Source organism: Enhydra lutris, unplaced genomic scaffold, assembly GCF_002288905.1.
Source record: "Enhydra lutris kenyoni isolate GAN:26980312 unplaced genomic scaffold, ASM228890v2 scaffoldscaffold1, whole genome shotgun sequence".
In the NCBI taxonomy this organism is placed as follows: Eukaryota; Metazoa; Chordata; class Mammalia; order Carnivora; family Mustelidae; genus Enhydra; species Enhydra lutris.
The window spans coordinates 45,054,785-45,198,173 of record NW_019154085.1 but is presented as its reverse complement, the minus strand read 5'-3'; the positions used below and the strand labels follow the sequence as shown (position 1 = coordinate 45,198,173).

The 143,389-nt window shown below is 49.9% G+C and overlaps 2 protein-coding genes across 7 annotated transcripts; both read right to left on the bottom strand.

Moving 5' to 3' along the window:
* Positions 1 to 35,494: 35,494 nt before the first annotated feature.
* LOC111142262 (ankyrin repeat and SOCS box containing 1) lies at positions 35,495 to 51,228 on the bottom strand. Of its 3 annotated transcripts, none has more exons than XM_022495321.1 (5): positions 51,016 to 51,228; positions 47,285 to 47,426; positions 44,947 to 45,249; positions 37,338 to 37,723; positions 35,495 to 36,106 (listed from the first exon to the last, which is right to left on the bottom strand). In XM_022495321.1, exons 1-5 carry the CDS (start codon positions 51,062 to 51,064, stop codon positions 35,979 to 35,981), a joined length of 1,008 nt encoding a protein of 335 aa, XP_022351029.1. In that variant the 5' UTR covers positions 51,065 to 51,228; the 3' UTR covers positions 35,495 to 35,978. The 3 variants fall into 3 exon arrangements, with proteins under 3 accessions (XP_022351029.1, XP_022351020.1, XP_022351034.1); XM_022495312.1 differs by lacking the exon at positions 51,016 to 51,228 and adding an exon at positions 49,864 to 50,066; XM_022495326.1 differs by lacking the exon at positions 44,947 to 45,249.
* A 15,846-nt stretch (positions 51,229 to 67,074) lies between these two features.
* On the bottom strand, positions 67,075 to 126,661 carry LOC111153746 (TRAF3 interacting protein 1). Of its 4 annotated transcripts, XM_022512996.1 has the most exons (17): positions 126,533 to 126,661; positions 123,165 to 123,233; positions 122,630 to 122,791; positions 120,668 to 120,811; positions 120,136 to 120,570; positions 118,657 to 118,728; positions 117,703 to 117,778; positions 113,859 to 113,954; positions 109,002 to 109,103; positions 106,726 to 106,746; positions 105,704 to 105,788; positions 104,957 to 105,040; positions 102,243 to 102,366; positions 102,002 to 102,038; positions 99,339 to 99,415; positions 72,033 to 72,256; positions 67,075 to 70,100 (listed from the first exon to the last, which is right to left on the bottom strand). In XM_022512996.1, the coding sequence occupies exons 1-17, from the start codon at positions 126,653 to 126,655 to the stop codon at positions 69,935 to 69,937; spliced, it is 2,097 nt and encodes a 698-aa protein (XP_022368704.1). In that variant the 5' UTR covers positions 126,656 to 126,661; the 3' UTR covers positions 67,075 to 69,934. The 4 variants fall into 4 exon arrangements, with proteins under 4 accessions (XP_022368704.1, XP_022368787.1, XP_022368947.1 ...); XM_022513079.1 differs by lacking the exon at positions 113,859 to 113,954; XM_022513156.1 differs by lacking the exon at positions 113,859 to 113,954 and having other exon boundaries at positions 68,310 to 70,100; positions 104,957 to 105,037.
* Between the last annotated feature and the right edge of the window lie 16,728 nt (positions 126,662 to 143,389).

Here is a 143,389-nt window from a genome sequence, read left to right as displayed (position 1 = left end):
GCCAGGCAAGCACCAAGCTCCCTGCCCATCCCCATTTTACCTCCTAGACCTGTGCCCCCCCGGACAGTGGCCACTGGACACAGGAGGCCACTGAGGTGTGCAGTTCGTGTCAAATACACACTGGTATCAAAGACTCTGTACGAAACAAGGACACACACTGTCTCACTGATGATTTTTATATGGTTTACAGGTTGAAATAATGTTTTAAAGAGAGTAAATTTTAAAATAAAATTAAAATAAAATTAAAAATAAAATGACTGTCACCTGTTTCTTCTTCCTATTTTAACATGGCATAGACACGGTGTTCAATTTTGTAGCTACATGTTAAAAAGGAATAACAAGCCTCTTCCTATCTCAGGGTCGGGGAACTGACTAGATCAAGAAGACTTGTCTCATTTGACAGTCCTCCCTGGTAAGCTCAGGCCACCCCAGGAATGAGATTCTTAAGTGGAGGAGGCTGTTTCAAGTCACCAGCCAGGAGGTTCCGGCACCTTCCATCTAGACAGCGGCCACCTCCCACACAGAACAGACAGTTCTGACCCTGTGAATTCTGCCCCCTCCCTTTGGAGCAGCAGAAGACAATTCTTAAAACGTATCTGAAGTGAATCTAAGCAATCCAAAGACATTCTGTGCCCAAGAAAAGGGTTCTCCTCGACTTTCAGTCTGAGTCCCAGTGAAAAGAACAAGGTCTGAGCTGATGCCCAAAGCAAGTGCCCTTTTGAGGTGTTGCCACAGGACCCAGCCTTTCAGTTAGGACGATCAGGAACTGAAGTTCTGGAAAGGTGACTGACATTCCCCAAGTGACACAGCTGAGGTTCAGGGTGCCTCACCTTTTTCCCCTAGTTTATTAGGTTTTTTAAGCTATGTGGGGGCAAAGAAAGATGGAAGAAAATGGGATATAATCCTAACCTGCTTTTGTTCCTCTTGGAGAAGGAGACAGAGAACGGGAAGGAAGAAGACATCCTTTGGTGCAAAATAAAACCTAGATCTTCAGTGTATACAGATGTGGGGGCCTGGGGGTGCACATCCAGCCACACAATTCGCCGATTTTGAAAGAAGTGGTACGACAAGAAATGGGGAGGCAAAGGATGTGTGCAGTGCAGGAATGAGACCAGTGTTCACTGGAACAGCCCAGTCCCAGCAGGTGCTCGCCTGGGCCATTTACATAACACATCTAGTCTCTGCTTCCCTTTGGCCACCAAGCTATGAACAGCCCCATGTGTGCACAATAAGGGAGCAAGTATGTGTTTTCCCAGCAAGATATCACCAGAGCGTGTGATGAGACACACAATCTGAGAGTCAGCACTCCGAGCACATTTGACGGAGGAAGGGAGGGAGGAAAGGAGGGAGGACAGGCATCCAAGGACCCAAACTATATTGTTGACTGCTAGGACCAAATGGCACCAACTGCCCTTGTGACCGTGGTGACAAGAGGAAGACAGAAATCCTTCTCTTCACTGGAATCCATAAGGCGCAGCTCAGGTCTGAGACACTGGAGGTGATATTGCTGGAGCACAGAGAAGGCAGGGGACTCGGGGAGCACAACAGGGGCTTGCTGCCTCCCCCTTCCATCTTCAGACCCATGGACTCTCCCTCAGGGGCTGGCCAGAAAAGGAAGAACCAGAGAAAGGACTACAGTCGTTTTCAGCCTCCTTTCAAATCTGGAAACCCCATCCGTGCTCTCCTTTCTGAAGGAGGAAACAGTTGGGGCTAGCGGAGACCGCCCGCACGCTCCCCCTCTGTTGCTTTCTTGATCTGCTGGAACACTTAAGCAGACCTTTTGGGAAGGACTTCTGGTACAAAAAGTAATCACTGGTGCAGCTAAAAGCTGGAGAGGAAAAAAGAACCAAAAAAGGGAAGCAAAGTCCAAGGTCTCAGTTATTAATTTTATGAACTACATGGGGTTGCCCTCTCTCTTTACAGCAAACTTCCTTTGTCATGGATGAATGTAAACATACAAAATTTCATTGGCAATTCTGGTCAAAATATTTAAATAGAAAAATTTATGAGCAAAAGAGTGATTTTATTATTCAGTTCTGTTGCAACCAGCCCCCTGAGTTTTTGCTCAGATTTATTTCAGCTTAAAGGCAGTCTTCTGTTCATTCTCTAATGCCTTCAACCCAATTAACATGTAACAGTTGATCAAACACTCTTGCATTTTATTTTTTCTGATTGTAAAAGAAACTCATGTTCTTTCTACTTCTGGGAAGATGAAGTAGACCTGCTTTTTCCCTCTTTCCCCCACTAAGAATAGCTGAAAACTCTGGACATTGTATGCAAAACAAACACAAAACCCCCTGAAAGGTGGTAGACCAGGTAGGGTCCCAGGGACCCTAGGAAGACACATTGGGGAGGAGGTTTCCTGGCTTTGCTCTTGTCTAGTATATTACAGACTCAGAGATCAAGGAAGCTGCAACCCAGAAAGGTAAATGGGCAAAGACCCAAAAAGCCCTAACAAAAGCCTGCTCCCTCTAGCCAGAAGATCAGGAAAGAAGTCACCTGGCTGGGCAGAAAGTTATTAGACAATCACTTTTACTTCAGCCAAACATGATGGAGAAAGCCATGGCCCCTCCTCACGCATAAGAGCAAGGGCAAGTGGAGCCCAGACCTCTACTTCCACCCTCCCCTGCCAGCAGAGTATTGCAGGCTTCAGGCCAAAACCACTCATCACACCAAGAACCAGGCAGATCTCAAACTGAGTGAAAAAAGACAACCAAGAGATGTTGACAGCAAAGTGGCAGAGGCGTTAGAATTATCTGGCAGAGATTCTAAAGCAGCCATAACAAAAACGCTTCCACAAGCAATTACAAACATGATTGCAACAAATGAAAAAATTGAAAGCCTCAGCAAAGAAATCAAATATATTCTAAATGGAAATCTAAGAACTAAAAAGTTTGATAGAAGGCTCAGTGGATAAGCTCAGCAGCAGAATGGACGGGACAGAGGAAAGACATGGTAAACTAGGAGACAAAGCAGCAGGCATTGCCCAAACTGAGCACAAAGAGAAAATGTTCTGGGAAGAGACACTACAGAGTCTCCGGAACCTGTTGTACTACAACAAAAGATCAAATATCCATGTCATCAGAGTCCTGGAAGGATAGGAGAAAGAAGGAGGGGCTGAAAAACATTCAGAAATATAGTGGCTGGTAACTTCACCGATTTGACAAGACACAAAACCTACAGATTCAAGAAGCCGAGCAGGCTCCAAACAGGACAAACCCAAAGAAATCTGTGGACACATCATAACTAAGGTCTAAAAGTAAGACAAGGAAAAGATCCTAAAGCAGCTGGAGAAAAACAACATCGTACTCCCAAGAGAAAAGAACAATGCAAATGGCTATGGATTTCTCATGAGAAACCAGAGTCCAAAAGGACGCAGCACGATTGTTCACATGCTGAAGAGAGAACCGTCTGCCCAGAATCACTGCCCTGGGTAGGAATGAGGGGGGAAAACGAGATATCCTCAGATGAAGGAAGACTACTAAGAGAATCTGTCACCAGCAGACGTGTCCTAAAGAATGCCTCGTGGAGGTTTTCAGAGCAGAAAGCAAACAGTAGAAGAAGGAACTTGGGACATCAGTAAGGAAGAAAAACACACATAAGAAAAAGACACAGAGAATGACCATAGGCTTTCCTTCTCCTCCTGAGATTTTGAGATTATGTTTGATGTTTATAATTATAACACTGTGTGAGGTGGTTCTAAATAGATTTAGAGTAAATATTTAAAAGGATGATATCATCGATGGGGTACAGTAAAGTGACATAAAGAGAGGTAAGATTTCTATACTTAACTTCATTCAGCAGAAAGGGACCCCATTAACCCCATCTGAAACATTGCCTCTAGGGTGCCAGTGCCCCCCACCAGACTGAACTAAGGGTGAACATCTGCACCTAAGGGGTTCCTAGGCCCCTGTCCACCAGGGGAGGCTGCTGGGCTGACTCCCCTTTCCTGGCAGAGGGCTATCCTTTCCACCACCTCTTGCAAACAGAAGGGAAGCCATATGCCTCTTGCTGAAAGTCACCTGAAAAGATTGGCCGTGACTTGAAACTGCTCTCTGCTCTGAAGACCTAGGCCTGTTAGGGAATGACTAGGGAATCATGCAAAGGAGGTTTGGGCTCCCATCATCAACACTACCTGTATGAGTCTTATATTAACCTATCACTACTAGCAACCGCCATCTGGACTTATCGGAGCTGTCCTAGCACTGTACATTCACAGACCCCTAAGCTGAGGCCACCGTAGAGGAACAGGGCATAGCCAGATGGAGTCTATCCTATGCAGGTGCTGCCAGCGTGGACAGGTAATCCAAAGGAAGAACAAGAATGGGAGAATGAACAAGAATGGAAGAATGTCCCACCGTCAAGAGGAGGAAGGATGATATGTGGGGCACAGGTGTCTTAAAGGGATTCCAAAGTAATCATGGGAGAGGAGGTCCCAGAGCATGGGTAGCTAGAGGGTATGGGGCTCCCCCTTGTGGGGAAGAGAGAAGGTACAGGTCCCCCAACCACCAGCTGACTTGTGTGCAAAACAAGAGCACCGGCTTGCCCTCAGAGAGGCAATTTCCAAACCCCCACTCTTCCCCGTGGGACCAGCTTCAAAAACTTTGGGATTCAGGTAGCAAATAGGGACCAGGGGAACAAAACACACCTGCACTTGTAGAGGTAAGGGGCGAGAGGGCTAAATCTTGAAGCATCCAGACGAGACCGATGACAGGCTCTGAAGACACGGTTTCAGAGACAGAGAGCCGGAAGGCAAGTGCAAAGCGGAAAGACTCAGACTGTCCCAGGGTCAGCGGCTCGTTCATGCCAACAGTGTGCTTAGGGGTGAGCACCTGTCTTTGTTCTGCGGGCTGGGGTCACACGGACACTGCATGCCTCCGTGAGTGACCCCAATAAAAGCCTCAGCAAGTTTCCTCTGTTGGCAGCGCTCTATGCGTGCTATCACGCATCCTTGCTGAGACTACGTGTGTCTATGTGACCACCGGCAAAGCCACAGGAAGCCTGTGCCTGCTTTCTCCTGGACTGGCCCCCGGGTGCCTGCTCCCCCAGCATCATGAAGACAAGTTCCATGGGGCCTGAAGAAGGTGCAGAACTCCGGGATCCAAAGGCTCTCTGAGCATCTTGAGTTGGGTGGGGAGGGGTGCCAGGAGGGTCAGGATGGAAGGGCCTCGAGCTTTTTGTGCCCTTCCTAGCGTGGGAATACCCTCTGGCCAACTTCTCCAGCAGCACCTGCCTGCCCTTTAGAGAGAAATGGAGAAGCACGAGGATGTCCTCCCCAAGACCTGGCTGCCTGTGCCCGGGGCAGCCAGCCGCAGGTGGGGCTCTGTCCACAGCGACAGTGGCAGATATTCCGGGCCCCGCCTCTCGGCGTCGAGGGGCTGCCCTATGCCTGGCAGGCTGTGGAGCAGCCTCTCTGCTCCCTATGTTCTGGTGGCCAGTCCGTCGGCTGTGGTACCTAGAAATGCATCCAGCCACGGCCACTTGTCCCAAGGGGGCAGGACCACTGCTCTGGAAGCCACCTCAGTCACGTTCAGGATTTGGTGCACAGCTACTTTCTTCCAAACCACTTCTGTTTTCTTTATAAAACACACACACATACAAGCATGTGCACACGCACACACACGCATCCCACAGAAAGCCACCAGCCAGGAGGTATAAATGAATAGATACCTCGGAACAGGGGCCACACAAGTCGGGAGGCCGGGAAGCCATGTGACAGCCACAAGGCCATGGCCTTCCACCTTTCCGGCCACGTGTTGTGAGGACAGGGCTCAAGATGGATTTCAGGCTGGTCTCAGCAGATCGTCCCTGCTTTCCGGGAGCGACCCGGGCTGCAGGGAGCCCGCCAGCCTCTGCCCAGAGACAGCAGCTTGGAGAGCCTGACCACATGATGTCGCTGTCATCTGGGTCCCATGAGACAGCAGGCTCTTCAGATCTCCAGTGATGGCAGGAGGGGGTTGAGAATATGGAGAACTTCACTCAAGGCAAGGCATCGGGCAGTGGGGACACAGTGGAGGGTCCTAAAAACCCCTCTGAGCCGCCCAACCAGAGTCCTCACCAAAGCTCGTGGTCAACGTCTTTGAAGAAAGGTTTCATTCCTTCGTGATTCACACCCCTCCTGGCTCCACAGAGAGCAGAGGCACAGAAACAAAAACGAGTCATCGGAATCAGAGGGAACATTCCAGGGCCCCAGCACCGACACAACCCCACGGCCGGATCAGCCCCCGTAAGGGGGTCACGCCATTCAGAGGGGCGGCAACCCTGGGACAGAGGAATTCCTCATTTCGAAGTCCTTCTGTGAAATGCTGCTGGCAGCTGGTGCGTTTTTCCTTTGAGAGGAACCAGAACAGTTCTAAACGTCGCCCCTGGGGGACAGGCCCTGCCAAGGTGGGGGGAGGGTCAGCGCAAGTGGAAATTAGGATTCTCCTGCAAGCGGTTAGGAACGGTGCTAGGGTGAGGGCCGACAGCAGTGAGGCTGCGGCAGGAGCCACGTGGGCTGAGGTCACTCACCTTCCACTCGGGGACTTTCTGGGGGAGGGAGGGAGCACATGGGAAGGAGGGGAAGTTTGTCAAGACTGATTATTACCAGAACACAATGAAGCACTCAAACTGTGATCAAAGGGCGGCCTCTCCTGCTTTAGAATAATTCTCAACACTCTGTAAGACCGTGGATTCCACCTCGGGCCTCGGGCCACATAGGCCAAAGGTGAGGCTAATTAAAACAACTTATGGAACGTGAGGATGGAGGCAAGAGGCGGAGTTGCAGCTGGAGGAGGAAGGCACCTAAGCCAGCCCCGCACCCCAAGCAGCACCTGGGGAGCCAGGGCCCTGTGAAACCTGATTCAGACCAGGGCCAGGATGCTCTCATTAAACTTGAACCTTAAACCATGTCCTTTCATCCCACTGGGCCTTTGCACAGGCCGCCATTTGTCCACCCACCCCCATCCTTAATCTACTAGATTGTTCTGGAAAAATCCCCTCCTTGCAAGATTCCCCAGACCCTAGGACATCACCACGTAAGCCAGAATCCCTCCTCTGGGGCCCACATGACAGCCAGCAAGCCACTTTTCCCGTTTTTTTCCCTTGGGTCACTGGGCTGAAGGTCCCAGGAGGGCAGGGCCAGGTCGTCCTATTGGCTGGGTACCAAGGGCAGTGGCTGCCCCCTGACTGGGCCTCCAGAAATGCTTGTGGAATTGAGTCTGTGTCCTGGGGATGCTGACACAAAGAACCACAGACTCAGGGGCTGAACACAGTAGAGATGTACTCTCTCACAGCTCAGAAGGCCCAAAGTCCAAGATGGAGGCACGGGCGGAGTTGGTTCCTTCTGGAGCCTGTGAGGGAGACTCTCTGGCAGGCCTCCCTCTGGCCCACGAGGGCTCCAGCAACCCTTGGCACTCCTTGAGGCTGCATGAGGCCAACTTCTGCCTCCCTCTTCATGTGGCCTCATTCTCTCCGGGTCTCCTCCAAGTCTCCATGTCCAAACCTCCCTCTCCTTCCTCTCTTAAGGATACCGGTCATTGGATTTAGGGTCACTCTTCTTCCAGTATGATCTCATCTTGACTTGTTTATATCTGCAAAGACCTCACGTCCAATGAAGGCCAACATCCACGGGTAGTAGGGGTTAGGACAGGACACAATTCACTGCACGGAGGCAATGCCTGAGGGAAGGTCAGTCCCAGCCCCAGAAGCAGTATCCTTAAGCATCCCATCTCCCTCCACTTTCCTAGGCCTTCGGTGGTGAGCACTTCCTGCCCTTGGAAAGGTGAGTGTAGGACACCAGGTGGCCAGCAGTGCTGCCCAGTAAGGGAACAGTCCAGTCCCCATACCTGAAATCCCAAACTGGAAGTGAGTCCTCAGTCACTAATCATAACCATATCCCAAACACACACACCACACCACAGTTGTGGGAACACAGGCGTGGGGGTAAATGTGTGAGTGTGGTGTGTATGTGCGTGTATGAGACATGAGGGCCATATGTGATACAGGTGTGGGTGTGTGTGGACAGCTGAAGGTCTGCCTCATTCTGCTTACCTTGAGAGATTTCATGGACTTGATGTGCTTCATTAGATAAAAAAAATGTTTCCAAGAAACCAGGAAAGTTTTCCCAGTGGGGCAGGGAGGTGGAGAAATGATATTTTTCCGGGCTGCAGTCAGTAGTAAATGGTAGTTGTATTAGTCAGCTCAGGATGCTATAACAAAGGACCATGGGGGCAGGGGGCTTCAACAAGAGAAACTTACTTCCTCACAGTCCTAGCTACCAGAAGTCCAAGATCAAGGGTCATTATGGTTAGCTGCTGGTGAGGTCTCTTCCTGGCTTGTAGACAGCCACCTTCTTGCTGTGGGCTCACACGGCCTGTCCCCTGTGCATTCATAGAGAGCGGGAGATCTCTCCTGCCTCCACCTCTTATCATAAGGATATCAGTGAGATTAGATCAGCGTGCCATCCTTATGACCTCTTTTAGCCTCAGTGATCTCCTTAGAAGCACTAGCTCCAAATATTGGGGGTTTAGGGTTTCAACATACAAATTCTGAGGAACACAATTCAGTCCATAATAAGACATTATTTGAGGAGATATGAGTGCCAACACTTCTCTTTGGAAGAGCGTAAAGCACCGAGGAGAAAGGACACCTGAACAATGCTGAAAGAATGTGGGTCAAGGTACATCCTCACCTAGGAAGCTGAGGCATGAGGCAGGAAGTGTGACTGGCTTGGGAGGGGCTCCAGGAATACCTAGTGAGGCCACAGAAGTGGGACCCCTGGATACACACCTGCTAGAAACACAGGGAGTTTCCTGGCTCCCTAAAGGGGACCCGATGCTCCTGTGAGGGATGTGAAGAGTGAGTGTCTGAGAGGAAAGCAGCACCCCAGTCTCCCTCACAAGATTCCTGGTGACTTTGGTACCATGTGCTGAGGGGACTGCAGGAGGGGTTCCCAGGAGACCACACACAGATTCACAGAAGCCCAGAGCCAATGGGGACTCCAGGCAAGGCATGGTGATTAGGGGACCTAATTATGATGTTCCCATAGTCAGCAAACGCACTCTCATGCAGCACATATGAGAGATGGTCAGAAGGGCATGGGTTCTAGCAGGAAGTCATACCAGATATGAGCTGTTCACCCATCTTCTTGGGCTTTCCTCAAACATTCCCTGGGGGCCAGATCCGTAGCAGCCTCCAGATCCTCCAGACTGTTCTTCAAGCCACCCTGGAATATGCCAAGTTCAGAGGACTCCCAGGAAGCCACCTGAAGTTGGGGGGCGGCTTACTTTCCCTCATGGATGTACAAAGACAATAACAGGGGGTCCTTCCCCTCTGCTTCCTTTCCCTAGAAGATGCTCTGTGTGGCTCAGACCAGGCTCTGTGTCTCAGGGGCACCACACCCTCGCCGAGCCCCCACCTCCTCACCTGTGGGTTGGTACTTCTCTCAGGAAAGATGGGCAAACGGTACTCAGCTCATGAAATCATTGTGCCAACCACCAATACTGGCCAAGAAAAACCCATGATTCACCCCACAGTGCTGCCCTTTGCATTTGAAGAGGGGATCCCGAAGCAGCCAACCAGCAGAGGGCACCCCTTCAGGCCTCAATTCTCTGTTCAACTGGTGCGGGTGTCTCCAGCTATGCTTCTCAGCACCTCTGCTCAAAGGAGGTGGTGATGGCCCCATTCACTGCACATGGAGCTGGCTAATTTGCTGCTGGGACTTTCCAGTCACTTAGAGTGAAAATAATTGCATCCACATGGCATTTGTTTATAGAGAATTTCACTCATGTTTCACTGAGTACCTTCCTTTTAACTCGGTGACTGAACCACCACCCACCAGGTTCCCCTTCTTCGATTACTGCTGTTTCCTGTTCCCTGAGCAGTTTGGGTTCTATTAAATGGTGTCAGGTACAGTGCAAGAGGGCCTCAAGTGTTGAGTAAGGGTTAGAGATGGCCTACCACACAGTAACTATACAAACTCCCGCAACCACTTTAGCCCTCTGAGTCTCAGTGTCCCCCATCTGTAAAGTTGCAACAATAACTCTGCTAACTACTTCATGGGACAATGATGAAAATCAAATTTAAAAATCATATAACAAAATTCAAACTGCTCCTGATATAAGTAGTCCGGAATTATTCCATCAATCTGCTCTAGTGTGACAGAATGGCTTATACCAGACCAAACTCCCTGCCAGAAAGAACAAGAAAAGCTGGATAAAACACAAAGATCCCAGGGAGAAGAAAACTGACTGATGTGAGTCTGACACTGAGTGCTGCTCCCACCCTCTGGGTATTTGGAAATTCCTAAGCAGCTTGGATGTGAGAGGATTAGAAGCCAAGCAGAAAGTGGCTCTGAGTAAGAGAAGCAGAGTTCCTATCCGCAGAAGCAGATTCTCAACAATTTCACAGGTCTATGAGGGGGAAAAAAAAAAGAAAGAAAGAAAAACAACTATAGTCCAAGGTACCAATTCAGTCAAAATGGGAGGACCTTAAGAGACATGCATAGAAGAGAACACATAGAAGGGAGCCCAACACTCTTCACCACTTGTCTCCTTGGAGTGATTGCTTTTGTACAAACAGCAGCCCATGGGCTGACAGGCCCTGGAGAAAACAAAAGTCAAGAGTCTGAAAAGCCAAGCAGAACTTCAGGCACTGTCACTATTGAGTAATTGGAGTTCAGGGTACATCAAGAAGCATACCCATGAGCAAAGATGATCCAGGAATTGAATTGGCCTGACAAAGACCAAAAACCACCTCAAATCAGTTCACTACCTGATTAAATTCAATCAATCTGCCCCTAATTTAACTGCCTATCATAAGCAAAAGTAAGCATTCTCTAAAGGAAGACAATATCATTCAGAACTGCATCAGTTTACGATACAATGCCCAACATTCAATCAAAAATTACCAGACACATTGGACTTAGGATCAAGAGAAAAAGTCACAAGAGAATAATAGTGTAGAAACAATTCAAATATCCATTAATAGTAGAATAAACAAATAAGATGTAGTATAGTCATATAATGGATTTCTACATGATAATAAAAAACTACTGCTAAACAAGACAACATGGGTGAATTCAGACATAATAGTGAGTAAACAACTCAGGGATAAAGGAATACATACTAAGGAATCAATTTATGGGCAATTTAAAAATAGACAAAACTAATCCATAGTGATAGAGGTAAAAAAAATGGTAGTCTTTAAGTAAAAAATCATATGTAAGGAACATGAGTGCTTGGGTACTAGGAAGATAAAATTTCCTAAGAGAGGTGATTATTCAGATATGAATATTGGTAAATGATGATATAGAGATAGAGGCTGAGACAGATAGAGATGTGTGTGTGCATGTGTGTGTAACAATTCATCAGGCTAACCACAGGATTTGTGCACTTTATCATGTACAAATTATACCTCATTGAAGATTTTATTTATTTATTTATTTATTTATTTATTTGAGAGAGAGAGAAAGCATAAGCAGATGGAGTGGCAGGCAGAGGGAAAGGGAGAGGCAGGTTCCCCACTGAGCAGAGAGCTCAACATGGGGCTTGATCCCAGGACCCTGGGATCATGACCTGAGTCAAAGGCAGCTGCCTAACTGACTGAGCCACCCAGCTGCCCCTAAATTATAACTCACTGAAAAAAGAAAAGAGAGAAATAGTGTTTCAAAAAAAAAAATAGAACTCAACACATGACTTTATAAGCAGATTATACATTGCTGAAGAGAGAATTAAAGAACTAGAAGATAAGTCAGTAGAAAATTAAATACAGAAAAGAAAAATACAGGTGAAAATAAAGGAAATCATTTTTAGGGAAATCTGGGACAAGGAACACTTAATATGTGAACAAAGAAAAAATTACAAGGTGGTAGGTAGATTTGAGCCCAAATATATCAGCAATTATAATAAATGTAATTTTGTTAAATATACCAATTAAAAGACAAACTATAAGATTAGATAAAAATACAAAGTTCAACTTGATGAAGTTTGAAACTTATAAGAGACATATCTTAAATATAAGGATTCAGAGATTGTGAAAGTAAAAGGAGTGTTCAAAAAGAACACTAATGAAAGGAAAGGCAGTGAAGTTTACTAATATCGAATTAAACTCAAAAGCAAGAAGCATAAATAAAGAGAGATCTTTCATAATAAAAGGGTCAGGAAGTATTGACAATTCCAAATATATATGCACCTAATAATACAGGCTTTAAATATATAAAGCAAATTGGGATGCCTCGGTGGTTCGGTCAGTTATACATCCAACTCTTGGTTTTGGCTCAATGTGATCTCAGGGTCGTGAGATCCAGCTCTGAGTCAGGCTCTGTGCTCAGCAGAGAGTCTACTCCTCTCTCTCACTCTCTTTCTCTCTCTCTCCTCCCTCACTCGGCTCCTCCCCCTGTTCATACTCTCATTCTCTAAAAATAAATTAATTAAAATATATGTAACACATATATAAAGCAAATAATTACACAAATAGATTACACAAATAAATGAATCCACAACCAAAATTAAATACTTTAATAAATATCTATTCAAAGTGGACAAAATAAGCAGACAAAAATATCAGTAAATACACAGAAGACTTGAGGAACATATTGAAATCTCAATAATTTTAAATAAACACATTGTATTCTCTATTTTCCCCCTATAGCAGAATTAACCTACAATTGTGGGAAAAAATTAAAACACTTTTAAAAAATAATGAAATTAGAGATATTTTGAAATGAATGAAAATGAAAGTAGAAATATCAAAATTTAAGAGATCAAAGTCAAAGGCATGCTCAAAGGAAAATTTTTTAAGTTTATATAAGTTTATATAAAAATCAATCAAAAAAGTCAACATTTCAAGAAATTTAAAAATAACAATAAATTAAACCCAAAGAAGAAAGCAACAAAGCTTAAAGTCTTATCTAGAAGCAACTTGTGAATGTGGCTGTCTAATAAAGTGAACCCCAGTGAGATTCACACATGAGCCACACTATAGAAAGAATTCCACCAGTGAAGACATAGACTAAAGGGGATAGAGACAGAACTAAATTAAAGGAGCTGATTTGATCCCCAAATTCCACTAACAAGAATAAGACTGTGAAAACGACTCCACTGCAGATATGCACCATCTTTCTTACAAAAAGGATGACTCAGAGGGTGGAGCCAAGAGGCCAAAGGACAGAGCCAAGCACTCTGGAGAATCATTTCTGGGTCTAGAGACCTAATCAAGGAACCTCCAACACTGGCCCAGTTGGATGAGAGAACTGCTATGGACCAGCAACTTGTTTGCACCTTCTATTTCCCCCTCTTTAAAGAGGGATATCTATAGTGACTTTTTCACATGCTGGTCACACCACCATGCGTTAGGTGTCGGGAACAGATAACTCAGCTCTAGTTTCGTGGATCTGAAGATGGAGAGGAACGATACCCAAGGAACTGTCCTTCCAGAACTTGGAATCTACAGAGCATTGTGGTGAGCATGGCATGCTTGGAGGAATCTGACCCATGCAGAGAAAGAAAAGGATCTGGTGGGTACAGCTGTGAGGAAATGAGAGGTTGAGAAGAGTTGGCAGGCATGGGGTTTATGACCCTAAGTGAAGGGTCAGGGAAGTGTACTCTCACGCTCAATGGTGGAACTGGAAAGCCACGTGGGGTCAGTGTAGACACAGGAAAAGGTGAAAATGGGGCCAGATCTCAACCCTGAATCTAAAATTGTACATCCAACTAGACCTGTTCCACATTTTTCACAAGGAGGTCTCCAAGATACCTCAAATTGAACATTACCAAGACCAAATCTGGTCTAGTAGCTTCCACATGAGTGAATGACAAGACTCCGTCCAGTTGCATGAGGTAGAAATCAAGGCCCAGATCTTGATCCCTTCCCCCTCCTTACCACTCACCATCTGATCAGTCACCAAGACCAGAAGATCTGACTCCCTAAGCAATTCTAGTATCAGCCCACTTTTCTCCATTCCCCTCTCCTGAGCCACCAACCACCACCACAATCCAAGTTGCAGAATCCACACTGGCCTCAGGAAATGGGCAAATTGTTGGCCCCACCCCTAGACATCAAGACTGGCTCTTGTGGCCAATACACTCTTTTCAAAATACAGGTGCTTTTGTAACTTTCCTAATTAAACCATTAGGTGGCTTTCCAAGGCTCCTGGAATGAGGACCAGAGTGCTTACCTGGCCCAGGAGACACTCCACAGTCTCCACCTGCTGCCCCCACCAACTCCCTTGCTCCTCTCTCCCTCCAGCCTCGCTGGCCTGCCTCCTCTCAGTCCCTGGGGTTACTGGGCACCCTACCACTGTGGGCCTCTGCACAAGATCACCCCTCCCTCCACCCTCAAACCTGGCCCTTCTCCTAGGAAACTCCTAGATTTTGGCTGGGGGTTTCTCCCTAGAAGCCCTCCCCGCCCCCCCTTAATACATGCCCCACTAAACAGTACTCCTTTCCTCGGCATCCCCTGCTTGGGCTCATTTAACCTTTGAAATAAGCCTAAGTAGTAGAGGACATTCTCGGTCTCCCCTTATACATGAAGAGACATGGGCCCAGAAGAGTGAAGAGAAATGCCAAGGTCACAGAGCTGGGGACACTGAAGGAATGGGAGGCTCAGGATATATCTGATGAACAGAACGGGGAGAAAAACTATCAGTAAAGTACTTCTCACTTAGAAAATGATGATACTAAGAACAGGTAGAGAAGTAAAATGCTGTGATTAGGGCTTCCTTACTTGTAAACTCCTTCCCTCCCACATATTCTCTTTCTCTCTTCTCCCTCACTTGTTTCCTCCTTCCCTGCATTCAGTAGCTAACCTGTCTCTCTTTTAATAATTCCCAAGGAAGCTGCCTGAACAGTCTTTCCCACAGATTTGAAAATTCCCTGCAATAAAAACGTCAAGGGTGAAATAAGACAATGCATTTTTTCGGCCCTACATCAGGCCAAATTACACAATAAAGGACCAACGGACTGAACAAAAGAACTCAGGATGAGGGCCACATTTAACTTGCTGGAACCCCAGCTGAGGTCTGTATTAAATAATGGAGTGGGAGGGACAGCTGAAGTCGTCATTCTCCAATGCTTTTGTACATGGGGGGCAATCTGCTCAGCCTCTCCCTGCCCTCTCCAGGCTCCTGCCCAGCCAGGGCAGATACAAACCCTGAAGAGACTCTGATCAGTTCCCACAATGGTGACTGCTGACATAAATGTCCTTCTTGCTAGAAATAAAAATTTGCATTATGCCTGCTTAGGTTCCCTCCACTGGAAGCCCTGGGGGCCCAATGTCCCTAGGGCTCTGAAAGCCGTCCCTTCCCTATCTCTGCACTGGGTCCAATGCACCTGCTTGGCTGAATGCATGACTGTGACCATACACGACCCGAATGGACCAGTTCGGCCAGGCTGACAGCATGGCCGCACTTGGAGCTGGGAGGCGCCAGGCCCACCCTGCACCAATGGAGATGGTGCGTCCAGATGTCTCACAGTCTGGGCAGAGAAGGGACAAGGCCTTTCTCAGCACTGTCTCTTTCATCAGGCAGCCCATTCATGCTTCCCAGCTTTTATTTTTTTAACCTTTTTAAACTTTCTTATCTAGGTGAAAGGACTCAAAGACTCCTGCCCCCAGAGTAGCTGAAAATCTTGCTCTGTCCAAATACCAATTTGCATCTTGTTGTTCTATGAGTGACCAGCACTTTCTATCTTGGACTTATCAGAAGTCAGTGCAGGGTCCCCCGAGAAGCTCGAAACACCGGGCACCAGCTTGGGTCTCTGGAAATGCCTCCGGAACACTGTCTCCTCTGACCTGTCCAGGACAAGGTCAGGGCCCAGCCCAAAGAATGAGGTGCAAGCCCTCCCCAGAGTCCCCATCCCCAAAATGACCCACAACAGGCCAGCATCTGAGCTGGATGACTTGTAAAGTTGATTTTGATTTAAAGGGCTTGGGGAGGGAAATGTTTATTGTTTCTAGAGTCAAACAGACGTGGATGGTGACATTCTGATATGCTGACCCCCAAGGTGGCACTCGGTCCCACTGTTCTCATTACACTGGATCTGAACTTACACACACTCCCCATGCTTAATCAGCAGGTCAATCCAATATCCCCACCCCTCTGAGGCCTCCTTAATTTTGACTTTGCCATCACAGACAAGAAGGGGAAATGCCAAAGATGCTTAGTTACTCACCAGAGACTGTCAGTCCCTCCCCTTGATTTGTTAATAAGGAAAATAGGACCCAAAGTATAGATATCCTTCCCAAGTCTAGAGACCCAGCTGGCATCAGACCCAGAGTCCTCCAACCCTCCAAGTGGTTCTCAGTCCACAGGAAGACTCATGCTAGGGCATGTTTTTCTCTTTCAACAGGAAGACCCTACAGGACTCAACACTATCACCAGTCCCCAGGGGCTTTCTGTTTGTCCATCCTGGCTCTGGAAACCTACGGCTTTTTTGTTTTCACCCTATTTTCCATATAGATTAAGATAATGCTTGAAATCTAAGGTCCTTCTAAGTATCAGTGACAAGGTAGCACTGGGTTCAAGGCTTCCCCTGAGATGGCTGATATGTTACAATATAAACTTAGTCCCAAGGAAATCAGCATGCACACACACACACACACACACACACACCCCATGCTGGTGTCAGAGGAGGCCTGGTGGAGAGTCAGGACTTCCCAACACTGCCCAGTGGTAATGAGGTGGCCACCCTGCCGCCCTACACCCCCTATAGGTTCTGGAAAGTCATCTTCTCCATACCCCAGGGTGTCAACAGAGGCCAAGAAGGGAACCTGGACTACCACCCCACATGACAGTAACAAGGCCACACCCCCTTCTCTCAGTGACAAGGCATCAGAGGTCACCTGCTAAAACAGATTTAAACAAAATCCCAAATACCCAAAATGTTCAGGATACAACCAAATATGACTCATCATACCAAGAAACAGAAAAATCTCAACTTGAATGAGAAAAGACAGTCAAAAGATCTCAACACCAAGATGACACATATGCTGGAATGATCTGACAAGGATTTTGAAGCAGCCACCACAAGTATGTTTCAATAAGGAATTATGAACATGCTTGAAATAAATGAAAAAGTAGAAGCCTCAGCAAAGAAACAGAAGATGTGAAGAACCTAAAGGAGAATTTATAACTGAAAAATGCCATAACCAAAGCTTTTTAAAAATTCATTGGATGGCTCCACAGCAGGACAGAAAAGGCAGAGGGGAGAACTGGTGAACTGGAAGAGAGAGCAGTAGAAATCTCCAATCTGAACATCAGAGAAAAAATAGACTAGCCCCAAAAATTAACGGTCTCGGGGACCTGTGGGATGATAAGGAAAGATCAACACTCATGTCATCCAAGTAATGGGAACAAGGAGGGGGACACACAAACACTCCTACAGATTCAAGAAACTAAGCAAACTCCGAAAAGGATAAACTCAACAAAACCTGCACCAGAACATGTCATGAGACTCCTCAAAGCTAAGGACAAAGAAAACACCTTGAAAGCAGCAAGAAAGAAACATCTCTTTTTTTTAATCTGTTTATTTATTTAAGTAATCTCCACACCCAACATGGAGCTCATGACCCTGGGATCAAGAGTCATATGCCCTACCAAGCCAGCCAGGCGCCCCCAGAAACATCTCCCCTATATAAGAAAAACAATTTGAATGACATGATTTTTCATCCAAAACCATGGAGACCAGACGGAAGCAGCACAATATCCAGCAAGTGCTGAAAGGAAAGAATCATCGATGAAAACATCTTCCAAACTTAAGGGGGACCCTGAGTAGCCTCACATGGAGGGGAACTCAGAGAGTCTGTCAGCAGCCAACCTGGAGTAAAGGATGGCTAAAGGAAGCTCTTGAAATGGAAAGGAGGGGTATCTGGGTGGTTCAGTGGGTTAAAGCCTCTGCCTTCGGCTCAGGTCATGATCCCAAGGTCCAGGGATCGAGCCCCCCATTGGGCTTTCTGCTCAGCAGGAAGCCTGCTTCCCCCTTTCTCTCTGCTTGCCTGCCTACTTGTGATTTCTGTCTGTCAAATAAATAAATAAAATCCTTTAAAAAAAAAGAAATAGAAAACGAGAAACAAAGGATCTTGGGACATCAGGACGGAAAACAACAACAGAAAAAGTAAAAATACGGGTAAATACAATAAATTGGGCTTTATGAAACTATTTTGCAAAACACACATGTTTTTCAGATCTTAAAACAGTATTATGAGATGCACAGATGGTGGGCACCTAGGAAATCACAGATACCTTCTGGATGGTTTTTTTTAAAGATTTTATTTATTTATTTGACAGAGATCACAAGTAGGCAGAGAGGCAGGCAGAGAGAGGGGGAAGGAGGCTCCCCGCTGAGCAGAGAGCCCAATGCGGGGCTCGATCCCAGGACCCTGAGATCATGACCTGAGCTGAAAGCAGAGGCTCAACCCACTGAGCCACCCAGGCACCCCAGATGTTTTTTTTTTTTAAGCTAATTTGGAAGAGTTTCATTCAGATTTCACAAATAAAAAACAATGTCTGGTTACTTTGTTTGCTCTTCAAAATATTCACCATCCTCATTTATAAGGGAGATTCCCCACTGACAGAATTACATATTCATAAAATCTTTCATTTTAGTGCCAAGTTTATTCCAAATAGAATTGCTCAATTTAGCAAATAAAAATACAGGCTGTCCAGTTAAATGTAAATATTATATGGGACACAGTAATACTAAAAATTACCTGAAATTAAAAATGTAACTGGGCTTCCTGTATTCAGTCTGGCAACCCTATAGGATTTCAATCATCGAGGTCCATAGAATGGATGCTCTCCTGAGTAGAAGCCCTTCTAGAACCTCATCCTCTCCCAGCAAGAAGCAAGGGACCTGTCATCTCAGTACCACCAGTCTTGGGACAATAAATAAGGTCCTTGTTCAGAAATGTCCCATTTCCACACATCAGGAAGTTCTGGGTTCTTCAAAGTTTTAATTCATCAGGGTAAGGATTATCCGGTCTTAGGGACCTTAGAGAAGAAATGAAAGTCTTTAAGCTACTGTCAGGCAAACACTGGTGGGGTGTCTCTAAGGCGGACCTCCTGAGCACACCCCCCCCATCCAGCTCACCGTGCTCGGCTCATGCTTCTTCTGAAACAATATGGAGAGCCTGGCAGAGGTGAGGCAGATTTCAAAACCATCAGTGCGCATTTCCCAAACCCCTTCCCCTAGGCTCCTGGACATGAAGCCAGACACCCCCGACACAGACCTGGGGAGAGAAGGAGGCTGGGGGGAGCTGCTGGTGCACCGTTACCCTGGGCTGGGCAGCCTGCACATCAGGCCGTCAGCAAGGCATTCTCTGGAGGCTATTTCAGTCCAGAAAATGAATTCATTTTTGTCAAAACATGTCTTTCGTTCTTTCATTCATTCACTCAACAGCTTCATGGAGCATCTGCGATAACCCAGGCCCAGGATATACAGCAAATGAAACAGGAAGCTCCTTCCAATCAAAGGGCATGGGTTTCCCTAGGAGACAGCAGCTCCCACTCTGTTTCCCCAGAGAACAGGCTCAGGTTAGACCTGGAAGGCATGCAAAGTTCTAGCAGAGGCTGTGGTGCGGATCCAGCTGGGAGGTTTGCACCACGTGGGAGGAGGGGTGATAGTGGCCAGCCACACCTCCTCACCTCCCTGAGCCTCAGCATCCCTGCCCAAAGTCAGGCTGCATGGGACCCCGCTGGCCGCCCAAGGCCTTCTCTGAAACCAGGAGGGTCAGAGCCAGCATCCATGCTCACTGCCACAGCCAAGTACAGACCCCCAGGGTGTCCTCATGCATCAAGCACAAATGGATCTGTCGATCTGTTTCTCGGCTCCTTATGCTGCTAGTCTACTGGTCTTACTGGTTGGTCCATCTGTCACTGTACATGCCGGCACTCGCCATCTATATCACAGCCTCAGGCTAACTCCTCAGGTCAGGAGGAGCAAGACTCCCAGCATCTTTTTCTCCAGCGCCGGCCGGCTAGCTTCATCCCTTTACGTTACTGCATAATTGTTAGAACTGACTTTCCAGTTCAAAAAGGAAGCCAGTAAACATTTTAACTGGAATTGCATTAAGTCCCAACATGGAGAAATTTGACAGTTTTGTATAGTGTCTTTGAACAGTGATGTCCTTCAAAGCTATCCTGCACGCCTTCTGCTGCACACAGCCCTGGCTACTTGCCTTCCATCACTATAAACCGCACCTTCTTTAATTTCTAATTTGCTGGTCTTGATGCACAGGATGAGACTGAATTTTTTTCGTTGGGGCAGGGTGGAAGGGGAGAGGAGGGGGTAGAGAGAGAATCTTAAGCAGGCTCCATGCTGAGCACAGAGCCCGACCCGGGGCTCAATATCCCAACCCTGACATCATAAGCTGAGCCGAAATCAGAGTCCGACGCTTCACTGACAGAGCCCCCCCTCCAAGGCATCCCAGACTGATTTTATAGCTGATTATGCACTCAACAACCTTATAAACTTTCTTACTAATTCTAATAATATATATACTGTAAGGGCCTGCCCCTCCCAGAGGAACTTACTTGTAAACCCCGGATGTAGGGGTGGGGCAGGCCGATGAAGACATCCAATCAGTGGGGTGCGCATATATCCACTAGGGTGAATTGAAATTCAATTGGCCACCTGTGTGTGGGCGGGGCTCAACCACCCCCATAAAGGTTGGTCTGCGAGGTGCCCAAGACGGCCTGCTGTCCAGAAGCCGCTTCGTGTGCACGGCGCTGCACCTGGAGGTGGCATGAGCCGGCTGCCCGTTGCCCGCAATGCCCATGCAGGGCGGCGCGCTGAGCCCTGAGGAGGAGCTGCAGGGCCGCGGTGCTGCAGAGACCATCGTGCAGCAGAAGGAGAAGCTGGGCGCGCAGTGCGAGGCCATCCGCGAGCTCACGGGCAAGCTGGAGCTCTGCAAGGGGCTGGCGGGTGGCAAGGCACAGGGCCCGGCAGCCACAGGCAAGGACACTATGGGCGATCCCCCGCGGGACCCCGGCCAGGTCGTGGAGCAGCTCAGCCACTCGCTGCAGACGCCAGCGGCCCGGCCGCCTGGAGCGGCGGCCCTCGGCAGCGGTGCCGCTGGGAGCAGCCTCGCCACCACCGAGACGCCAGTGGCCCCGACGCCAGCGGCCCCGCTGCCCAGAACCGCGGCCTTCGCCGCGAGGGGCCTCGCCAGAGCGACGTCATTCCGGGAAGTGACCTCATCGGCGAGTGGCCTCGACGGCGAGCAGTCTTGTCCGGAGCAGCCTCATCCGGAGTGGCCTAGTCTGGGGTGAGGCCTCGTCCATAAGCGGCCTTGTCTGGAGCAGTGGCCTCCTCTGGGGAGCAGCCTTGTCAAGAGTGGCGTCATGGGAAGCAGAGTCTGTGTCATCGGGGTTGTTGTCCTCCTTGTCATCGTCACTGTCGTCATCGTCTCTTCGTCGTCAGGAGCAGCCTCGTCCTCATCTGCGGAGCAGCCTTGTCCAGAGCAGCCACGTTGGGAGCAGACTTGCCGGGATTGTCATCGTCACCTTTTCGTAAGAGACAGCCCTGACTGGTCAATTTGATTCTTGATGCTTGGCACGAAATAAAGCTTTGCTTGACCTTCTCTTTGTATTAGTCTCGTTCCTTTGATCACGTACCCTAACATATACTTGTATATATTATTATATATATATAAAATACCGAAGTATATATTTTATATATACTTGGGACGGTGAAAAGAAAACTTGTTATCTGATAATATATATATAGAAAATCCTGAAGTATATATTTTATATATATATATATTTTTTTTTTTTATTTACTTTGGGATTTTCTATATTTATATTATCAGATAACAAGTTTTCTTTTCACCGTCCCAATTCTTAGACCATCTATTTATTTTTTGTTAATTGCCTAAGTGCCCCCAACTCAAAAGCAAGGCTTGGAATTTTTTGCCATTGTTATAATGCTTGCCATAGGAATTGGGTTTTTTTTACAAGTAACCTGTGTCAGAGCAGAGATACCTGCTTCCATTCCCAGTTGTTGAGGTTTTTCTTTTATTAATCAGGTTTTCTGCATCCACTAGTATGATCGTATAATTTTTATCCCTTAATCTGTAAACATTGTGAAATATATAATTTACTGTGTAACATAAACATTATTAAGGAAGGCCAAACACACACACACACAGACCTCACAGTGTGTGAGAGCTCAGAGAACTGGAAGTTGATCGCCAGTGTGATAGCCCAAGATGGAGGTTCTGGACGGGAAGAAGCTCCTCTGCGCCCTCCAGCTCTCCCCTTCGGACCCCACTACCCCGCAGAACCTGTCCTCACCCACACCCAGGGAGCAAGCCCAAAAGGGAACAGACCTGGAGTAGCCTCAACCTGGGCAGGCGTTCCCCTGGGGAAGAGTCTGGGCCCTGCGCTTCCCCGGAGCAGCCCCAACCATGAAAGAGGGTCGCCTGGATGCCGGGGTCCAGCCGGCGCCCGCTGACATGAACCCGAGGCGGGCTTCACGCACGGTATTTGATAGATCGCTAAAGCAAGTGTTCTGGGTTTTCTTTAGGATTTCGCACCTATCCTACGTGAGATAGGCCATTACTTTTTGTCCTGCCGTACTGGGTGGGTTGTGTCGTCCAAGGTGTGTTGTGTCGTCCAAGGTACTCAGACCTCCTAGGATGAATCGACTCTACCGGTTGCAAAAGCGCAGTCCTGCAGCAGGAGCGCGCCTTCCGTATCCTAGCCCGCTGCTGCAGTACCAGGCTGTGCGGGTAGAGGGAGCAGGGGCCGCTGGAGGAGGACGTTTCCCTTCCTGCCACCGCGCGGCTATCCTTGCTCCCTGTCCTAAGGCCCTTGGTGGAACGCTGCGCACCCAGGGGTGCTGTGCCAGGGCACCCGAGGCGGGTTCCTCGTGGACAGTTCAGTGGCACCCCCGCGAGCAGTTTCCTGTAGGTTCTGCAGGTGCCCCCCCCACCCCGCTTCTGGAGAGTTCAAGAACACTCCCCTGGAGGGCTTGTGAGTGGCTCACCAGCAAGTCCAGCCATGCCCCCAGCGGGCTTCTTAGCAAGCCAATGGCACCTCCCTTCCCCATGGCCAGTTTCCGGGTGAATTGTGTAGACATCCCACAGTGTGTTGGGGGGTGGGGGATGGTACCTGGGGAGGGGGAGTTCTGCCTTCTGCTAGCTGGTAGTTCTTGCCCACCAGTCTTGCCCCAGTAGACATGGACCATCTCCAGTCCAGATCGACTCCACAAATTCCTCTGCCATCTGCTGAGCTGAAATGACACCGTCTCCAACAAGGTCTCAATCCCCACACCCTGCGTCAGGGATTCATTCCTCTCTTCCAGATTTGTTCCTTCTGTGGTACCCTCCTTCACTGATCCTTAGAATCCTCTTTCATCCCCACATAGTTGAGAAATCACTGGTAAGAGTTAATATTCTTTATACGAAACCTGCTTTGCTCCGAATGTGATATGGTTACTCTCGGCTGGCCTGGACCCAGAGGTACCTAGTACCAGGAGTAATCACAAGGGACAGGCTTGCACAGATGGGATTTGGGAAGTGATTGTACTCCTAATCTTAGGCAGTGTTGCGTTCATTACCAGTGGGAAACTGGACCCTAGTAATCTGTGGCGTGCACTGGCGTAAGACTTAATCAAGCTATCACCTTTGGTTGATGGTGATTCTGACCAAAGCAAGGGCCTTGGAGCCCCAGTAGTGGCTGACTTGTCTTTCCGGGGTGGTTATGATGACGACAGAAACTCTGACATGGGCTGGAGTCTCTCCAGTGCACGAGAGTGGCTCACAGAAAGAAAACAACTAGGTAGGGCGAGAACCAGAGAACGATGATAACCACTCTAAAGGAAACTTTCTACTCCTAGCCACGGGGCTATTTCTAAAAATCACACGGAAAAATTAATTGCATTTGTTGAGAATAACAGCTGGATTCACAACCTCACCTTTCTCAAGGGAAAGCCAGGGCACTGACTGGGAAAGGATAAGGAAACACAGAGTGGGGACATCCGGTCAGACCCAGATGTAACTGACCATCCTAAACCCTGAGTCACTCTGAGGCTTTCTTACCAGTAGTAAGTCTGCCCTGCGGTGTCTTAGAAGATCAGTCCTGTGACAGCCTTGCCAGGGGCAGGTAGGTGCCTTGAGACGGGACACTCAATACCACCACACCCTCTATGGTCACCAGACACATAGCTAGGGTCAGACTACGGAGTGCTTCAGAGGGACGGCTACACGCTGTGCCCCTGGAAGAGCAGCCTGCCCATCTAGGAAATAAGTGAGATTTTGCTAATATCTGTCAGTAGAAACATGGAGAACATACGTGGATCCTGAGGGTGTTAGACCAAAGCAGATGGACTATAACACCAAGTCAGACCAAATTCACTGATGATGGTAAAGTAACCGAAGATCCAGATTAAAGCTGCTCACTTGGGCAGCTGGGGGTGACTTTAGCAGCATATTTGATCACTTGATTGAAACCTAAACTCAAAAAATGGCCTATAATTAACAAGGTGATAGGAATGTCAGATGGATTTATGTTGTGAACCACACATTTATCTCTTAAGTACATGCTTCAAGAAGGCCCAGGAGAGATTCCTTTCACTAAGGCACTAAGGAACACCTTAGGAAGAGGAGTATCCACACCGTTGAAAACCTCTGTGATTCCTCTCCCTGGCAGGTGGGTGTAGTGGGGGGGTGGGGGGACACTGCCATAGAGATGGGCAGATGGCCTTATTTCCCTGGGGATGCCGGGATTCTAGAGGCCAGAGGCCAGGTGGCAGGACGTGACCACCAGAGGCAAGGGGCTGCCTCTGTCGGGAAGAACAGCAGGTATATACCGGGAATCATAATACCACACGGTCCACGGGCACCTCTAACAGTGGTTCACTGAATATAGCAACCTAGAAATACAAGAGTGCTGGTGATACAACACGGGGGACAATCTTTAGATCTAGGAGCCAAAAACCTGCCTTGAGTCACAACTGGGGATGACTGCCTCTCAGCCAGTCCCTAGATCTAACCCAGTTTACAGGCCCAGACCCCTGGACTGGAGGGGAGGCTGGGTCCCTGGCAAAAGAACCCTGCAAGGCTAGAACCTTTCTTCGTTGCCACGTGGCATGCCAGGCTTGTCAGGAGAGGGCGCTAGAGGGGCACTGGGAAGCGGGTGCTGCTCTTCAGAGTTCCATTGGACTTCTTCCTTCTTACCCCTCCACAGGTGACTGCTACAGGAGACAGCAGTGGAGCTCCCGTCCAGCAAGTTTCAGCAGCACCCAGCAGGCAACTTCACCGCATTCCCACGGGAGTCCAGCCTGCTCCAGCTAGCTTCCCACCAAGTTCAACCTTGCCCCTGCAAACAGCTGCCCAGCAAATTCTCTCCACACTCCAGCAGGTGGACAACCCAGGGGACTTCTGCCCTAGAGTAGGGTACAACCACTACAGAACATGCATCGGTTTCCCCCGGTACCCAAAAGATGAGCAGTCCCACGAAAACTTTGGTAAACCAAAATGGCATAAAGCAAAGAAGCAATCACTGTTCAGTCATATGGAAATTTTTTGAGGGTTCCCAGACCCCAAAATCACCTTTCTTAGGCTTTTCGAATTACCTTAGGACACATCTTGCTAACAGATACACAAAATATATCAAGACAAAACACAGATGATCACACAGTTCAAAGCCCTGACTGTTTGACGCTGAGACACCGAGTATCGTTCCTGGGGAAGGAGTTTGCAGGACCGCTGTCTGCTGAGGGTACGCCCCCCTCTACAACGGCTCACTGCAAAATGAACACGGAACACTATTTTCACTTTTCACCTTTTTCATAAAAGTGAAAATCCTCTTCAGAGTTCTTTCAGTTAGCAACAGTGGGGACTAATACAGGTCTTTAGTAAAAGCAAAGTGGTGTGATGCAAACTTTCAGAAAGCAGACAACACCTGTATTTACTGACTGAGCACAGCCACAGGAAAGACGCAGGTCTGAAGATGCTGAGAACTTCTGTGCACTCTCATCTCGCAAAGCTTGTTACTACAACATTTGTGAATGCTTACTTACAAGGGGCACATCCCCCCGAACTTTGCCACAGTCGCCCCCACTCCGCCCTATTAGTTTCTGCACTAATTATGGCTCCTACGCAGCCCCCTGTAGGTCTTACAGTCAATGGTACCTGCCTATTAGGTTCTGGACTTCAGAGGACATGGCTCCTGCATGGGTCCTGGGAAGAACGCTTCCCCTCAGCAGTGCTGGGAAATGTGGGACAGACCCTGGATACAACAGACCAGGTCATACAGCCTGGAGATGCACTGGCAGGAAGTAGGGGGAAGGAACCATCTTGAAGCCCTTCAGTTATTCCCTAAAGGTCTTGGGTGGCAGAACAAATCAAGCCAAAAGTGGACTGAGAGTTCTTTACCGTCATCATTGCTCCCCACCACCACCCATTCCCTCAATGCTGCTGACCCCAATTCTGCTCTCAGCCCACACACATAATAAACAGAAACCGCCAGATAAAAGGTGGCTTGAACAATAAGGCTTTTATTCCCACACCCAGCAGAATAATGGGAGGGAGGCAGTTCCTTTGGAAGTCTGGCTTGGAAGCTGGACAAATCCAACAGAAGTCATATGAGGTCAATAGTATCTATGAAAAAAGGTAGACCATCTCTGTCAGCCACAGAAAGACCCCAACTGAGTCCTCGTGACCAAAGCTGAGTCACACCCATGCCATAACCGGCAACAATAGAATGAAGTCCACCAGTGCGTCCCTCCCGGCAGGCAAGAGTCCACAAGACGGCCTTCACCACAGGCACTGACAAGAGGGAACTGTGGCCAGGGTCCTGGGTGGATGGGACAGGGCAGCATGGCCCCCAGCAGCCTCCCACACACCACGAGGAATATCCCCAGGGTGGGTGTTGGACTTGTGGCCCACGGCAGCCTCTCAGAGGCTGTTCTCAGAGATTCTCTCCACGCTCCTCCCCTTACAGTGAAGGAGGGAACACATCCCCTGCACGACTTAAGGCTTTCTGCAGTGTGATGTTGAGTGCGATGCGGCCCTTGGCTGAAGGTTTTCCCACACGGGCTGTGCTCGCAAGGCGCTTCTCAGTGGCGAGTTTGCTGGTGCCGATGGAAGCCTCTCTGGCGCAAGGCACTGGGCCCATCTCTCCTTCATGTCTTCTGAGTGTGAACTTGCTAGGGGTGAAAGAGGCGGGATCGGCAGCTGAATACGGCCCCACACTAGTCCTATTTAAAAGGCTCTCCCGCCGCAGAAATCTGAAGTTGGGGCAGGGTTTCCCACACCCTACTCCTAACGTCTTTCCAGCTGCGAACGCTCCGCGCTAAATCCGAGCGATGCTTCATTCCGAGCGCTTAATAGATTTTCTCAGGTGGGAACGTTCTGCTGAGGAATGAGCTTGGAGGTGCGGCGAAGGCCCCAGCACCACCGCCTCCCCTAGCCCTTCCTGCGGGGAGCTTCTGACGCCCGCGGCACGCATCCGCCCTGACCGCGTCCTGCCCCCCGGCCGCGCTCTCGAGGCTGCTCTCCGGCGAGAACTGTGTAGCTCCGTGAGGCCGGAGCTTCGGCACTCGCTGCGCTCAGGCCGGCCTCCAGCGTGGTGGCTGCGGGAAGCTCCCCGGCTCGCTGTGCTGCCCAGTGGGAAAGGCGTCCCCGGCGGCTGTGGACGGCGGGGCTCCCGCCACGGAGCGGCCCAGCGCTGGAGGAAGGCACACGGAGGCCTCTCGGGCGTGCGGGCTCCGCGGCTCCGGCCGGAACTCTCCCAGGTACTCTGCGCGCCGCACCGACCCGCCGGGACCGCCTCAGCCAGGGGGCTAGTACAAAACACCCTGCCGCGGGAGCGTCCGCGGCGTAGCAACTCGCGGCCACACCCTCAGGAGTCCTCCCGCCAGCAACTCGAGAGACTACGCCGCCGCCGAGAGTTCGGCGCCACAAGCCCCGCCCCCGGCCGGACCACGCGCAAGGGAACTCCCCCTCCCGGGTTCCCATTGGCCCAGCACCGTGTGACATCATCAAAATGGGCGCCGGGATTTGAAGGGAGGGGCGGGGCTTCGCCCCATCTTAAAGGAGACGCGCCAAGCTTTACCAGGTGGGTGCTGCTCCCCACTTCCCGCGGAGCCGTGGGTGTGGTTACTGTCCGAGCGCCTCCTTAGGGAAACTGTTTCTCTGGAAACTGGATGTTCGCCTTTCCTTCCACAAACTTGTTGATGGTACCCTTAGCACTGGGTATCAACTGTGTAGCGCTGCCCTTCCCACAGTGGTCTGCTGCCTGGGCTGCACTGGTCTCTCCGCGGGTGTATGCACCTAGGAAGCGGCAGCTGCGTCTTTGGGGCTGCCTCATTGCTTTGTTCTCTAAGGAGTTCCAGCTCCTTCTGCTCCCTTCCTGACCTCGGGCCCTCCGCTCCGCCTCTGACCTCTCCCTTAGGAACTGGAGGACTAGACAGCTCTCACCCACCCGCTTCCCCACGCTCCGTCCTCTCAGCAGAGCTTTAAGGCTGCAGGGTCCGTGGGGTTCAACCTCAGGGTCGATCCTACTAGAACCAGGTCAACACTAACCACCGCTGCGCCTGCTACCGTTACTAGGATAACTTTCTTGCCCGTGGTTTCCTTCTTGGACTTGGGTCTGGTGGTTTCCCGGAAACGTGTCAGTAACTGAATCTCAGTTCCTCTCCAGGTACGTCCAGAGGCTGGGGCGGTCTAAGAACAAAGACCTCTTGGGGTTTTCCTCACATCTGCTCCAGACTGGTGCTGTCTATGCCCATTGCACAGCCGCCATCCGGGAACCTTTCACTGTGCGAGCTTCCCCTCGCCTCCTGGGGTCGGGTCCCCCACCTCCTGGGTAACATGATTTCCCCTTCCTCGGTTAAATCTCCACTTCCCCTCATTTTGGAGGAGTACATCCTCTCGTGGTTTCCTAAGTGTAGGTGGAACACACATTTTTAAAGACACTGCAAGTCTTTAGCTTGGCTTTTAATCTAGCTGCAAATATTCTTGCCAGAGTTAACAAAAGTGAAGGCCCACCCTCATCTATGGCCCAGTGTGGCATCTGAGGACTCCAGGGCTACTCTGGTCCCCAGTATTTTGTACACGTCCTGTTCATTCTCGCTACAAGTTGTAGGATCTTTTCTCTCCAGTGATAGGTGAGAGTAAGTCGTCTCCTGTTGTATCTTCTGTTGTTATCAGCACTACACTGGCTCTTGTGATCTGGAAACCAACCCTGGCCTTTGTTCTCAGAATTCTCTTGATTTGTAGGCATCTACTGTACAACGTGTGAGCATGTGGCCACATTCAGTACTGGCATCTAGGTGTTCCTTTGTCAAAAACCAAACTGCATACTGAATAAAACAAAACCGAGATAAGTCTCTTGCAAGGCTTTAAGCCTGAAAACCAGGTAACTCAAGGCTACAAAAGCAATGAGCTCCGAGTTGCTCACAGACTAAGCGGCTTTAATGGGACAAATATGAAAATTACTTTGCTTTTTCAGCTGATTGGTTGCCTAGCGGTGTTCTTATTTGGATAAGGGTAGCTGAGTCAGGGAACAAGAAGTCCAGAGGTAGAGTGACAGACCCAGCATTTGGGAACTAGCTGGTGTCCTCTGCTGACTGAGAAAGGCCTTCAACACCAGCACCGATGGTCTACCTTTCATCCCACATAAGGGGCTCCGTTTTCTTCTGGTTCTGCACCTTAGGCTAGTGATATTCCCCAGGAAGCCTCTTTCTGCTCTATTCCTGCGGCAGGATACGAGCCTGATTCCCACCTGAAGAGGACAAGAAGAGACATAGGGAAGACTGACTGTTATGAGCCTCCTTCATCTTTCACTGGTTGGGACAGCTACAGAGGCCCAGCTGGGTCAGGACTACGTCTTAACTGGCTCTCAGCCCATCCTCCCACTTTCACCCACACCCACTTCAAAGGTACCTGAGCTGCCCATTCCAGAGCCTTCAGGAGCTTTGCAGTGAAATCAGATTCTCAGATACTCACTTCTTTTGACAAGGTGGCTTTCTCAGATGCATCTAGGTCAGTTATCATTCATTCATCTGTTTTCTTGAGAGGTTTGTTCCTAAATTTTGTTGCTATTCCGTCATCTCAGTATATTTGTACATTTTTTGAAAAGTAAAATCCCGCTCTCATTTCAATGGGATTTCAGAAAGGAGTTATGGCAAATGGCCACACCTACTGCACAGAAGGCTGGGAAATGAAGAATATTCTGGACTTTAAATGTCCAGCTAAAACTGGGGGCTGTTATCACAGATGAACACTGGACAGTGAAGGAAAGCCACCCATCTCTACCACACAAATCTGAGACAGAAAGTGAGGTCACCTTTCCAGCAAAGCAGGAGATGTGTGTGCGTCCGGGGCAGGGTGGGGGTGGGAGGATCAGGGTGTGAACAGTGAAGAAGATATCTGAAACAGCAGATAGAGAGAACATGCTAGTGTCGCTGAAATAGGAGTAAATGTCTTTATTTAGTTCCTTCCCTCCTGGGTTCATCCCAAAGCTTCACACCTCCCCCTCCTGCTGTCAGAACACATCACATGTAACAGAGGCCCAGAAACAATGGTTCTGCCCACACTTTTCCACCTCCTCCCCCCTGCAGAGCACTGTAGGGACAATTCACCTTGTTTGAAAGCCATGGATTTCACACACTTTACAGGCACATCCTCTTCAAACTGGAAACCCCACCAAGTAAAACAGGCTTGGCTGGAAGTTTCTATCTGTGCCACATTCTGGGTGCCTCTCTAGAATGCTAAGATCCCTCCAAGCAGTTCAAAAAAGTTCCTCTCTCCATATCTTTCCAGACAGCCAGTCACTTGGCTGAAACGTGTATTCAAAGATTTCACAAGTCCAATTTCTACCCATTGAGATAAGCAGTCCAAAAAATTAAGGCATGGGGGGGGCATTGAACGAAAGGGTAATAAAGCACTTATTAAAGTTACAATAACATCTCAAAGAGACCCGTCATACTTCTGGAAATGCTTAACCAGGCACAAGTGTGAGAACAGTCATGACCCCGGCTGCTGAGGGCAAACACACCTTCATTCCCGGAGCAGGAAGGACAAACAGGAGCCACCAGGAACATTCCCGTCAGCCTGTCGGCAGGGGCACAGGCCCACTGCAGGTCACACTCTTGTGCCCACCACCAAACAAGGCCCGGGAGCTGTGCAAATGCCGCAGGGCAGAGCAGCAAGCCAGGACCCCCGACATTCACAAACGCCACACTCACACTGCACTGATGTACATTCGTACATTACCTGCTAGAGATCCAAAATCAAAGCAACTGAAAAAAAAAAGGATGCCCATGCATTCCAGACACTGTGCAATCCTATGTTAAGGCCACAGAAGTCAGCCCTTCTCCCTGCCTCAGCTCTGCATCTGACTGTCTGCCTAGAATGTATAGTATGTGTTCTTTACACCACCACACTCCAAAATCTGCATGTCCTTCCCGTGGAATTCTCTCGGGACACAGTCCCACTAACCACTCATGAGTGACAACGGTTATTTTATTCCACACTGAGGGGTCAGGTTCTGAGGGGCTGGGCGGGGTGGGGAGTTAACAGTAAGCCAGGGATAAAGAGGTCACATGGCCAAATGAGGCACTTCCAAGTTGGGGCGGAATCCAGAGTACTCAAGACTATTCACCAAGTGCCTGGCGGGCGGCTGAAGGGGCGGAAGCCTCAGTTCCAGAAGACCCACTGCAAGTGCCATCCCCGACCTGCCAGGGAGCCATGGGCACTCAGAGGCCCGCCGCCCCCCAAAGCCTGAGGTGAGGGCAGCCCTCACTGAGAAGGCCACACAACACTTCTGGGGTGTGCTTCTCCTGGATTCTGGAACAGCTAGAGGCCCGTCGCCCCAGGGAACTGTGGGGAGGCTCTGTTGTCGCCAGAAGGTAAGCTCGCACCTGCCGACACCACACACAGTGCACTCTGCAGCTAGACTGGGGTTCCCTGATGCTGCGACTCCAGTGACAGGCGACCTTAAGAACTTCTGGGGCTTGACAGAGAACAGCCAACATTTTATCTTCCAACCAAGAGCATTTTAAAAAATAAAAATACTGCCCTCTATTAGCACCTTCGTTACATAAAAGTAATTTTATCACCCAAATTAGGAAGGACATTATCTCAGAATAAAATATAAATCTTCAGGTTGAATAAACTTGACTTTGTCAGTTACTTAATACGTGTCCTTATCCTTATGGACCTGCAAGAAGCCCTCGGTGCCAGGGGCCGATGCTGTCGGCCCCCATGACTGTCACTGCCCCGTGAGGTCCCCAAGGTCACAGGCTCTTCCAGCACCATCACCACCTCCAATGCACCCCCACTGGGAGGAAGGACCAGAGTCACACCAGCAGTTTACAGCCACAGGGACTGCTGGGAACAGAGCGCCTTTGCACAGGTCCTGCGGGCACGCGCAGCCAGAGGGCTGCGGAAAAGCATAGGAAAGCCTTTGTCTCTAAGACTGAGTTTCCTCAGCTCTGACCTCACTCGCCGCACGTTCTTCCCCTTCTACTTCTGCATGAACGCTTGATTTAAAAAACTGATTCAGAGAAAAAGAAAAAAAGAAGAAAGGATGGCCCTTAAGCCTGAAAACAGAAACAGAGTCAACAACAAAAAACTGCTAATTATCCTCTTTTTAAACTCACCTAACAAGTACATGCCGGCAGCAACTTACCAAATATCAAAACAGAACGTCAAAAACCCAGCATCACTGCCTTAAACCCTTTTCGGGAACAAGGCAGGACATAAATAAATATATAAATAACATAAGTAATTCAAAAAGGCCTGGATGGGTCTGGGAAACAGACTCAATACCGGCACCCAGGATGCCAAAGCGGAATTCTCAGAGGCCATCGACACTGCCCCTGACCGCAGTCCCTGCCATATGTCCACAGCAGGCCAGGCCCACCACAGGACGCCAGCAGTTCAATGCCCAGGAGGTCTCCCCTGAGTGGGAACAGTCCGGACACTCCTGGCCCAGGCTGGGGGGGGACACTCCAGCTCACTCCCAGGGGTCCGTCGTGCCCTCCCCAGGGAGAGCTCTGGGGCCCGGTGGGCAGAGTCCTCCTCAAGTACCACCACGTTTCCCTGCTACAGGGGACGTTCGGGCCCCATGCCTCAGAAACACAATTTCCTAAAGTGTTCTGACAGAGTTACTCTTTCCTCTTTAGTATCCAATCCTGGCCAAGGAAAGGAAAGGGGGCTTTAGTAAAGTGTCACTCGAACAAGTAGGAATGGCCTTAAGCAGCTATCTACACTGTTTTCAGATTCATGTTTGGCAGCTATGAAGTTTCACACTACAGGCTGAACCTCACGGTTCTCAGGACTCCGAAAGTATCGGCCAAGTCTGGCTGAACCAACGACCAGACCTGGACTCTGCACGGGAAGGGTGGAGGCCCCGGGCCCACGCAGACTGGCCCAGAGCACAGCACATTCAAGGGGCCAAGCAGGAGCGCCCCTACTCCCTGGCACCCTCTCCTGCCTCATACTACCTCCTGGCCAGGTCGTGGGGAGACCCAACTACGAGAATCAACTCAGTCCGTTCCTTTCAAAAGACGCCAGGAAAATGGCTCAATCCCCAGAACAAAGCCCGGCAACCGCTTCGCCCGGCAGCAGACCCCGTACCACCCTGCGCCGGGCCCTTGCCTCCCGCAGCCCAGAGGCCGTGCCCACAAGTGTGCGACTTCTGCACTGGCACCATTCCCGGGCGTGGCTTTCCAGAAGGTCCAGGGACAGAGGCACCCTCCCACCCGGGGCAGGAGTGGGGAGGCCCCACCCTAACACACCTCTGCAGAAAGCACCCAGTGGGGCAGACTCAGGGTGTGCCATGCATCTGTAACATGGCCCATCTGGAGAGAACCTGAGCCAAAGGGGCCGAAGCAGGGAGGCCCAGAGTTAGAAGAGCTGAACGGGAAGGTCAACTTACCACCCACTCTAAAACTCCTCTCTCAGCCCTACCGAAAAGGTGACCAGCCACTGCTTTCCCACTTCCAGGGACAGGAAGCCCCTGCCACTGGCCCAGTCCACCCGTGGGCAGCTCCAACTTCCCTATATCCAGTGAGCCCTACCTCCCTGCAACTCCTGTCACAGCCTAAGCGTGGTCTCGGCCCCACCCAGACTGCCACAAAGAACACCCGAGTCCCTTCTCAGCTGAAGCGCTGGCAGCACTTGCCTCTGACCCTGAGGACCCTCATCAGCACCCAAAACCCGCAGCTCACGGCCTCGCTCTGACTGGCCCCCACTCCGCGCAAGTCCCAGCAGCCAGGGGCCCAGGCCTTCAGCAGCAGCGCACACACCCAACCTCAGGCTCAGCCAGCCATTCCGCACTTCCGGTACGGCCACAGCTTGTGACAGGGTCACTGTAGCCCCACAGCACCTCCGGTGACTGTGTCCTCCCTCTGAATCATCCAGGGCCTCTTCTCCCCTCAGACCTCATGCACGCGCCTGCAGGTCACAGCCTGGCCTTCCGGCCAAGCCATCCAAGATACCAAGGTAGGGTTTAGAATCCTATCCTCAAGCCGCATTAGACAATGACAGACACTGCTTGTCTCCTTGGCTAAAACCTACAAGGCTGTTAGTAATTAAGTAAACCTGTATGTATCCTTAATTCAATCATTACAAATTAGATAGCTCTTATGACAGAAAACCTAGGCACAGATTTGAAATCTGCCCATTCCTAAACACTTCTGAAGGTTAGAATCACCACGATTCCATCCAGTGGTCACCAGGAGTGGTTTCCCAGGAAACAGCATCACCTGGGGAGCTCTGAAGAGGCAGCCAATGGCTCACCTCTGCAGACACAGCCACGTACTGAGCCGCACAGCCTGGGCGTGGGTAAGCCCTGCCCACGGCCACAGACTCGGGGATGAGAACTCAGCTCGTCTCACCCACAGCACCCCAGCAGGCCGGGAGAAGAATTCTGACCTGGCTGCTGCCCCCGTGCTCAGGTTCTAGGAGCAACTACCAAGACATGAGGTCCAGTAAGGCAAAGAGCAATCAACCGCACGCTAGATGTTTTGTCCACTGGACACCAAGCAACAGAAAGCCTGGAGCCATCCCGAGGACACGCGAGTCCCCCGTCCGGGAGCGTGCAAGGACCAGAAGGCAGCGCCGCAGGTGTCTCCTTCGGTTAGAACTGGCAGTGAATGCTGTGGGAGCGTCCTTGGTCCTAATGCAGGCAGTCATCTGACTGGCTAGTTCCTCGGTGCGGGCCTCCTAAAATCAATTCGTGTCTGGAAGCTCTTCCAAGGGAAAGGGCAGAGAGTTCACGAGACCTGCTGGCGTGATGCGAGGCACAGGTAGGTAAGAGAACAGGTGCAGCGCTGCGGGAGGTCCTCCACTTAGACTCCGGCCAGATGCAGGCACTGACTGAGCTACCACAGCTGGTCCATGCAGCCAAGAAACCATCCTGGGAGGAAGGCAGTTAAGAGACGACACTGCCACGAGAGAACATGGGAGTGGTAGGGAAGAGTGAGTGTGGACAAATGCCACAGGTCACCCCCAGGAGCAGGGAAAACAGACTAGCAAGTTCGTGAACTGCATTTCTGTACTCTACCTTTTTTTTTCTTTTTTTTTTTTTTTTTTACCAAAACTCTCTTTTCATTTAGATATTAGAAGGCTTTAATCAAACAATGAACTTGAGAAGTAAAAATATAAACAGAAGCACAGTTCTGGAAAGTGCTAGGTGTCCTCCCCGCTGGAGCTATGAGCAGGCCAACTCAGCCCGTACGTACACACACCACAAGGCCCACTTCGTGAACATGCTACCATGAGAATCCAAAACAGAGATACTGAGGAAGGACAAAATGAAGTTTTGTATGGACTTTTCAGCTGACAATGACCCCAGGACTGTCCAATGCCCCGAGCACCTGAGATGGAATTACAATCCATGAGAAAAAGGCCACTTCTGCTTCACCAACAGCCAAATGGGATTCCGTCAGCAGCACAGACAGGATGTGGTTCACAAGGGCAAGAATCGGTGTCAACTTTCACTGCAGATCACCTTCCTCCTCACTGTAAGCAACCGCCACGCTTGAATTCTACTCATAAAGCAGAAACTTTTTTATGGGGTCTGGCAGAGGCAGCGAGGGAATCAGATGGAGTCGGTATTTGCCAAGAGCTCTTCTCACGGCCACACGGCACAGACTCAGCAAGGTCCTGGGGACACCTGGAATGCCATGGGAAGAAAAGGAGACAGAGGGAGGGAGGTTAACCAAAGGCTCGCTAGATGGACAGACAGAACCACACTGAATGCCCACGGCCAATTTCCCAATTTCACAGTGGAGAGAGCGGTGCCTGGGGAGGAAGGTCTTGTCGTCTGCTCCTCCCGTCTGCAGAAGAAGTTCGATCTTCACCTGCGGCACCTGCTCACCAGGACAGCACCACCTTGACCAGGTTTAATTTCCTAGACAGAAACAAGAGCTGACCACTGAAGGCCCTGGCAGGTGTGAATGACGGACCTTCACCTCCTGTCAGCCTCTGCTCTTGTCAGTTCCAGAAACTCCAGGGGGATCCAGAAGAGACACGCCGAGCAGTCTATGAGGAGAGCAGGCTGACAATTCTGCTCTGGGTCAGAACAGCCCGGCCGGGCCTCTGCCTTGTGAAGCAGGCATGACACAGGCAGCTTCTCTCAGCAGGACTCCGAGTGACCATTAACCAGCCCCTTTGGGGGAGGCTCAACGGGAACATGTCATAATGACTGGCTTAGGAAACTCCAACAACAAAAACACAATAAACTCAGGTTCTGTGAGAGGCAAGGGTTAGGGAAAGGTTTTCAACTCAGATGCCCTCGAGACCCAGACGAGGAGGAGGCCGGATGCAGGCAGGTCACAGACAGCCCACAGCAGCCAGCAGGAGGCACACAAGGTCCACCTCTGAGCCCCAGAGAGGGCCTCGGACAAGAAGACCCAGCCCAGATCAACTGCAAACAACCTGACCATTGACTGATTAATTCATTAGCAAAATCTTCTTTCATAAATAAGCAAGCTATGGAGTTTATTCTAACAAAAACCAAAGGTATCACACAATAAACGTAACGGTAATTTGAGTGGAACTGAAGAAAGGGAATGAGGACACCTAGAGGAGGAAGGGCCTGCCACCTGTTGTCAGGCAACCATTTAAAAACCATGCGTAAGTGAAGGGCTTTGGGGTCAAAAAGCAGAGCAGAGAGGTAAAGAGACTATAATTCCAGGAACTTCCAAGGTGAACTTTTATATATTTCTTTGTATCGATTCTTGGTGTCTAGGAATTTGAAAAGACCACTCTGGAAGTATTCTGGAAACAGCCTAGCCCTAACTGCACATTCTAAGTGCTTCGTTGGAAGAGGTTTTTTTTTAATCACTACAGCTCAATTCATTCAACTGACCCACACAAGTCAGAAGGGAACTCAGGCCACTTACTTCTGGCCTCTTTAAAGACCTGCAACGCCTCGGGGTCCACCTTCCTTCTGCCTCTTGACTCTGGGCCCAAGGATTCCCACTTCACCAGGTTCAGGTTGGCTCCAAACTCAACAAGCAGGCTCACGAAGGCTGCCTCACAGCCATGACGCAGGACAGCATCCATGACACACCTGGGGGAGCCCCGGTAGAAGCCCTGCGTGTTGACGGGACCATTGCAGTTGAAGTCGGGGTTCGCCCCCGCCTGGAGAAGCAGCTTGAAGCACTGGAGGTTGTGGTAGGCCGCGCTGATATACAAGGGGCAGACCACCAGGGAGGTGAGGCGCCGGGAGAAAGGGGGCCGGATGTCAGGAGTCAGGTGGTGGTTGACGTCGACGTCAGCCCCATACCTACAGGGGAGACACAGGGACAGTGAGACCTCGCGGTGGAACTACCGAAGCCACCAGACCCCCACAGCACTGGTGACAGGCCTGACCTCTGTGAGCACCGGGACGCCACTGAGGAGGCACCACCAATCACAGCGGCCTCCTGACTTGCAGAGCTGAGACCATTCCGAACAACTCGGAACCCACTCACAAACACTCATCAGGGAACTCTTCAGAGCCTCTCAAGAGCAGACAATCTTATGACTAGTCAAACTACTTCAAGACAAAGAATAAAAAAGGAAAATTTCCAAATTCATCTTATGAAATTAGAACAATCCCAAAACCTGACAAAAGCCACACCATTAAAAAAAACAAAAACAAAAACACCTACCAACTAATTTCACTTGTGAGTATCAACTTACCCACCTTCGATAACATGTTGGCAAAGCAAATCCAAAGTATAAACCACGACTTCATGCAGGTTATTCCAAGAATGCAAGGGTGGTTCCAATATTAGAAATTCTAAGAACCCTGTCCATCATATTCACAGAACTAAGGGGAAAATCATGATTACCCTTATAGATGGAAAAAAACGCAGCATGGGACAAAACCCAACACTAATGCAGGTTTATAAGTACTCAATAAAATAAGAAGTGATAGACATTTCCTTCACAAGATAAAACCCAGATGTTGGTGTCTCACCTAATAGGGCAAGGGGTGGCTCTCCTATGGAGGCTGGGGCGAGCCATCTACACCCACTCTCCAGCCCATTCTTATTCAGGCATTTTAAAGATTTATTTATTTACTTGAGAGAGAGAGAGAGAGAGTGCACAGCTTGATCTCAAGACCCTGAGGATCATGACCTGAGCCGAAATCAAGAGTCAGACAACCAACCAACCGAGCCACTCAGGCACCCCTAATTCAGGCATTTTAAATAAGGGTATTAGTGCAATCCGACAAGAGAAAGCAATTAGCTGATGAAGATCATAAAGAAAGAAAAAAAGCTTTCCCTATTTTCAGAGGATATGACTATGTCTGGAAAGCCCTGAGTAATTAATGAAAATACAATACGCAATGAATTTATTAAATACTTTAGTAAAGTTACAAAACCAACAGCCTTCATCCATACAAAAATAAGTTCAAATACAAAATGGAAAACACCTCACTTATGAAAGCAAAATAAATTTCAGAATGAGAGATCTAAGCATAAACTTAACAGTACATATCCAAAATTTGCATAAGGGAAGTTAAAAAATACGCCTAAAGTCCAACAAGTGGAACTCAGAAATGGGGAGCCCCATCGCTACCTTGGAGAGGAGGGCTCAACACTAGTAAGAGCTCAATTTTCCTGAAGTCTATTGTATAAGTGAAAATCCCATTCTTGGAGCTAAATAACTTGATTATAAATATAAGCAAAAGTAACATCTCTGCAATTCCAGAAGCTGATGATAAAGTTCATTTGGAAGATCAAAGAAGAAAAGATGTAAAAGCAAAGCTTTTTAACATGTAAGTTAAACAAAGAAAAACCTGTGCATGGCAAACAGCAGCATAAGCAAAGTAAAGCAGTAAGTGGAAAAGTTGGAGGGCTGTTACAAGGGATTAATAGCCTTATCACAGAGAGAGCCAACAAAAGGGAATGATGGGGGTGGGGGCAGGCCGGGGTGGCACAGTCAGTTAAGCATCTGACTCCTGGTTTCAGCTCCGGTTGTGATCTCAGGGTTGTGATCCAAGGGTCGTGATCCTGCGATCGAGCCCCAAGCTGGGCTCTATGCTGTGCACCCAGTCTGCCTGAGACTCTCCTCTCCCTCTTCACCTCCCCTCTGCTTGCTCACGCGCTCTCTCTCTCTCTCTCTCATATAAATAAGTAAATCTAAAAAAAAAAAAAAAAAGCTTAACTGCTCTACAGGAAAATGAGCTAGAGATGTTGACAGCGGCAAGCATCTCTCAGTCATCTGAAAAGATACTCAGCCTCATCGTAACACAAACGCATATTAAAACCACCTTTACACCTGAAACTAATGTAACATTTTACTTTTTTAATTAAAATTAAAAAAGAAACTACCCTGAGATACTACTTCTTACCTATCACACTGGGGAAAATCAAAATTTTATTAACCAAGCTTTAAAGAAACAAGAAGTCTCATTCAGTTCTGGGGGTGATGCAAAATGGAACAATCCCACTAGCACTGGAACAATCGCACTAGCACCCACTAAATTTGGCAAGAACTGGGAAAACTACATATCCATTTACCCTCTGACCCACCAATCACACCCTTGGAATCTCTTCCCAAGTTGCATCTGCAAAATTCCAGAAAGATGCACGCACACAGCAATTCATTAAAATGTTATATGTAACAGCTGAAGGCAAGAAACAACCCACAGGTCCCTCAAGAGGAGATTGGGTGAACAAACCGTGGCCCACCCACCTAAAGCAGCACTGAACCGCCATGAAAAGGTGTGAGGAGTGTCACCACTGCTCCAGAATGATCTCAGAACACACTCAGGCAGGACAAAGTGTGTACTATGCTACTGTTTATCGGAGAGAAAGTGGTTACAATACATTTGTGTATCTGATACACACCTAGACATATGCACGTTATGCTTATTTTTTCAACAATGGAGGGATCAACTATGAAAGCTTAAAAATGGTCATCTACAGGGAAGCTGAAGGAGACTGACACAGAAGCTAGACCTCTTTTAATACATGTTGTTTTACAGACTTGACTTTGGAACCACATAAATAAGTCATAAAACAAATTAAATAAAAGGCAATCCCCCAAAACTAAAAGCAAAAAGAAAACCACTTTAGCCCAACTGTGTTCCAGATGGTGCCATGCAGTCCTGACTGCTGGGGGCCTCCTCTTTCTGGGTGTACTAAACCGCCAGACCCAGTGGCAGAGTCCCCTGGAAGGCCCCGAGACAGGAAGCACAGCTCGCCGGCCTCATGCTCACAGCTGTCCCCGCAATGATCCCTGCCCAGATGTGAGGAAATCATCTCTTAGGGGACAGGTGCGGGAGCTGCCTGACCTGCCAGCCGCATTCTTCAGCAGAGCCAATCTCTAAATGACTCTAAAAAGGAAGGGGCTTCGGGTCCCTACAAGGGACCTGCCCTTGTCCCTGCCCTCAAGGGAGTCTAAATGTATGACTTACTACCGAGAGTTTGGAGATCCTCCAGCCCAAGTGCAAACTACCAATCTCGGTCCCTTTCATCGAAGCAGAGGCCATGGACTCAAGCACGGAGGGCGGCCTGGCTCAGGGTATCAGAGTCCTTGCAAAGCCGAGAGTGTGCTTGTTAAAAATGCTGCCTGGCGTGGGGCGTGAGAGCCCACACCAGGTGAGGAGTCGTGTGTGAGAGGCGGCAGCAACATCAGACTGGCTACAGATCAGGATTGGCAAAATAAATAAATGTGTTAAGGAGAAGGGGAATCAGGTCTCTGCTGGAAAAGCAAATAATAAAGTCAGAAACGGAGAAGTAGGATGTACCAGACTAGATTAGAAGTATCAGGGTGAACTCAACTGTCAATGTACGTAGATACAGAAATATAGACAAAAACGTGCATGTAACCTTAGCTCTGTCCAATTGGAGGCCCTGAAAACAGCAACAGCCCATAACCAAAAAACACTATCGGTATCCACATCTTGGCCTCTAAGCACCACTCTCCACTAAAAGAAACCAGGATGCTTTGAAGAAATGACTCATTCCAGGGCTAAGACAGGCACAGTACTAGATGAGCCTAGACTACGTTGTTAAAAGAGAAAGTAAGAAACTGGTCAAAGGCTGCAGGGGACATGTCCTAAGGACAGAGCTAGGCTCCAATTTAAAGCCAAATCGGAGACAATCTGAGCATCAAAATAAGTAATACTACTATGCGATTGTAACTCCCTGGATAATAAAACTGTAAGTCTAACACAAATAAATTAAAAATCTGATGAGAAATACGATATATATGTGTTGCATGGTCCCTTGCCACAAAACACGAATTAAATAATTACAGAGGGGAAAAAGAGTAGCTTTACAGTGGAGAAACCCAACAGACACCACCTTAATCAAAAGATCACACTGACATCAGCAGTGACGGGCCCAAGGACAACCCTGTGCAACCGGAGAGGACGTAAAGAGCACAGCCTTGCTCCTGGGAGAGCCCGGCCAGGCACGCGTTATGGGCTCCCCTGAGTCACCACTAGACAGACGGCACCAGCTTCCCTGAGCTTCCATCATGCCAGACAGCCCTCCGATGCCACCCAGGTTTCATCGGCACATGTTTCATGGAATTAGGAAATGCCAGCATGGAGAAGCAGAGAAGAGGGGCAGGCAGGCAGGCAGATGCCTAGGGCACAGGAAACAGCCCCATTTTCCAGGCCATGCTTTAAATGGCCAGCCAGCAGTCCTATTCTCTGGCCTGTCTCTTCAACACATTTGGAGTGCACGAAGGAACCTCTCCTTGAAACCCACACACCTGCTTGCAGGCGGCGCAGGCCTGAGGAGGAGAAGGGAGGGGCACACAGACCAATGTGTTCCCAGGACAGTCCTTTCCCCACTGAAGCCGCCGTCAGACACCACAAACGTAACCTCACCCAGCCTCCTAGACACTCCAGCAGGGACAGGAGAAATGCTCCACACCACACACCAAACCAAGCAGAACTGCCATTTCACTTCACACACTCAACCAATAAAGAAAGAGAGAACTAAATTTTAAGCAGTGATTTTTTTTTTCCTTCTCTTGTTAGGGATAGGTCTTCCAAAAAGTTTGTAATTTTGGGCAATATGACAATCTGGTATTAGCTGGGCGATGGGAAAGACAGCCCTTCATCCACTCATAAAAATACGCTGGATAGGATCCAGTTAATTTTAATGCTGACTATTTTCCAAAATTCCCCTCCTGTTTTTAATATCTTTGGCAAGGAACCACTGGGACAACTCAGTGAATCAATATAAATTTTGCACATACAGAAACATCACTCCTTTACCTTTTTTAAAAAAACACCAGCAACATTTATCAAGGGAATTTACAAGTAACGAAATGGAATTCACTTGCAGAGAAACAGCAAATCACGGCATGACAGCAGAGAACCCTGCGTGTAAGAACAATGACCTAGGAAGGCAGCTGCTGACATCAGATTTAAGATTGTAGTATTTGCTCAGTAACTCAACCATATCTCTCTCATTTTCCAACAGTCACTAAGTCAGTTACCTGGTAATTTAAAAAAGAGAAACCTTTCTGACATGTGTTCTCGCTACCTCATTATAATAGTAACGTCCTAGCTCCATGAGGGAATGCAATGTCTTAGTAACGGTAACACTTTCTCAAATAGGGCATCTGTACATGCACTTCTCAAAGTCAAGCCTGCAGTTAATCCAAAGCAGTTGTGCATCATGAACTGACTGAAAGGCCTTAACGGGATTTCTGGAACCAAGATGAAATTTCACTGATTGATCCTATTCAAAAATATTTCCAAATTAATGACTTATATTCTCTAAGATGCAAAGATATGGGACTAAGGTGGCTTAGATGATCAGGCTAAAAATTTTTAAAGAGAAGGGAAATATCATAATACCCTCATCTGTCTTGCCAAAAGCCAATCCCACAGTCATTTAAAAAATAAAAATAAACAAACTTTTTAATCAAAGTATATCCTCAGTACCTAATTCAAAAACCACGCACAGCCCTAGGCAAGGGGACGCCAGGTCTCTTGCTCCTCAGAACCATGCCCACTGCTGCCTGTAACAACAGGACCCTCACCCAATCCTTTCCACACTGAAAATTGTCTACCTAAACTGTACTCTGTCCAACCACAAGAAATGCCTCCAGAGCAAAGCATGGGAAAAAAGCATCTTAGGTAGAAAGAAGTCATTGGAGACACGGAAAATGAAAATATAATCTGGTTCAAATTCTTTAAAAATGTACATGGTACAACTAAAATAAGACCATAAACCATCTAAAATAACAGAAAGGGAAAGCAAACAAATACAGATCATGGAACAAAGATACAAAATAAAGAACAGCTAAGAAACCAAGAGAGAGACATAGACCTAACATCAGCTGTGGCAATTAGGTTAACTGTACTTAAAAAACAAAGAATCCTATATGGTCAAATAAGAAAGGTGAGCACCCAAAGAACTACTTAAGCCCACGAAGATTAAAAACTGAATGTGACAGAATATGGAAACGAGCCTTCAATGAGACCTACAGTTCCCTTTTGGTTTGATAGTGAGCATAACCGACAGGAAACAACTTTTAGCATCAAAACATAGGAAACAAAAAACACTAGAAATAAAAGGGGAAAATGACAAATCACAACAGCAATTAGAGACTAACAGACTTCTCTGAACTTGGGGCAGAGCTGATGGCTAAAAATGGAAAAAAAGAGAGGGACCATGAGTAAGGCGACTGAGGCTACCACACTGCCTCCTGCAAATAAATACCCATGGTCACATGCTTTGTTACAAGCATCCACATCGTGTGACAGTAAAATAAAAAATAAATAAATAAATAAATAAATAAAAACTCAAAAGAAGCCCCAAAATGCAAATTATTTGTTCCACATTACCTGAGCACGACAAGATAAAAGTAGTTCATAAAAATGTGCATTAAATTTTTCTCCTCCATAACCACAAGAACAAAGAGGAAATCAACTTCAATAATACCTAACTTAAATATGGGGGAAAAGCTTAGCAGGTAAGAACAAAGCTACAGGTGAAAGAAATAATAACCTTGAAAGCGGACACTCTGAGAAGAGTAATGAATAATCCATCCATCATTCAACTGAAAAAGGAGAAAAATAAAGTAAAATTAAGGAAAATGGGAAAAAAATAAACTAGAAATTAGTAAACAGAAAAAGAAGAGAACTGACAAGAGCAAAGAAGTAGCTCTTTAAAAGGACTAACAGACGGGGCGCCTGGGTGGCTCAGTGGGTTAAAGCCTCTGCCTTTGGCTCAGGTCATGATCTCACAGTCCTGGAATCGAGCCCCGCATTGGGCTCTCTGCTCAGCAGGGAACCTGCTTCCCTCTCACTCTCTGCCTGCCTCTTTGCCTACTTGTGATCTCTGTCTAATTAATTAATTAATTAATTAATTTTTAAAAAGACTAATAGACAATTCTTCCAACACATCTAACTTTCCAGAGAGAGGGGGGTAAATACAGACAACAAAGAAAGAGACGGCCGCCATGGGAGGTAGTGGCCACGGGGCCACGTCCCCCACAAGGGCGCGAGCCAGGCAACGGTGGCCGGGTATCCACAGCACTGACCTGATGAGGGCCTGCAGAAGGTCGGCCCGGCCCACCCGCGAGGCATGGTACACGGGGGTGCTGCGGTGGTGCCGGCTGCCGTTGGGGTCAGCGCCAGCTTCCAGGAGGATCTGAGCGCTCTCCAGGTGTCCGTTCACCACAGCCACGTACAGGGCGGTCTGTCCTTTCACGTCCACGAGATCCACCTCGGCCCCTTTCCGGATCAGGAAGTCCACACAGTTGCCGTGGCCTGCGGTGGCCGCGATTCTCAGCGGCGTGCAGGGGAGCCAGCCACAGCACCAGACAGACTTCTCGTTGATGCGGCTGAGAAAGAGCACAGGGAAGCCAGGCTGTGGGGGCAGCTGGGAACCCCACACACCGCTCTGCTTCCTTGCAGACTGGTCCATGCCGGGAACAGAGAGCAGGAGGGCAACCTCTTCAGACAGACACCACGGTACTTCAAGAGTGCCTCCGCATGTGCTGTTTTATGAAACGCTGGCTCCACGTGTGGGGCAGAGCAGAACTGCAGAGCCCATTCCACAGCGGAGGGCCCTGAGGCACAGGCAGACTGATGGGCCCAGAGCTAAGACCTCAGACCTCTCAACTCCAGCTCCACAAAGGATGGAAGGGTCTGCCCAGGGAGGCAGCAGAGGATGAACAGCAGACAGTCTCTGGCAATGTGCCAGGGTCCCAAGGCCCCTTCTCACCAACCACTCACTATGGTGGCCTAAGGTTGGCCTTGGCACCCTCACTGGGACCGGGTGACCCCTGTGGTCCCCCTACCTGTAGCATAGCACAAATGCCAGCCTGTGGGAACTGCTAAGGTCACGCAGCGCTCCACTCCCAGCCAATATCAGCTGAAGAAAATGGGCTATGCTCAGCCCTCATCAAAAGTGACCGTCAGACTGGGACTCCTTGTCAAGGAATGCCACGGCCATGCAGCCCACTGACCCACCATGTCACCAACTGAGACAGTTCACTTCAAGCTCCCAGGGCAGCTGTGAACAAGCCTGGCCATCCAGCTCACAACAGAGTGACACAAAAGGATGCAGTGGGTCAGGGGCTCCTCCTCCAGCTGAGCCCTGGCTCCCACTAGCCCAGAAGACCAAAGTACTCATGGTCACAATATAGAGCAACAAAAATCCATCAGCAAGAAATGGATTTACTAAAGCCAAATATAAGAAGAAAGGTAAAAAAAGTACTTGGAAAAGCAATATGAAAATACCTAGTTGAACTCTATTTTATTCTATTGTTTTTATTGTACTGTTGCATCTGCAAACTTAAGGCTTCCTTTGGGCTTGAGTCATCTGCATTAACTATTCATGAGGAATCCATCTGCCGTCTTTGTATGATGATTCCTTTCTGGATATTTAGAGCTTTTTTTTAAAAAAAAATACTTATATCTATTCTAATGAAATAATGCTAGGGCATCAGAAGTAAAAAAAAAGAAAGAAAGAAAGAAAGAAAGAAAAACCTATTCTTCAATTGTTAGGAATACCTCCCTTGAGAGCTATTACAAAAAGCAGCATTAATTTCAATATTGACACGCAGACATTTCTTCCATCAATTCACTACCATCTTAACCCCGAAGGGAAAAGAAACACAAAGCAGGAAGGAGTTTTGGGTGGCAGGTCAGCTGATAATCTAGCTAGGGCTCCAATCTCCAACCCACAAAGCAATCTGAGAACACCCAAAGGGAAGGCAGACTCTGTGCTCTGCCAGGGGTCCCTGGCGGGAAAAAAGGAGTATCAACACCCGCTGCTGTGAAGGAAGAGCCCGAGCCAGTGTGGAGGAGCAGGGAGGAGCAGGTGGACTCTGGCAGGCAGCAGGCCGGGCACTACAGGAAGAAGAAGGTGAGCATACTGCATATCCCTGGGTGACGAGACAGCTGGTCTGAGGCTGAGCACCAGGCCCGGGGAGGGCAGACACCTGGGGACCAGAGACACCAGAGGAGGGTACATCCAGGAAATCTGCACCCACAGCGGGGTAAGCACATGAAAACAACAAAGTTAGGGGAACTCACGTATACAGCTTAGGGTAAAGAGCCACAAGAGACTTGGAAGGAGGCAGGACCACTCTTGAAGAGAGTAACAGTGCTGCCATCAGGACTAATAGCAAGAAAGCTGACATCAGAGGGGGCCAGAAGTTTCCAGAAAATACCAAGGTCAATGACCGAGCTGGACTCGAATTCAGGTCTCCCTATCCTCACCACTGGCTATCTCCTACTAGTCTGACCATTCTCCCTCCGTCTCCTCCTCCACCCGTCTTCACCTGCTCACCAGGGAGACACAGCGCCCTCACGGATCACACCCCTCAGCTTCCAGCAGCAGCAGGCCTGCCCCAGGACAGCGATGCTCACCTCCGGTAGCTCTCCTCCTGCAGCAGGCTCCTGAGGGTCTGGAGGTCCCCCACGTAGGCTGCATCATGGAGTCTCGTGTCCTCACAGTGCTCCAGCGGATGGTCACAAAACTGCTCCCTCAGCCACTCCTTCAAATTAGGACCTGCACTGAAGAGAGGGGCTCCTGTCAGCTAAGGGAAACCATGCTGACACCAAACGAGGCAGGGGCGGGGGGAGGGGTGCCTTCTGCCTCCAGCCCTTTGTCTTCAGGCTAAAGGTCTAACTAACTAAGCTCAAACGTTCCAGAATAAACCATTCCCATCCTCCAGAAATGCCCAGAGCTGAGAAAAATACGGAATGTCTCCCTTAGTGAAACAAGCACATTCCTGACACCAAACCTGACAAGGGCGATAATTTTTAAAACGTTGGTGGGGGGGGCACCTGGGTGGCTCAGTCATTAAGCGTCTGCCTTCGGCTCAGGTCATGATCCCAGGATTCTGGGATCGAGCCCCGCATCAGGCTCCCGGCTTGGTGGGAAGCCTGCTTCTCCCTCTCTCACTCCCCCTGCTTGTGTTCCCTCTCTCGCTGTGTCTCTCTGTCAAATAAATAAATACAATATTAAAAAAAAAAAAAAAAACATGTTGGTGGGACAGGAGGCAAGGAGTCAATCCTACTGAAGAATACGGAAGATCCTACATAAAATAGCAAGGTGCAACTTAAAATACATACCAAAAACCCACCACAATATTACTCTGTTTATCCCAAGGATGTAACAGTGTCTTGATATTGGGGGGAAACAAATAATCATCGCCTGTATTACAAGAAGACACTTGCATCTGGCAAAATTCAACAGGCACACAAATGCTACTGCTTGTAACATGAATGACTATAGTGAGCCGACCTGGGCCATGACCCCACAGGAGTCGCCATGCACAACTCATGAGACCGTAACCTAAGATGGGTATACTGTACTGAATGTAAGTTACACCTCAGTAAGAAGGAAAATGTTAAAATATATGCATATGAACAGAAAGCCAGCTTCACATAATGAAGACTATACAACTGGAAAACAGTAAAGTTAACTAGAGTCAACCGTACCATGTGCTTGGACAGGGTGAGTCAATGCTGGAAAAATTTTAAATGATAAGAAATAAATTAAGTGGTTTAACAAATCTCTTTGGGTTTTTATGTGAGATGTGACAGAAATATGACAAAAGTCTATCTGGAAGGGCACCTGGGTGGCTCAGTCAGTTAAGCATCTGATTCTTGATCTCAGTTCAGGTCTTGATGTCAGGGTCCTGAGCCCAAGCCCCACTATGGGCTCCATGCTGAGTGTGGAGCTTACTTAAAAAAAAAGTTTATGTGGAAACATGACTGAAAAAAAATCACGTTTTTTAGTACATATGAGAAAAAAACCCAACCCATTAACAGAATGTATTATCTCTTATCAGAATAAAAAATAAAACAGAATCAGTTGCCCAAAAAAGACCTTAGTATAAAGATAAATGGGTATAAGGGGTGCTTGGGTGGCTCAGTGGGTTAAGCCTCTGCCTTCAGCTCAGGTCATGATCCCAGGATCCTGGGATCGAGCCCCTCATCAGGCTCTCTGCTCAGCAGGGAGCCTGCTTCCCCCTCTCTCTCTGGCTACCTCTCTGCCTACTTGTGATCTCTCTCTCTCTTTTTCTGTCAAATAAATAAATAAAATCTTAAAAAAAAAAGATAAATGGGTATCAAAATCTGAGGAATAGAAAGAGTAGTTGCTATAGACTGAATGTTTGTCTCCCCCAAAATGTACTGGAATCTTAAACTCCCCAAAGTGATGGTATTAAGAGGTAGTGACTGTGGTAAGTGATTGCACAGATCATGAGAGAAGAGCCTTCGTGAATGGGATTAGCGTCCATATAAGAGAGACCCCAGAGAGCTCCACACACCCTCCACAGGGTAGGACAAAGTAAGAACACTGCCCCCTCGAACCAGGAAGCAGGCCCCTGGCAGACAAAGAACATGCTGGGCCTTGGTCTTGGGACTTCCCAGCCTCCAGAGCTATGAAAAATAAGTGGTCAACAAATCTGTAAAATCAGACCCCTGTTTACAAATTATCAAGTTCTTCCCCTCACACTGGAGCCCAGAAATCAAAAGTTCTGTGGACATCGTCACAGACAGGGGCCTAAGGAAAGAGCATGACCGTGGACTCCCAGCCTGTGACCAGGCACCGGTGGAAAGCACACCCCTCCACTGGGACTCCTCCCGATGCAGGCAGCCTCAAGGAACCCTCAGGGCAGCCTCCACCCTGATCTTCCTTCAGTTGTTCTCCTCCACAGCAGTTATCCTGCAGTTTCACCCGCCTGAGTGAAAAGGCTCAAAGCAGGGGCGAATATGATTGAGGAAGTGTAGCGCCAGATGGACAGGTAAGTGGGAGCTACAGACGTTAAGTTTTTCTCTGGGCCTCCCTCTGCCGGCCTCTTTTCAACCCACTCCCTGGCCCAGCTAGGCAGTTTCCTCTACACCCAGCTCCAGATCCAAGGACACTTCAAGTTAGCGTTTCTCTGATCAGCATCTCGCTGTCAACGCAATTACTCCACACAGGACTCAGACCTTACCTGGAAATCTGTGCCCCTCCACTCCCAGGCCTGCAACACTGTAAATAACGAAACAGTACTGCCCAGACAGGAGAGGTGCTGCATACTGGCCAGAGCAGCCTGTGTTCCACACGACTCCCCTCTGTACTGGGAAGCCGCCATCCATCCTCCTCTCGTTCCATCTCTCCCTCACGTTCAAATGACATCCCAGACACTAAAGTCCTGATTCAAAGTATCAACCAAATTCTAGGAGAGAAGGGGCTTTGTCTGAACTGCCCTTGTTCACTGGGGTGTCCCCACCCCAGGCAAGGTCTGGTCCATAGCAGTTCCTCAAGGAAGGTCTGCTGAAAGCACGGATGGAGGGACGAAAAGCGCAAGTCCCCAAGTGTCAACTCCTTGGAGGGGTAGCTGTGCAAACACCCAGAGGAACGTGTGAGGTCCAGAGCACAGAAAAGCATTGGGTACACAGGGCCAATTCAGCAACGAGCACAGAGGAAATCCCACCACAGGTTAAGAAGGAACCTCCCCTGAACACAGCAAAGAACACACTTGGCCTGCAACTTCACATCTGCTTAGTAGTTGGGTCTCGGGGTGAAAACCCTGCGTCTGATGGCTCTTCTGAGTGGTGAGCGTGCGCATTTCCAGCTGCCAGCTCTGCAGGTGGGCCACGGGCCCCTGGACATGCTGTGTCACGGACAGCTCGCTGAGGGTGCTGTTATCGCGGTCCCTTGCCTGTGCGTGTGCGGTAGCAGCCCAGTCAAGCCGTGGGTGGCGGCGCGGAGAAAAGACACCTGCTGTCCCGAGGGACCGGCCTCTGGGGGCTTCCCAGACCCCTGTGCTCAGAACTGGATGACAACCCGCATCCTGTTCTTAGGGTCCTATCACATCCCCACCGGCTCACAGACCGGCAGTTAGAAAGCAAGTTCCCAGTGCGACGATGTCCCCGCGAGGCCGAGGAGCGGGCACACGCAGCAGCCGGGCCGCCCCGTCCGGCGTGCTGCGCTGACCCGACCCCGGCGGCAGGGCGCGGCTCCGTGGGCCTGGCCCTCCGGGGTCGGGAAGGCACAGCCCCGGCCCACACGCAGCCACCAGAGCCCCTCGGCCAGGGCGCTGGCCCCTGTCCTCTGACGCCCCGCCCCCCCCCCCGCGGCCCGGCGGTTACACGCACGTTACCTGCGGGCCCCGGCCCGGCCCGCCCGTGGGGGCCGCCGCCCTCCGCCATGGGTGCCCCGGCCTCGCCCCGTCCGCGGCCCTGGCCCTGGCACTGGCCCGAGCGCGCCCCGCCGACCGGAAGCAGAGCGGCGGAGGCCACTTCCGGCGCCGAGGGCAGGTGGGCCGCGTCAGGGGCGCGGCTTCCGACGGGCGCGCCCCTCCCTCAAGGGCTTACGGGGCTCTGCGAAGGGAGCCAGCGCCTCCGCCTCCGGGCTCCAGTCGGAACGTGAGACCCAGAGAGGGGGGGCGCGCGCTGCCGGGAGGCGCGCCGTCTCGGGGGCGCGCGCCGGCAGCGCGGTGGTTTCTCTGCGGGAGTGGAGGAGTCTGGGAAAACACGCTCACCTGGGGGGCGGAGCCTAACTCATCCCCCGGGAGCTCTGGGTGGTGGAACCCGTCCCCGCCCCCGCGAGGGAGGCGTGGCCTTGTGCCTAGCGGTTGTGGGCAGGGCTGCGGGCGAGTCGCGCGGTGGTTTGGGACCGAACTCGGTCCCGCGCCGGGCGTAGTTCGCTGTTCAGGTGATCCCTGCGCTCCTCTTTGGGTTGGAGCAGCCCCGCGAAGCGCGTGGATGCGAAGGTGCCGGACGTCCAGCCCTAGTCACCGCAGCAGGTTGTGCGGGCTGGGCGCCGCTGCGGTGAGCATATATCTACGTACTGAGAGAGGAGTGCGTTCCCGGAATCTCTTCCATGAGGGGGGCCTCGTCTGTGAAATAGTGCCCAGTGCCTCACACTAAGCATTTATTGAATAAATTGGGGAACAAAGGAATGCATCTTCCTGCACTCTCGCGCTTAAACGTTGTCAAACGATGTGTATAGAGTTTGCATTCTTGAGCGCGATTCCCTTGGCTGCAGAGCTAGCCGGCCCTGCGAGGGTGTTTGATGCGGGAAGAGGGCTTCCTGCAATGCATTCGCACTCGATAAGGGCAGAGAGCACCCCTGTCAGAGGCTTGGGGGTGACGCCCTCTGTGCCACAGGGCAGAGAGCCAGGGGCGTGCCCAGCCCACCGGCCCTCCACCACAGCTGCCACGGGGAACACCCGGGAGCTTCCCAAACACCCCAGCATGAAAACAAGCCAAGTGTCCGTCAGCGGTGCAATCGGTAAACAGAGTGTGGTCTGGTAAACAGAGTGTGGTCTGGCCATCGTGGAATGATACTCAGCCTTCAAAAGGAACGGGCATCGGGTGGCTCAGTTCCTTAAGTGTCTGACTTCAGCTAGGGTCGTGACCTCAGGGTCCTGGGATGGAGCCCCTCATTGGCCTCCCTGCTCAGTGGGGAGTCTGCTTGTGCCTCTCACTCTGCCCTCCGCCTGCTTATGCTCTCACGCTCGCTCGCTCTCTAATAAATAAAATCTTTAAAAAAAAAAAAAAAGAGGAAGAATATTCTGACACCTTCTACAACATGGATGAACCTTGAGGACATCATGCTAAGTGAAATAAGCCCATCACAACAGGACAGATACTGTATGATGTGACTTATATGCGGCACCTAGAGGAGTCAAATTCATAGAGACAGAAAATAGTGTGGGTGCCTGGGCTGGGGAAGGGAAGAACGGGGAGCTGATTAAAGGACGCAGAGTTTCAGTCTGAGAAGAGATAAAGTTCAGGAGATTGACCAATGTACAACAGTGTGAAGGTACTTAACACTTAATTGTACATTTTTAAAAGGTTAAAATTATAAATAATAAAATAAAAAGGTTAAAGGAGTAAAGTTTATTATGTGTATCTTACAACAATTGAAAAATAAGTAAATGAAGGAAAGAAGCAAGCTAGCAAGCTTGGCCCCGCCCCACCCCCATTGCGGAGGTCCTGACAAAGCTGGTCTGGGGTGTGGCCTGGGAGCCCTGTCCCATGGGCTTCTGCTGTGCTGGCATCAGTGCCTTTGCACTGAGGGGTACATGGCCCTAGCAGAGGATCACTCTGTGCCAAAGCCTGGCCCTGAGGTTGCCCTCAGAATGCTGTTTCTTCGTAAGAAAGATCAGAGGCCCCACTTGTATGCACAGCCTCCCACCCTCCTCCACAATGCCTGCCAACGGGGACCAATGCTGTCTATACTGGAAGTGGCACTAACCCTCCTCCACGAGCCTGAGGTTAAGAGGCTGGTGCTGTGCCCGAAACACACAGACACCCCCAGTCTCTCCTTTTAGCACCCATGTTAAAGATCCCACAGCAGGGATCTGCTATGCCCTCACCACAGGGAGGGGGAGAGTCCCTAGCGTGGAAATCTCAGCCCTTATGCCTGAGTCGTGGGGACAGGTAGTGACTCACAGCAGAAGCGGCAGACTCTTAGGGAACGACTCACCTGCTCCCAGGAGACCAACCTTACGGCTTTGCCCCAGACTCAGCGGGTTCCCGAACATAGGACTCCCAGTTTTTAAAACCAGAGTGGGTTGAGAACCCTCCCCCCACCCCTGAGATTGCTCCCAACCAGCCTGCCTCCCACTGCTTCCCTCCCTCCCCACCAAGTTAATATTTCCTGCTGAGCCACTCGCTGAGATCAGCCTCTGTCCCCCGGGGCTGACAATTCCTAAGCGATCCTCAGAAGTCCCACATGTTCCTTAGCTGGACACTTGGGGCCCTTCGTACACACGCTCCAACGTCCTACCTCCTGCAGCTCCCAAGACACATCCAGAACCTGGGGTCTGCCCACAGCAGGTCCTCCTGTCCCCACATAAGCAGCCCAGGGGGCCACGTCCCTCGGCTCCCCAGATGCCTCCCCCTCCCACCCACTGGGCAGCTGACGCCTGGGCTCTCTGCCAGCCTCCGCCCACACATGGCCACGTCTATCTCTCCCCACCTGGGCTTACAGCCCCACACGGCTGACGCTATCTCTGCCAGCAGACCCGTGCGTTCCTCGAAAGCTGCCTCTGGTCAGATGGGTACTTTGACTCTCTCTCAGGACTTGTTATTGAACAGATGGATAAAGCCATTTATCAGCCAGAACTGACAGGGTGCCTTGTCCAGGTGCTGTGCCTGGACCCTCAGGCAGGCGTGAGCCCACCCGAACCCTGTCCACAGAACCCATGGCCCAAGGCAGCAGGGGGCATGGTGGCTCCCCAGGAGGACAAGTCCACCCCCTAACCCCTAAAACCTGTGAGCGTGATCTTGTTGGGAAAAGGGTCTTTTTTTTTTAAGATTGTATTTATTTATTTGACAGAGATCACAAGTAGGCCGAGAGAGAGAGAGAGGAGGAAGCAGGCTCCCCGCTGAGCAGAGAGCCTGATGTGGGGCTCAATCCCAGGACCCTAGGATCATGACCTGAACCAAAGGCAGAGGCTTTAACCCACTGAGCCACCCAGGCGCCCAAGAGGTCTTTTTTTTTTTTTTTAAGATTTTATGTATTTGACAGAGAGAGACACAGCAAGAGAGGGAACACAAGCATTGGGAGAGGGAGAGGGAGAAGCAGTCTCCCTGTTCAGGAGGGGAGCTTGATCCCGGGACCCCGGGACCATGACCCGAGCTGAAGGCAGACACCCAATGACTGAGCCACCCAGGTGCCCCTGGGAAAGGGGTCTGGCAAATGTAATTATAATGTAATGATTTCAGGCACCCTGGACTCAGGCCCTAAATCCAAAGACAGGTGTGCTGATAAGAGAAAGGCATGATTTGAGACTGAGACACCCAAGGAGAAGCCACGTGAGGCAGAGACTGGAGGATGAGGCCCCAGCTAGGGGAGCCAGGGGCCATCAGGACCAGGAAGAGACTGGAAGGACGTGCAGAACCCAGCAGGGCACACACCTCGATCAGTCCCAGACCTCTGCCCCCTAAAGTGTGCGAGAATACATTTCTGTGTTTAAGCCAAGTGCACGGTAACTTTGGGGGCAGCCACAAGAAACGCATTCACCCAGGCATGGAACCAGAATCACAGACCACCAGCTGAGCCAGGGCTGTGAACGGGGGTGGGGGGCATGGAGTCAGAGAAGGGTGTGAAGTTCACCACAAAGAGATAGTAAGCGTCGGAGCCCAGGGGACAGACAGTTGCATGGTCGGCAAAGGCCACTCCCCGGACCATGGAGGAGAGACTGACAGAACCCGTCCCCATGTCGCAGGGAAGTCGTCAGGGCACAATGATGGTATCAGGTTTGGAAAGGGGCACGCTGTCTGCTGTGTGCGGGGAGAAGAGAAGGAAAGGATGCTGACTCCGAGGAGACCCAGGGTGACCCCCTGCCCCCCACACCAGCCAAGGGGGGGCCCAGAGGACAAGAAACGCCCACCTCCCAGCGGCATCAGGCACGTGAAGGTTACATTTGTTCCTGTGAGGCCAGACCCACAGAAGCTGGTTTCAGTCAAAAAGAGTCTTCAGGGGCACCTGGGGGGGCTCAGTTGGTGAAGTGTCTGCCTTGGGCTCGGTTCATGATCTCAGGGTCCTGGGATGGAGCCCCGCATTGGGCTCCCTGCTCAGGGGGGAGTCTGCTTCTCCCTCTCCCTCTGCCTCTGAGGCTCCCCCTGCTTGTTCTCTCTCTTGCTCCCTCTCTCTGAAAATAAATTTTTAAAAAATCTTTAAATAAAAAGTCTTCAGTTTGGTTCAGGGACAGAAAGACAGGCTGCCCTGGACCCAGAAGCTTCTCTTGACTCTTGCGCGGTCTCTTTCACCCTGCTCAGGTACATGCGTCTCTCTGTCTCTGCCTCCGCCTGCCTCTGAGGCACCGTGTCTTTCTCTCTGTGTCTCCCACTCCCTGTCTCTCCTCATCGATGACTGGTGAACAAGAACTCAGCAGCTTCCAAGGACAGTGATCACGTGTCTTCTCCCAGGGAATATGGACGGGGCCCAGCAGGAAAGGCTTGTCTGTGCCTCAGGACAGCTGAGTTCGGGGACTGGTCCACAGGCTGGGGCGGTCAGTCAGGGCACCACATGCGGCCTCCCTGCAAGCTGGGGTTCCTCACAACGTGGCAGCTGGCTTCCCAGCGAGTGTCTGAGAGAGGGAGAGGGCCAGGTGGGATCCACTGCGCTCCAGTGGTTAGAGAAGTCCCCCAGTTCTGCGGCTCAAGGGGTGCACGGAGCTTGCCCACCTCTCAGTCAGGATCATCAGTGTCACCTCCAGGATTGCAGTGGGCGATGGACACACATTGCTGCAGCTAACTTCGGACGATTCAGTCTCTGCCTTTCCACTGACCCCTCCCTGTCACTCTGTCCGTCCATCTCTGCCTCTCACCATCTCCCTGAGCCTCGGTCTGGCCCTGTCCTGATGGCTCACTCTCTCTGTGGCACCCAGACCGTCCTGCTCTCCCTCTCGCAGCTCACCAGTCTCTCCTCTGCCCACGCCCCTTGGCCTTCTCTGAGCGTCAGCCCCTCTGAGCGTGAGACTCTTGGTCTCACAGAGTCAGAAAGTCCAGCCTGACCCCACGTGGCCATCAGCTCGGGCAGCCACCTCCACTACAGGGCTCTCAGTTCACGTTCTTGTGACAGACTCCTGGCCGGCCAGTTGGCCAGGGTCAGGTTTCTCTGGCCCAGGGGCTCCTGCTCCAGGCCTGTATTGACTGGCAAAGCCTGACCACTTGGATAGTTAAGAGCCTCGGCCGCGGTCCACGGAGGAGGAGGTTTCCCTCCCTCACACAGTGGGTGCGTGATTTGTCAGGACTTGCCACTGCAAAGGAGAGTCTCAACTCAAAGCTGCAGACAAAAAGCATCATCACCTGCGAAGCAGATGCTGCTGGTGTCCTCAGGCTTTAGAACCACCACACAAGGAGGCAAGAGAGGAAGAAGTACCTGGGCATTCCATCCCTCACCTGAGGCAGGATTCACAAATTCATTTAGGGTTCCCCAGGGACATGGAACCAACAAGATGTGTGTGTGTGTGTGTGTGTGTGTGTGTGCGCCTGTGTCTGTGTGTGTATTTCTATGTGTATGTACGTGATATATCAAGACATACACATAACACACACACATTTATATACTATACACATATACACATATGCAAAGAGATTTATTTTGAGGAATTGGCTCAGATGACAGCAAAGGCTGGCAAGTCTGAAATCCAGGCTGGCAGGCTGGAAACTCAGACAGGAGCTGATGTTGTAGTCTTGAGTCCAAAATTCACAGGGCAGTCTGGCAGCCTAGAGACTCAGACAGAGTTTGTATGCCGCAGTCTTGAGGGAGAACTGCTTTTTCTCAGAGAAACCGATTTTTGCCAGTGAGGCCTTCAACTGATGAGATGAGGCCCACCCCAATTATTAAGGGTAATCTTCATGTAAAGTCCACTGATTGTAGATGCTAATCCCATTTACAAAATATCTTCCCTGCAACTCTGGGCTGGCAACGCACCACATAACTTGGGGACCACAGCCTAGCTGAGTCGACATAAAATGGAACCATCACACCCATGAAGACATCTGTAGAACAGGGATGTCCAGGACGGGCTGGTGTTTGGGCATAGCTGGCTGCTGGAACTCTAAGTTTTGCCCTTGGTCTCATCCACCTTCAGGCTTGCTTTCCTCCATGTGCAGCCTCCATGGTGACACTTTCCTGCACGTGGCAACATCACACACCATCGGACACCTAGCTCAGCAGCTGCGGGAGAGACCACCTCTTGGCTCACATGCCGTATCCATGCCCGGGAGAGCTGTGAGTGCCCTGCTGTGGGCATCGACCCACCATGGGGGCTCCCACCAGAGCCTGGTGGTTCCCCCCCTCAAAGAAATGGACCAAGGGGAACAGGAAGAGGGCCAGAGAAGCCAATACGCCCACAGAGCTCCTCTCTGCCATGTTGCTCACAAGTGCATTGCTTTGGTAACTTTTTCTCAGAAATCAATTTTTCTGCTGTTTGAAGATAAGATGAATTTATTTTATTTTCTCAAAGGTCACAGCCAAAAAACACAGTCTCCTCAACCTTCAGCAGTCTTGATCCAGGGGACCCAGGGCCACCCCTGGACATCTCCCCGCAGCAGTGGCCACGCTGGGGTCATGGCCCAGGGCGTGTGCTGGCTGCTTCTGTATCCATAAAGTAACAGAAGAATGCCCTGGGTTACAATTAATAAGGATCATTGTTCCTGGACGTGAACAAAGCCGGCCTTCATTTCTTTATTTGGTGGCCCATTTGGTGAAGCAATTAAGAAGCGCCCAGGCCAACATACACACAGAGTGGTTTTCATTACATCCTGAGCATTTATTTTTCCAGAGAGAAATAGTTCTTGGGGAAATGTCCATAAAAGCAACCTTAGCGGCTGTGTGATCGTGTGTGTGGGTTTCCTGTAGGAAGTCTGTTGAGTTTAAGGCCCAGCTTTAGTACCACGTCTTAGGGAGGGAGGGGGACGGTGAAGGCCGCCCACAGCCTGGGGGATGGGGATGTCGGATGTCGTGGCCTGGGCACAGGGCAGGGGGCAGAGGCGGGCGCCCCTGAAGGCAGGCAGTCTGGCTGAGGGCGGGACGGCCTCCATGGACTCCAGCAGAACCTCAGGGGCCCTTGGGACCTATGCTCACCCAACTGTGCTCACTGCTTCATGTGTTCCTTAGAGACAATTCTAAGGGATCAATTTTACAAGGAACAATCGGACCCCAGATGGAAGGTCTGAGATGCAGGACAGAATGATGAGCAGATATCAGTGAATATGTGAATAAATTTGGGCAAAACGTGGCTGCCTAAGCAACAACAAAGCAAATCGTGAGCTGAAAAAAGCAAGGTAAGATTAAAAGACCAGCTACTACAGCCTATCAGCTGAGGTTGTGCTTGTATTGTTGGAAGAAAGCTAAAGATACGGGTTAATCATAGGCTTTGTAAGCTGTAAGGAGTTCAAAGCAGCTAAGGTAACCATTAAAATAACAACTGTATGTTGGGCACCTGAGTGGCTCAGTTAGGTGAGCATCTGCCTTCAGCTCGGGTCATGATCTTGGGGTGCTGGGGTCGAGTCCTGCATCAGGCTCCCCGCTGAGCGGGGAGTCTTCTTCTCCCTCTCCGTCTGCCCTCCCCCCATGCATGCACATGCTCTCTCACTCTCTCAAATAAATAAAATCTTTTTTAAAAATAACAACCATAGGGGCGCCTGGGTGGCTCAGTGGGTTAAAGCCTCTGCCTTCGGCTCAGGTCATGGTCCCAGGGTCCTGAGATCGAGCCCCGTGTCGGGCTCTCTACTCCGCAGGGAGCCTGCTTCCTCCCCTCTCTCTCTGCCTGCCTCTCTGCCTACTTGTGATCTCTGTCAAATAAATAAATAAAATCTTTAAAAAAAAATAACAACCATAATTTGAAAGTTATGCTTTCAAACTAGATATATCTAGGAAAATGGAATACAAAAAATAGGATAAAAACCTTTCTTTTTCCAAAACAAGGCAAAAAAAAAAAAAAGTGAGGCTAAGAAAACACGAAAAGTGGGGAAAATAGAGCCCATGTAATAAGACCGTATGGTACATCCAAATGGAACACACTCTGCAGGTGAAAACAGAATGCCCGACAGAATGCTTACAAGAGACACAATTAAAATATGAAAATTCAGAGAGATTTAAAGGCAAAGGATGAAAACACATCCCAAGGAGATCTCCATTAACTGTCACTGTGGGTGCAAGACTTTAAAATACATCTTTCAGGAAGTGAAAAATCAAGCAGGAAAAGCATCTCCAAGAATCTGACTTCGGATAAGACAACCAATGGGCTTGATGGAACAGGCATATTACCTACAACACGGTGCCCGGGATTCCTTCCCAAAGTATACAGAACACAACAATAAGCAGTGTGGGCGAGGACATGGGGAGATTGGGCCCTGTGCCCTGCTGGCGGGACCACAAAAAGGTGCGGCTGCTGTGGAAAACAGAACAGAGTTTCTGCAAACAGACTCCCCATATGATTCAGCAACTCCAATGCCGTGCGCGTCTCCAAAAGAAGAGACACAAGCAGATTTTGCACACCCACATACACAGCAGCTGTATTTCAAGAGCCAAAGGTGAGAGCAGCCTGGGTGTTCATGGACGGATGAAGAGTTAAATGAAATGCAGTCCATCGGCATGAAGAAATATTTGTGAGCCTTAGGAAGTGAGATCCTGACCCACGGGGAGACATGAAGCTGAAGACACCATGTCCCCGAAACAGGCCAGCCACGGAAGGATAAGAATTGCATGTCTGCAGTTACACGAGGAACCTAGAGCCGTCACACTCACAGAGACAGAGAGCGGAAGGGCGGGCGCCGGGGGCTGAGGGTGGGCTGCGGAGTCAGGGTTTCATGGGGACATGAAAACATTCTGGAGACAGACCGTGATGAGGATTGTACAGCACAAACATAGTTAATGCCCCTGCACTAGACACATAAAAATGATGAAAATGTGCATTTTATATGTATTTAGCCACAATAAAAAAAGGGGATAATGACACGTCAGGTGTTGTTTGTTACACCCTAGAAAGTGAAAAATTGTTGAAAAAAACTACTTGGAGCTTTTATGAACTGGAGTACACGTGAGGCTCAGAGGGTGGGGACCAGGCAGGGAAACTTCTCTCATCGTGACGCAGCCAAACCAGAAGTCAAGTCAAGAGTAGGAGGACCCGGGTGGTGGTGGGGTAATCTGTCAAAGGGCCAAAGGATAAATTACGATGGGCTGAGAAAATATTTGCAATGGAATCACAATAAGGTCTCCATTCAATGAAATAGTGTGCAGCCATTCAAACTGTGGCGAAGAGAAGACCTGGGAAAAAGGGGGAAACGGAACAAGTTGTTTACTCACAGTAAGACGTCAAAGTGACATTGCAATAGAACCTGTATGATCCCAAGAGCGTGCATGTGTGCTTTTGTGTATGCGTTGTATATGCATAAAAAATAGATGAGATTCAGGGCGCCTGGGTGGCTCAGTCGGTTAAGCCGCTGCCTTCGGCTCAGGTCATGATTCCAGGGTCCTGGGATCGAGTCCTGCATCAGGCTCCTTGTTCAGTAGGGAGCCTGCTTATCTCTGCCTCTGCCCCTCTGCCTGCTCGTGCGCTCACTCTCTCTCTCTCTCTGATAAATAAAATATTAAAAAAAATAGACAAAATTGCAAAACACACGTTTTAAAGATGAGGAGACAGCAGCAAGCGGCATGTGGGTGGTGGTTGGCTTCAGAAGGTGAGACGATGAGCCACGTCTATCTCCTTGGCGCGGCTTTCTAACTGAACAAGTATTAAGCAAGCAGAAAGCTAGAACCACAAAGGTCTTTGAGATGGAAGCAGCAGTCGCTGTCAGGTGGTCGGACTGGAAACCGGTGCCCACCCAACTTTTAATCCACTCAGTGCCGCCACTGGCCCGATGCCTGTCACACACGGTCAACGAAGGTATTGGTGGTCAGGGAAGGACACTGGCATCACTGCCCCTGCCCTGCCTACCCAGGTGGCAGAACCACGGGTGGGAGCAGCCTGGATCTTCCCTGGAGTTGATGAGGCATGTTCTACTCAGTCTGCAGTGCCCCCCACCCCGTCCCATATCCCCCCTAACCTCAGTCCTCGGGCTCTTTCTGATTCTGGACACACCCCTAGGAGAACCTCAGCAGCCTGGTGCCCGCTCAGTTGAGGGGAAGGTGGCCACATCTGAAGCCCCCCCACCCCCGTTCCAGAAAACGGAGCCTGAAGGAGCTGTGACCTCAAGTGGTGGTTTTGCTGGGCTCAGGGGAAATGCCACCTGAAGGACCAGTCATGGCAGAAGCTGGTCTGGGGGGCGAGGAAAATCCCACTCACAAAGGGAGATTTTGGGGGGCTGTCCTGAAGGGTGAGGAGACCCAAACCGGAGACTGTCCTCTCCCCTAGTTCAGGAGAGGTTCATTATAAAGATTAATGGTGATATAATACGGATGTTTTTTAAAAACATGACTGACATAAAGATGTGTAGCACACAATTCAGAAATCACACACGGTACTCTTTACCATCAGTTCCATACAATCAGCCCCAGAAAAGGCTCTTGTTGATTTTGCTGAACGCCTGTCCCATAGCCAGAGGCTGCGATTCCCAAGTGTGGTTGTGCTGTGAATGTAGGCTGGTGCTTTCATTCATTTCTTTCCTAAGCAAGAGCAGAGCGAGGCCAGGAAGACCTGCGGACGGGGACGGCGTGCCTTGTGGTGACACAAGCAGGCTCCTTGCTGGGCTGAAAGGTAGTTTTGAATCCGGGAAGGCATCCCTGCGTGTGTCTGTGCTGTCCACGGGGCGGTAGAGAGGGAGAGCATCCCAAGCCAGCACGCACCGTCACCGTCCGTGGGACCAGACTCCCGCCGGGGCTGAAGGGGACGGGACTGGACCAGCCGCAGGAGAGAGATGAGCCATCGGGCTACAAAGAGCCTCAGGGGCTCTGACAAGCGGAAAATGTGGAAGGTCACTGAGTGACGCATTTTCAGGATCGACTGCCTTTGTTTTTACTGTAAGGTCTCCCCAAAATTCCCGAAGGGTAACCCTCGCAGGAACGAACAGCTCCAGCCAGCCCTGTGCAAGCGACCTGGGGTGTCACCATCTGGGGATCTGTGGGCAGCCCGGAGGGGCAGGAGGCACCCCGTGGCTGAGGGGATAGTGAGGGGAACCCCAACACGCATGGTCCACCTCACCCCAGAGACCACCTTGCCCCTTACAAACTGTGACCTTCCTCATCCTGCCGCAGAGGGACCCAGGCCTTTTAGCCCCACATGGCTGTCAGGGCAGCTGTAAAGACAGGGACACACAGAAACGGTTTTGCAGGAGACGAGCCAGGCCTGGTGCGCAGGCCCCATGGGGCGGCAGGGGCAATGGGGCCAGGGCAGCTGGGGACACAGGGGAGGGGCGTGCACAGTGCCTCAGGCTGCCCCAGCCAAGTCCATGGCCGAGGCTCTGATTTCACAACTATCTGAACGAGCTGCACACTTAAAATCTGTGGTTTGGGAATTTCTCTTTGAACGTTCTATTTTTAAATGCATCCCCGTATTTGTATTGAAACTGCCCCAAAGACACTTGCCTTCAGAGCCATAATCCCTGGAAAGGGAAAACCCGCCAGAAGCAGGCAGCTCTGCTGGGCTCCAGGGGTGCGTACTGGGCGGGGAGGGGAGTGAGGCCAGCTCTGGGGTGGGTCCAGCCACACGGGGGCCCGGTGCGAGTCCCGGTGCCCACATTACAACTTGGGCCTTTGTGGGCCCTTCCTCCACAGAAATTACTAAAAATTGTATTATACAACTGTGTTGATATATTAATAGCATCTATTAAAACATCTACTCTGACCTAGAAGTTCGCTCTATTTTCTGATTATAGAAGAAGTGAAAACACGTTTTTGGGTCCCTACAGTACTGGAGGCACCGCAGGCTTGCCCAGATGTAGCAGCCGGGGCCCTCGCGTAGCTGGGCCGAGTGCCAAGGGCCACCCTGGGGATGGGGTCTGGAGCAGGGCATCACACAGCAGCCCTTTCCCGAAGGCTCCCCGGGGCCCTGGGGCAGCCACACTCACTGCAGCTCACCCCTGGCCCATTTACTCCAAAGGTGCCAGGGACTCAGAGCCGGCAGAGGCCGGTAACTTGCTCCTACAGCTTCGGTTTCCCATCTGTAAAGTGGGTAGAAGGGCTGTCTCCCAGCCCTGGAGAGGCTCACGTGGCAAAGTGGGAGCGAAGGATCTTTGTACACAGTTCCCCCCCCAGGAGGGGTCTTTTTTCCTGCAGCCCCCCAAAACAGCAGAGGGGCATCTGGGGCATTTCTAGCCCTGACTTAGGTTCAAAGCGCTGAAAACCTACAGGGCAGCTGCAGCCAACCCAGGCCCCCAGCCAGTGCCGGGCACGTGACCACAAAGGCCGCTGCTGCCCCGGAGTTTAAACGACAATCCCGGAAGGCTCTCCAACAGGCCACTTGCGAGGGGGGCAGGAAAACCAGCAAACGCATTTGTCTGGATCAGTACCTGCTCCAGGAGAGGCATATCTGGTCCCAAAACTGCGTGCAATGTCCCCCTGGCTTCCCAGGGCCGAGAAGAAGGCCCCCGAAGGTAGAGTCTGTTCAAGGGCAAACAGGGACAGGAACCTCCTCCAGCTGGAGGAGGGCACACTGTATGCAGTGCAAGGGGCCTCACAGAGGCAGCGACGACAGCCAGGCTAGGCTGGGGGGCTCCTGAAGCTCAAGCCTGTGAACATGTTGGGTCAGCCGCTAGGCCAGTAAGGGGCTGGGCGGGAGACCTGGGATGGTGTGGTTTATTCCTTATCGGGGAAGCTAGGCCAGGTAGTAGCCATGGGGGCATCCAGTGGAATCCTCAGCAACATCCCTGAGAACTGGTTGACCAGTTCTGCTTGCACACCTCCTGTGATGGGGAGCTCACTATCTACCTGGACCATCCACATCATCTTGGAACCATCCTGTATGAGAGAGACTCCTTCCTTATTCAGACCCAAGGTCTATCACTCCAAATTTCTCACCCATGAGTCAGTCCTACAGCCACAGAGGACAGCTTCCTCCTCCCCCTCTCCAGACCTTGTATTTGAAGACAACGGTCATGTCTGTTTCAGCTTTCTACTGGATCAGGAAAATATTCCCGTCTTTAATTTTGAGAAGGACTTCCAAGATACCCTTTAAAAGAACTGGACAATTCCCACCACTACATCCTCAACCACACCATGTATTAATATAATCTTCTAACTTTCACCAGCTGAAAACTGTGCAGGCGTGGTATGAACAGAGATCAGAACAGCAGGCAGTATCTGTGTGGAGCGTACCGTGGGCCGACTATCTTTGTGCTCTACAACCGGTAATGCAACTACCCTCCGACCACACACCATAAAGCAGGCGCCCTGCGGACTGACCCAAACACAGGAAAGTGAGGCAAGAGGTTTCAGCCACTTGCCCAGTCACAAGCTAGTACCTGTGGAGTCCACAGGCCGAGGGCAGGGCGCCCTGACCTGCAGGGATTCCCACCCAGGTAACTCCTGCCTGTCTGGATTCCAGACTCCCGGCCATGTTGTTTCCCCACCGTAAGGTTAAACACAGGTCTCATGCACTTCTGAGAACTCTATCCGTCTTCCGTCATCCAACTGTGCCTAAGTATTTTTCTTATTATTAGAAGTCTGTCTACTATGACTATTACCTGTGCTAGAGATGTTGCAAATACTTCTCCCAGTGGGACATAATTTTTTTTTTCTTTTTTAACCTTTGCTTGGCTAGAAACGTTTAATTCTTATGAGCCTATGGTTGATTTTTTTTCACCTATGGCTTCTGAAAACTATGTCTATTTTAGAAAGTTCTTCTTCACTCCAAAACACATTTAGCACTTACTCTGCTCTCTCCTAGGTGCTTTGTTCCTATATATTACCTCTCACAAAATAAAACTATAATAATAACATAAATGTATTAGCATGTCAATAAATAAAAATATTTCTACAAATATGATAAATACAAAATGTTCTTCAATCATTCTAGTATTCTCATATTTTTAAAGTTCTTTAATTTTGGGGGAACTTGTTTTTGTATGTGGTATGAGGCAAGAATATAACTTCATTTTTGCCATATGGATGACCATATGCTCCAATACCATATATTTGGACAACAATCTGAAACGCTTCTCCTTTGAAATGCCATGTTTATCCGACACTAAATTCCCAATTTATATATCTAGTCAGAAGTTGATTAATGCTGTTTCATTAACTTGCATTTTTTTTCTTAGGATTTTATTTATTTATTTGAGAGACAGTGAGCACAAGCAGGCAGAAGGGCAGAGGGAAAAGCAGGCTCCCCGCTCAGCAGGGAGCCCCACACAGGGTTCAATCCTGGGACTCTGGGATCATGACCTGAGCTGAAAGCAGACACTTAACTTATTGAGCCACTCAGGTGCCCCAGAAAGAGTAAGTTTCTTAAAGGAAAAAAAAAAAATCATTCTCACACATAACTTTGTCACCAGGGTGTCCTGTTGGGCTCTAAGGGACCCTGGACTAGCAGGTGGTGGCACAGGGCCAGCCAGGCCTCACGTCCTCCAGCGCCTCCCAAGATCGAAGCAGCTGGCTTCTTCAGAGAACAGCGGTGGCCATGGTGGGGTGGAGAGGTTTCCACCGATGCTCCCGCCCATCACATCCCAAGTGTGGTGCCGCCTGGACACCCTTGTCCTCACGGTTCTTCCCGTCATCTTTCACCAAGTCAGGGTTGGCCCAGCTTCATGTTCCCATGTCCTGAGTCGATGCTTCATCGCATGGGGCCTGCCCACTTGTTCACACCAGTTGTGAATTACAGAGCCACTTCCCCCAGCTTTGTCCAGATCACTAGTAAAGACGTCAGAGAGAACAGACCCACCAGGAATTCGCTTCAGGGCAACATCGGTTCACAGACAGGAGCCTTTATGGCAAGGTCCTTCCACCAGCAATGAAGGCAAACACACTCCCACGTCTGCCCACAGAGAAGCAGAAACCTCGCCAGGTGTCCGAGGTCTTGAGAGCACATCCCCCCAATCCAGCTTACTAACTTCAGCAGTGGACCCCGCTGTGGGCCACACAGCGCTCCGTGGGCACCCGAGAGCCCTTGCTGCCTCTTGGCAGCCACACGCCACCAGGCATGGCAGGTTTCCAATAGGAAGAGGGGCACGTCATCTGCTGTCCAAACCAGAATGTGGCTGCAGGTGGCAGGGGGATGCTGTTAAATTCTCACTTCGAGAGAAGCCAGAGCTGCATGTGCCCTGAGCAGATCAGGATGGTGACCACCATCCAGGGGCCTGCCAGCACCCCCGGAGCCCAGGCGAGGACTGTAAGCACCACAAGTGTCTACACCAATGACCTGGCATGGAGTCCTACACACACCAGCTGGTGTCGTCCAGTAGAATACTGGCCTTGATGGAGGTTTTGGTGGGGAAACCTAACTGCTCTATCGTGGTGACAGCAGCATCACAGAGCTGTTCCTGAGACCTGCACGGAGACGTGAGAAAACCGCAAAGGCCATCACAGGCGCTGGGAGGTCCAGTGTGCCGGCCCCACTGTTCCACTCCTCCCGACAGGCTGGCAGGAGGCACCGGGGTCTCGGGGAATAGCAGCAGGCGCTGGGACCACAGGTGCTTACGCAGCCCGACCACCCCCCCTGCCCACCTCACTGGGCCCAACTTCCTAATGGTTCATGGACTGCACTGTCTGAACCCCATTTTCTTACCAGGAAGACCACTTGCCTGGTTTAAGAAGCTGATTGTCAATTTGGAACTCAGCTCTAAATACGGCTTAAAAAGGTTACAGTTTAAAAACCATTTACATTTCCCTTCACTAGCCAAATTAAAAAAAAAGTCCTTCCCAATCTTCCTTCATGAAAACCCCCAAAACAAGCAAACAGGGCCTCACTTTTGCTCCACTGCAAGGCTGGTAAAACTACACTTACCAAGACACCTTTTGGGAAAATAGAAAAGATTTATATAAAGTGCATCGTGAGATGGTTCAACTCAGAGCCGGAGGGGAGGACACAAGTCTCCTCTGGTCCTGAGGGGGCGCTCCCGCCTCCCACCTCCCTCCTCAGCAGATCACGTGACTGCCCGGCTCCCTCCGGCCAGTCCCCTGCTGCATGGCAGGAAGCCTGCCCTCGAGGCTGTGACTGGCTCCTAGGGAGGTATCGCTGGGTAGGCACGGAAGATCCTGGAGCTGGGGGCACCCTCACAGTGGGCATGCCAACCCACGGTCTTGTTTTGCATGGCCTCCACTGAAGCTGATGCTCGTGGAAGCTCCCGCAGCTGGTCATGCCAAGCCTGTGACCATGGACATCTGCGTGTTCGCACACAGGTTGGTCTAGCCCCGCTGCCCTTGACCCACTCGTGTGCCCTGACCCTGCGCACCAAGAGCAGACAGACGCAGTCAGCTCGGCACAGCGCAGACAAGGAGGGCAAGCATGCTCTGGGGCGCCGGTCAGGACACAGGGTGGGACTCCAGACCACCCAACATCCCAAACACACTCCATGTCACTGAGTGACATCATCTCTCGTCACCAACCTGTCACCAGTATTTGTTTAAATTGCTTATTGAAAAGAAAAATAAGCATGACTATCAAAGCAGAAAGTTCACATTTTAGTCCTGAATTTTTTCCCCAAAGGTTTACACATTTTCTTTGAATATAAATTAATGTCAGCTCTACTTTTAGATTAAAATTCCGCAGTGAGATCCCATACTTCCTGGAAAGGTCCAAGCCAAAGCAGAGCTAAAGGTTTAATAACCCCCTTGCATACTTTCTCAAAGTAACAGATAATATCAGGACTTAATGTGTCTCTGATATGATACCACAATCATCACAGAGACTGTCTAAAACTTCATGAGAGACCTTGAAATTTCTGACAAATGCTTATCAGTCTTATAAAACTTTAATTCATACAGAACATGGATTAAGTGTCATGATAGGAATGAAAAGATAAATTTCCCTGAACTTTCTTCACAAGAAAAATAAAATATACATGTGAAAATACAAAAATCCAAATGCTTATATTTTCTCTAGCTGTGAAGTGAATTGTGCAACCCATACACTTATAGAAAAAATATGTGACTGTTTTTAATGATTTATGTATAAAATAAAAATAAATTTTATGATACAATTCAATAAACTACTTCATACAAAATTTTACTCACATAAAATGTATGCAATTTTTTTTTGCAATGCAAAAATCCTATTCGTGTACAATGTACAAATTCATAAAAGGCAAACACATCTTGAAGCAAAACTGTCCATTTAGGGTTATGTCTAAGTCATTCAAATCAGAAGAAGAGAGAAAAGCACATGGGGGGACTTGTTAACGGACACCCTCCCGCCTCCAATAATGCATTTAGTACAATCTGATCAATTTTACGGTGCAGCATAGAAATGACCAAGTGACCAATGTGTCAAAACAGCAGAGTTTCATAATCTGACCTTAAACTGATTCAGCTTGGTAAAATCACATAACCACCTCAGAAAAGGATTTCTTTTGGGAAATGACAGTAAGGAAACCTAATCTGTGCATTTGTGCTAAGACTTAAAGAAGCAGAACTTTCTCAGGCAATTCTAACATTTAAATGGCACTGCATGGTTCACACCGTAAGTGTCTAGAAATAACAGCATCAGGACCCAGACCATATGAACCGTATGCCTCCAAACTCTGGAATCCTTTATATACAAACTTCAGACTTTTTTTAGTATTTACAATTATCAAATGTGAGTGAAAAACTTAATATAAACCACATTCTAAAAAAACCTTGTTTTACAAAATAATTTCCAAAAAAATGGTAACATCAAAAAATGTTGCAAATTGGTGTGTCCCCTGAAGTATTCCTTCAGCTGTTTGCCTCGAGCTACGGGCCTCTCTAGAATGCACATCTACGGGAAGGACCAGGAAAGACACCGAGGCCACAGGCCCAGGCGAGTACAGGCCCAGAGCAGCTCACTGCTACCTACGTGGGGAAAACCCTGGGGCCGAATGTCCATGAAGGACATACTGAAATCTCCTAAATATATGAACTTTAAGGCTGCAAACACAAGCAAGAGGCCATAGGGACGAATGAGAAAATGACAAAGAGGTATACACAGTTGCAAAGATCTTTAAGAAAAAAAACCTCAGGTGTACCTTATAAAGATACAGACTGAAATGAACCCTTTCCAAGGGGAAATGAACTCAAAACAGAGCGGACTCGTGGTCAGGCCCCATTTCTGTTTGTAAGTGCCGTCAGAAGGCAGCCACCCTTCACTCCCCTCCCTTCAGGGTCCTGTCACCAGCCGTAAAACCCGAAACTGAGGACATGGCTTCCTTGTGTGCCACCCCCACTCACCTGCTAGCGACTTCTGGCATGGCCCTGAGCACAACGGGCCTCACGGAGACGCAGAGAACACGTCCGCACGGCAGGCAACACCCCCGCTGGAGGAAGGGGACAGAACACGGCCCTCAACACACAGATGTGCCTGCGTTTTCAGAGCTCTGCACCTTGGAGGGAGGACACGGAAAGCTTCATTTTCTCAGGAAACTGAACTGAGAGAGTGGTGACGTTCTATCTTCCTTTTTATTTTCAGACTGAGGAGGACTTCCAGCTTTGGAAACATGTGAGCTTCACCTTCTCGAGCTCAGGTTGATGCTGTAGACCATTTTCTGAATCTTCTCCTCGTTCTTCAGGATGTTGGCCTTCACGGCACAGATCTTGTCCTGCTGGTCTTTGATCAGCTGTTCCAGCTCAGCCAGCTCGGCCTTCAGGGGCTCGACTGCACCATCTGTGATGCTGGTGGGACACAACACAGGGGCTCGTGAGTGCCGGGCTCAGCTTAGAGCTGTTTATTTATTTTTTTTTAAGATTTTATTTATCCAGTGAGAGAGAGAGAGAGAGAGAATAAAAGGGGAGAAGGTCAGAGGGAGAAGCAGACTCCCTATGGAGCCGGAAGCCTGATGCGGGACTCAATCCTAGGACTCCAGGATCATGACCTGAGCTGAAGGCAGATGCTCAACCAACTGAGCTACCCAGGCACCCTAGAGCACCTTATTGATTGAAACAATCAAAGATGACAAAAGTTAAGTTATTCGCAGCATCCAAAGAAAAAGGGTAAAAATATAAACACACTCAGATAAGAATATAAAGGGACGAGGTCCTCACACCTGGGAAAAACATTATTTTACCCTCCCCCAGCCAAAAGTAAAGTCAAACATGCCAATCTACTAAGCAGCCTACTCTTTCTAAAGCCTCACGTCACATAGAGCAGAGCCCTGGGACAGCAGGGAGGGGAGCAGCGCGGCTACCAACAAGGGCCATGGTCCCGGCAGCCTGACACGAACCCCACCGTCCCCCAAGCAGGTTCATCCAACCACCAGGGCTTCCCTACCCAGGCCCCTCCGACTCACAAGTTCCAGGCATGAGGCCTTTCAGTGCCGGATTACCTGCCAGGAAAGATCTAGAACACATTTGGGAAAGCAAAGATCAAACTGGCCTCTCCTTTAGTTTTTTAAACATGTAAATACAAAATAAGTACAAAAATGAGTGATGGGGACACTTGGATGGCTCAGTCAGTTGAACATCTGCCTTCGGCTCAGGTCATGGTCTCAGGGTCCTGGGATGGAGCCCCGAGTCAGGCTCCCTGCTCGGAGAGAAGTCTGCATCTCACTTTCCCTCTGTCCTTCCCCCTGCTCATGTGCATGCTCTCTCTCTAATTAATAAAAATCTTTAAAAAGACTCTATATAAAAAACAAACAAAACAAACGAAGAGTGATGATTTCCAACCATCCTACCACAAAGCGAACTCAGGTTCTTTCAGGAAGAAGCATCTGCGTGCTACTTCTTAGACCTAAAATCAAGTGTAGGAAGGGCCGACAAATCACCATACTGGGCTCGGCACCAAAAAGTTCTCGGAGATTTCCTAACTCTTCTAATGCTGGACATTTAAACTTTTAAGGATTTTTTAGGAGTAAGCAGGCTGATAATAAAGACAGCAGCTTTCTTATCACACAGCATTTTATCGCCGGGCTTGCAGACGAGCACCGGTTCCACTCAGGTCGTTTCTGGACAACAACAAGTAATAAAGTGTCATGCATTCCAGATTCCCTGATTATAAACATAGAACATCAAACATTCCCCTAAAATAAATCTCTTTTTAGTAGCCATTATATTTCCTTTACAGTAGCAACTTCAAAATGGGCTCACCAGCATTTATTTCTTTTCAGAGTAAAAAATTAAAATACTTTCGAAGTACAAACAGTTACCAAACTTTGGGGATTTTGGTAAGACACGTAAAACAATAATTCCCATACTGCAAAGATCCCCATATTGTTTACTGCCTGTACCACTTGCGTGTGAACGTTAACGCCATAACTTTCCTCAAGGCTGCAAAGGCGTGCCCTGTGCCATACAAATGCAGAAGGAAAATACTTCCTTGGGGTGGGGGGGTGGGGTGGAGGGGTAGGGGGATTCCTTGGGAGGCATCCCCCTGGGCTCCCTGAGCCTCCACCCCCGCCCACCTCTGCTTCTTCTGCACAGCCTTGCCCCTGGCCCCCCACCAACCTCTGTTCCTTCTGCAGCCCCCCAACCATGGGTCCCAACTCTGCTCCTTCCGCAGCACCCTCCTCAGCCCCTCCACCCTGCTCCTTCTGCAACACCGTCCCCCCCGGGCCCCCACCGACCTCTGCTCCTTCAGCAGCACCCACCCCACCCCCAGCCCCCGCCCACCTCTGCTCCTTTTGCAGGGCCTCGGCGTGCTGCTTGTTCTCACTATGCCACAGCTGTAGCTCATTCTGCATGGCGTCCACATCCTCCTGGATGTAGTCCATGATCTTCCCCAGGGGGAGCGCGCTCTTGCACAGGGTCTGGATGGACACGCGCAGCTTCTCGATCTCCTTGGAAACTATGTCCTTCTCCTTCTTCCACGCGGCCTCAAAGACAAGCGACTTCTCCTACAGTCAGTGGGGAAAACAGACAGCGAAGGAAGCATCCTCACTCCTGAGGCAGGACAGGGACCTGCTGAGGGTAGAGAGTCATGGGAGCTGGGACCGCACTGGCTCGAGCCAGCAGCAGCCCTGAGGTACCAAGTGAGGTGCGGGGACCAACACTGTGCCCAGTGACGGTCCATCCCTTTTCTTCTCAGAGGTACAGGGGTCTTCACCTGGAAGGCTGTCAGAGGGGCACAGTTCTATGTAGTAAGATTTCTTTCCCAACTGGCCAGAAGCTTACTGTAGTTACTGTCACCAGAACTGAGGGACGCTGATGATTTTCCCAGACAGACTGGCAGAAAGCGGCCCTGACCCCCTGCGTCTCAGTCCTTGCATGGGCCTCCTTTCCATCTCAAAGGACTCTGCAACCCATCTCCCCAAGAAAGGGGGAAAGGAACCCTTCAGAGAGGAGGAAAACTACTGGTGTGGGAGTGAAGGGATGGGAGGTTTGCAAAGGAGGACATGGTGGACAGCACCAAGCTGGGCAGCGGGCCCGCTGAATAAGAAGGGCTGGACAGAGCGGGCTGGTCAGGGGACCCAGGCGGCCTGGTGCCCTTTGTGGGAACCCAGGTATGGGGGCCAGAGGGGTGCAGCAAAAGAGACAGCAGCAACTGAGAACTTCACTCAGTTCTGGCCAGGAATTCTCTTCATGTGAGCTTTTATCACAGGCCTCTCCGAATTTCAGAAGCTGATGCAAGTTGGTGAGAAGCAATGAATAGTTTGGCTTCTTGGAAAACCTTTCCTAGGAGATGGACATCGTCTAGGAAGCCCTCCCTGGATGCTCCCACTCCATCACGCTGGCTAAGGTGTCACTGCCTCACCCACTCACAGTTTGAGTTGGCCGCTTTTAATTCAAGTATAACTAATGAACTGGTTTTATTAAGTGACACAACCATCTGCATTACTGGTAATGCCAGCCTCAGGCTGCAGGCTCCGGGCGGGCAGGAGCCCCTGCCTGCATCCCCCCACAAGAGGTTCTCCTTAGATATTTGTCAGATGAACAAATGGAGTGACTGGCTAACCCACCCGCCAAGTGGCCAGCTCCCCGGCCTCCCGGGCTTCGGCAAGCACGTGGAAAGCCCTCACGTGATGCCTGGCACGCACAAACTATTCAATAAACAGGGGGAGCAACAAACGGTAAAATTCATAAACCCGTCAGTTCAGCAAGGTGGCAGGAGACAAGATAAAACATAAAATATCAGTTATATTCCTACATACTATCAACACATGGACACTGAAATTAAAAATAGTGTCATTCACAGCTGTATATGTAAACAAAAGAGAGAAATGCCTAGGTGTAAATCTAACAAAGTATGTACAGAACTTGTGTACTGAAAATTACATAATGTGGATGAAAGAAATCAAAGCAGACCTAAATAAATGGAAAGACATACCATGTTCCTCAACTGAACGATTCAAATATTGTAAAGATGTCAATTCTCCCCCAGTTGATATACAAGTTTAACAAAATTCCTATCAAAATCCTAACCAAATTTTTTGGAAATATAGACAAGATTATCCTAAAATTTATATGGGAAGGCAAAGGAACTAGAATAGCTAGAACATTTGTTTTAGAAAAGAATAAAGAGGGAGGAATCAGTCCATCCAATTTTGGGATTTTATAGTTAGAGCAATCAAAACTGTGTGGTACCGGCAGGACAGACACACAGATCAATGGAACAGAATGAAGAATCTAGAAAAAGACCCTCCCAAACATACCCAACAGTTTGTTTTTTTTTAAATTGGTATTTATTTGAAAGAGACACATAGCATGAACAGAGCATGGGACAGAGGGAGAAAGAGAGGGACAAGGAGAGTCTACCCTGAGCAGGGAGCCCAATGTGGGGCTCGGTCTAGGACCCCAAGGTCATGACCTGAGCCAAAGTCAGCCACTTAACTGGGTGAGCCTCCCAGGTGCCCCCGCCCAGCTGATTTTTGAAAAAGGTATAAAAAGCAATTCAATGAAGGAAACAGAGTCTTTAAATATGTGGTACTAGAACAACTAGATATCCACAAGGAAAAAGGAACCTTGACCTCAGTCTCCTATCTTACTCAAAAATTAACTCAAAATGGATCACTGACTTAAATATAAAATGTAAAACCACAAAACTTTTAGGAAAAAAACTAGAGGAAAATCTTTGGAATTTAGGGCCAAACAAAGAGTTCTCACACTGTCCCCAAAAAGCATGATTCATTAAAGGAAAAATTGATAAAGTACACTCTATCACAACTAAAAATATTTGTTGTGCAGAAGATCCTACTGAGAGGTTGAAAGACAAATTAGAGAGTGAAAGTACATATTTTCAAACCAAGTGTCTGACAGAGGACTAGTATCTAAATATATAAACTCTGAAAACTCATCAGCAAAAAGCAAACACTCCAATTAGACATGAACAAAAGACACAGACCCTGCATCAAAGGGGATACATGATGGCCAATAAACACATGAAAAGAGGGTCAAAGTCATTACTTACCAGGGCAATTCAAAATAAAGCCACAATGAGATATCACTGCCAGGATGGCTTAAAAAACAAAAAAGGGAGCGCCTGGGTGGCTCAGTGGTTTAAAGCCTCTGCCTTTGGCTCAGGTCATGATCCCAGGGTCCTGGGATCAAGCCCCGCATCGGGCTCTCTGCTCAGCAGGGAGCCTGCTTCCTCCTCTCTCTCTGCCTACTTGTGATCTCTGTCAAATAAATAAATAAAATCTTAAAAAAAAAAAAATCGTGACAACGTCACATGCTGGTGAGGACGCAGAGAAACACGATTACTCATACCCGGCTGGTACGAGTGTAAGGTGGAACGGCTCCTATGGAAAAGAGTTCGGCCATTTCTTTAAAAACTAATATGCAATTAGCATCTGACCTCACAACCCTCCTCCTGGACACTTACTTAGCCCAGAGGAATGAGAAGTCACATTCACACACTGCCTGTGCACGAACGTTTATGAAGCTGTATTCAGAGCAGCCCCAAACTGGAAACAACCCAGATGCCCTTCAGCAGGTGAACAATTAAATGATCTGTGCTCCACTCACACCCCGGAATCTGCTCGGCAATAAAAAGGGATGAGCTGCTGAGTCATGCAACCTCCTGGACGGCTCTCCAGACAGCTACACTGAACGAAAGCAGCCAATCTCCAAAGACGTGTTCTGTGATGCATCTGCAGAACCTTCCTGAAATGACGGTATTACAAAAACAGGGAACAGTTACTGGTTCCCAAGGGTTAAAGAGGGGTGAGGTGGGAGGGAGGGAGGAGGTGTGGTTATAGAGGGCAAGAAGGAAGTCACTCGTGGTGATGGAGCTGTTGTGTATCCCGACTGTGTCAAGGTCAGTATCCTGGGGCTGACGCTGTACTGTGGCTTTACAAGATGCTGCCGGTGGGGAAAACAGAGTACGTGGGAAATCCCCATCACATCTTGCAACTGCACATGAACCTACAGTTATCTCAAGATACGTTCGGCTGGAGAAGAGTTAGTGGCCATAGAAATGCCTTTAAATTAAAATGCTAGATGACTAACATGAATTCCAGACAATAAAAAACGATTTCTCAAGGAAAAAAGTGTTGACTTTACACAGATTAGTAAATCTCTCATTAATTTAGTTGAACACTTTAAAATTCTAAAACCCATTCAAGGGCCCTGGGCGGCTCTGTCGACTGAGCTTCTGACTCTGGATTTCAGCTCCAAGTCATGGGATCGAGTCCTGCATCAGGCTCCATGCTCAGTGCGGAGCCTGCTTGAGGTTCTCTTTCTCCCTCTGCCCCCCCACCCCGGCCCTCACGCTCTCTCTCTAATAAATAAATAAACCTTTGAAAAATAAATACATGCAGTTCTACTAAAAGCTGTTCACAATGCTTATTAAGTAGTTCCTATGCGTTTGGCCTTTTGTGTTGTGTCTGATACAGAACAGATCGGGGCACGGAACTTAGGATGGGAGAAAAAATCACGAAAAAGTCCAGCAAAACTGGTGAGTTATAAGGCAGACCATGACACAGAGGGGTTAAGCAGCGTAGCTCCCTCCTATCCCAGGTCACCTGGTCAAACCCCCTCATAGTTCTGTGTCACAGCACCAAGCAGACTTGGGAATACTAGCCTTAAATTTATAACTTTATTCTTAAAGGATTAAGAATTCAAAACAAAATGCATTTGGGCTAGGGTTATGGCAGTCAGGAGAGACCTGTATTATTACTGCAAACAGCCGCAAAACACCAAAACTCTGGTGTTTAAAAAAATACTTTCACTTAAATGAACGTGGCAGGGTGGAGTGGATAAGTCAACGACTGTTTGCTTTAAGAGCACACCTCTCTGACGATAGGCTGATTTATATGTAGCCCGTACAGCTCTATCAGCAAATTTTCAGGCCAACATAACCATTATAAACCCTTGGTTTATAGACTTCAATACGTATAGTAAAATATGAGAATCTACTACCATATTCACCACCCAGGAATGAGTCATATGAAATATGCTTAATTTCTGGAAACAGAAAAGGAAAAAAATAATGAAACTATATCATTCCACAAAGTGGGACCTACAACAGCCTGCAGCGCAGGAGGACTCTGGGGAAATGGGGTGTGGGCTCCGGGACACGTGCTCAGCAGGTGCGAAGCTGGTGCTGATCTGGCTTCACCACCTCCTGACTTTACGGCCCTGGGAGCCTGACCTGACCTCTCTGTACCTCGGGTTCGTCCCAATAAAATGGAAATCATAATATTTATCCTGCAGGTTGAGATTAAATGGGATAATATAAAACAAGCAGCTCAGTGTCTCGCACACAGTAAACCCTCAGTAAACATTAACTGTTATTGTAAATTCACCCAACACAGGAACCGGAGCGCAAGCCCCGCAGGGGGACGCAGGCGCACTCATCCCTCAGTGCCAGGACATGGCTCCCTTCCCGTGAGCTATCTCATCGGCGACAAAGCGCTCCAGGTCGGGCACATTCAGAGAACAAGCTCGTACCGCGTCAGCACGAACTAGAAGCTGTTATGTCCTGCTTCAGAGAGTTCTGCCACGGAAAACACCCCCTGCTCACTGCCACGCCCTCTTCCCCAGCTGCACTTCACAAACACAGATAACCCACTCCCGTGAAACTCAACCTCAAAACCCCTTTCTGGAAGACCTGGACCTCGGCTCTGAGCCGGGCACGACCCACTGCGCCCCTGCCATGGCCCCCCTTCCCATGGGGGACACACATAGGAGAGGCAGCAGAGCATGTCTCCTGGGACTGCCTGCCCCTTACCTGCCTGACCCCTTCTCTGGCGCAGGCTGCGGACTATGGACTCAGCTGCTCTCTGGCCAGACAACCTCTGACAAAGTGTATTCCAGAGGCTGGCTGGTCGCTTACACCTGTGCTTCAAAGTGACTTTCCAAGACTTTTCAGGGGACCAGTTACTTACTTCTGGGACTTAATAGGATTTGCATTTAACACACACACAAGTCCCCAGGAATGTGAGCATTTGTGTTTATGGTGAGTTTTAAGTTTACACTGATTTATTCTAAGTCATTTAAATAAAAACTATGAGCTAAAAACTTGTTTCTTTCAAGTTCAGTCACAGTGCTTCATGAGAAGAAAGTACTATTTTTAAGATCACGCCTTACGAGCCCAGCCCTCTGACCCTGCCAGGAGTCTCCCGGAAGCAGGCTCTGGGTACAAGCAGAGGGCCATGGATCCGAGAGGTCACACCGCTGAGCAGCACTCTACCCCACACTCAGCAAACCCAATAAACAAAGGCCTGATTAATGCAGGGCAGGGAGGGAATCATAAATCACAGAGCGTGAGTATTTGCTTTAAATAACATATGCTCCCATGACCTCAGGAACTGATTTATATACAACCTGCCAAAAGTTCATTTTCCTTACAAACTGAGGAATGCCTGCATCCAAGTTACAAGAGAAACGCAGAGACTGACAGCGTAACCATTCTGAATGTCTCGCTCATCCAGAAATATTCGCTCACCCAACTATGTCAACCAAACACGCGTCTCTCATGTGGGTCAGACCGGATCCCTTAAGCGCATGGTAAAATAAAACAGTCTGCCCTCGAGTACTCCAACCCTTCTGCGCCCACACAGAAAAGCACGTAAAATGTAAATGTGTGGGACAAGATGGTAAAAGTGACCCCGGCAACCTTTGCCTCGATCAAGAAAGCCAACTTGGCCAGGGTCCCGAAAGCCCAAGGCCACCGCCACACTGCCCACCGTCTGCTCGAGCAGCTGGTCTGCTGGGCTCGCCCACGTGCCTGGCTCACCCGTACGGCATGGACAGAACCACAAAGCGCACAAGCATCTGCCTCTTCTGCTCAAGCATGTGTATGCCATTGGTATTTCGTGACAAGAACACACTGTGACTTGTTTACCCACTCCGCCTCGGGATGTCTGGGTGATCACCCTGCCTCGGGACGTCTGGGTGATTCAGGGTCTGGGGCAACTGCAACAGCTGCCCAGAGAAAGTGAGTCTTCTGAGCAGTGAAGTAGTCAGTGTCAATAAAAACAAAATGAAACAAAAAAACAAACAAAGAAAACCCAGCTACGACAGTGGTCGGAAGGCACAACCGTGAATAAGCTTCCCTCTGTCCCAGCATATACGAGTGCAGGACTCTGGGGACACGTGTGAGCAGTGGCACTGTGGGCCAAAGGCTACATCTCCAACTCTGTAACAAGGTATCAAATGGTTTTCCAAAACGGTTGCACCAGTGACGTCAAATAGTTTTCACGCACCAGTATTTAGTTTCTGTGCATAAAATACAAGAAGAGCGACTCCTGCGGCATCACCGCAATCCGACAGTGGCCGGCAGAGGAGCTGCAGGATCAGTTCACGGGCAGCAGAGGGGGACCGGCTGCGACACAGAACCTTCCACAGGAGAGACACGGATCACCTAAGCGCCTCCAGACCAGCGCACAGGTGCAAGCAGGACATGGTCAGCGCGCGTGCCTACGGAGGGAACGCGGTGTGAGGGCTGCCCGGACCTGGGGCACGTCCCACCTCTGCCACTGACAGTCTGCATCAGACAAAGGAACTCCGAGCCTTGGAGACGGGGATGGGGCTCAGCTAAACAATCACCGTGGGCAGAGCGATGTTTACATCTCCTTCGTCCTAAGGAGTCTGCAGAAATGGCAGCTGCTGGGACAACTGTCCACAGCTAAGAACTAGCTGGCAAGCCTCCACAGGAGGGAAAACATGTGCCAGGCACCTCCAAGCATGTAGCACAGGGTGGAAGGTGGCCCCATGCTCGCTCCCTGCACAGACAGGAGGGTCTCTGGAGAGGAAGGGGTGGGAAGTGCGAGAAAGGCGGCTTAGCTGGCACCCACTGGGGTCACTGGGGCCACAGCCGAAGCTCCGTGCAGGCCAGAGAAGATGTCTCTTCAGACCGGCCTTCTGACTGCCCCGAAAATCCGAAGTAGTTTAAAATCCATCTTTGATAACATGGACAGTGGGCCAGATGGCCACTAACAGAGCCGGCAGGCAGCAAGGAAACCTAGGACTCAAACTTTCAGCCCCAACAGCCCCTTCTCTATTTAAAGTCACAAAAGTGAAGAATACGACCAGACTGGCTTAAAACTGGTCCCTTCAAACATTTTTATGAAAGCCTATTCTCACATATTTATTCTCTCAGAGGAACTTTAGAATATTATTTGCCAAGGTCCAAAACATCCCCTGAATATTTATTGGAATTCCATTAAATTTATAAACTAAGTTGAGGAAAATCACATATCATATCGAGTTTCCCATCCAGAAACACTCTCTCGACTTTTTCCAGGCCTTTTATATTTCTTGGTAAAATTCTGTGGCTTCTCAAAATAGTTGCTATAAATCTCCTATTAAACGCGTGGCTCTGTAAGTCACGTTTTTGTTTTCAGTTCCGAGGGGGACTTCATGCACAGTATTTTCAACGGGCTATCGCTGACGTGCAGGAGAAGTACAGACTTTGGAGTGTCTGTTTTGACACTGGGCAGCATACACATTTGTTTCGAACTATTAACCTTTCGGAGATCAACGTGGTCATCGTGGAATGACAGTGATCCCGTGTCCCCCATGAAGACCTACGTGCCTCGCGTGGTCCTGCACTGGCTGGAGCCCCCAGCAGAGCTGGCAGGACCGTTCCGCAGCCTCCATCCCACACTCAGGGAGAACACATGCAGCCACTCACTGCTGCCCAGGATGCTGACTGCCCAGGGCACGCGCTCCTCCATCCTGGTTCACTGCACGTGTCCAGTCATACGAGAAGCTGAATCCTACATGTGCCGTTTATTCTTGAGAGAAAACGCAGCTCCCAGTGACCCAACTTGGTTCAAGAACAACTTCTCAGTTAAGCAGAGGAGAAGTAAGCCATGCCTGAAGGGTGCAGCAGCCACTGAGCTCTATTTTTAGCTGAAAAGGCCGTGGCAGCAGGGTGACAGGCAGTGCTGACCATTGACGGAAACAGAACCATACTTGGCTAACAGATGCACATCTTCGCTCCTAGGATACGTTCTAGTTTACTATTAATTATATAATAAAATACATGCTTTAGGGGAAAAAAATCACTTTTTTTTCCAGTTCCTAACCATGAACTTTTGGTTCTTCTAACCCATTCTAGCTACAGATTTTTAAGGTTCTATACTTCTTTGAAAATAGAGTGAGTAAATTTGGGCAGAATAAGAAAACGGGAACCCACTAGGAAACATAAAGTGGAACCAACCAACCTGAGGGCCTGAGAATGGGCAGGGGCAAGCCCACCCGGGACCTTGCTGGCTGTGGGGGGATGACCTCTTGGCGCCTGGGGGGCTAAGTCAGTTAAGCCTCTGCCTTCAGCTCAGGTCATGATCCCAGGGTCCTGGGATTGAGTCCCACATTGGGCTCCCTGCTCAGCAGGGAGTCTGCTTCTCCCTCTGCCTCAGTGCTTTCTATCTCTTTCTTTCTCTTACACTTGCTCTCTCTCAAGTAAACAAATAATGTATTAAAAAAAGAAAAAAAAAAACACAGGCAATGGGAGACTCTTCAAGGCAGCAGGAGAAGAGTTTGTGTGTCCCAAGGAACCCCGCGGGACCACAGTGGACTCCTGGCCAGGAGGGAGTGGGACGATGCACTTGAAGGCTGAGGGAAACCGAGTGCTCATGAGAACACGACCTGGCAAAGCTGTCCTTCAAAAATGAAGGCGAGGGAAAGCCGCTCCCAGACAGAGCTGAGGAGGAGGTGGCCAGCAGAGGCCCTGCCCCCCCAGGAAAGCCCAAGAGGAGTCCCCAGGCTGCAGTGAAGGGCACAGATGGGAGCAGGAGCACAGGCACGGCCAGGGAACATGGGGGCAGAGGGGAGCACCTCTCAGAACTGGGGGATGAGGAGGAAGGGCCGTCAGCCACTCTGTACAAAGGCAAAAGGACAGAGTCCTGAAAATAACCTCCGTTATGACAGTTTGTTAACGACCACAACCTAAAGAGGTAAACTCCAACTTCAAAAACATGAAAGACGGACTAAAAGGGCAGAGCTTCTGAAATTAGCTTGTTATCAGCATGAACCAGCCCTTAACCTATAAGACGTTTCATGTGAGCTTCATGGTAACCACCAAGCAAACACCCGCAGTCGATTCCCAAGAGACAGAGAAGGGAAGCAAAGCGTCCCTGCTGTGGAAAATCTGATCACAAAGGGCAGAGCAAGAGAAGAAAACGGTAAAATGGAATTAGCAAGTTCTTACCTATCATTAATCACTTGAAATATAAGTGGATTCAAATCTCCAATCAATAGGCAGAGTTGCTGGACACCTAAAAAAGCAAGACCCAGCCGTATGCTTCAGACAAGACTCCTCGCTTTACAGACACACAAACTGGCTCAAAGAGATGGAAAAAGATATTCAGTGCACATGGAAACCAAGGGAGAGCAGCAGGGGCTCCACACATTACACTGGCCAGAACAGTCTTTCAGCCGAAAACTGTGATGAGAGGCAGGGAAGGTCAGGTCATTACCTGTGGAGGGAGCGCTGGTAGCAGTCAGGGCCAGCCCTGGGCACCTGCACACACCATGCAAACACCGACAGAGGAAGAAGAGCGCGTCTGGACTCCCGCCGCCCTGACCCGAAGCTCTGTGCACTCAGAAGCCCCAGAGACACCGCGCACCCTCCTGAGTACACACGTGTGGCGAGAAACCCAGCGGCATTTTGCAAACAGGACAGCTGACTCCGGGGCTGCCCTCGGAAGACCAGCAGACCGGGAAGACTGGAATCAAGCCCTGGCTGGAGCTGAAATCCCACGCCGGCTGCTGCGTTCCCACGAAGCACCCACCCCACGTCCACATGCAGCCCAACCCCAAGTCCTGGATATGCCCTTCTCGAGCTTCCATCCCACTGTGCACTGCCCTCGTCTCTCTAAAACTGTGTATTTGTCACGCAGGTTTCAGAGGCCCAGAGACCAGCAGGCGTGTGCAGGCATCCCTTCCACAGCGCTGCTGCCTGGGGAGCAGAGCGGAGTGCCGGGAGGACAGACGGCTCAGCGAGGGATCCATCCAGGTCCCCTGTCCCATTCATGGGAGCAAGCAGAAGCTGCCGTAACTGGCCCGCACTGGGGCCACTGGGCAGGGCAGCAGTGCCCACTTCCTACCGGTCGGAAATACACCCCAAGATCTGCCTCAACTGCCCAGCTTCCCCCGCAAATGAGCCAGGTCCACGGGGCACTGCCACCAGCACTGCCACCACCCAGGGACCCAGGTGGGGACAGGCTCTTTCCTCCCCCGGTCTTCCAAGAGGTTCCAAGGATCAGCCTTTGTGCACAGGAACCAAAGGACAAGGTAGGAAGCCTCCCACCTTACTCCTCCAGGGTCAGCAACCATCCGGACCAGAAGTTCTGGTTCCCGGCTGTGCATCAGAATCACCCAGGGAACTTTCTAAAATACCAAGGCCAGGACCTTGCCCAAAGATGGATGTCCTGGGTCTGAGAAGGGGCCCTGGCTCCAGTGTTTCATAAAAACTCTGGACGGTTCTAACATACCAGCAGCGCTAAGCAGGTGCGCCTTTCAAGTAGCTTTCAAAGGACAAAAGATTCTAAAGTTCACTCGCTTTACTTTTTTTTTTTAAAGATTTTATTTATTTATTTGACAGACAGAGATCACAAGTAGGCAGAGAGGCAGGCAGAGAGAGAGGGTTGGGGGAAGCAGGCTGCACACTGAGTAAAGAGCCCGATGCAGGGCTCGATCCCAGGACCCTTGGATCATGACCTGAGACTTAGGCAGAGGCTTTAACCCACTGAGCCACCCAGGTGCCCCTCGCTTTACATTTTATAACCATTTCCCTGCTACGGGCAGTGACAGCAAAAGAATCTAAGTTTTAAAATATACTTTACTCTGTGCCCCCTCTCCCAGCCCTGCCACTAATGCTTTCTCTCAAATATTTTTTTCTAAGATTTTATTTACTTGACAGAGACAGACACAGTGAGAGAGGGAACACAAGCAGGAGGAGTGGAGGGAGAAGCAGGCTCCCCGCTTAGCAGGGAGCCCAATGTGGGGCTCAATCCCAGGACCCCAGGATCATGACCTGAGCCGAAGGAAGTCGCTTAACAACTGAGCCACCCAGGCGCCCCAAACAAATAAAATTTAAAAAAAAAAAATACACTTTATTTCCCTTTTCACTATCATCTCTGGAAACAACATTAGGATTATTAAATTATTTTGCTTTTTATTTCCATCCCTTTATGAACTAATTGGATTTACTACTTTAAATGTCCTGCTAAAATATTCATGTCCTGCTAAAATATTCATCATTTTTTACCGAAGCTATAGCTACAATCTTTCTTCTAATTCTGGTTCATTTTATTTTTACATATTTAGCCTCCTAAATTCTCTAAAAATACCAGACAAAATAATCACACCCAAATTAACCATCAATCCTACAAGGCAGTTTCTGGGCAACATGAAACCCACCTTCTGGTTGGCATGTGAACTGAAAAAGAGATGCTCAAACCCGTCATAAAAGTCAGGATGTCAGAGCCTTCCAACGAAAATACACTCCACAGAATGACTAGAAGGCATGACTCCAAAGACTGGAAGAGCAGAGGAAAATTCAAAACTAGGACAGTCAGATCCCAATACCTTGCAAGCAGCGGGGCCAAGATGGCAATGATACGTAGCAGATGGTGTTCTGACCTGATGCAGATACGGGGCTGAGCTTTCACTCAATTTGTGCTCAACATGCCTCAGTTAATCCAAAACCACAAAATTTCAGTGAGCGGTTGAGGTCAGGAAGAAAAGGAAGTAGGGTTGGAGCCTGGTGGGCAATGGGGTGGAGGACTAAAGAAGCTGGCCGGGGGCGGGGGCTCTCTGGAGAGCATGTGAGCAGGGACATGCGTGGTGACAGGAAGTCTCTGACTAAGCAAAATCAAGAGTTTTCTCTGATGGGTCCTACTACGGTCCACCAGGCCCAAGGGACCAGCAGCCCGCCTCCAGGTAACTTTGGACTGCCAGCACAAACAAAGGCAAGAAGAGACGTGGCCCACAGGAAAACAGGCCTGTAATTCTGTACAAACACCTACTCTCCCCTACTGCCCCCAGACAACCAAAGAGTAATCGGGGAAGAAACAAACTGCACAAGTCTGGGATCCTGCTGAGCCCCTGCCATGGGGTAAGGGTAGCTGGACCCACTGTTCATCTCATGGCTTCTGGGGTGAGGATGGGATGGGGACTGCACAAGGAGTCACATGAGAGCATGCCAGAGAAGGACCCTTCAAGGGCTCCAGGCCTCAGACCCATGTACCCTGCAGGCAAGAGTCAAGGAACCTGCGACAAGTCAGGAATAGCTAACCAGGGAAGCACGTGGGCTCCGCGCTCCCAGGATCTCAAGCCATGGAATGGGATGTGAGCTCCTGCTTCTGACCAGTGGCCCTGGGGAGACAAGCCCCCAGAGAGGAACAACTTCTACCAAGAGGGAGTCCCAAGGCTCCCCAACTTCTGTGAACCAGGTCACTCCTCAGACCTCAACTGTTCTAGGGCACAGGAAGTATTTTTATAAGAATTAACTACATAAAACTAACATAATCTTGATTCTAACACCTAACAACAACAGCACACACACAAAACAGGCTAATGTCCGTTGACCATGGACTTCTGTTTTAAAAGATTAGTAAGTTGGGGTGCCTGGCTGGTTCAGTTCGAAGAGCACGTAACTCTTGATCTTGGGGTTGTAAGTTCGAGCCCCACAATGGATGTGCGTATTATTGAAAAATAAATAAAACCTAGGAATGAATGAATAAATAAATAAATAAATATACTAGTGAACTGAATATGATTTTGCATCAGACAAATGACAGACCATGACCAAGCACCAGTTACTTCAGGAACGTAAAAACCACTCGACATCAGGGATTCTATTAATACGCAACCATCCCAACGACTGCCAAGAAAATGGTGTTTGATAACGTGCACATCCATTTCTTTTCTCTTCTTTTTAAAGATTTCATTTATTTGACAGAGAAAGTGCAAGCAGGGGCAGTGGCAGAGGGATAGGGAGAGATGTGGCACTGGGATAGCGACCCGAGCCAAAGGCAGAGGCATAACCGAGACCCCCAGGTGCCTCCTGCACAGCCATTTCCAATTATCATCCTGCAACAGTGCCCACATATGGAGGTGATGGATAAATCCTGACTTAAACCACACAGTAACTTGTAATCACAAAATAAGTTTATATAAGGCTAAAAAAAAAAAAAGGCCAAATAAACACCAGGAATGTAAGAGTCCAATTAAGAAATTAAAAGGACAACAGAATAAACACAAAGAAAGTAGAGGGGAAATGAAGAAAACAGGATAAATCGGTGAAAAGAATAAAAATACAAAAGAGAAGGCCAATGACGCCAAAAGCAGGTGGTTTAAAAAGACTGACAAACTTCTGAAAACACTGCTTCAAAAAAAGGGAAGAAACAGTACAAATTAGTAGTATTATTAATAAGAACAGAACAAAACAAAATGACAAATAAAGCACATGTTTAAAGAATTCTATCAAGAGCTTTTGCCGGAAACTTGAAAATTTAAAAGACATTGATGACCAAAACTGACTCAAGAGGAAAGAGAAAGCCTGAATCTTCCCCTAATGTAAAAATAACAGCCATGCCCTAAAAGTTCCCCTCATGCTCAGATGGGTCTACACACAAGTCCACAAACTATCGAGAAACATACCATTCCATCATCTACCATCTCTTCTAGAAAAGACAGAAAGAGGGGCACCTGGGTGGCTCAGTGGGTTAAGCCTCTGCCTTCAGCTCAGGTCATGGTCTCAGGGCCCTGGGATCAAGCCCTGCATCTGGCTCTCTGCTTAGCAGGGAGCCTGCTTCCCCTCTCTCTCTGCCGGCCTCTCTGCCTACTTGTGATCTATATGTCAAATAAATAAATAAAATTTTTTAAAAAAAGCTTCTTTAAAAAAAAAAAAGAAAGAAAAGAAAAGAAGGAACTCTCCCCAGTTCACTCCCAACTTTGACACTAATACAAGACAAGGATCATATGAGGAAAAGAGAATCGTGGGTCCAATTCATCCATGAATATAAATGGAAAAATTCTAATTAGCAAACAGAATCTACCAGTGGATGAAAAAGATAATAGAGTGTAACAACATTGGTTTCACCTCAGAAACGATCACTTAAAAGCTGTAAGTGTCATTTAGTGAATTAAAGAAGTATAATGGAATCATCTCAATGGAGAAAAAGCATTTCATAAAATTCAACACCCATTCATGATAAAGTCCCACAGTGGGGAAAAAAAAATCAAACTTTCTCAATCTATTTTATTAAGTGCTACAATAAGTATCATCAGAAAAGAGTAAATTCTAGAAGAACTGTCATTAAAAACCAGAAAGGCAGAAAGTGGTGCACTATGATCGTTACTACCCCTCCGGGAGAGGGGTCCTAGAGGCCCCATGGGAGCGATCAGATAATAGTACAGAAGGCATGAGGCCTGGAGAGAAGGTACAGGGCCATGGAGACTGGGGGCGACAGGAACGAGGGCGCAGCTCAGGGGGAAGAACACAGACTCAGGCCAGGTGCATGCGTTCACATCCCAGCTCTGGTGCTCACCAGTCCCGAGGCCCTAGACAAGTCCCTTCCCGTCCTGATCCCCCAGATGGGGGTGACAACAGTACCTGTATCTTGCTATGTTCCATGTTCGTATCCAGCGGCTACTACAACACAGAAAACACAAAAGAACCAACACATAGTTTTTAAAACAATGGTTTGTCAAGGAAGTGGTTATAAGTCAACAGCATTCCTCCCCACCAACAATTAGAAAAGAAATTTAAAAACAGAGTATTTCCAGTACCAGAATAGCCTCTCGAGTGCCCACATACAAATCTAACAAACAGCAGACACAATCACTATAGAAACAAGCCACAAACGCTCACTGAGAGGCATTAGGAGCGAACACACGGAGAGATCACGGCTCGCCCACACTCTTCAGCTCCCCAGAGAGTGCCCCCTGGTGCTCCATCAGCGGCCGACAGCATTTCTACAGAAGCGGAAAGGACCAAGAATAAATAGCCAAATCACCCAAGACAAGGCCTGTTTATAAAACGATCGGAGCAGCATGGAATCAGGCAGGGCCAGTGGGACAGACACATACCACAGCCTGACCCGTGGCCTAGCTGTCTGTATAGCCCATGAGCGCAGATCAGCTTTTACTAAACAAATAGCTGAAAACAATATTTAAAAGGTAGTGTTTTCTGGTCCATGAAAGTTCTATAAAATCTGCATTTTGGTATCCATAAAAAAAAACAAATGATCGGCACCTGGCCACACTGGTTCACCTGGGGGGTGTCTAGGGCCGCTCTGGAAAGCTGAATAGTGGTGACCGAGCGCACACGGCTTGGAGCTAAAAACACGTGCTTTTGGACCCTTGCTAGAAAAGTCTGCTAACCTCTGGCATACAGAGTCCAGAAAGCACACGTAACCTCCACACACAGCGAAGCAACGTGGAAAGGAGGAAGAACTGGTTAATCATGTTAGAGGAAAAATTGCACCTCGATCTCACAGAACACAGGAAAATCAGCTCCAGGTGGACTAAGGACGGAAAGATCCAAACAAAGCTTTAAATATTTAAAAAGAAAAAATATCTTTCTGGCCTTAGGAGAAGGATTTTTTAACTAAGACACAAAAAAACCCTGATCCTGAGAGTTAAGACTGAGAAATTTTAGTTACATTAAAGTTAAGACCTCAGTCCTCAAAAGACACTTTAAAGAAAGCAAACGAGGGGCGCCTGGGTGGCTCAGTGGGTTAAAGCCTCTGCCTTCTGCTCAGTCATGATCCCAGGGTCCTGGGATGGAGCCTCGCATCGCGCTCTCTGCTCGGCGGGGAGCCTGCTTCCTCCTCTCTCTGCCTGCCTCCCTGCCTACTTGTAATCTCTGTCAAATAAATAAATAAAATCTTAAAAAAAAAATTAAAAAATAAAGAAAGCAAACGGGAAAAGTTTTGGACAATGGTTTTAATGTGATTTTACCTCCCTTAACCCTCTGCCCCACCCACCGAGTCTTATGAGGTTATTTTTTTCCATAAAACCGATTTTTCAGAAACTGCTTTAGGGCTTTTGCGCTCAGTTCCATAGTGATGGTACGTTCAACTCTTTTTGCTTAACCAGTTTTATTTACTACAAGTTTCTACTAAATTCGTTAAAAACTAAGAGGTGAAATTAATTTCAAGACATTTAACTCAATACATATAAAATACTGTTTCAATATGCACTCAACATAAAAATTACTAATGAGACATCTTATATGCTTTTTTTCCCCTAAGTCTTTGGAATCCACTGCATATTTTATCCTCACCCTGTGTTCAGGCTGGCCTGGCTGCTTTCCACGTGCTCAACCCCCAGGGCAGGAGCAGTGCCATGCTTGCTTTTCCTAGTTATCCAGGTAGGCTCTGTCGTAGGCCATCCTCCCCCAAGAACCCGAGAGCAGCACATTTTGAGCCCTGGAATTACCCTGACCGCATTGTTCCTTATTTCTACATGTGTAATGCCAACTGGACTAAACAACAGGAACCCTGAGTCAACCTGTTCCTCCACAAAGGCTGTGGCTATTGTCCCCTCTTCCTTGAGTGTTTACGGCTGCAGAACACAGGTACAAGCAAATCCGACTTTTGTTCTTTTGAAAAGAACCCACGGTTTCTTGCAATATGTTCTTTCCTGGAACATGAAAGCCCCTTTAAGGGTAGACCCATAGCAGGTTCCATTCTTGCTCTCTGTGAAAGTACCAAAGTGCCTCTAAAAAAAAAATCAGACTTCGTTTAACATCCCATTAGCTAGGTCAGGAAGCTTATCACTCGTATCACACTTCACTCTACAATCTGTCTTGCTGTCCGAACTCCAATACCCCCACTGGGGCAGAGAGCCATGCGGCAAGAGGGCTGTGCCTGCTCCCAGGGCCTGCGGTCAGGAGTTGCATGTGAGCAGCTGAAGGCAGCACCTGCTGGTCAGCGAGGGGCTCACTGAGGCTACAGCACCCCCGCCACGTCCTCTTCTCCTCCAGAAGCACCGTGAGAACATCCGCCAACCTTCCAAATGCAGGTCTGTTTATTTCATTCTGCCAAGCGCTGCCTCATATTTGATCATTTGTTCCTTTCTCCCTCCCTCTGTCTCTTCTAACTTTTGTTCCAGGAGCTGAACTCATCTAGGCAACAAGTTAAAGAGAACTTATGTCTAGCACTGTGCTAGCCACGGGAGAGTCACGGGTCTCCACGACGAGATTCCGTTCCAGAAGAGAGTCAGTGGCTGGTCTTTTCCTCCTGAACTACTCAGTCCTAAAGCCTGTACACAGGCCAAGCACAGAAGCACCTACACCAGGGTGGGGAGGGGGAGAGCCATGGGGCCTGAAGTAAGGACATCCATGTGGGCAAGGGGAGCAGCAGCCAACACAGGGCAGAAGGAGTCCTAGACGGGCAAATGGCTACCCCAGGGGTGAGCAGGAGCCCACCCACGCGGCAGGATTTGTTGGAGCCTGAGGTGGGTGAGGTGGGTGAAGAGGGCAGGCATGCGGGCCGGGGGATCAGCAGCAACGGGAGATGGGGTTCGTTCACTAAGGTGATCTACCAGGACAATGACCATCATGCTCTTCATGAGTGGAGAAGGGAATTATCAATACAGAACGGGAGGAAACTAAGATGATCCCGTGGTATGTGCGAGCACATGGGCATGTGCGCGCACACACACTTTTCCTGCAGCTCTGACCACCAAGAGGGCCCAAGAGCCGAATACCACAGAGGGACGAGTGTGCCCAACAGCAGATCCTGCTTTTGAGACACCAACCTCCACTAAAAGGAATCAGAAGAAATGGCTGGTTTCGGGCCTGGGGCAGGGCAAGGCAAGATGAGCCTAGAAAATCTCCGTGAGCCAAAAAGGAAGGAAGAACTCGAAGAACAACAGGGCAGACTGTGCGGACACAGACGCCAATCTAAAGGAGCTCCCGCGGGACAAATCTGGGGCAATTTGAGCACCAACACACGAGTCAGTGTGTCAGCCCCTGAGTAAGACTGGGAAGTGAGCCCACGATGACAGAAAGAGGTGACAAAACGGACAGCGAGTGAAGAGCAGGAGACTTACGTGTCCCAGAACATGCTAGTAATTACGAAGGGAAGCGGAAGCTGGAGATGGTGGAGAAGCCGGCAGAATCCACCCCCAACCCCACCTGTCACGGGACAAATGAAAACGTGTGTCCGGTGACGGGGTGCAGGTGGAAGAGCCGGCCTCTCCCGAGGGTGACTGCAGCCCAAGAGGCACGAGCAAACGTGCCTCCCTGAGGGACCCTCTCCAAAACAGCGTGCGGTCTCCAAAGCTGGCAGGGTCAGGAGAGGGAAGGACAGACGATGGCTCCGGCCTGGGAGAGCCTACAGTGCGGCAAGCACCAGGCACCTGGACAGCGGCCATGGATCACGTCCCCATCCTCGTCTGACACAGAATGACCTGGTTTGCAGAAATCCCTCACTCAAGTGCTCAGCAGTGAGGTCAGCAATCTGTAGTCAAGTAGTGCGGGGCGGGGGGGCTTCTCCGTATCAGACCCACAACCTCTCTGGCACTTGCCACTACCCCAGGCCCACGTGGCAGCAGCTCACCCTGCGCTGGGGCAGGAGGACTCTGGCTGCCACCCACAGGATGGGCTGTGGGGAGGGCTGGCCTTCCCAAAACCAGAGCTGTGGCGGGCACTGCCGGCTGAACCCCGACTGAGCCAACAGGACCCTGGCAACACAGACCCCGCGAGGAGGACGGCGCGACACGCTCCCTCTAGACCCTGAATGTCGTGGTCAGGCATCTCTGAAGTAGTTGAGAGTTCTCAACCTTCATAATTTTAAATGTCTGACCTGCTTGCCTTCAGAAGTTGTTTTTAACGTTGTATAAAACCATTTACTTTATTCAGTCTGTTTAGTTTTTCCTTTTACAGCATGATTTTCTATCATTTTCCCCTGCAAATGAACTCTCTATAGTACCATAAAGCTTTCATAAGCTACCTGGAAACTTAATCAGTACCAAAAATACGAGTATTTAAAAATTACTCCTGAGTTTCAAAATCTAACCGAGCTTTCAGAATGCATCTTGTGGGTAACACGGAGTGTGCACGTCATAGCGTAATTCAGACGTGTCCACACACAGTGTGCTTTATTTACAATGTCTAAATAACTTCATATCTAAAATAAACACATTTCTGTTTTATTTTAATATCTTTTTTTTTCCTGTAAGGGATTGAAGAATATTCTGTGAAATTTGGCAAACCCCTGACATAATGCAAGCTCCTGGCAAAGTGGCTGTCAGTCATGGCCTCAGGGACACGGCTTTTCAAGGGCTCTGTTAATTAGTAAAGGGGTCCCAGCTGGTGGGGAGGGCTCTTCGGCCAGAAAGAAAGCTTCAGAGAATTCCACCCAGAAACCTTGATGATGCTCCAATATGAAAAATCATGCATGCATCACTGCTACAAGCAGGAAATCAAAGTATTTTAACATCCAGAGCTTCAGTTTCCCACTACTGTAAAAAGACCCGGAAACCCATCTCCTGGAGAAACAGGACAAAGCTGTGGCCCCGGTTTGCCCACGTCAGCCCCTTCTGAGCCTGCTTCCTCAGGTTCAGCTGAAGCCAAGAAAGCCTGACTCAGCAGCAGAGCCCATCCCTCCAGCAGCAGCTCGCTTCACTGGAAGCCACTCCTCAAGTTGAGAAGTGGACAGACAGGAACTAGGAAAATAAAGGCATTTCTCATTTCAAACAGTGAGCACAAATGGGTGTGTTTTAGAAAGAATAAAAATAACTAAGAAACAAGGGAAAAAGTTACCAGGAAATAAATTCCTTTGTTCAAAGAGAAGCCAAAGAAACGTGGAATTTCAGGACCGAAATAATTCTGGAAGCAGCTGCTCTACCAAATGCTAACAAAATGCCTGTGTGCCCACTCCACACAGGACAGGGCCTGTGTCCCAACATGCACCTGCCATCCCCAAGGAGCCCATGTGCCTGGAAGCCGGATAAGCTGAGGGACGCAGGCCTAGAGCATGAGGTCACATGCGGGCACACAGCTGAGAGGAAAGCCGCTGTGGCTCCCCGTACCGCTGTGGCTCCCCGTACCGCTGTTACCTGCGAACCACCTGGGTGAGCAGAGATGTGGGAGGCCCAGCCTGGGACGCCACATCCAGCAGAAGAGAAAGAAGCCAGACCACGCCAACAGCTCGCCTGGGCTCAGCCACAATGCAGGGCTTTCCAAGGTCCTTTTTCCTTTACACACCCTCCTCATGTCGCACCAGCTACGTTCGAAAGTCTTCATGCTTCTCCAGACCATCGAGAAAGGTTCAGCAGGGCCAGGCCATTCTCAGTGTCCCCCTGCCGTGGGCCCGCACTTGCCAGGAGGCTGCAGATTCCAGGACTCATGGGACAGAGTCCCTTCTGCTTACTTACTGCTCTCTGCACAACCTGCATTGGTTTCCGCTGAGCTTCATGCGTCTTTCACAGTCCCTAATTGACTTGGATCTGAATTCTAATGCTTTTCATCCTGAGGCCACCAGAGCATCAACCCTCCCACCTCAGGGATGTGCCACAGGGACAGTGCCCACACCCACACCCGCACCACCGGGGACCTGAGTTCCAGCTATGCACTCAGGCTGGCGTCTGTGCACAGCAAATAGGACACTGACAGAAATAAGGCCAGAATGGCTTCTCAGGCCCAACCGACTAAATCTGGAAGAGTTATAAATACAAAATGATGTGAATGTTAAGCTGGCATTTTGGGTAAAAATAATTTTTTTTTTTTTTTTTTTTTTTTTTGAGAGAGAGTGCATGCACACGCACAAGCAGGGGGCAGGGCAGAGCTAGAGGGAGTGAGAGTCCCCTGCAGGCTCCAAGCTCAGTGTGGAGCCCAGCTCGAAGAATAAAATCATTATTCGCCGTATGATCACTCACTGCGCAAGCATACTACCCAGCAGAGGAGGACCACTCGGTCTGGAAATGTTTGTCAGGCCAGAGCTGATCACATCCTTAGAATCCCGTTTTCTTAAGTCATGTACACATTTCCCTGCAGATAAAGTATTCTGATAGTTTACCCATATCATGGCCTTTGTATATACAAAGAAGGCCCATTTACGCATCATAAATATTGCCATGAAGTTCACACACGTATGACGTTCAGATGCTTCCCAAACCACTGTCCCAGTCTATAATGTTCCCATGCCACACATCTCCAAGCATCTTTAGGTGATATTGTTGGTTATTTGCTAGCAACAATTTTATATCAGAAACCTAAAATCCCCCGCCAGCATACTGGAAGACACTGTACTACTTGGGAACAGAAAACTATCGCCTTGTTTCCTAAAATAAATGAGTCACTCTTTACAGCTGAAGTCGGTGTCAGCAGCAGCCGGTTTTGCCACTAACGTCTCATCAGCGAAGAACGTCGTAGCATATGTCCCCTTTCTTTCAAAGCAATTTAAATGGAAACAGTATTTCTAGCAAAAGAACACCCATCCAATAATACTAGGACCACAAACATGCAAACTAAAAATACTTTCATCAGGTACAGACTTTGAGCTAAGGCGTGATTTCTAAGGAGCCTTTTTCTAATAGGGTTTAAGTATTTGTGATGAAACTGCACCACCTCATGACCAAAATAAGAAATAACTGGAAGGTCTACTCGGATCACCAAAGAGAAAATCAGAATGCCTGCCTTTCACAGAATTGAGCTGACGATTGTTCATTACACACGACTTGCTGTAATTGAAACAGAACATGTTCAGGGTAAAGTCACTTTATCCACCTAGAGTCATTTCAAGATGCACGTTTCCAAATACACGCTTCTTTCAGATCACTGTCCAGAGACTGCAAGCACAACTCCATGGGGCCCACGGCACAACACTCACTGAGAAGGGCATCAAATACATACATTCACGTCAAATTAAGTGCACGCCAAGGTCTCATCTGAGATGTACAACCTCCAGAGGACACGGCTTATGTGAGCAAGAAGGGGGAGAGTAAAATCACACAAGCTTTAAATGAACTAAAAAAGAAACCCACTAAGAGAAATACTCTATTTCAAAATAAAGAATTTCAGTGAAAAGAAAAAGCATCTAAAACTGACATTCGACTAGAACTGACCCAAAGCAGAGAAGCCCAACCCAGAGAATGTACAGGATCAGGAGTGAGGAGGGAGGGCACCGTCTCTGAAATGGCCAGCTAGCATCCAAAGCATCTTCATTTATAAAGTTCAAAAAGCAAGTACTTTTAAAGCAGAAGAAACACTAATAAAACTGCTTTTCTGGTTGTTTTTCAAAAAATTCCTCATAAATATGAAGGAAAAAAAAATGCTGGCATGAGCTAGTACCTTACTATTAAGAAAGTTTATATTTCCTCTTGAGAAGACAGCGAGTCGGCCAAGCTAATGAAGACAATGCTCTGTCTGATGCATGTTGGTTCTGTAACGGATTATTCGAGTCCATCGGTATAATAAGAGGTAGCTTTCCTTCCAAGGCAACGCCAAAGGCTGGCCTGAGGGACGGCTCAACTACAAACTCCTATCTCCTCAGCACTGAAAAAACAGTGCTCCCCCAAAACAACAGGAAGTCCAAGACAAGAAGCACAATTTACATGAAAAGCAGAGAAAACATCTACCATCTGAATGTTTACATGAGACCGAAGACAAGCAATTATGACAAGAGGCCTGAGCACAGAGTCTCACCACCACCTCTTTGCAAAATCCACCAGGAGCACTGAAGAATGGACCGAAAGCCCAGGAAACAGACGGTCTGCGAGCTCTCAGAAACAGCTGTAAAAACCAACCTCAGACCAGACCCCAAAGAAAGGCTTCAGTCCAAATAATCAATAACACACAGACCGTATTCTTCGAACACGAAATTATATCGGGAATTATCCATAAAAAAATTTTCTAAAAACCTTTATGTTTCAAAACTAAAGAACAGACTCCTAAATAGCCCACATGATAAAAAGAAATAAAGTATTTCAAATTAAAATTCAAAGAAATTTTGATTTTAATATTTAATAAATTTAAATAAATCATGCTTAAAGAGAAACGTAGAGCCTTGGGGCACCAGGGTGGCTCAGTCGGTTGAGCATCCGACTCCTGATTTCAGCTGAGGTCATGATCTCAGGGTCTAAGACCAAGCCCACATCCAGCTCTGTGCTCAACACAGAGTCTGCCAGAGATTCTCCCCCCGCCCCCCACTCCCCCTCCCCACCTCACATGCACGCACGTGTGTGCTCTACAACAAATTTTAAAATTAAAAAAAAAAAAAAGTATAGCCTTAAACATTCATTTAAAGTGACAAAGACTAAAAATGGACGAGCCAAGTATTTTCCACAAGAGACTAAAAACATAAATAACCAAAGAAATTAAAAGGAAAAATAAGGAATAGAAATCAGTGAAATGAAAACCAAAGCGAGTATATACAAGACCAGAAGTTGGGTCTTTGCTAGAGGGTGACTTTTTCAATAGTTTCTTTAAAGTCTCATCAAAGAAAACAAAACACAACAAAAAAAGATTTAGCAGGAAAACTGTGAACTGTAGATATATTTTTATAAAATCATAAAAGCACAGGTGAACCATCTGATGCCATGACTTAGTAAAAAGAGAAGGAACAGTTGGCTGTAGAGAGGCTGGGGAGGGCCTGGCGACGCTGGCTTCTGCTCTACCTCCCACGGCCAAGCGTCCTGCCCTGGGTGCAGCCCACACGTGGGGGACAGGCCGCTTCCAGAAACCCTCGGCCCCCAGCCAGGCGGCCGGTCTCCTCCACCCACCCACGTGCCTTGCAAATACTGTCATTTTCTGAGCGCACCAGGCAGCGAGACGACTGGGCAGATCTATCCTGATCACTGGCTGAGCAAAACAATGCACCAAATAACGGTTTCACTTCACGTGCCTTTGTGGTGAAGATCTGGCCGGAACCACAGACATGGGAGTGGGACGCACAACTTCTGAGAAGCCTCAAAGGAAAGGGGTGCGCTCCTGTCCGCTGCTCCTCCATCCCCTCCCTTCCTGCCAGCCGCACCTGGACGGTCTCCATGGGCCACGAGGGGCCAAGACGCAGGGGTCACGCACATGGGGGATGGGCAGAAGATGCCTGGGCCACTGCTATATCCACCCTCTGGCTCGGGAGCTGAAGCGCTCCCCGCTCATCTAAGCCACTGACACTTGGGGTCTCTCCTTCACTCACAGCCCAACCCAACCCAAAGGAACAGAAAAACGGAATACACCCACTCAAGAAACTGCCTTGGTGAGACAAATAAAGGGTCAGTCCGAAAGAACAGAACAGCTACAGCAACCCAAGTCGTCCAGCTAAGAAAAGAGCAGGAACTGGCAGTGGGACAGAATCACGTCAGCCGTGAAGGGAGCTCACATCACAACACAAGAAATTAGAGACACTGAGCACCGTGAGTGGGGCGTGGGCGGGGGAACTGCACTTGCGGGCACCATGGAGGGAGCAAGGAGGACGCAGCCGGTTCTCAAAAAGACCCACGCGCGCGGCACTCTTGCTCATCGGGTCTGCCCCAAGGGACCGGCGGTCTCCGTGCACATAGGACATGCAGGATGCTCTCCACAACTTTCTCTCCAAAGGACTGAACCCCCAACAACCCCCATGCCCTCACCCGACAAGCGGACACACACCCAGGGCACGTCCACAACAGGCATGACCCACAACAAAAGGGAAGGAGCTATTCCAGCAGCATCACCCCAACGGGGACGATGACAGAGAGGGGCTAGCCAGGACAGGAGCACAGGCACCGAGCCCACACGGCCACACATCTGGGAAACAAACCAGAGGAACCAGGAACAGAGCAGCAGCCACTGGACCGGGCGGGAAGGGGGTCCCCTCTCGCCGGGACCTGTGGGCGACAAGGCCCATGTCCTCCATCCCCAGCGTGGGTGGCACAGCCTCTCAGACACGGGAGCGCACCCGGGCACCGCCGGCCCCTGTCCCTGACTCTGGGCCTGCGCCAGCACCAGGCTGCGAAGCCTTCCCGCCACACAGCCACACAAGCTTCCACTGCTGCTGGCGCTGCAGCCACTGCCAGGCTCTGTCTGTAGGGCCGAGAAGCCGTGACAGCCCATGTGGCCCCTCGCGAACATGTGCACATCCCCTCCCCCTGGCGGACCTGTGGGCACCTGAAGGCCGGCCGAGGCACCCTGGAGCCCAAGAGTGCAGGTACATCGGAGTCCCCAGAACCAGAGCTAACGAAGACCAAAGAACCAGACGCCAGGCGCCCACCCTGGGAGGGCCTAGGAACAGCACGCCACCCGAGACCAGCACTGGCCTCACAGGTCTGCCCCAGGCAAGACCCACGACTGCCGAGCGCAGGCGGTGGCCTTTCAGGTCAGGCTGCCGCCAACTCTGACCCAGGGACCGAGGGCCCTGGGGACAGCGGGGCTGCGGCCGAGGCAGAAAGGACATCAACTTCTCCCCGAAGGTTTTAATTTCTTTTATTTCAAAACCTCAAAGCCATTTTTTGAGGGCCCCCGAGTGGAACTGCAGCCTGATGCCCCTGTGCGCACCGACAACGATAAGGCTGGCTCATGCCCGGGGCCGTGACAGACATGCGGCCCCGGCTCCGACCTGACTGGCTGTGCTGTCTGAGAGCAGCCTGTGTCCACCACTGAGGACACAGATTCCCCGCCTCTCCTGCAGTCAGAGCCTCCAGCCTAAAGCGCACCCCCGCGGGCAGCCTGTGGCATGGACCCAGAGCACTGTGCAGGGCAAGCACAGGTGGTAAATGGGGAACCCCGGAGCCTCGCCCTCGCCCACATCACAGCCCCAAGCTACACACTCGTGGTTTCCGAGCGGCTCCCAGAAATACCACCAGGGCCACAGGGCAGCCCTCTGGCCACGAAAAGGACAAGGCCCTGCTAAAACCCCACAGCAAGAGGCCGCGACCCGCGGCAAAGGCAGTTCTCCCTCCGGACGAGTGAACGGGGTGCTGCCAACTAAAGCCCCGGACAGCACTCTTCTCCTGGGACTGTTCCCGGACCCCTCCGATGTCGCTCGCGACTACACGGTCCCCTCACCAACTGTTTCTGGCCACGGATTCACGAAAAACTAGGACATTGTAGGCGGAATCATCTCTGCGTGTGAGTGTGTAAAACATACTGGAAACGTCGGCTGCCGATAGAACGGTCTTTCTGTTACAGAAGCGGTTAAGTGAAAACATATTCTTATTTTCGAAAGTAGCTGTAACAAGCCTAGCCGTGACTTCTGAGGCTCGCTGCATGGCCTGCAGGTATTTATCCCAGAGTCACAGGCCCAGGGGTGGCGGCTGGCAGGAAGCTGGGGGGTCCCAACAAGACCACAACTGCAAGGAAGGCGGTGGGAAGGCCAGTCTCCAACAGCACCTGGATTTAAGCCAGACATGAAAACTCCCCCATCTCTTATTCTGCAATCAGCCAGGGCCAGGCGGCCCGCCTCCCGGCTCTGCAAGCAGGGAGAAGGGATTGGATAAGGTGGGAAGGGGACAGCCATGGGGTCAGAGCAGAACTGGCCTGTGACCTTGACTCCAGGACACTCAGGAGCAGCCCTGGATTTTCTATCCTTCCAAATGAGGAGGTGGGAGGGAGTGCTGAAGTCCGTCAGCACCTGCGCAGACATCACCCCTTACCTTCTCTCCAGGTCTGGGTGCCCGCTGAAACTTCTCATAATCTTTCTTGGTCTCCAGAATCTTTTTCACAAGTCCTCCTGTGGAGAATCAGTGGTTTTATGTTATTCTCTGGGGAGCTATTCTACTCTAAATGGGTGAAGGGGTGTTCTTCCTCTTTCTATAATGAGCACAGCTTCAAATAATCTTTTTTTGATATAAGGGTCTACTGCAGACTGATACAGTGGGTGATGGAAATTAACCATAAAACTTTAGAGTGTTTCAAAGAAATCAGCTCAAAGGTTTAAAAAAAAAGAGAGAGAGAGAAACTTTGGAAATAGAAAACAGTTAGGAGGACATGTAGATTAACACTCCAGATGATAACCTTTTGTCAAACAGGTGTGGCAAATACTAAACTGTTTCTAAGCACAAATACTCCTTCAATATGAGGTCAAGAATCTTCAACTTCCTTAAAAAAAAAATAAAGAAAAAGGAAGAAAAGAATTGCCTATGGGGTAAATATCACACAAAACACTGTCTTTAGCATACGGCCTCACCCAAACGCGCAGCCACGGGAAAGTGGCTGTGGACGCTCGAGACGGCGTCCTGGGAGCTGTGGTGAGGGCTCGTCCACACTGCCAAGGGACAAATGTCAGCACGTGCTGCCCAGTCACAAGAGCAAGAGGGACACACGGAGATCCTGCCAAATACACACGCACGTGCCCGCGCACCACACACACGTATTAACCTGTAATTTTTAAAATCAAAGTGTAAGCCCTATTCCTTACTGTCACCTACAGGGGGAGTGAGAGGACAGGGTGGAAGCCCCAATCTCAGAATATGCCTCCTCTGTTACATTTGACCTTGGAAATAGGACTATTTTACAGAAATAAAACAAAATTATATCCGATTTTTCAATGCCTAAAAACTGAAACCAAAATGGAACCCATAAACCTAAGAACATCACGCCGGCAAGCAGAGCCTGACAGAATTGTTCTGGAAACTTACAACAGAGTAACTGGCTGTCCATCCCTGAAGGGACATACCTGAGGACAGACAGACCCCGACAGAAACCCTACACGGTCTCAGGCAAACTGATGCCGCTGATAGCTGGTGGTGTTCCAAAGGTGCTGCATGTGCATGCCAGCCCCAAGGTGAAGCAGACAGATGCCCAACACTGGGAGCCAGGATTTTTGGCATGAGATAGACATGCATGTAAAAATCAAAAATTTAGAAGAGAGTCTAGAATAGAAAAGCTGCCCTGGAAATATCAGTATGAGCTTGGATACACGTTCTCATTGTTTTTTAAAAAAGGTAAGAATACCCTTAAGAACAACAACCCAGAAGTAAAGTACAGTCAGGCATCTTGGAGAAACGGAGGGCTCCAGCCTTGGGGCAGGAAATACACCACATGAGCCTGGAACATCTGCTCCTCTCAGAAAACAAGGAAGCTGCAAAGTCTCCCAGGCTGTGTCAACAGGCCCCAGAGAACGGCTCCAACAGGCACCCACCAATTACACACTGGGCAATCTGAACATCAGTGAGAACCGATTTGGTATGAAATGAGGCCCCTCAAATGCGTTAGAGGTAAACCCATGATTTCACACAGGTATCACACAGCTATCAGCAACCACCACCCCACACGACCTCTTCAGTCACAGTGATGGTGCCAGGGCACAGATTGACTCTGAGGAAAACCCTCCTCCTAGGGGCTGTACTACTAGGGTCAGAGGCTGGGCAGGGTGGGGAGCCCTGCACCACGGCATCCTCCAGCCAAACCCTGAAGAAGGGTGGGTAGATGAGAACATTACCATCCTGTAGCCCTTAATGATCCAGGCTAACATCACAAGCGGACATTAGGAAAAACCAACACCACCTACCAGTATTCTTGCTCAAAACCTGCATCTGACCAAGTCTCTGGGACCAAGTTACAAGAATAAAAGAATATGTAAAAAACCATACCATGGGCATGTAATAAGCAACACTCAACTATGGGAAACCCAAAGGACAACCAACCAGTTTCCTCCGCAAATACATTACAAGGGAAAGGGGAGGGAGGGAACGTACAGGTTAAGAGAGACCCAAGAGTTCAATCGAATCCAATGGTAGGGCTTTATTTGGATTCTGACTCAAACTAGAAAAAAATATACAAAATAACTAGAAAAACTGTGATGATATCAGGAAAGTATTTCATTTTTATGGTTTTTTGGAAGAGAGCCCTTATCTTTTAGAGCTACATCTAACATGTTAACCGAAAACACGATATTCTCTAGGACTTGAGAACAGTCTAAGGGAGCAGGGGTCTGCAGCAGCCAGAGGCTTACAGAAAACATGAGCCAACCACCATGGACACCATGTGACGGGTACAGGGGGTTTGTTGGACTACTCTCTCTGCTTCTGCAAATTTTAGGAATCAAAGAAGATACTTGGGAAAAGGAAAAGTAGTATTACAAATACTGTCGATTTGGGAACTACCCCAGAGGTCTAACCCTTAATCTAAGTGCATGCCACGTCAGAAGCCACTGACAGACAGCCCCAGGGTCCCAGGGCCCAGCGCCCATCGGCTCTGAGACTAAACCCACAACAGAGGAGGAGCCCATCCGTGCCCTGGTATACCACCAGGACCAATGCGGGGTGCATGGAGCTCCCGTGTGCAAGACCCTCCCGCAGCCACACCTGCCACTCACCGTGCTTCTCCTCGGCCTCCATGTCTACCGCAGGCACCTGGGCAGGAAAGCAAGAAGGAAAAAGCTGATTCTTGAAATGCTGCTTCCATGAATCTCCTCAAGGCAATGACACAGTTAAAGAAGGCAGAAATCTGACTGAAAAATCAGAGGCTCGTTTTGTCTACATAAACCTCAATGCTGGATCAGGAGTTCCAAGGCCGTCCAGGGGCAACGCCAGAAACCGATGCTCCCATTAACTCACCACTTCCAGCTCCGACGTCTCAGGGAGCTGGGGGGCTGCCTCCACCACAAACTGACTGTCGTCCTCATTGTCAGAGTTCTGCGCGTCTATGATCACACTGGCAACAATTTTCCCACTTCCGGTCCTAAAGAGAAAAAGGAATCAGGTTACATCGGAAGAGCTGCTGATCGCTCATCCGCATCAATCCCCTGCATCCCAGGCTCTGAGAGAGGAGTTTAACCACTTCCTGCCTACCTGCCTCTAGAATGTCACAAAACCCAGGTGTGGAAGCCAAGTGCAGACCCATGCCTGGGTCCCTATGAGAGTTGCCCTCTGTGCTCCCTCCACCCCTGCCCCCTCCCTACACCCCTACCTCCGGAGGGCCCTCGGAGCCTCACTCCTCCTCTGGCTGCACTCTCTGGACACCAGCCCTCCACCTGTAGCCCCCCACCCAGGGAGCCCTAGTCTTCCAAGTCACAAACATCAAGGCAGGGGTGGCGATGCGGCCCCAGACCCCTGCCCCAACACAGAGGCCTCCTGGCTGCAACTCCCTGCCCAGCACCTCCTCTCCACCAAGACCTACCATCACTCTGGGCCAGTCCAATACCCAACTGCCTGGCCCGTAGGCCTGGACCTGTCCTCGCAGGTGACTATGTCCATCCAAGAGCTCTCTTAGACCTCCTACAGCCACCCGCTGGAACAGCCCTACCTACTGTCACCCCACTGGAGGCCACAGTCAGCTGCCCTCTGCTTAGGCCCTCACACTGACCACACTGGGCCCAGGTCACAAGGCTCCAAACCCAGACACTCACCACCAGCTCCCCATCAGTCCCACCTGCCTTCACTTCTCACGTAGCAGCATAACACAACCCTGCTTTACTGAGTGCCCTTAACCCCCCCTGCCCTACGATCACTGGTTCACACACAGACACACCCTCTCCCTTGCTTTAGGGCAACACACAAGGTCAGCAGGAAACCCGTGCACTTGGGGATGAGCTCTCAAAACAGTACACATTTCCCCCAAAACACCCTCAGCTTCTTCACTGGGCCCTTCAACCCTCACAGGCAATGTCCTGCCTCCACCAGGGCCAGCCTCACCACACCCCATATCTCCCCCAAGCCCTGCACCCCTCGAGCCCCTCCCACACACCATCCCTCATCAGCAAGCCCTCTCCATTCTCCCCTGCCTCAAGCAGCAGCCTCCCATGGCCAGGCCCAGAGGGAAAGCAGCTTTCTTGTGCTTACTGTGTCTTCCAGATCACTTTCTCTCAAGTCTGCCAACTCTGACTCCACACCACAGCCTCTCTGGCCCTCAACCCCTGGTCACCGCTGCCAGCTGCCAGGCAGCCCCCCTGCACTCCTGGCTCCCTGCCAACACTGACCACGTCTTTACTGAGAAATAGCCCTTCCCAAAGCCTGGCTCTAGGGTCCCCAACCCCTCCTGCCACCATCCTGCTTCCATCACCCAGCTACACATCCAGGGTCACCCTTGGGCACCACCACTGGCAGCATGCCCCCAACCTCAAATCTGAGCACCCCACTCTCGGACCACCATCGCCCACATTTCTGTCTCTGTGCCCGCCCAGAGCCCGCACGGCACCTGCCCACGGCGGGAGAACAAAGTCCACGGCAGCACTTCATACCACGTGCACCCGGAGGCAGCCCAGCTTCCTGCTTCGCCCGCTGTGCCACAGACCTCTGGGCCTACGGTCCTCTGGGTGGGGCTGCCAGTCTGAGGGGGACTTTCGACCTCACCCCTGCCCCACTGCCCAGCTAGATGCCAAGAACATTCCCTCTAGGCCCTCCCAGTCCTGACACTACTCGGGATCTCCAGACATAGCCCCACAGAAGGCTGGGGTTTGGGGGAGGATATGACCCCAGATGAGGACCCTCTGCTCAGTTCGACACCCGATCTCTGGGAGCGGGGCTCTGGGCCTCCCTGCCCAGACTTGCTCTGGGTTCACAAGACAAGTGGAGCTCTGGAGTGGGGGAGAGGGAGGTCAGCTTCTAGAACTCACCGACATGCACCATCCCCTCCAAAGCCAGTCCCTCTGTGTCCCCCCACCCCTTGGGGACGATGTTCCAACAATCCTCCCACCCCCGTAGCTCCTACCTCCCCAGTTCCCCATCTCCTCAGATCGGTCCCATCACCAGAAACATGTACCAGTCTCCTCATCTCAGAAACAGTAATGTTCCCACAACCTCTCCCTCCTGCCATCTCCTGCATCAATCCTTCATGTCCCTTATAATGCAGCCACACATGTCCCCAGTTCCTGCCTCCTGCTCCATTTCAAACCATGCCGGTGTGGCCTGCTTTATTTTTCTATTTTTATGTTTTGATTTCTTGTACTTTCCTCTAAAGATCACACTACATCCACAGGGATAGTTGTAACACTTAGAGAACCCTGTCTGTGGCTTGCTTTCACATACTTTATGACTTTCTGACCTTTTATCTTATATTTGTGTGCAATTAAGCCTTGAAATCTATTTTTTCCTATTTTCCCCCTTGTTGCTTCTATGCTTAGAAAATACTCCCCCCGGCCCCCAACTTCTCTCAAAGAATAACTCCCCACACCCCCACCCCATGCTATAAATATAAAGCACATTTTCTCTTCAGCTAACTAAAGTGTGTGGCCGGGGGCATGTGGCCTGACCCGGCTTACCCACAGGTCAGGTGGCAGTGGCCCCGCCCCGCCCCCACCCCACCCAGCACATTCCCCCCACAGAGGTCTCACCTGTCTGGTGTCAGCGCCTCCACGCTGTCCTGGCGCTTCACACGGGGGGGTGCTGGCCTCGCACTCCCAGGCCGAGGTATTCTTCTAAGCCCAAACACGGGAAAACCAAAGAGGGGACATGACACACTTGGACATTTCAAAGTGGACAACAAGAAACAAAGATCAGGGCGCCTGGGTGGCTCAGTGGGTTAAGCCGCTGCCTTCGGCTCAGGTCATGATCTCAGGGTCCTGGGATCGAGTCCCGCATCGGGCTCTCTGCTCAGCAGGGAGCCTGCTTCCCTCTCTCTCTCTCTCTGCCTGCCTCTCTGTCTACTTGTGATCTCTCTCTGTCAAATAATAAATAAAATTTAAAAAAAAAAAAAAAAAAAGAAACAAAGATCAACAACACCCCTAATTTCCCGCCATCAACATGCTCGTCAGGACACAGTCTGCAGAATGTTAAGAACATCCCGTTAATCTGACAGGTTTAAAAGTGTCCGTCTCTTAATCTTATGTTTTCATTAATTTTAAGGCTCAAAAGGAATCATGGAACTCTCAGTAATCAAATACCATAATTATGAATTTCCCTAAATCTTTATAATGTCCTATGTGTAGTAACTTCTATCCAATACAGGAAAACTAAATTAAATGGTTTCTGCTTTCTTTGCACAAGTATTTCCTCATAACTGAGCTCAAGAACCAAACGAACTGTGGGAGGTGCAGAAAGAAGCGGGCGGCGGCGGCCTGGGATTGGACAGGGCCACAGACCTGAGATTGGCTGGAAGCTCGCCCGGCAGCTCGGAGCTCTCGGACACCTCAGGCTTCTCTGGGCCAGAAGGTCCAACTTCTCCTTCTGAAGCGTGACAATCCAGTGAGCAGTTCACGAAGGAAGAAACACAAACAGGTAATCAATACTTGAAAAGACAGCAATCCAATAATCGCAAATATACATGAGCTTTATTCATCTCTTATTTTCATCAACATAAAACAAACGATTCATGTCTAGATTCGGTGAAGATCTGGGGAGACAGGTGCACTCAAACCCTGGAAATACAAACTGGTTCAATTTCTTAAGAAATGGAATTCAAAAGGTAGCTTCATCCAGTCAAGCAATTTTACATAAAGGAAATACAACCTGACAGGGACGGACGCGTGTGATCTGTGTGTCCAGATATTCCCCACCCACCACCTGTGTTAGTGTCAACGGTGGGTCACGTCAGCAGACCCTCAGCATAAAACAGTGTCACCGTCCTAACACGTAACTGAGGATAGTAACGTATTTAATCACACACACACACACACACACACACACACACACACACACACAATGGGGGTTCTAGATGGACATTCATTTAGTTTAGAAATAGTGTTTTTCGCTTCCTTCTTGATATCTTTCTGCATTTAAAAAACTCTACTTTGGGTATGTGCCAAATGGTTTTTATAATCTGAGTAAAGCTTTCTTCATTTTAATAAAAAGATTAAATCAGTAAGTAACAACCTCTAATTACTAAGGCACTTAAATTTACTCCTGCATTTTAAGTAAAAGGGCTTTGTATTTTAGAAAATAGGATAAATCAGACTTTGAATTTAGAAATACACATTTTATTCTCGGAAGTGAAATACATTCTTCTGGAACATAAGATACATAAATTAAATCTTAAAGTAATATAGTTATGTTTCCCTAATTTACTTCACTAACTCAGTGTGTAAAACAAATCTGAGAGTACATGTTAGTATCTACACACACACGCAAAATTTATATCAAACACCCAGTTCAGGCCGTTCCTCACCTGCATCACTAGGAGAGTCACCTGCAAAAAAAAAAATAATAATAATAATAATAATAAGGTACATCAGAAAAACGACTTCCATGTTGGTAAAGCTCAGTGCATTAAATAGCAGGACTATGGAAAAACATAGACCAAGTAACAGTGGACACCTGTCAGGGAACACAGAGCCATTCCTAGTGTCCCACTGCCAAGACTTTATTTTCAAAAATCGAAAGAGAACAAAGCAAACTATGAATTCTAAAATGCTATTAATGAAGAGAGGCAACAGGAGTATGAAGAGAGTGGGTCACAGACACAAATGAGAGAGATTTGAGATGAGGCAACAGCTGGTAAGCCAGAGAGCGTGAGGGACGAAAAGGTGTGACGCCCCTTCCATGACGGGGTGACAGCGAGCAGGACCCTCCCTCCCGAACTCATCAGCAAGGGTTCTTCCATCAGCTCCTGAACGAGGACATCTCTCCGGCTCCCCATGGCCTACTTCCTTCTTCAAGTGCTGTGTTTTGGGGACAAATGGGACCTATGTGGCCACAAGGACATGGGCGGGAGAACACTGTGGGGGGGTGGACTTAAAGTCCCAAGAGGATACTCTGCATGACACACTTGAGACACAGGACCAAACTCTCAGACGCACCAGGATGGCACAGGTCCAAGTCGGAGCCAAGGACCCCGGAGAGCTGCCAGGCATCCCCCATTAATACCAAGCCCACCTCCACACAGGGACCTATCCCACACACGAGGACCAGGTCCAGGGCTTCCAAGGGCACACGGCACTCCTCAGACACCACAGTCTGCCTGCTGAGGTGAACTTCAGATCTCTGTTTACTAGTCAAAGACTGACACAAATGGTGCCCTAAAGAAGGTGACTCTAGGAAGAAGAGCCAGGCCTATGGGGCAAGGGGAAGTGGGAGGCCCTGCAGGACCTCTGGGTATGGGACACAGGAACCTCTCTCTGCACAGAGCAGAGAACGGCCCAGCACCCACAGAGCCTCACAAACTGTGGGTTAGGAGGGGCCTGGAAATCACGTTTCCAGACAGCGCCACTATAAGGATGGGGTGACAGCAATGCAGGACCGGAGCTCGACCCAGGGACAGCACTGCCCCAGGGCCAGAGCAGCTAGCGGCAGAGTCTCTCCTCAACGCCACGCCATCTGGAGTATGCTTGACAGAGCCCAGCATCTGGCAGCCAATGTGCAGCATGGGGCCCTGGATTCCAGACCCTGGGGCTCTCTTCCAAGCTCCTACCATCAGTGTTGGGGGTGCAACTGCTGGATCTCAGGGCCGACACCCAAAGGGAGAGTGTGCACAGCGAACCCCCCTGTCACAGATGGGGTCTCCCACCCTTTGGCAAGGGTTCCTGCCCCCCAGACACTTGGGTCTTCTCTGGACCCTTCACCAGCGCAGCCCCTTTCCAGCAAGGCATGCAGGCCCTCTTTCCCTCGCCCTGGAAACCACACCCCGGGCCACTCATGGGCCATCTCTGGCACAACCCTTGCCCGAAGTACCCCGGAACCTGCCCGTCCCCCCACCCCCCACTCCAGCCCAGACTGCTAAGGCTCCTAAACTAACGTAATGCATATGGGACAAAGCCTCCTGCGGGGGCTTTCCCTGCCCCCACGCCGGGGCGACATCCCTTGAGCCCTGGGCATCCTCCAGGCCGGCTCTGCCCACCAAGGCAAACACACCGACAGGCGCTGGCCCCGGGGTGCCACACGCTGGGCCACCAGGTGCCAGCACCCACCACGACTGCCAGGAGCTCCGGGGCCCAAATGTGTCCTTTCCCACAGTGTTAAGTGCTGGGAACGACGGTGCCAAAAGCAGAATGTCACCTAGGCACAGCTGAAGAAACCCAGAGAATGTTACAGAGAGAAACACTGGGTCAGGACAGTGTTTCCAGCTGCTTCAGAGTCCTCCCTGAACAAAAAATGTGGGGGTGCATGGCTCGGCCCGTGGGCCTCCCCAGAACAGACCCTGAAGCTTGTATCCGGGGCCTCTCACCACTGCCGGGCTTCACACGCGACCTCCACGAGAGCACCGGGGACCTGGGAGGGGCCAGGGCCACCACAGCAGGACTGCATGCCCTACCCTGGCTGACGTAAGACGGCACAAGGGGGTCATTTGCCACATCTGGTCCTGCTGGTGTGAAGAACCAGGGCCTGGACCCCAAGCAGGTCAGAGAGCCGCGGGGACCCCATGGCAGAGAGGTGCCCCCAGCGTGCAAGTGCAGTGGCTTGGTCTCCCTCACCAGGAAAGGGACAAAGACAGGGTGTCCTTCTTACCTTTCTGCTTCACTGCTGGCTCAGGCTCAACATTCTCCCGCCACACACTCGCTGAGTTATCATCTGAAACACTAGCTGAGTTAGTATTAGCTTCTTTTGTTCCTGACAGAAAACAGTGTAAAACGAATCAGGACAATGTCCACGGCAGGCTGGTCCTCTAGGCTTCGACAGCAGAGAGCACGCCTACTTGTCCACGCCTTCCCGCACTGCGAGCTTACACACACCTGACCAAAGAATGTTCCTCCCAGCTGCGGCTGTGGGATCAGAAGAGGAAAGGGGTGCCCGGAACAGGAGAAGGCCCCAGGCCCATCCAGCCCAGGAGCAGGCTGGGATCCCCAAAGCCAAAGCAAACTGGTCCCTCTGCCCCCATTTCCAGAAACTTCCTGACGCTACCTGTCTCCATCCACCACCTCCTCACTGCAGCCAGGCCCAGATGAGAAGCTGCAGATAAGTGACAACTGTAGCAAAGCAGGAGGGAAAGAAAGATTCCTGTGCTACAGTCCACAGTCCTAGACACACTGAAAGCTCCCAAGCCCCCGTGAACTACTAACTAATGTATCAATGTCTATAAAAATCAAAAAAATATCAAATACCAGAGAAATAATACCTTTTTTATATTAAAAATAAAGGAGGGAGCAGGGAGGTGCTAGAGGAAAAGATTTTTAATGTGGTAGGACTCAGGGTAGAAAACTAATCCACCACTAAAGGACCCCCACTCTAAAATTAAACAAGGAGAAGACAAAAATAAAATTCAAAAAATGTTCCCTTTCCTAAAATACAATCTTATAATTTCTTAAAAGTATTCAAATAAACAGTTTATATCAGAATCAACCTATCATTATCAAAGAACTGGATTTATGTAACGGAACTTCACAGAGTAGATGACATAATTTTCTAAGGAAATTTTTTTCAATCTATAAAAATGATCATTTAAACAGTGATTCAAGTAATTATTTATGAAATCTAAGGTAGCCAAAGAATCAATATGAAATAAATTCTAAAACAAATGTAAAAATAAACATAAGCTTGGCAACTGTATTTTAAAAGAAAACATGCAAGAATTTTAGATTGTTACATTTTATTTGCAAGTGTCAAAAATTTCCTACACCGTTCAAAGCCTACCAGCACAATAACTAACTTCCAAATGCAACATCTTCTGTCCAAAGCCCAAGGGGACTGATGACACTCTGCACCATTCCTCTCTTCAAAGGTCTAGTGGCACTTTTTTTTTGAGAGGCCTATGATGGTCGTTTTAACGTCTTTCCTAATATTCTTAAGTAAGCTTTACTAAAACTCCAATTCACACAGAGAAACAGACTATACGTTCTGATAATACCACAATCAATTCCTAATCAGAGGACAGATTAACCAGTCTGCAAAATAACACCTTTAAAGAAAAGAAATAACACACCCTTAAAAAATAAAAATTATTATGAACTGGCAAAAAAATCTGTTGTCCAAATCACCAGGAATGAATGAACCCATCCGGGAAGGGTGTGGTCCCAGCGTCCTGATTTCCTAGCTTGAGCGGGCTCCTCGCCTCTTCAGAGCCTCGGTTTCCCCCAGTTTATGGCGCTCTGGTAATGGGACCGTGTGCTTTATAAAGCAGGGAGCACTGTGCCTGGCCAAGCGCCTGCCTGTCAGTCATCATCCCTGAAACTCACCAGGTAGAGCCCCCCACACCGCCACAAGCCGCTTCCCACTCTGCCTGCATGCTGTGCAAATGCTCACAGCACAGGGCTGCTGAAGACATCCAAGTGTAAACACGAACAGATACCCAGGCCCTACAACAAGGAGCTCCGCCTGGCCCAGCGACCAGTGTGAGCATCCTGTTATGGGACACAGAAGCACTAGTGTAACCAGACAGAACACAAGACAAAGGCACAGCTAGCCTATGTAGGGTCAGAGCGAAGCCAGATGTTCAACCCAAAGCTAATGAGGCCTTTAGATCAAACAGAAACACGGGGAGAAGCAGGGGGAAAGGAATGTCATAAGTGAAGTGACATCACAAGGAAATGGACAAGTGTCCAGAGGGCGGAGCATTCTACAAGGCTGGCCACCTCATCTCTTTCACAGCCAGCGCGCTAGACTAAAAAAGTAAGGCGGGAGCGTACGGGGTCAGGGGACTGTGGAGATTCGACTCATTTAAAAAGTAAAAGAATAAAAAACATACAGTGTGTTCATCTTAATGGAATCCTGTTTTTTGTTTTTTGGGTTTTTTTTAAATAACACTTTGGAAACATGAAGATTTTGACACTACCGGGGTAACAGTAACCCTGCTACAGAGAACCATGTTGGGGCATGTCCCAGCACATCTCTCTTGTTTTCCGAGCTGATGCTTAAGTATTTAAAGTGTTGGGATGTTTAATAGACTTTGAAATCATTCATAAAAATACATGGCTCTAGACAACGCACATATGATGAGACATGAGAACTGCTAAATCTGTGTGAGGGGTCGGAGGGGGTTCAAAGTTCTTCCTACTCCTCTGCATTTTCATAGTAAAAACCTTTACACAACTGGACAAAATGACGTAAGTGACAGAAACCAAGCAAGGTGAAGACATGCGGACGGCACAGCGCTCCAGGAGAACCTGGACCGTCGAACGACTGTAAAAAGAACGAGGCTCATCACGCCACAAGCATTCCAAGATGGAGCAGGGAAGAAGTGGCTCATGTTTGAGAAAGAAATGGGTAATTTCCTTGTTGAGCTCTTCAGTGTCCCTGAAAGAGGAAGCGCACAAGTACTCCTGTGACGGCCCTGCGGCCACCGTCAGGCCCAGGGACAGCGGGGGCACGGTGAGGCTGGTACGCACCAGCTCAAGGTGAAGGGCAAGCAGGGGGAAAGGCTCCCAGACCAGGCCCAGCAGCACTGCACCTGGAAATCACACTCAGTGAGAAACTCCGCAGCTGTGACAATTGCCGACAAACCCCGAATCCCAAAGCCAAATGACTGGCAGCACAGGTGACCTCTGTCACTGGCATGCCAGTGACTGACAGTGACAACAGGGACCCAGGGCCCAAGGCAGTGGCAGGGAGAGGGGAGGAAGCACCAGGGGTCACAGGACCACCAGGACAGGGTGCAGGACTCCACTCTGACCACCAGATGGCACCAGGCTCCATCCGACTTTCCACCCAGAACCACGCTCCCTGAACACTGAGCGGTCAGTAGTGTCTACAAAGTGAGGGTACTTTGGTAGTCCTGGGTACTACAGTAGTAGTTAGTACTACTGTAGTCTGAGTGGCCTCTGCACTTTATTCTGGATCCACGTTACCATCCCAGGATGCGATGCCTCACCCTGACGTGGGGCTTGCAGTCACTAAATTGGGATCCACGAAGCAGATCTGCCAGGCACACATGCGACATGCCAGCCACTTTGTGGACAGACCTCACTGAGTCTCACGGCAGACGTTTAAAGAGCCACTTACCACGAGGTCACTGTGGCTCAGAGGACGTGCCATGAAGCTAGCTCGAGGTCAAGAGGTGGGCAAATGGGAGGCACAGGATCTTCCCACTGGTCTGGGATGTGGGCACATCTGCCCACATGGGCAGCACTACCCAAGCCCCCTCCTGCTGCACAGGGACCACCTGGTACTTCCCCTGCTCAGACTGGACTGGACCAGCCTGCAGCCCAGACAAGGCCCCCCGAGGAGGACTGCACAGTCCTGCACGGTGCAAGCCCGAGGTCAAGTGAGAACTCATCCTCTGCTCCCATTCGGCACCCCCAGTCCCAGTCACCCCACACTGGTCACCACACACCACTAAGGACCTACATAAACCATGAAAGGCTGACCTGCTCAGAATAAGATCAGTGGGGACCACCTCTCAAGAGGCCCACCTTTCCCTGCACCCCTGCTGAGCCCAGGGAACATGGGACAGAGCAGCTGTCTGCCCAAAAACACAGCTGCTCTCCGGGGCCCAACCTCTTAAAGGGAAAGCGTGTGCCCAGAAGATGTGCTTCCCATGATTCTAGCTACAGGCACAGAATTTTTGAAAGTCAAAAAGATACGAGTTCAGCCTAGACAAATTCTTATCTTTTCCTGGAGTCAAGATTTACACTCTTATTTTCCCCTATATGTCACTCAAGATTTTTAGTATTTCTTAAGAATTTAGTTTGACATCACGGCAAATTCTGCTCTTCATCAAGGATCAGCCCATCTGAAATCCCCAGTCCACACGTCTCACTGTTCCAGGGTGGGGATGCACGCATACCCCTTGCACCGCCTGCCACGGGGAACAACCTCCCCAGCGTGCCCTGGCAACCACCTTAAAATCCTTATTATGGGGCATTTTCTTAATACAACACAGCAGAGCAGAATGGGAAAGCTGAAGGACCATTTCTCTCTCTGACCATCTACATCACCGTGCAGAATCCCAGCAGCAAGATAAAGCAAGCATCTTTATCTAGATACGAAAGTAAGTCACACCTAGAAAGGCACGTAAGAGTTAACTAAAACTGAGTTAATCTTTCTCATATAATTTAGGAAATTAAAGCAAGTGGTGTATCAAGTCATTTCTGATCTTCACTATCCTGTGGTTAGAAGAATAAAAAAATATTCTTTTTTTTTATTGGGGCGCCTGGGTGGCTCAGTTGGTTACACCACTGCTTTCGGCTCAGGTCATGATCCCAGAGTCCCGAGATCAGGTCCTGCATCGGGCTCCCAGCTTCATGGGGAGTCTGCTTCTCCCTCTGACCTTCTCCCCTCTCATATTCTCTCTCACACTCCCTCTCTCTCTCTCTCTCTCTCTCTCTCTCTCAAATAAATAAAATCTTAAAATATATATACAATTACGTTGAGAGGTAAATATTTCATATCAAGGTGCTGAGAAATATAAACTAAAGAGTATCTTTTTCTTACCAATTTCTGAAGTCGTAGTTTCCTGATCTGCTTCATGATTTAATCCAGACACTACAGGATCTAACATTTTAGCTGAAATATTATCTTCCTTTCTTCCTGATGTAAAATAGTGACAGATTAAAACACTGCAGAGGTTTTTGCCTATGGGATGCTCTGGTCAGGATAAACGGGTTTACACCAGGCTCACACTACCTGGTCCCCTCCGGGGTCCCAGGACACGCACCTGACCGCCGCTCCTCCCTCACGGGGCTCTCTGACCAGGACCACGTGCTGGACCGCCCCTCACCATGGGTCCTGGCTGGCTCTGGGGCTCACTGTCTTGACGCTCCCCTACACTAACTTCACATGGATCTTAATGTGACAGCAGGAAACACCATCATGGAAAAACCCCCCAACTTCTTTGATTTTACCTTTAGTCACCCCAACTCCCTCCCTGAGGAGCGGGCCTCCAGCTCCACTCTTGTCTGGACACACTGCTGGGCCATGCAGTGGCGGGTGCCTCACATTCCACGTGTGAGAATTCCTGGCACTGCCCCCCAGCCCAGCAACAGGCTTCCCCCAAAGCTTTTGCACTCCAGCGAGAGCACCGCCTGGGTGCCCAGACCCCTCCATGGGTCTTCTCGCTGTGCCCTCTCCTCTAACAAGGGCCACCTAGTCACAGCGACTCCGTCATCCCTTCCATTGAGCACATCCTCAGCAGTGACGCTCAGGTCCCGGCCGTCAGTCTCACTGGGACACGAACTGCTGTCCGGCCTCTATGCCTCCACATTCTGAAAAGGGGATGCTTCTAACACCTGTCCAGTCATGCCTCAGTCCTACTTACTGTCCTCCGAAGATGTCTACTCACGCTCACTACAAAACTCTCAGCCTGCGTGGCCCAACGCCTCGGGCCTGCCTATTCCTGCAGACCCTATTGCTTTGCCTCCGCGCCCAGCCTCACTGCCAGGCCTCCTGCCCTCCAACAGGCAAGGGTGTCCCCAGCTCAGGGCCTCTGCCCCAGCCTGGACACTCACAGGTCCTCCTTCCCCCAGTCAACTCTCTGTCCAGACGTCCCCTCCCCAGAGCCTCTCCGCCTGTGCACCCGCCCCTACATTTGACATCAGAAGACTCGTTGCTAACGTGGAAGGGCACACCCTGTGGTCTCCTGATTATCTGTCCGGTCCCTCCACACTGTGCACTCAAAAGGGCAGGTCCTCCATCAATATCCGCGGAACAAAGAAGGGCAGACCCGAGTACACAATCCCACCCGTGACTGATCCATGCTAGGCTGGTGGCTGGGGTGGCCCCGCGACTCAACGGGCAACGCTCACGGCCCTTCTGCCCCAGCTCCGCTCTGGGCCCAAGCCCCACATCCAGCAGGGCACCCCCCACAGGGCTCCACCTGCTCGGTGGTCAAAGGGAAGCAAGGAGCCGACTCCCCAACAGTCGCAGCCCCCACTGGGGCCTGCATCGTCTTACCAAGCTGCTTCACGGTGTGCTCCTTCTTAGCTTTGCTGTAGGAAGAGTTATGTTCTTTTTCAGGGGAAAGACTATTTTCACTGGCTCTAGAGCCCCTTCTTCCTGATACGAAATTGCATAATGAAAGTACATATTAAGCTTAATTCATAATGCTGTACAGTATACTCATTCTTAGTACCTTATTCTGCTATAATTGCCACTTAACAACAAATCGAAAGTATTGTACTTTTGAGAAGAATGTTTTTTGGATTCTATAGAGATCCTAGAATAGCTTTAAGATTCTAAATATGTTTAACAAACAGGATACCCCACACTCCAGTAAAAGCAAGGCTGATCCTCTCGGGCCGCGGGGTGCCTCCCCCTCCTGCCAGATGCTGGACAGTCACCCAAATGCGACCCATTAAAGTGAGGCAGAAGGTCAGGGTGGAGCACGGGCTGTGCTGGGTGCAGCCGCATGGTGAGGTCTGCGCCCAGCTCGCCAGCGGGGCGAGCCATCAGCTTGTCGGCTCAGGAAGGCTAGTATCAGGAAGCCTGCAAATCTCGGTGATCATCTCTCTTAGTGGCCACAGAAAAGGAGCCCGTGGGCAACCCGCTCGCCAGCAAACTCAGATGCACATGCCAAGATACTAGAAGAGCAGACAATAGCAACTGTCCGCTTACCAAAAAACACAATTCAACAGAAGAGCTGCGGGCTACAATTGAACACAAGGCGAGGTCTGCAGTGCAGGGACCACAGTTCATGACGCTTCTACACTCCAGCAGTCAACAGAGAAATGGACAAGGAGAAGGAGATGCCACTTTGAAACCAACCAAAAACAAACTGTCATGATCCATGACAAACAGACACAGCCCCACACGTGCACAGGGAGACGCCCATACTAACTTGGGGTCAGAAATATCTAATATTCCCCAAATCCAGAAAGCGTAAGTTTAACATGGGTCTGACACAAACCTGACCAGTTTATTAGTTCTGTTTATGGGAGGGGAGATTCTTTGGCTCAATGGTTTTAAAATAATCTAGAAGAATAAACACATAAAATGGCTTCAAATTAATGATTCTGGAACACCTGGTGAGTTACTCTGAAAAAATAAATGTCACCTTATAGCATGAATTAAAATAATAAATAACTAAAAAGATTAAATACAAAAATGCATGACAAAACACAAATCTTCATCTCTCAAATCTCTGGATAAACCACCAAAAAAAAAGACTGGTCACTTCCAGTGCATAAAAATTAAACACTCAGGCAAGTCAGGAACTAACATAATGAGTAGAAATGAACTTGGGGGTGGAGGGAACACTCATGTAAAAACTGGCAGATGTTCTTAACATACAGTGAGCTTATGCAAATTAAGAATAACACTGCAAGGGCCAGCACAGCAGTGAGGAGCCCTGCAAAGGAGAGACAAGCCCGAGGAGTCAATAAAAATTACGAACACACATAAAAATACACAATTTCCCTAGGAATTCAAAAGAGCTAACACCACTCATTTTTCACCTCCCCGACTCAGCAAGCCTTGGAAGCCGTGGGAAAGGCATAGGGCAGAGGGCTCGGTCAGCGTACCCCACAGCCGACACAGCCAACGTCCCTGCCCTCTGTGCCAGGCCTCCCTGGGGAACCTGTCCCTGGAGATTGCCCGCAGAGGGAAAAGCTCATGAAAGCATCATGTACTATTCTGAAGGAGAAATTCCAACCATGGTTCTCCTGCCATGCTGCTTTAACAGTTTAGAAAAAGGGCCCCATTTCAGATATTACCACTGCTCAGAGTAACCTCACGCTTCATCTGAAAACCTGCAACAGCACTGGCCCCCGGGCAGCACTTACCTGCCCTGGACGGACCCTCCTGTCCTACGTGCTGGTTGGGCTGAACCGGTGCGACCCTCAGGCAAACCCCCGGCCAGGCCTGCTCACTTCAACCTCAGCTCTTAGGAGCACAACTCCCAGGAGAGGGGGCCTGCTGTTTTGAAATGCAGGAACATCACCTACAAGTGATCCCCCCACCCCAAGTCCTTGCTGGCCACTGAGTCAGGACTGCACTGAGCCACCACTTCCAAGACACGAGTCAACGAAACAAGGGTGACTGATAGCTATTTCTGGAAAGTTACAGTTCGATCACATCTTTTAGATCGTGACAGATCTCCAGCAAAGAGGTGGTACTCTGCCGCTGGTGTCATGCGCTCACACACGTACACATGCACGCACGTGGGTGTGTGTGTATGCATGTGAGAGAGAGAGCAAGAAAGAGAGACATATCTTCATCCTTTTCACATAGTCTTTGCTCCCCCCGATGGCAGATCTGCATTCTGACCACAGCGTGGTTTTTCTACCAGATACTATGATTAATACCCGTATTTTCAGCTCCTTATATGATAAATCCTCAGTACCTTCCACTGCATTTTTGGATCGCCGTTTTGATGCTTTCGTTGCCACTGACCTGGGCGCTCTAGTGGAAATCTCGGTCTTAAAGAAAGGAGAACAGACAGAATTAGTTGAGGCACGACACACAGTGCATCGAGATTTACTAGGCAGACGCTGCTCGAGGAAGAACAAAGAGGCAACAGGACACACCAACCACTAACTCCGCACAGCTCAGCAGCCCAGACCTGAGGGTGAACAGAGGACACTCAGGCCTCCCTTATTCTAAGTTCAGAAATCCTTCTTTCTGCAAAGCTCTCTAAAGCCCAGCAACCCGCCAACCACACTGAGTATGGTCTTACCGGATATGTTTATGAGGACCCCATCTCCCTTGCTATCTGCTCATTATTCGCATGTATCGGGACAGCTCTGGGTGCAAACACACACGTGTTCAAACCGAGCACACAGCAGCCCTAAGGTTTTGCTCAGCCTGCCATGACGCCCTCCTAACCGGCCTCCCAGCCTCTGTGCCACACCCGGTCCACCTTCCCTGCAGCTGCCTGGACACGTCCCCAGAAGTGCAAAGTGCTTTAGGGAAGTTGGCCTGAGTCGAACCTCCAGGGAGACGATCTGCTCTAGCCACAGGACATGCGCCATCAGACCTCACAGAGGCAAAACAGAACTCGGAGGGATCCCTCCGGCAGCCTAGCTGTCCCAGCCTGCCTGGAGACTGGATCCTCACCCAGACCCTCTCCCAAATGACTCCCGCATCCCTCTGTACCCCACGTCACACCCGTCAAATAAGTACATAAGGGAAGCCCAGAGCCCAGCATAGAAGTTAGGGCTCATGCAAGAGCCTGCACCACATCCCCCCCACCCCAGGGTCCCCACAGACTAGAGGAGACCATAGCATGATGTCACCACGTCAACGGTGCTTGTCTCGTTCAGGTTCATGTCTCTGGAAGTTATTCTTCAAAGTTTACCTCTGTCTCAGCTTTGGAGTCTTTCAAAGATCCATCTGGCATCTTTTTGGACACCTCCCCTGAGCTCGAGGACTGTTAAGAAAAACTTTCATCATATTCTTAGAATGACTCAAATCTGTGACACCTAAAACCACATCGAGGTGCAAGATGTTTCTTGCTGAGCAGCAGTAAGAGCACCCTTCCCTTACAAGCATCCGTCCCCCTCCAGGCCTGAGCGTCCGCAGCTGGTATGCGGCCTGCTTCTGCAAGGGCCGTCCGGATCACTCCCAGGGGGGCAGGCCAGGGTCAAGGGGGTTGGGGCAGCACCTCCCAGGAAACTCTGGGACAGCGGGACCCGTGGGATGCCCACGCCAGGCCAAATCTCTTGGACACGCCCCCGTAAAACAGGTGGAAATCTGGAAACAGGGGAAGGAGTGAACAAGAGAAACTGCCAGCCACCAGGAAACACAGCCACAGCTCATTATGGGGCGGGGGGAGGGGGCAACTTTCCAACAGAGGGTTTTTGTCAAGCAAAAGCTTCAGACTCTCCATCAGGAAATATTCCCAAAGGGAAGTACAGGGCACCCACAAGCCCCAGCTCAGAGCCACAGTCAAGTCTCTGACCAACACGTCCTGACGTAAGGCCTAGAAGAGACTAGGCCGCGGACCCTGTGCCCGGTGGAGACTGAAAAACAAGGGATGACCGTCAAGCTCAACGATGGTTCTGAAACTTCCTGCTGGAGGCACCAGGCTCTGCGCAGCCCAGCCTGCTGTCCCCTTAGGGTGAGGGGCACCGCACCACCAGCCAGACAGCTGGTCCTTTACCACAGGAGTCATGAGTGCTGCACAGGCCCCGCCCCTCCCCAAGCTGCTGACCTTGAATCTGTCCAGACCTCCACTCCCTCCTTCCTGGCAGCTGGAGACCAAGAGACTTTCACACAACCCTCCAGAGACACTCTGTAACACACTGTCCCCATGAGAACAGCCATGTGCAGGGCCAGCCCCTAACAGAGACCTGAACCACCTATAATGAACCCAAAAGTAACTTGCACATTTAGAAAACACGGCAACCGAACAAAATTTCTGGCTAACCACAATTTACCTGAAAATTTAATTAAGCAAAAATTACAGTAATCGGAGATCTTGTATGTATCTGCTGGCACCCACAAGACCTAGAGAGGAGCCCTGAGGCTCTGTACATTAAGCCACGCCCAGGAGCACATACACAACCAAGGCAGCTTGGAAGGACTGCTCCTGTAGCTACAGGGTGGGCCCCCCATCTTCAAAAAGCACCCAGACGCACACATGCAGCCAGAGGCTCAGAGCCCCTGCAAAACTGGTGTCAGTCTGGGTTTCTACTGGGAATGCCTGAGTGGCATCATTTTACCGTAGCGCTGGAGAGAAGCAGAGTCCCCATCGCACTGCGACAAAGATAGGAAACACCTTTGAGAATAACACAAACTCTGTCTTAAAGACAAAGGTTTTCAAGCAGGACTTTACCTTTTTCTCGGGTTTGTCATGCTCTCTGCTCTTCTCCCTGTCAGGGTCCCTGGAGCGCTCCCCATCCTTCAGCTTCCGCCTGTCCCTGTCCCTGTCCCTGTCCCGGGCCTTGTCTCGCTCACGCTCTCTCTCCCGGTCTTTCCACCTCTCTTTCTCCTTTCCTCCCTCATTCCTTCTCTCTCTCTCATGGTCCAGATCTTTGTCGCGGTCTCTGTTGCCTCGGTCTCTGTCCTGCTTGGCCCGGTTTCTGGCTCGTTCTCTCTCCCCATCCCGGTGCTTGTCTCGTTCAGGATCTTTATGTCTCTCACGGTCGTTCTCCTTCGTCTTCTCCTTCTCTTTGTCCTTCTCTCTTGCTTTGCTTTCTTCCTTCACTTCTTCTTTCTGTTTCCGATCTCTGCTTGTACTCCTCTCATTTATTTCAGAGTTCCTTTTATCCTGAAAAGAAGGTCAAACAACAATATCACTTATAAATGTCTTTACCTGAACTCTAGAAAGACTCATTATTTTCAAATATGTGCAACCTGCATCTCACCTCTTTATCTTTATGAACTCTGGGCTCTTCTTCTTGTGCATTCTTATTGTCCAATTCCTGAGATTTTGACATCAGTGAGGACCTTCCCTTCAGATCCCCCTTCTCTCCAGCTAACACTCTCTTCACTGCCTCATCGCTGGAGAGCTTGTGGTCCAAATGGGAGGAAATGGAACACAAGGTGAAAACGAGATCAGCACAAGAGACTAATGCAAGTGTCCACATTCGTGGACAGTTCACTAAACACGTTAAACATGTGGATGTGAAAGTCAAATGATAAGCTACTAGAAGGAAATGCTGTTATCAGTCACCAAGTATACCACTCCAGACATGACCAGAAGAGTTGACCCAAGCTAAGCGAATCCCACTTCAACCCCCCCAAACTGGCTCAAGTGTAGACATGCATGTCATTGGAGGACAACACGGCTACCGCGCATGACTCCACAGATGCCACATGGTTCCCACAGGATCGCAAAGGCCCAGCACTGAAAGGGTCTCCCGGAATGATCTGACTCAAGCTCGACTGAACCCCAAAACCTTCCCACGGCCTCCCTGACTCCACGCAGAAGCTTCCAACACCTCCGGGCAGGCATCCCTCTCACTGACATGCTCACTCGCTCCCCAAGGATACACGGAGCGACCATCACACCAGGCACCAGATGTCATGCTGAGGACACACTGGGTTTCGGAGGAGAGGACAGAGGCAGCAGCTAAACAGCAGTGTGCCTACCCAGCCTGGGAGAGAGGAAAGGCCAGGGCTCCAGGAAACAACCTATCCACCACCACAGCCAGACGAAGAAACGAAAGGCCTGACCAAGGCCAGGGACCTCAGCGTCCAGGCGTGGATGTGGGAGCTGAGAGAGGAGGGGAGGGAGTAGCAGCAGCTCAAGGACCCTAGTGAGCCAGGTCACAGAGCTGGCTGTGCCCACAGGCAACAGGAAGCTGGCAAAGGATTAAGCAGGGAATATGGAAGTCAAAAGTGTTTTGAAAAAGAAGTAACAGGAAGGACACAGGGGTGGGGACTGGGGACAAAGTCAGGGCACGGGCGAAATCAGTTGTGTGCCTCCGAACCTGAGATCTTGACGCAGATCAGGGTGAGACGCACTGGAGGCCTCCTTGATGCCACCAGCTCCCATCCCCATCCCCACCCCCACCCCTGCAATGCAGGCTGAAACCCACCCTCTTGCCTATTTTGGAAACGTGGAAGGTTAGCCCCAGCCCACAACCCATCAGGTACATGAAGGGCCGGATTAGCTCTGTCCTCCGACTTAGATCCCACAAAGAAGAAGGCCCTGGAGATGCCCAGCTGGCATTGCCAAGCCGAGATGCCCTCTGGTGTCCCTAGTAAGCATGGCCTGGGCTGGATCTAAGCAGAGAGGCCAAGTCTCCAACCCACAATGAGGATCTCAGGAAGTAGCGAATCAGTCCCTATGTAGTGACACCGGCTTTCTCTGAAGGAAGCGCAGCTCTGCTGTTAGTAGCCAGAAGGGAGAGGATCGGAAAAACAGAGGGCAGAGGGGAGAGAAAAGAGAGGAAGGAAGGAATGGAAGGAAAGAAGCAGACACCAGAGGCTGCAAAGGCAGACAGAGTTCAGGGCCATGCTATAAGCCCCGAGGAAGCAGCCCAGCAAGTCATCCAGCCCCCAGCCCCTGCCCTGGAAGGAGGCTCTAAAGGAGAAAGCCGGCAGGGCTTGGCCGCTGGGCACGCCACCCCGACCCCAAGAGCCAGTGTCCCTGAAGTTCCCTCATTCATACTTAGCACCTGAAGAACCTGGTATGGCAGACCTTTGTTTCACTGTATAGTTTTGACTCAGTCCTCCCGGAACTCTGAGGCTCCAAAGCACTGCACTTGGCAGACACCACCCAGGGCTCCCTCCTGAGACCCTGCCCCCGGCCCTGCGGGCACCTGTCACCCCGCCTTGTCTCTCAGGACTGCTGCATCTGCGCTCCGGCCCCTCCGCGTTACCTTGCTGAGGCAGCACCTGCCGATTCTCTGCAGCAGCTCGTTTGTTCTTTCAGGCTCGTGCCCGGCCACGATCCGCGCTGGCTTTGCTGACAGTGGCTCTCCCGAAACCATCACCACCACGTCTATGGCCTTCTGAAGGAAGCTAATTTTTGCATCTTTATCCTGAAAGATTTCCATTTAAAATGCAAATGAAAAGCCCATCCAAGAAAGTCTCCATCATTTTCAGTTTGCTAAACAGGCACACTTACTATTTAAAGCAGGTCAGATATGGAAATATTCACTCTTCGTAACAAAAGAAAAACAAATAAAGCATTTAGTTTGAGGTGGGAGGCTAGCAGGGACCTTTAAAACACTAGTTCCCTTTCTCAGTGGATAAAATTAGCAGGATATGCAGCTGTCAAGAATAAGAAAATGAAATGAGAAAGAGTACAGCACAATTCACGAATTAATCGACCTTGTATTTCAACACCCATCAGCATACAAACGATACACATCCACTGTTAGGACGAGGGGTGCCCCCCACCCCCCGGCCTACCTTAACATTATCGGACTTCATCTCAGCGTCTGTGTAGAGGCCCTTCATGAAACCGGTCATCCTAATCACCTTCAAAAGATCAAGGCCGTGGTCAGCACCTATCACGGCAGCCTCTGTGTCAGCCTCAGCCCCAGAACCACACACTGTCAGAGCTGCCGGAGTCTGTCCATATCCAGGATTTAACTCCCTCCCATGTAACTCAGCCAGCTTTTGAGTGCCTACTGTCCGGGAGACCTTACACAGGCGGAACCCAGCCTGGGAGTGTGGACGGGTAAACACTGCAACAGACCTGCAGAGTGCTGAGGGAGCACAGGATCAGTCCCTGGTCCGAACACAGGAGGGGCCAGGGTGTCAGGGGAAGTTTCCCGGAAGACGCTGGATCTACACTGAGCCCAAGGGCTGAGTGGCAGGCGGGGGTGTTTAGGACCCATATGCCAGGCTAAACAATCCCTACAAAAGGTCCTGGGCCCAGAAGGTCCTGTTCAAGAGAGCAGAACAAGTTCAGCGCAGGAGGAGTCTAAGGCCAGAGTCTGGCAGGGCCGGTGTCAGGCAGGGCCTGATCCAGATGGCTGTCAAAGCCACCAAGAATACGGACTTTCACCTAGGACCCCGAGGAGGCCCTGAAAGGTTCAGAGGCAGGGGGATAGCATCTTACGAGGGTCACTCAGGCCCAAGGGCGAGAATGGACTTTGGAAAGAACAGGAATCTCTCAGCCTGGGTTTTGAGCCTGGACGGAAAGGTCTTTCTTCTCACTCACTTTACTACAACAGGGGGATGCTCTGTGCAATTGTCACTTTTGTTTTCTCCCTTCCTGTCCCTCCCCTCAGTCAACCTGTAGCTCCCCATTACCCTGAACCAGCTTTAGGGGTGGTGATTTTCCCTGTTCCTCCCCATGCCCACAGATAGCCAGGCTCCTCGTTCTCTCAGACCAGGGCTTTTCAAAATGCAAGCGGTCCCTGTAAAGTCAACAAAATGAGTAGCAACAAGCTTTTTTCTTTTCTTTTCTTTTCTTTTTCTTTTTTCAAAAAATAAACCAGAAAGGAAAGTGCCAGCTGCCCTGTATGCAGGAAGTATGAATATACCTACATGTGTGTGTTGTGGGTGGAATTAAAGCACATGTATTCATGCAAGTCATGTTCGTTGGAAAATGGACAGTCCCATGCTAACATGAGGCAATTTCTCTGAGACCAAGCACACCTCACTAGTAAGCTGGCTCTCACTCTCATCAACTACCTAAGAGCCGTGCTATCACTTCTCCTGAGAAGACAGATGGAATATTAAGAGTATCCTACACTTAATACTCCTAGAGCCTTTTCATTTTGTCTCTTCTGAGGTTTTCCTACATTGCTGGCAAGCAAAGGGACCAGAAACATTAACCTTACAAGATCAATGCTTTGATTTATGAAAGAAACAGTTTAGCTGTGGCTAAATTACTAATGTGGTGACTTGTGAAAACAACAGTCAGAGTTAAGATTTTCAGGAGTCTCTTTACCTCTTACATGAAAATGCTTTCCAATAATGTCGATCATTCTAAAATCCTTAACAAGCAGGTGACAATTAATGTATTTACCTTTCCATAAGCAGAGAAATTCATTTCAGCATTAGATTAGGAAAAAACCATGAAAGAAAAGCAGACCACTTGTTCTTAACTGCCTCCACACAACCTGGCTGCTGGTTCACCAAGTCAGTTCCTGCCTGAATGTCCCTCCCCCTTCCCCATTTCGAGGCACTCTGACGTTGCAGGAGCCCAGTGCCACACCAAGACCCACAGGAGGAGGCCTATCCCCGCCGCCTGTCCTCCAGCTCTCCACTTCAGTGGGGAGACAGGACTAACAGAAGATAAAAGCGTGAGGGTATGGTAAGTGCTGCAGTCACTGCTAACTCACTTCTTCCCTTCCGGGTTCAAGGGCACTACCTGCCTACTTCGAAAGTAATGCAGCACACAGCTGTGTTCCTTCCCCAAACACCATCTAGTGACAGGTGGAAGTGTTGCCCCAGCTACAGGAGGCTAGACAAGACAGCGCTGGGATGTGTGTGGGATTCCAGAGAGTTCTAAGCACAGTTAGGGTTTTCAACACAGAGGCACACATTATAAACTAAGTAGAGGCAGCAAATGATAAAGCAAAGCTTGTGGAGAATAATACACCCAACCTGTTAGCAAGAGTAAGAAATGAAGTTTAAGGACCAATATGTGGAACCCCTGGAAATCTGCAAGTTCAGCCTGATTCCTAACTCCCAGAGACCAGAGACCACGCCCAAGTCCCTGAGTTCAATGCTCTTAAGTGCACCATGGAGATGAGTTACCAGGAGCCTAGACAGCCTCCTTCAACAAAGAATGTGTGCTGTGCACCTTCTGTGTACCTTACCCAGTTCAGCTAATCCAGGATATGGCAACAAACAAGTAAAGTCTCCATCAGCCAGTAATTCACCTTCCACTGGGAAAAAGTTACAGACAACCAATCTCAACGGAGGTGAAGCTGTGCCCTTCAACAGCCAACATCAACCTGCTCTCGTACAGTTTTCCCCTGTGGGTCTCACTACAACCACGTTCAGCAAGTTTATCCACAAGTATTTATTAAACATCCTAAACATGATCACCATGGACAGAAGTGTGCAGAAAAACTGAGGATATGAGGATAAAAAAATAAATCACTTAATTCCCCCAACGATTTTTGATCACCTCTCATGAGCTAGGCACTGAAGGGGGGAAAAGAATCCCAGAAACGACTCTGCCAGGCACGGTGTTAGAAGAGTGCTAACAGGTACAAGGGTAGTCTGGAAAGAAAGAATGCTCAAGGAACCAGAAGAGCCGGCCCAGGAGAAGGGGTGAGAAGGGGAGAGCAGAGATGAGGGCAAGGAACTCAGTACAGTGGCACCACAGAACTGGGCCTAGTGGATGCTCCTCTGGCAGGACCTGCGATAGGCTATAGGAGGTCCGACTTTGACGTCAGTCCTGATTCTGGCCCCGGCCGGGCCTGCACCCCGCAACTGGGCCCTGACCTCCACTCCCGGCTCGGACCCCAGCCCGCACCCCACACTTGGGCCCTGACTCCCGGCCCTGACCCCCCCCCCCGGGCTCGCCCTGCCCCAGGACGTCTACCCTTGCCCCCCCCCCGCCCGCTCCTGGGCCCTGACCCGCACCTGGGGGTCCATTCCGGCCCGCACTTGGGTCCTGAATTCCGGCCCTGACCCCCACCCCGGGGCCCCGACCCTCAGCCCGCACCCCGGCCCCCGGCCCGCAACTGGGCCCCGACCCCCACCCGGGTCCCGACCTGCACCTGCACTGGCCCGTGCCTGGGTCCCGACCCCCACCCGGGACGCTGACCCCCGGCCCGCACCCGGCCCCCGGCCCCCGACCCGGCACCCACCTCCGTGATGATGTCGTGCAGGTAGCGGAACGGGGGCTTGCTCAGCAGCTTCTCCGTCAGCGGCGGCCTCCGGATCACCTTCCCCAGGGCCTCCTGCGTCCGCTTCACCACCGCGGCGTTCATGGCGGCGCCGCCCGCGCCCGCGCCCCCGCCGGCCAGCCGAGCCTAAGCCGTGCTCCCCGGCCGCCGCCGGCCCCGCCGCCGCCGCCCGCTCGGGCCTCGACGCGCCGCTCGGGCTCCCATCCCACAGTGCACCGGAGTCGGCCGCGGCGCATGCGCGGGGCGCCGGCCCCCGTCGCCAGGACATCGCGACCTTAGCAACGGACGCGCGGCGGCTCCCCGCCCCGCCCCTGCCGGCAGCGCGCTGAGAGAGGTTTGTACCCAAGGTCCTGCCGGCGCCTGGCAACCGGGACCAAGCCACGCCCTTATTCATCTACCAGGTGTCGCTGATTCCGGGCACCTGTCTTCCACCCACCGGGCACAGGCTCGCCGCGGAATTCCTTCTGGCGATTTGGAGGCTTTATGACCTGTTTTTCGTTCTTTTTTTATAAAAAGGTGCCGATTGCCCCTGCATCTTCAAATCTTTTTTTATGACAAATAATTGAGAGAGGGGACATTATTTTCAAGTGTACGACATAATTATTTGATCTTTGTGAATATTGCAAAATGACCACAATGAGTCTAGTTAACATCCACCACCATAGTTACAAAAAGTTTTTATTGTAATGAGAACTTTTAAGATGTAGTCTTAGCACCTTTCAAATATGTGACACAATATTGTTAACTACAGTCATCTTGCTGCATATCTCCATGACTGACTTTATAACTGAAAATTTACACCTTTTGACCCCTTTCATCCATTTCGTTCTTGTAATGGTATCTTTATAACTTATTAACATTTATTTTTACCGTTTTCAACGCTCTTCATTCTTTGCATAGACTCGAATTTCCATGTGGTATCATGTTCCTCTTGTCTGAAGAACTTCCTTTACTAATTTCTTTTCGCAAAGGTCAGCTGGCTATGAGCTCTGTCGCCTTCCTTTGTCTGAAAGTGTTTATCACACCTTCACATTTGAAAGATTGTTTCACAGCATTTGCAAGCCTAGGTTAACATTTTTTCTCTTTCACTGCTTTACAGATTTTACTCCACTGGCTTCTGGCTTACATAGTTTCTGAAGAGAAGTCTTCTCTAGTCCTTTGTTCTGTGTATATCTGGCTACCTTCAAGATTTGCCTTTTATCCTTGGTTTTTATAAATTTGCCCATGATGTATCTAGGTGTGGGAGTTTTTAAACTTAAAATTTATATTTGATTATTATTTATATGCAATAAGCTCCACCTATTTTACCTATTTTTAAGTACACTGATTGATGCATTTATGCTCCTGCACCACAACCAAGGTATATAACAGTGCATGCTCCCTAAGTATTTCCTCCTGCTCATTTGCAATCTACTCCTTCCCCACCCCAGCCCCAGGCAACCACTGATTCACTTTCTGTCACTATAATTTTATCTTTTCCAGAGTTCCATATAAATGAAATCATACACTACATAGTCTTTTGTGTTTCTTTCTCCTACAAAGACTTTGAAATTCACCCATGTTGCTACATACAGTAATATGTCATTCCTTTTTGTTGCTGAGTAGTGTTTCATAATATAATTTGTTTATCCATTCACCAGTTTATCGATACTTGGATTGCTTTGGAGTTTTGATTATTTGATTATTTAGCGCTGCTAAGAACATTCACATACAAGTCTTTGTGCAAACATAGTTTTCCTTTTGTTGCAGAATTGCAGGGTTCTTGTCTCGGGGGGTTGAAGAATGAATCTTGAGGACACAAAAAAAGGTGAAGTGAAGTGAAAGTTTATTAAGTGAAGTTAAGAACAGAAAAGAAAAATTCTCCAGAGTGAGACACGTCCCAAGTGGGTTGCCACTGAAGGTTTTAATGGTCGGTCTTTCATTTAAAACTGACCAGGGAACTGAAATCTTCTTAACGTCTCTACCACTGATAGCACCAAGTTTACCTCTCCTTTGAAGTTTAGTGGCTTTTAATTGTCAGTCTGTAACTGTCATAAAAAATATTTCATCTCCAGGGACACCAGAGTGGCTCAGTCGGTTAAGTGTCTGCCTTCAACTCAGGTCATGATCCCAGTGTCCTGGGATTGAGCCACCCCTTTTGGGGGGGGGGGGTCTTCTGCTCATCAGGGGGCCCACTTTTTCCTCTGCCTCCCCCTCACTGTTCCTGCTCGCTCTCCCTCTCTCTCTCTCTCAAATGAATAAATCAAATCTTTTTAAAAAAATCTCATCTCTGACATTTAAGACAAAAGGGATGGTCTGGTTATGTTCTCTTATCTTTGGTTCCTTACCCCTTAGCATTTTTCCACATCTGGGATTTCTGTGAGCCTGGTCATGTAACCCCCCCACCTCTCTCTCGCTACCTAGCCCCGCCTGTCCCTTATTCACTTTCTCTTGGATAAATACCCAGGACTGGCATTTCTGGGTGGTATGTTAAGATTATGTTCAACTTTACAAGATGCTACCAGGGTTTCAAATTCAAGTCATCTTTCATTCCCACCAGCAATGTCTGTGATTTCTAGTTGCTTTGTATTCCTGCCAAGACCTGATAGGTCAGTCTTTTTCCTTTTTTAGGTCAGTCTTTTTAACTTCAGTCATTCTTGGCATGGTGTAGTATCTTACTATGGTTTTAATTTGCATTTCTCTAGTGATTTGTGATTTTGAATTCTTTTTCATGTACTAGTTGGATATTCATACGTGATCGTGAAGAGAGCTCATGAAGAAGTGTCCCAGCATTAATGAATCACTTCTGTGCGCCGTGGAAAGTAATAAAAGGAAACGTAGTTCACCATAGAGAGTCCGGAGGCCAGCAGGAGGAGCTCTCACTCCCAGCGCTGGTTATCAATCGTAGATCCAACAGGAACTGAAGGACCTTGCACATGATTTTGATTCTACCATCCCAGCCACAGGAAGAAAGCTTTCCCCCTCGCCAGGCACTAGCCTGGTCAATGACAGACAGTCACAGTTCAGCCCATGGGAAGTCACTTGCAGCTCTCAGTTGCCTTCCACGGACTTTTTGTTTGTAAGCAACTCCCAACTCCCTCTTTCCTCTATCAAAGAGAATTTGTCTCTTTTGTTCTGGGGACTTGCCTATGGTTTTGCTGTGGCGTGCTTGTTCCTGAATTCTCTGCTATTCCAGAACGAACCCATTTTTGCTGGTAGAATACCTGACAGTTTTATTTTTAAGGTTAAAGGTGCAGAGGACTGGCTAGGCGCTGGGGACTTCATGGAGAACCAGGTTCCTTCTAGTGGCATCCATCCATGCCGCCCTCTGCTGTCCACTGCTCCGGGAAATATCACTGTCCCTGGGGCTAGCTGCATCCTGGACCGCATGAGTTGGGTCACCTGGACAGAGGCCAGGCGAGCCACCAGAGCTCATCTCCCTCCAGCAGCGCTGACCTGGATTCTGTCCATAATTCACCACGCAGGCAGGCTGCCTGTCTAAGACTTTACTGAGGAGTTAGGAGCCACCTAAGGGAATGACAACCCAGGAGGGAAGAAATTTGGCAACACTCACTGGATAGAGCTCTTCTGTGCTTCGTGGGGAAAAAGCACCCAGCAAATTGCACTCTCAGGCATGTTCCCTCCTGGGTGGCCCTGAGTTACCAGCCCTACTCCCCAGCTTCCAGGTCGACCCACTTAACCAGAGCACCTCCGTCCTCTGACCCCTCCTTTTTCAAATCTTCCTGACCTTCTAGAAACCCCACCATCTACATATGTATCTTCCCAACTACCCCCTCTCTTTCAGCACAGGGTGCTCCATTCCTGACTCATCCCAAGGCAGGGGCAGGACAGTTCAATCCCTCGGAACAGTCCAGGGTCATGGGGGACACTGTGACTCAGGCTTCTTCCGGGGCCCCCAGATCTTCATGGTTCTCCTGATTGTCTGCATATTTATCTTTATCACACACACACACGTCCTGCTTCCCAAGAACAAATGTTCTCAAACAGTTCATCAGCCTCCAAGAAGAAGAATAAAATGGTTTCCCAAATGTTTCGTCATTTCTGAACATCTTTGTCCACGCTGAAAGTAATATTTCATATTCACATGGAGAACAGTGTTAGCCTTCTTTCTTCCCCTTCCCTGCCCCTGCCGCTGCCCAACCCCCCCCCCCACACCCCCGGCTTCCCTGGAAATCTTCTAAATAGGGGAGATGGGCCTTAGTGAGACTGTGTCCTTCTTCAGGCCTGGGCCCTTGGTCCATGAGGGCTGGCACAGAGCTCTAAAGTGATTAAGCCTTTAGACAAAGCGGCACCAGCTTGCTGCCTTCTGGGTATTAGGGAGAGAAGCGGCAGAATGTCATTCTCACAGGATGGCCAGGAAGAGCCCTTCGGGGGCTGCACCAGAAACACAGGATGATGTGGTGTGTGAGAGCTGAAACATCCCGGCCCAGACGTCATCCCTGATCTGCTCACCATGGCAGAGCTGGGAGACCAGAGACTTCTGTGAGGAGCACCACCTCTGAGCTCTGAACAGTGTCTATATCGGCCTGAGTAAGGGTGGTGGAGGATCTCAGGGAGGTCACTGACCCTGGTCTCTGACCTCAAGTGTTCTGCCTTCCCAGCAGACACTACCTAGCCCCCTTCCTCCAAATTCATGCTAGACAGAAGCCTCCTCTGGGCCTGGGGCCCTGGGACAGCTGTGACCTGTAATGGCTTGTCTGTGAACAGTCAGTCCCCTGGAGTGGTGGGGATAGGGGCTATGCCACACAAGGGGGAAGCCTGATTCTGGTTTCTCCCACAGTGTGTGGGAAACAGGGGAGCCATCTAGGCCGAGGAGGCCCTATGAAGGCCTGTAGGCACAGGGCTTTCTTCTGTCTTTGAGGCTGAGGGCCAGGAGAGAGGGTCTCTGAGAGGATCTGGGACAAGGAAGCAGCATCACCAGACCCCAGTGAGAGCCTGTCTGAGGGAAACAGGCCACAAAGTGGGTATGGCAGCCTTTGCGGACATACCCCAGCCACATAAAGTGTCCTCCTGAGGCTTCCACATCGCCCAGGCAGGTCCACGCCCTCCGCACGGGGACTGACTGGGGCAGGGGTGCAGGGCCCTGGGGAAGCAGGGCCAACAAGACCCAGCTAAGGATTCCCAACTCTGAGAGAGAGAGGTGGAACCACCTCAGGAGAGAGGGGAGCAGGAGGGGGCCCAGAGGCCAGTGGGGAGTCTCTAGTTCCGGGGCTGGTGGGCGTGGGTCCTCTGAAGCCGAATTACCTAGAGCGCCTCAGGGTCATGTAAGGATTAGCAGAAAAGAAAACATAAAAAAGAGTCACTTGTGAAAACACACAAGTGATTACATAACTATAGAAAATCACAGTAGAGATGTGTTTGAGACATAAAGAGCTGGTAGGAGATGCACTTGAAATAAGCAATTTCCAAATGAATGAAAGAGAGGACAGTGGCCATGACTCACCCCAGGAGAGGGAGCGCCACAAAGCAAGGGGCTTCCAAACCCTGCCTCTTCTCCCCTAAGAGGCAAACATTCCCAGAGACAAAGGCCTCCCTGGGGGCGGGGGTTGGGGTGAAGAGCCCGGGATGTGGGTCAACCTGTGGGAAGGACTGGGCAAAAAGGAGAAGTGGCCCAGAGCCTGGACACAGTCTCATCAGCCCTGGATCCAAGACTGAACTCCCTGGCAGGCTCAGAAAGGAAAGCATCAGTTTGCATGGCTGGTCAAGTGCCTTGCTGTGTGCTGCACACACACACACACACACACACACACACACACACACACACACAAACACCTCCCCCCACAACAAGCTGGAAGGTGACAGGCACCATGGTGTGAAGCATGAGGGGTCAGGTGGTGTGGAAGGTCTTGTTCCCTCCTCTCCCAGTGAGCCTGGAGAAAAAGAAGACATGACCTTCCTCCTAAGCTTGCTAAGATCATTCCTGCCTCAGGACCTTTGCACTTGCTGGTCCCTTTAACTGAATAAGTGGAATACTCATCACCCAGATCTTCATATGGCTGGATCCTTGCCATTAGTTGGGTCTCAGCTTACATGTGACCTCTCAGAAATATGAAAATAGACTCCATCTGAATTCTGCAGCCTAAGGCTGTCATCTTACCTTATTTCCTTTAAAGTACTTACCATTCTGTGAAAGCAATTTTTTTATTCATATCTGCCCTTTCGTTTTCTGTCTCTTCCCCCACCATGATCACCCCTGGAAAGGGAATGCAATGAGCAGAGGGGCCTGGTTTATTTGCTCGCCCCTGAATCCCCTGTACTTTCAACATTGTTAGACACAACAAGGCACTAACTATTACTGACTGTTGAATAGACTATGTTCCTATTAAAATGGCTCTTTTCCAAGGGCTCTTAATAATATGGTTTATATCAAAATTTAAATGAAAAAAATCCCCCCTGGGCCATGAGGGCAGAGCCCCAATCCACAGGTTCCCTTAAGCCAGGTCTCCCAGGGCCTGGGAGTCTGACAGGAAGACCCCTGAAAACACAGCAGAACGATTCCCTGACAGTAGATTCCTGGAGGAGGCACCATGGCTCTCATCCTATTTGCACAGTAGCCTGGTTCTCCAACAGTGGCCAAGAACCCTCTGCTGTTAGAGTCCCAGGCAAGCCCTTTCCAGCAAACTCTGGTTAACTAGCATCCAATGTCAGTCACTGCTTGCTCTTTCTAAAAGCAAGTAGAGCCGAGGCCCATGAATGGCCTGGGAGCTTTCCACCAGCAGCCAAGTCAGCAAGAGCAGGGAATGGGGGATCCCACCTGGGCCGGGGGCCCAGAGCGGCTCCTGGAACCCACCCCTCCTGCGAGTGCCCCTTCCTCCACCCCCGACCAGACCTCAGGGAGGACTCCAGGAGCACGACTTCCCTTGGAATCACATAAACACTGAGACTCCCTCCTGAACTATCCTGACCTGCATCCCTGCAGAGTTGACTCCCAGCGACCCATGGACCCTTCCCCAGCACCCCCCCGCAACTCCCCCCAAGGACCTGTGCCTCATAGGGCCTCTGTCCAGCTTCCTCTGGGCCACGATGGGATGGAATGAGAATGGTGTGACTGACTGTGCAGTGTTGCCTCCACACGGGGAAGTGGGCTCCAGGAGGAGGGAAGACACCCACTGTGGGAGGCCAACACTGTGAGAGGCCGGAATGCAGGCCATGTGAGCGCCCAGGAGGAAGTCTTCCAGCTCTGTAGCAGGTGGGACTGGAGACCAAAGCCCCCTCCATCCTCGAGGGCTCATGGCTCAGCTCCTCTCTGGGGACACCCCCAGGGGGCCAGCCTCACTTCCAGCTCCTCATAGGGGTGGGGGGAAGGAGCTCACAAGGCTGTTGTAGGATTGGGGGAGTTGGGAGCACACAAATCCTGGGAAGCGCAGGGGACGCTGAGCGTGAGCCTGCCATCCCCCCGCAGCCTGCCAGCCTGCAGGGAAACTTGTCTCCTGCAGTCAGAGGTCAGAAACAGCAGAGGAAGACCCAAAATCAATTATTGGAGCACTAGGGCTCCAGTTCTCAACTTGGGGAACTTTGGGGGGATCAGACACCAACCTGATGGACGGAGGAAGGGAAAAGGAGAGGAGGGAGGGTGGACCAGAAGGGCCAACTTGAAGGGCTGAGGGCTACACCTCATGCTACAGGGTGGATGAGGCCTGAGAACATCGTGCCACATGAAACACGTTGGCCACACACAGGCAAATACTATCGGAATCCACAGGCGTGAGGTGCCCAGAGCTGGCCAAGTCACAGAGGCAGAAGAGGGGTGGCCGCAGGGCTGGGGCCACGGGGAGTCGGTGTGGGACTTGCATGGTGGAGACAGTCCTGGAGATGGCTTGCACAGCAAGGTGAATGTACTTAACACTACAGAGCTGTAGAAAAAACACCCCTCTGGTGGCTGGAGGGGAGGTGGGTGGGGGGATGGGGTAACTGGGTGACGGGTATGCAGGAGGGCACGGGATGGAATGAGCCCTGGGTGGGCAATCGATGAATCACTGAGCTCTACCTCTGAAACTAATAATACACTGTATGTTAATTAATTGACTTTAAATAAAATAAAATTTAAAGAAAAACCCTCAGGGGGGTCGCCTGGGTGGCTCAGTCAGTTAAGCATCTGACACTTGGCTTTGGCCGAGGTCATGATCTCAGGGTTGTGGGACCAGCCCTGCATCCTGCTGTGTGCTCAGCCATGGAACCTGCTGGTCCCTCTCCCTCTGCCCCTCTCCCCCACCCCCTCCCATAGTTTCGTGTGCGCTCTCTCTCTCCTTGGAATAAATAAATTAAATCTTTAAATGATAATAATAACAATAAGGGACACCTTGGTGGCTCAGTTGGTCAAGCATCTGCCCTCGGCTCAGATCATAATCTCAGGGTCTTGGAATCCAGCTCCAGGTTGGGCTCCCTGCTCAGCGGGATCCTGCTTTCCCTTTCGCCCCTCCACCGCTTGTGCATGCTCTCTCTCTCTCCCTCCCTCTCACTCTCAAATAAATAAATAAATAAAATCATTAAATAATAATAAATTAATTAATTAATAACAATCCTCAGGATAGGTCCCACCATTCACCCCCCTATATAGGAGAGAACACTGAGGCCCAAGAATTTTCCAGCATCGTGCCCCTAGTCAACAGCAGGACTGGGACGGGACTTGCTCCAGGGTCGACTCTCAGCAACTATATGGGACTATCTTGAAGGTACTGGCTCTTAGCCGATTAGAACATTTCCCCTTAGATGACCCTGCAAGCGGGAGAACATCCCCATTTCTGGGTCCTTACTGAGACAGAAGCCCAGACATGATGTGCTTCTCCAGAAAGGCAATATTTAGCTAACAGTTTCGACGTTTGGACTCTCAACATTCACTTTGTTCAATCTGAAGAGATAAATTTTATATGTGCCCAATAATTAGGATAAATGTAAGACAGGTAATACTAGGCATAATGCCAGTGTCTGGAAGAAACAGGGGCGGGCATCATGGAGCAAAGCCACTAAATGACGCAGCTCCGCACTCCCGAGACTCAGGCATCCACCTGCGAGAAGAGCATGGAACATTTTAAGGTTAAAGCAATTGTTTTTATTGTAAGTGCAGTGACACTTGACAAACAAACCAAAAACAATTCACCTTGTGGGATTTCCTAGGCTCGCAACAAAATGCTGAGTGCTCCAGGCTGGTCTTTGCACGAAGCTCTCTTTGGGAACACGGGCTTGGCTGTGTGTGAGAGCTGACTCGGGGCCTGCACGGGGGCTGGCAGCTGGCTCTGATTCCCAGTTAGCAACCAGGCACTATGCTTTCAGGATATTTCCACTGTCCACTGCGGACTTTGTGTCTGAAGACAGGCTTAAGCTGTAACAGAGAAAAAGGAAACCAGAGTCTTCAAAATTTTCCAGAAAGAAAGGAGGTGAGCTTTGACAGGAGAGCCAGGGCTGAGCTTCCTTTCCCACCTGTTAACCCCACACCACATCTCTTAAACACAACCAGACACATTTCAGGTCTCCAGTACCAACCAAACAAAGGCTTCACAGTCCCTAAGAAGGCAGTTACTAGAAATGGGTCAATCTTTTGATTCTGATGAAAGATGTTGGTCCCCAGTGATAGGCACCCTCACACATACACACACCCACAGCACACATACACACACACACCACCTGCTCACACCGGGCCAGGCAGCTGGAGGCCCAGAGCCACGAGGGACACGTCCTTCATTGCCCACAAAGGGCATCTTCGAGGATTGCTCATCTCTGGAGTTACAGCAATGTGGCCTGAAATCTTGACAACCTGAATATTGAGGGGAGGGAGCCGTGGGGATCAAAGGGTTAAGAAAAAACCCACCCTTGGGTAGGATGAGGTGAGGCTCTTCCTTGGAAAAGGGGGAATTATTCTTATTTGGAGTGAGTTTCAAACAGATTTGGAGAACACTTCTAAACCCAGAGCCCAAGTTTGGTCCCTAAGAATTAAAGAGCCTCCATTATCTTGGCATGCATGCCACTGAAAGTTGCCTCTGAGGAGTCACTGGATGATGAGTTCTGAGTTTGGGAAGTCTGGAGTCCTGAGTGAGGACAGAGAGGAAGGCAGGGATGGAAGATTGGGTCCAGAGTGGGAGGCCAGGGTACACAGCGTCCCCGTCTCAGGCACTAGGAGAGGTAGAAACTTCTCATCAGGTGACCAGCTTCACACTAAGCATCTCCCACCCAGTGCTGACCAGTGGTGCTGTCCTCTCCCAGATGGCACGCAGGGTCCCGCCTCATCGTCACTTGTGGAAAAGCAGGGCGGCCCCTGGTTTAACCCTGGAGTGGGAGGTGGGGCACTGCAGGGAGTCAGAGGAGAAAGCCACTGCAAAGGGACCCAGTCCGGGTGGGGCAGAAGGAGCCCACCCCCCCAGCCAGGGTCTCCACCACACCACCCACCTCGGGGGCCTGAAATCCCACTCATGACATGTGCAGGACCTTCTAAGGCTGTTTGTGTCTGAATCCACATAGGAATTAACAACCCTGTACTGTGGATTATTTGCTCCAGCAAAACAGAGCTTGGAAGACACTTCCATTGCACCTGCCCTGACAGAATTACCTCGCTTTTATGTGTTCCCTCCCAATGGCGTGTATGTTTCATATGGTTGTATACGTAAGATAACGTACCCCAAAAACCACAAATTCTGCTTCCTCTTTCACAATATCACTGTGTCCAGCACGGGTATATCCATGCCCATCATTTTCTCTTTTTACCTCTCTGTAGCATCTGTGTCTTGCTGTGATTCCTAAAAGCCTCCAAATATCCAGTATGTTCCATCCCACAGTACGTCTCCATCCCCACCGAGAGCTCACGGCTGTGTCCGCTGTATCTCACTGGATTGTTTTCCGCAGTTTGTTGCTTGATCTGCCATCTGACTTTCGCTCTATAGACCATTTCGTTTCTTATTTTTGCAAAGATTTAAACAAGAAATATAAGCGTGGTAAATCCCCAGCAGTGGTTGTTCCTATCTACCTGATTATTGAAGACAAAAGCTGGGAAATGAAGAGAAGCCAGACAAAAATAATACCTTTGCAATGAGAAAAATCTAGGCGTTTTGCTTTTTCACCGCTCAGATCCCTGTTCTCCGTCCCTATGAATAGAGCCCCGATCCCAGAGCACGCCAGTCTCATCAGATACTGAACACCCTATTCAAAATTAATTTTTTATTTTATATTTAGTAGCTTATAGAATTTGAAACTATCATTTTCTAATAGCGAAATGCTTTTTATGTGAATGCAGGTTAGATAGACCTTAAAACTCACATATTCAAATATATGTAAGGTACTAAGTCCTCATTACAGACCATATGAAGGGCACTGGAAAACAGAAAGAACAAAACTAATGTCATTCATGTCCCACAACCCAGAGAAAAATCACTGTGAGAGTTCTGATGTTCCTTTTTGTTTTTCTGTTTCGTGCACATTCCCAAAAACGTGCTCCCCTAAAAACAAAGACTATCAGGTTACATACCTTGTCTACAAGGGAGGTCCATTTTCCTCTCCTTAATTGCTGGTCTGGATCTCTGGGGCCGATATTTCACATCGCGGGCGGGGCGGGATTCTGGCGCAGAGGCTGGCAGAGCTTACCCTCTTGGCCACCACAGTACAAGCTGTTGGGAACTGAGACTTTCCATGACCTCTGCCTGGCTTTTGACCCTGGTTTGGGGCTGGAAAGCCATGGTCTGCCCAGACTCCCTGCTCTCCAGGCTCAGAAGCAAGAGGCAGGCTGACAGGAAACATCTGGAGGAACAGATCATTCCAGAAGGATGAAGCAGAAATGCCTGGCAGCCATCAGTCCCTCAGTGGAACCCTAATGACTTGTACCAACACTTGGGTGAGCAGGGCCCTTACCCAGGGGACAGAAAGTTGAGTGGCTTCCTTTCTGCTGACAGAAAATTTTAAGGCCAAAGAGAACAGGGACACCTTGTCTGAAGACCGATCTGTCTCTGCCCCAAACAACATCTTGAGAGCCACTATTAGAAAGCCACTGTGGACTGACTTAACAGCAGTCCTTCTCCCACAGGAAGCCGAGGTCTCAGTGACTCAGAAATACTCTTCCAATGAAAATTTTAATGAGATTACTTGGTAACAAGAGCCCCTTTTGAGGTCACCTGAACAGTCTGGAACAACAGTCTCATAGGTACGGAACTTTGGGAGCTCCCCCTCTCCTTGTGACTGAGCACACCCGAACTGCTCTTCAAAGCAAGCCTGTGTTGGCCACGTCAGGCCGGGCCCAGGGTGAGGCGAGGTAGGCCTCTTCTCTTCACACGTTTGGCCCTTGTAGGCAGGGTCTCTTTCATAACAGTCACGCTGGTAGATTGAAATTGGCCACAGGGTGGGTATTGACACCGTAAAAATTGGCAAATGCGATAGAACTTTTCCCCTTCAGAGGGCCAACTGTTAAACTTTTACTAGCACACTTGCTGGAGTCATCCCGAGAAACAATGAGAACCAGTTCCTGGTGTCCTGGCCAAACCACTGGCTGCTGAATCACAGACGAGTGCTCCTCGGCCAGTGAGTCCTTCTCCAGTCTGCTGTCATGTGACCTTCTTTAGAGACCTGGAATCTAAGGCAAGGCCGGTAGGTGGGAGGTGGGGAGGGAGCAGAGGGCAGGTCTTGAGAACAAGCATTTAGCAAGGAGCCTCCTCCAGGTGGGGTCTCTACCCAGGACCAGCTGTTCTCCAGCAAGGAAGGAGGCCTAGCTTCTGCCAACTAGCAGGCTCCTGGGAACTTGGGGCTTTGAAATTCTCGGCTCATCTCTCCGGTGGCCCACATCCACGGCCCAGGATCATTCCCTGTCCGACTGTTAACCTTGTCCAGGGGACCTCTCAAGACTGTGGCTTGGGTCTCCATGGAGGCTCCATGAGCCTTGCAGTCAGAGTCTAGCCTGAGTTCCAACGGTCTACCCAGTGGCTGCAGAAGATGGGAATTTGCTGAGCTGCCCTCAAGGCCTCCGGCTTGCAGACTTTGTCTGAGTTTGGCAGACTAGTAAGCCTAGGTTTTGCTTTTCAGGGTCTCCGGAACACACACAGGGAGCCGCCCTTCTCGGGGATCAGCCACATTACTGTTGTGGCCCGCTGAAGTCCTGCAACTTCCTGGTCCCTCGGAGCCCTGCTCTCTGCTGTGTCCCCATCGTAACTGACGACTAGTGAAAACTTACATAATTGCAATGCGACTGAGGGTTAGACAGTAAATAGTTCAGGTTTTGTGGGCCTTGTATGGTCACTGCGGCATATTCTTTGGTCTTCTTTTTTCCCCTTTACCTTTAAATATTGTAAAAACCATTCTTAGCTCAATGGCAGTGGAAAAACAGGCCAAGGCTAAACCCTGGTTGCTGCCGTCCCACTGAGCACTAGGAATGGGGTCCCTATGGCTTGGAGACGGGCAGACAGTTCAGGTCCAAAATGAACCTCTGAGAGTCTGCTTTCTAGAACCATTTTCAGTATCCAGCGTGTTTGTGTAGATTTTCCCTAGAAGCACAGCCCCAAGAGAGCCTTAAGAACGAATGCTTTCATCTGGAGCTACAATCCCAGGGTAGCAAGAGTGAGGGACAAGGGAGGAAAATGCAAGAGGAGGCATTTTCGTGCAGTTTCTGCTTGCTGAGGGCCACATGGGACTTTCAGCAGGTTCACCTGCTGGGCCTCTGAGACTTCTCTGGCCTGGCTTCGGGGAAAAACCATGCCCAGGATCTCTGTCCCCCAGAGGGCAAAGGGCGAGGAATGGATTGGCTGGTGGCCTCCTGCCTCTCACGGGCTAAGCATAAGGTCAGTCTCGCAGTGCCCATGGAGGAGAGAGGGAAAGAACCCAATGGCGTTTATGGCAGTGACAGTTCTGGGTGGCAGTGACAGCTCCCTGGGCTCTGAGGTCTAGCGAGCCCCAGACCGTCTGGGACCCTTCCTTTTTCTGACATGTGTGGAGTGGAGCATGCAGTCTGCGACCTCCCGGAAGGGAGCCAGGGGACAGGGCCTCATTATTAATTCTTGGTTCGGTTCCTAGGACTCATACAGGGTGCAAAGAGGCCGGGAGAGGACTAGTCTCACAGGGTGGGCGCAAAGCCGCAGGCACCCCCTGCCAGAATCCCAGTTTGATACTGTCAGACTGTGGGGTGCTAGTCTTTTTGGCTTCAACTGCTGAATCCTTCAGAGGGGCTAGAAGCTTTGCAGGTTAGGCCTCCCAGGTGAGAAGGACAGGCTCTAATCTCCTAGGGACTCCTAGTCTTCCATGTGTCCCCTCCCCCTAATCTTCACCATCCTCCTCCCTCCACAGCCCCTAACCTCTTGCCGCCATAGACCCACCCCCTTGGTCGGCCAACCCCTCGGGGTCCAAGGCTTGGCAGGCCATCCTTCCCCTTCTTGACGCACTTTGTTCCCAAGCCATAGATACACAGCTTGGGAGAGGCACAGGACCTCCCTGCTCCGCTCCCCTTTCCTATCTGAGGCAGAGATCCGGGAGGACTGTCCCATCCCTAGCCCACCTCCTGAGGACCAGAGCCCATTGTGCAATCATCCATTGCTTTCTGAGTCCAGAGCGTGTTGTCAGGGGGTCTCTCTGGACCCCCACCAGTTATTTCAGGGTCTAATGGCCTCAATTCTGCTCACAGTATGAGGGAACTCCCCTGGGACAGGTATGCCAAATTCCCTCAAGCACTTGTTCTGAGAGGCCAGCGGGTCCAGACCACTGACTCAATGGCTCGGGCCCTGGGTTGGTTCCCACCACCTGCGGTTCGTTCTGCTCAGCAGCAGTGATAGGGCCTCTCATCAAAAAGTGCTCGTAGGGACGCCTGGGTGGCTCAGTTGGTTAAGCAGCTGCCTTCGGCTCGGGTCATGATCCCAATGTCCTGGGATCGAGTCCCACATCGGGCTCCTTGCTCATCGGGGAGCCTGCTTCTCCCTCTGCCTCTGCCTGCCATTCTGTCTGCCTGTGCTTGCTCTCTCTCCCTCTCTCTCTCTCTGACAAATAAATAAATAAAAATAAAAATCTTTAAAAAAAAAAAAGTGCTCATAGTGGCAATGCCGGGGGGAGTCCATCTTACCTCACCCCCCCCGCAGCAGCCGGGTGCTCCCACCAATACAGTGTCCCCCTGTAGCATGGGACCATAGCAATTTCCATAGTGCCACGGGGGTGGGGGTCTCCCGTTTTTCCCTCCTTCTCCCTCATAGGGCCTGACTTGTTGAGGAGCAGAGAGAGGGGTACACGGTAGCCCTCTCCCCAAGCTTTCTTTTACAGCAGGACCACTGTGTGCCCCAAGGCTGCTGGGCTCCTGCCTTCACACCCGGGCTCAGACCCACAGTCACTTGAGCTCCAGCCTTTGCAGCTGAGTCAGGTGACCCACCACCCCACCTAGAGGGGATGGGTCCCACCCTGAGAGTGAGCCAGTCAAACCCCTTTGTTTCTTCCCAAAAGCTTTGGTCTGGGGACAAGTGGTATCTTTTCCATGTTGGGCAGTGGAGAGAAGAAGCCAGCAAGGAAGAGCAAACATGGTGGGTAACACACTGTGAGGCACAGGGCAGATATAGTGGGGAAAACTACAGGCAGGGACTGAGGCAGATTTCACAGGGCCCTGCTGTCCTAGGACAGGTCGCGTGGACCAGCATGGCTGCACAGACACGTGGTGAGTGTCAGGAACACATGAAAGACGCGCATCCTAGCTGTCCACACCTGTGAGCCCTTTAGCTATTTGAAAAGCAGTTCAGAGGGTTCAGGCAGCACCTGGCTGGCCACGTCATAGAAGGAGAGTTTCCATGGGCGACGGGGATGTGCAGGGGACGGGAGGGACATTGGAGTTTGGACTCAGATCACCTGGTTCCCAGACTCTGCAGGGGTGAGGCGGTGAGGATGGCCATGAGATCATTCCATGGACAAAGGTTGTCTCTCCTTGGTGAAGTAAGACATGGCTCCACATGAGTCCTTGTGCATGGTGACACCAAGGGTGTCTTTTGCAAAAGGACAGTGGGGACCTGGACACAGGTCCTATGGAGTTGTGAGGGTTAAAGAAGAACTCACACATGAAGCGCCTATCACGGTGCCTGACAGGGTAAGCATGTGTGGAATCACAGCTTGTCATAGGCGAGGGGCACTCGGAGCCCCGTGCCCACCCATGAGCATGCAGCCCAGACCTCAGCTTCCTGAGGGACCCGATGCCCTGATGGGAAGGGGCTTCATTTGTCCCCCAATTCCCAAAACTGTCCCAGGATCTCTGTGGTTGGGGAACCCCCGAGAGCCAGCCCCAGCACTAGTGGCAGAACCAAACTGAGATGAAAGCTTCAGGAACACTCGGCGGGTCTGCCAACTGAGTAGAGAGACTTCCACCCTCTGAAGACACAACCACAGGGGACATGGAGTCACCTTGTACACAGGTGGCCTGGTCAGCATGCTGTCTTTCCTTGGGCCGCACCAGGAGACTGAGGCATATTGGCAGCCCAGAACCTTCAGGGCAGGGGGTGGGCAGGGAGTACTCCAGCTGCCAGGGACCAGCTGATCTGTAAGTCAGCCCTCAGGGTCCCAAGGCAAAGATCCGGCCCCAGCTCACCCTGCCCACTGCTGCCACCACTTCCCCCCAAAGGGGACACTTTTCTTCTCACTTCGGTCCTTGGGTTTTCTTTTAGTGGTCTCACGTCCAGGAAGTTTGAAGTTTTAGTCTCAAGTGACAGGCTAGCAAACAGTGTTTTGGTTTCAGTTAAAACCATGTCTTTATTTAGAAAGCTGATAATAAGAGGAGTCAGTTGGGTACACATTTTAATCCGGAATCCTACAGACATAAAGGAGACACAACATAAAAAAAGCAGAATCTTGGCCACTAATATTTTCATTCATTTCTATCTTTGAATTTTAATTACA

Excerpts from the sequence above, each read along its gene's own strand:
- LOC111153746 (XM_022512996.1), bottom strand. The coding sequence starts at position 126,655 with ATGAACGCCGCGGTGGTGAAGCGGACGCAGGAGGCCCTGGGGAAGGTG. Across the intron at positions 122,792-123,164 it reads TGAAGTCCGATAATGTTAAG|GATAAAGATGCAAAAATTAG; the intron begins GTAGGCCGGGGG and ends GAAATCTTTCAG. Across the intron at positions 120,812-122,629 it reads GCAGGTGCTGCCTCAGCAAG|CTCTCCAGCGATGAGGCAGT; the intron begins GTAACGCGGAGG and ends TTGGACCACAAG.
- LOC111142262 (XM_022495312.1), bottom strand. The coding sequence starts at position 50,008 with ATGGATGGCGGCTTCCCAGTACAGAGGGGAGTCGTGTGGAACACAGGC. Across the intron at positions 47,427-49,863 it reads GGAGGGGCACAGATTTCCAG|GTCCTAATTTGAAGGAGTGG; the intron begins GTAAGGTCTGAG and ends TCTTCAGTGCAG. Across the intron at positions 45,250-47,284 it reads CAGGAGGAGAGCTACCGGAG|CCGCATCAACGAGAAGTCTG; the intron begins GTGAGCATCGCT and ends GCTCTTTCTCAG.